Source organism: Eleutherodactylus coqui, chromosome 2 (genome assembly GCF_035609145.1).
Source record: "Eleutherodactylus coqui strain aEleCoq1 chromosome 2, aEleCoq1.hap1, whole genome shotgun sequence".
Taxonomy (NCBI): domain Eukaryota; kingdom Metazoa; phylum Chordata; class Amphibia; order Anura; family Eleutherodactylidae; genus Eleutherodactylus; species Eleutherodactylus coqui.
In genome coordinates this window covers 87,189,609-87,333,787 of record NC_089838.1, presented here as the reverse complement: position 1 = coordinate 87,333,787, position 144,179 = coordinate 87,189,609, and the positions used below count along the sequence as shown (strand labels likewise).

Below are 144,179 nucleotides of genomic sequence, written 5' to 3'. Positions count from 1 at the left end.
GTCACGGAGGACGGTCGTGCGATCGGCTACATATTTCCTCACCATCCTTTTACAGTGCTCCCGCCAACACAGCCTTGACTGGGGAGCGGTGACACAGTCTTGCTGGGAGCCAGAAAGCTGTCAAAGGCCTTAGAGAGTGTTCCCCTGCCTGTGCTGTACATGCTGCCTGATCTCCGCGCCTCCCCTGCTACCTGGCCCTCGCAACTGTGCCTTCGGCCACTAGCGCTGTCGTATGGGAATTTTACCATCAGTTAGTCCCCCAGGGTCCTGTGGTATAGCAACACTCTCGAACCCCTTTCCTCTTCGGGTATCAGAGTGGAAAGGTTCTCCTTATACCGTGGGTCGAGCAGTGTGTGCACCCAGTAATCTGTAGTGGCCAGAATGCATGTAACGCGAGGGTCACGAGAAAGGCATCCTAACATGAAGTCCGCCATGTGTGCCAGGGTACCTGTACGCAACACATGGCTGTCTTCACTAGGAAGATCACTTTCAGGATCCTCCTCAGGCCATACACGCTGAAAGGATGACAGGCAAGCAGCATGGGTACCCTCAGCAGTGGGCCAAGCTGTCTCTTCCCCCTCCTCCTCATCCTCCTAATGCTCCTCCTCCTCCTCCTCAACGTGCTGAGATATAGACAGGAGGGTGCTCTGACTATCCAGCGACATACTGTCTTCCCCCGGCTCTGTTTTCGAGCGCAAAGCGTCTGCCTTTATGCTTTTCAGGGAACTTCTCAATAGGCATAGCAGAGGAATGGTGACGCTAATGATTGCAGCATCGCCGCTCACCATCTGGGTAGACTCCTCAAAGTTTCCAAGGACCTGGCAGATGTCTGCCAACCAGGCCCACTCTTCTGTAAACAATTGAGGAGGCTGACTCCCACTGCGCCGCCCATGTTGGAGTTGGTATTCCACTATAGCTCTACGCTGCTCATAGAGCCTGGCCAACATGTGGAGCGTAGAGTTCCACCATGTGGGCACATCGCACAGCAGTCGGTGTACTGGCAGATTAAACCGATGTTGCAGGGTGCGCAGGGTGGCAGCGTCCGTGTGGGACTTGCGGAAATGTGCGCACAGCCGGCGCACCTTTCCGAGCAGGTCTGACAAGCGTGGGTAGCTTTTCAGAAAGCGCTGAACCACCAAATTAAAGACGTGGGCCAGGCATGGCACATGCGTGAGGCTGCCGAGCTGCAGAGCCGCCACCAGGTTACGGCCGTTGTCACACACGACCATGCCCGGTTGGAGGCTCAGCGGCGCAAGCCAGCGGTCGGTCTGCTCTGTCAGACCCTGCAGCAGTTCGTGGGCCGTGTGCCTCTTATCTGCTAAGCTGAGTAGTTTCAGCACGGCCTGCTGACGCTTGCCCACCGCTTTGCTGCCACGCCGCGTGACACCGACTGCTGCCGACGTGCTGCTGTTAACACATCTTGGTTGCGAGACAGAAGTTGCGGAGGAAGGTGGTTTAGTGGAGGAAGCATACACCGCCGCAGATACCACCACCGAGCTGGGGCCCGCAATTCTGGGGGTGGGTAGGACTTGAGCCGTCCCAGGCTCTGACTCTGTCCCAGCCTCCACTAAATTCACCCAATGTGCCGTCAGGGAGATATAGTGGCCCTGCCCGCCTGTGCTTGTCCACGTGTCCGTTGTTAAGTGGACCTTGGCAATAACCGCATTGGTGAGGGCGCGTACAATGTTGCGGGAGACGTGGTCGTGCAGGGCTGGGACGGCACATCGGGAAAAGTAGTGGCGACTGGGAACTGAGTAGCGCTGGTCCGCCGCCATCATACCTTTGAAAGCCTCCGTTTCTACAACCCTATACGGCAGCATCTCCAGGATGATAAATTTGTCTATGTGCACGTTTAACGCTTGCGCGTGCGGGTGCATGGCGGCGTACTTGCGCTTGCGCTCCAACACTTGCGCTAGCGACGGCTGGACGGTGCGGTGCGAGACATTGGTGGATGGGGCCGAAGACAGCGGAGGTGAGGGTGTGGGTGCAGGCCAGGAGACGGTAGTGCCTGTGTCCTGAGAGGGGGGTTGGATATCAGTGGCAGGTTGGGGCACAGGGGGAGAGGCAGCGGTGCAAACCGGAGGCGGTGAACGGCCTTCGTCCCACCTTGTGGGGTGCTTGGCCATCATATGTCTGCGCATGCTGGTGGTGGTGAGGCTGGTGGTGGTGGCTCCCCGGCTGATCTTGGCGCAACACAGGTTGCACACCACAGTTCGTCGGTCATCTGCACTCTCAGTAAAAAACTGCCAGACCTTTGAGCACCTCGGCCTCTGCAGGGTGGCATGGCGCGAGGGGGCGCTTTGGGAAACAGTTGGTGGATTATTCGGTCTGGCCCTGCCTCTACCCCTGGCCACCGCACTGCCTCTTCCAACCTGCCCTGCTGCTGCCCTTGCCTCCTCCTCTGAAGACCTGTCCTCAGTAGGCGTAGCAAACCAGGTGGGGTCAGTCACCTCATCGTCCTGCTGCTCTTCCTCCGAATCCTCTGTGCGCTCCCCCCTCGGACTTACTGCCCTTACTACTATCTCACTGATAGACAACTGTGTCTCATCGTCATCGTCCTCCTCACCCACTGAAAGCTCTTGAGACAGTTGTCGGAAGTCCCCAGCCTTACCGCCCGGACCCCGGGAACTTTCCAATGGTTGGGCATCGGTCACGACAAACTCCTCCAGTGGGAGAGGATTCGGAACCATTGCTGCCCATTCTGGGCAGGGGCCCGAGAACAGTTCCTGGGAGTCTGCCTGCTCCTCAGAATGTGTCATTGTAATGGAGTGAGGAGGCTGGGAGGAAGGAGGAGCAGCAGCCAGAGGATTCAGAGTTGCAGCAGTGGACGGCGCAGAACTCTGGGTGGTCGATAGATTGCTGGATGCACTTTCTGCCATCCACGACAGGACCTGCTCACACTGCTCATTTTCTAATAAAGGTCTACCACGTGGACCCATTAATTGTGAGATGAATGTGGGGACGCCAGAAACGTGCCTCTCTCCTAATCCCGCAGCAGTCGGCTGCGATACACCTGGATCAGGAGCTCGGCCTGTGCCCACACCCTGACTTGGGCCTCCGCGTCCTCGGCCGCGTCCACGTCCTCTAGGACTACCCCTACCCCTCAGCATGCTGTATTACCAGTAGTGCAGAAACAGAACGCTGTAATTAAATGTGCCGCTTATTGGCCTGTGGTTGGAGGCTGACTTCACTTACGGAACGCACAGCAGAGCCAGGAAAGAATTTTGCGCAAGCCTGCTGTAACACTTAGCTGGCTGTGTATGAATTAGGACAACTACCCCCAGCAGAGACGCAGTACACTGAGGACGGTCACAGGCAGCCCAAATAGATTTTTTTTCCCAAATTTTTTTGGAAAAGCCCACTGCCTATATAGACTGTATATATCTTCTGTCCCTGCCTCACCACTACTGGCCCTGGACTATGTAAAATTACTGCAGACTGTTTCACTGTGGACAGGAATACAGCGGTGATGTAACAGGCAACACAGAGCCAGGAAAGAATTTTGCACAAGCCTGCTGTAACACTTAGCTTGCTGCGTATGAATTAGGACAACTACCCCCAGCAGGGACCCAGTACACTGAGGACGGTCACAGGCAGCCCAAATAGATTTTTTTTCCCAAATGTTTTTGGAAAAGCCTACTGCCTATGTAGACTGTGTATGTCTTCTGTCCCTGCCTCACCACTACTGGCCCTGGACTATGTAAAATTACTGCAGGACGCAATGCTCTGGACGCAATGCTCTGCACGGCCGATATACAAAAAAATAAAAAAAGTGCAACATTGCAAAAAGCAGCCTCAACAGTACTGCACACGGTCAGATGTGGCCCTAAGAAGGACCGTTGGGGTTCTTGAAGCCTACAATAACTCCTAACACTCTCCCTATAGCAGCTCCAGCATCAGCAGCACTTTCCCTGAGTTATGTCAGAATGCATCTGTGGCGAGCCGCGGGAGGGGCCGATTTATATGCTCGGGTGACACCTGATCTCGTCAGCCACTCACTGCAGGGGGGTGGTATATGGCTTGAACGTCGCAGGGGGAAGTTGTAATGCCTTCCCTGTCTTTCTATTGGCCAGAAAAGCGCGCTAACGTCTCAGAGATGAAAGTGAAAGTAACTCGAACATCGCGTGGTGCTCCTTTCGAATAACGAGCATCTCGAACACGCTAATACTCGAACGAGCATCAAGCTCGGACGAGTACATTCGCTCATCTCTAGTATCTATCGTTCTGACACCTATAAGCCTTTGTAATCAAACAAAATGTTCCTCAAAATGTTGATAATCAATGTTAAATTTGTATGTCTCCTAAATGGTTAAAAAAAACTAAAGTTTTTTAAATGTGCATCCAGAATAAAGTAAACAGATGTACATATATATCTTGTCAACATTTTGTTTGCATATATTTGAGATATTGCAATTGAAAATGTGAAAAAATAATATTTCTTTGAAAATTTTTCCAATTTTGGTGCTTTTAATAAATATGCATAAATTATATCAGTCTTTTTTTGCCAGAATCACTTGGATATGCAAAACATTTGCAGGGTTATTTTATGTCAACGTGACACGTGTCAGATTTCCAAAATTTGGCTCTGCCACTAAGGTGCAAACAGAGTTCCTCACTGAAGGGTTAAGATGAAAGATGAGCAGAAATGTATGGAGGATGAAATATACAGCAGATCTGCATTGTATCCCTCATAGTCTTATAGAGAATACAGGAACGTTATGTCATAAATATGTTGCCAATTGAATTTGCAGATTCATCTCTAATGAGAAATAATTTACAGGGGGCACTGATGAGCCTTCCTAGGGATGGACTAGTAATGATCGATCAGGGCCTGACCTTTAGAACCACCAATATTCAGCACAATGAGGTGCAACGGCCGGGACTATAGCTTGTCCCATACAAGAGAATGGATGAGCTTCTGTGCCTATGTAAACAGGAAATGTGATGTCACTTCTATGATCACCCTGGTCACAATGTGAAGCCTGATGTAAGTGTGGATCTCCACGAGGCATCATTTTAATGTCTAAATAACTAAAAGAAGACGTTTTATGTTTTTATGGTTCAATATGTTTTTATTCATTTTTTTATAATATGCCATTAACATTTATCAAAATAAATCAGATTTATTGCAATTAGATTATTGTTGTGTTCTAGTCCTTGGCACTTGTTTTCCGTCGTTGTCTTAGTTTCTTCGATGGGTTCCGCTAAGATGGGCATAGTAACTAAGAACATTGTATATGAAGTGCATATGCCCATCCAGTTGAGAGCGATCGCAACACTTATGCAAATCTGAACTATAACTATGTGCCTTAGGGCGAGCACCCACTGGCGTTTTTTTACCTGCGTTTTGCGTTTTTCCTGCACAGGCATAGAGATAACATGTGTTCCTGTCCACTGGCGTTTTTTTTGCGTTGCGTTTGCGTTTTTAACATAGGAACTGTCAGTTGCATATGTGTCCTTATTTTTCTCCATGGAAATTAATGGAAATGCCGCGAAAACGCCGCGAAAATGCCGCGAAAAACGCTGCAAAAACGCTGCATTTTTTCCCCGCGGGAAACGCAAACGCCAGTGGGTGCTCGCCCTCATAGTATCATTCTAACCCAGTCTTCTGCTTGTCACAAACACACAAAAACAAAAAGAATTTTTTAAAGGGAGTTTGGGGTGTGCGGGGGGGGGGGGGGGGGAGGATACCTGACCCCCTGACCCATGCAGCTTCTATCCATCAGGGTATAATTCCTCAGGCCTTAGGGGTTGTGGCCCTAGTGTATTAGCATAACCGGGGGGGGCGTGGTACCATCTGCTACCCATATGGACACCTCTTGCGTCTCTCTACGTTGGGTCCATGTTAGCCATGTTGCCAGATATTTGTTGTATCTCTGCTCGTCTCTGGCGCACAGCTCCTCTAGGTACCTTATATTATCTAGTGCCTCCAGCCACATTATCCGGGAGGGTGGGGAGGTTGATTTCCACCTTCTGGGGATCACTTGCCGTGTGGCTAGTATAAAGAATCTTAGCAAAGATTTTTTGGCCTGCGCTAGAGAACCAGGGAGCATGGATAACAGGGCGAGTTCTGGGGTTAAGTGAATCGGGTTGCCGCTAACCCATGTGTATAGGGTGCCGACCTCCTTCCAGAGAGGGCGAATCCTCCCGCATGACCACCAAATGTGGATGAACGTACCTTTTTCCGATAGGCATCTCCAGCAGGCATCCGAGTGTTGAGGATAAATTCTGGACAGTCGCTCGGGCGTCCTATACCACCTTGTCAGGAGTTTATAATTTAGTTCTTGCAGTTTGCTTGAGATGGTAATTTTGAATGTCAGTGTGTAGGCTTTCTTCCATGCCTCCTCTGTGGGTGTCTCGCTCAATTCTCTTTCCCACTCCCTCTCTACACCCCTCCCTATGTCTCGGGTCTCCTTGTCCACCAGAAATCTATATAGATCCGAAATTTCACTGGTTTTTGTCTGGTTCCAGATGAATTGCTTCTCAAAAGGTGTCAGGGGAGCGTGCAATTTGTCTGGTTCTCCCAGGGATCTTACATAGTGGCATAATTGCAGATATTGGAACCATGCTCCAGCTGGGGGCCTCCTGTCCCCCAGTACCTCCCCCAGCGTCTTGGGTCCCGCTATGCCCAGTAGATCTTTAACCCTCGGTATCTCTGCTGTGCATGTGGTTGTCATTATGTCCGTAAGAGGCGAACCTTTGTAGGCAAAAGGAATATCCATGTTGCCCACCAGGGGCGTTAGTGGGCCCGGCCTTGCTATCAAGTTTGCTTTAGTGGCTGGTCCCACCCATGTCGATAAGATGTTTTCAACGAAGGGAGAAAGTCCCAATTTTCTATAACTCGCCCGCGCTGAGAGCCACAGTATACCTTGTCCCTTGTATGGGATTGCATCCTGCTCCATCCTCACCCATCTTTTTTGGGAGTTCCTATTAGTTAGATCTAATATGCGTCGTGACAATGTGGCCTTGTAATAGTGCTATATTTAGTACTCCCATCCCTCCTCTGTCTCGTGGGCCTGTGAGTGCTCTCCAGTTACGTCTGGGTCGTCGTCCACCCCATATGAACCTCATCATTACTCTCCTAATCCAGTCTAGAAAAGCTCCTGGGAGGCATATCGGTACTGTTTGAAGGGTATATAATAGTCTAGGTAGGACATTCATTTTGATAGAACTAATTCTACCGAACCAGGAAAGGGGCGCAGTGCGCCATTTGTCCAAGTCTTCCTCTATTTTGGTTAAGAGGGGTTTATAGTTTTTTTGGAAGAGATCGGTGATAGACGGTGTTATTATGGTTCTCAAATATTTTATGCCATCTTTTGCCCAGGAGAAAGGAAAGGCGGATTTCAGGGCCTCTGTTTCACCTTCCGGGATGTTGACGTTGAGTATTTCTGATTTACTCAGAAATTTGAGTAAATTTGAAAGTTGGCCAAATCGTCGGAATTCTGATAATATGTTAGGGAGGGCTATTCTGGGGTTAGTCATATAGATTAACAAATCATCGGCGTATAGGGCTATTTTTTGCTCCTCGTTTTTCGTCCACATCCCCTTGATGTTGGCGTTTGCCCGGAGAGCATTTGCCAGCGTTTCCATGACTATGATATACAGAAAGGGGGATAGGGGGCAGCCTTGCCGGGTGCCATTTTTGATTTGGATTTGTTGGGAAAGTCTGCCGTTAACTCTGATTCGTGCAGTCGGGTTAGAGTAAAGTGCCATAACCTATCCCAGGAATCTCGGGCCTAGCCCTATTTGCTCGAGGGCCGCCCCCAGGAAACCCCATCCCACCCTGTTGAATGCTTTCTCAGCATCTACAGTTAGGAGACATAGTTGTTCCCCCGAGCTCTGCGCCCTCGACAGCAGCAACAATGTTCTTATTGTATTATCTCCTGCTTCCCTACCAGGCACAAATCCCACCTGATCTTCATGGATCAGGGCAGGAATGTGTAGCTGGAGGCGGCCCGCGAGCATCTTCGAGAATAGTTTTGTGTCTACGTTCAATAGTGATATAGGCCTGTAGTTTCCACATTGAGTAGGGTCTTTTCCCGGTTTGGGCAAGACCGTAATCACCGCTTGCAGGGCCTGTTTCGGAAAGGGGCAGTCCCCTGAGATTGCATTAAACGCTTCGAGAAGCATGGGTGCTAATTGGTCTATGAAGGTCTTGTAGAAGCGGGTTGTAAAGCCATCCGGGCCTGGACTTTTGCCCGGCTTTGATGACCTTATTGCTTCTTTCAGTTCTTGTAATGTGAAGTCCCCTTCCATGGCCTGTTTGTCTGGTTCTGGTATGGCATTAGGGGTGTGCATTGCGATGTATGTGTTTCTGTCATTAGATCTTTTTCCGGGGTCCCTTGTCCTTTTTCTAGGTTGTATAGGCTCTGGTAGTAGGCCTGAAAGCTTTCCAGAATTCCGTTGTTATTGTGTATCAACCCCTCCCCCGATTTATTGATCCCGAATATGTATGTCTGCTGTGATCTGGGGTTTAGAGCCCTTGCCAGTCCCCTGCCACACTTGTCACCATATTCATAGTACCACCCTCTTAGTTTATCTCTCTGACAGAGTGAGGCCTGATCAAGTATACGGAGTATTTCCGTACGTGTTGAGGAAATTTCCGCGGTGATGTTGTCTGTCTGTGACCTTTTGTTAATTGTCTCCAGGTTATCTAGTTGCTTCAGAAGTTTTTCTAGCTTGGCTGATCTAAGTTTTTTGAGCCTGGCCCCGTGTGAGATAAATATGCCTCGTAAGACGCATTTGAGTGCTTCCCATTTGACGGGAGGAGATGTAGGGTCTGTCATGTGATTTGATCTAAAGTCGTCTATAGTCTGCTGTATCTCCTGCTTGCAAACTGCATCATCCAACAGGTTGTCATTCAACCGCCAACTGAAGGATGCGTTGTCTCTGCCGCCTATTTTTAGAGACCCCCAAACTGGAGCATGGTCTGACCATATAAACGTTCCTATTGAGGAGGAAGGTGATCTATCCAGTAACCCATGTGAGATGTATAGGTAGTCAAGTCTGTGGTAGTTGTTATGTGCGGATGAGTAATAACTGTAATCTTTCTCCCCCGGGTATAGTGTCCTCCAGAGGTCCACCAGTCTGAGGTTAGCTAATTCTAATCTTAGTTTGTTTATGGTGGAAGGGGAAATTCCTGCCTTACCCCCCGATGAGTCTCGTGTCGGGTCCATGCTTAGATTAAAGTCTCCTCCGAGGATGATGTCCGTTCCATCTGCGAAACTCGCCAGGGTCCTCAACACCCGGATGCCAAAATGTTTCTGACCTTGATTTGGGAAATAAACATTTGCCACTGTTAACGTTTCGTTATTTATACAAAGCTTTATAAATACATATCTCCCATTTTTATCTGCTTCAGATGCTATGATTTTATGTGGTAGGCTCTTATGGATAATAATGGAGGTTCCGCCTGCTTTTTTGATTGGGTGGGGGCTATGGAACCAGGTAGTGAAGTGTCGGTGCTTACACTTGGGTATTTTCGACTCTTGGAAGTGGGTCTCTTGCAGCAGTGCTATTTTAATTCTTTTTTATGTAGATGGTCGAGGATCTGCCCCCTCTTATTTGGTTTATTTAACCCTCTTACATTGAAGGAGCAGAAGTTTAAATCATCCCTTTGGTTTTGTATTTGGGAGGCATGTCCCTGGGTCGGTCGGGAGATCCCAGTGGCCAGGTGTGTGGTGGTGGGCGAGCTGAGGTGAAATGCTTGGGTAGTAGGGGCAGTTGTGGGTAGGGAGGAGAGGGGGGAGGGTGGTGGGCCCGGGATTTGGGCCTTGTGCAACATACGACTGCCGCACTTGTCAGTCAGGTGAGATACTGGCCTGTAAATTGCCAGTATTTGCACAGAGTGCGTTTAGTCACCTGAGATGGGAGGAGAGGAGGAACGACCCGGATAGGTTTTATTCCCCCGCTTCCCCCCCCCCCCCTCCCAGGGCTAAGGAGTTCTCTGATTATGCAATAGGCCTCAACTTTAGGCCTTGGGTGCTAACTCCTGAGGCACCAACATTTTCGTTAACTTCAACGTTAGCTATGGCTGTAACTTATGCAAAGGGGAGGGGTAGTAAACATGGAGATGGAGGACAGCTTTTGTTTCTGTTTCTGTAGATCTGTAACTTCGATCCGTCGGCAGTAACGGACAGTTTGGGGCCAGTTGCTCCCCAGGTTCCCCGTTATGTGGATATTTTCACAGGGGATATGCTGCTCTGAGTCTCTGAGGTCAGGTATCTTCCTCTACTGGCATCCTTTTATCCCTTCTATTTCTTGGTTGTATGGTTTGCCATTGCTCCTGGGTGGTGGGAGGGACCACGACTGCTGGTGTCTCTGGCCAGTCAGGTAAAGATATCATGGGTAGTTTTAATACACCGAAGAAGTTTGGCAAATCTCCCAGTGAACGGAATATGGCGGTCTTCCCATCTCTCCTGGCGGTGAGGGAAAAGGGGAAGCCCCACCTATATGCAATTGCCTGATTTTTCAGGGCGGTCAGTAGTGGTCTCAGGGCTCCTCTTAGCCGTAGTGTGTGCCGAGCTAAATCTTGCAGGAGCATGATCAGTTTACCATTATATTTCAAGTCCCCTTTTTCTCTAGCCTTGCGTAGGATGGTATCTTTTATTTTAAAGTAATGTATCCTGCATATAATATCCCGCGGTCTATTCGGGTCTGTTGATTTGGGGCCCAGGGCCCTGTGAATGCGGTCGATCTCAATGGTGCTTTCCGGGGGATGGTCAATTAGCTGTCTGAAAAAGGATTGCGCCCACTCCTCCAGCTGATGTCCCTCTATTTCTTCTGGCAGGCCGCGGATACGTAGATTGTTCCTACGGTTCCTGTTTTCCAGGTCATCAATATGCATTATGATACTTGTAATTTGGTCAGCTTGGGCCTGTATGACCTGTCTGTGTGTTTCCAATATGGCCGACGTGTTTTCCTGCGCCTCCTCTACTTGAACAATTCTGTGCCCTATATGCTGCATATCTGTGTGGATCTGTTCTAGGACTTGTTTATTAGAGGCTTCCAGTCTTTGAAGAAGGCTGCCTAGCTCAACTTTTGTGGGAATGGCCATTATGCGCTCTTTCCACGCTTCTTCCTTTGCCTCTGCTGCTGGTGTCTGTGGCCTCTTCTTGGGTGTACTGTTCATGCTGTGGGGTCCCTTAATCTGTGTCCACAAGTGTTGGCCGTTGTTTTCAGCCTCTGCATGATCTGAGGTTGAGGGGGATGGTGTATATCGTGGGGTGCAGGGGCTGCTGCCCGCGTTACTCACTGTTCCCCGCACTGGGGTGTCTGCCAGTGTCTCCCCTTCCATGTCTGTCTCGCTCTGTGGGTCCTCTCCTCTCCCTTCCTCTGCGTCTGCCGGTCGCTGGGCTTTCTTCCCCGACAGGGGAGCTTTGTGCTGCTGCCCTTCTCTCTCTGGGGCCGGCGCTGCAGCGCGGGCTTTCTGCTCCCGAGATCTCACGAGAGCGGCGGCCATTTTGGATTTCGCCGTGATTTCTGCCGGAGTGCCCAGAAACCGGTCCAGTGCGCCTTTTCCTCCGCTTGATGGTGGTTTTCGGGGCTGCGACTGCCTCCTCCTCATGCCGCTGTGTCTCTGGGTGAGTTTCTGTCTTCTTCTGGTGCCTCGGAGCTGCGGGCTGGGTGAGCGACGCGGGAGCGCTCTTCAGGTGCTGCCTATCCCGCCATCAGTCAGACCGGAACTCCGTTTTATGTTTTTAATACAGTTTTGAAATCACTGGGGCAGAGGAATCCAATATATATTCCAAATTTTTCAGTGGTTGGATTCCTAAAACCTAACTTTTATTAACAACTAGCTTACCTGTCGCACGTTGCTGCAAAGACAGGCAGACATACATTCATTCGTTTTTATATATCTAGATAACAACCAATCACAGCGCAGCTTTCATGCTACCTCAGTGGTATAATATATAACAACCAATCGCAGCGCAGCTTACATGTTACCTCAGCAGTGTAAAATATAACAACCAATCACAGCGCAGGTTTCATGTTACCTCAGCAGTAAGAGAAATAACAACCAATCACAGCACAACTTTCATTTTACCTCAGCTTTCTTAATATTCAGCAATTGTCTTGCAAAACGTTCAGCGGATGCATCATTTTGTAGTTGAACATGCTTGCTCGTAATGCCTTTTGATTTTGTGCTTGAAATGGAAATCAAATGATCTTTGTCTGGGGGACATAACTGTCGAGTGTACTCAACAACTTCCCAAAGTTTCATGGGGATTGGATGAATGGTGTAGTAATGAATAAAGGACAAACAGACAGACAGACATGCATTTGTGTATATATATATATATATATATATATATATATATATATATATATATATATATATATATATATATATATATAGATGACATCAGGAAGTGAGAGAATTAGATTCTGTACATAAAATTTGGACGCTAATTCTTTTGCGCTTAGAATTGAATAATCGAGTTGGGACCCATTAACTTTTCCTATTAATGACATAATCAATGTTTGTGCCAAATTTCAAGTTTTAATGACATCGGGAAGTGAGAGAATTAGATTCCGTACATAAAATTTGGACGCTAATTCTTTTGCGCTTAGAATTGAATAATCGAGTTGGGACCCATTAACTTTTCCTATTAATGACATAATCAATGTTTGTGCCAAATTTCAAGTTTCTATGACATTGGGAAGTGAGAGAATTAGATTCCGTACGTAAAATTTGGACGCTAATTCTTTTGCGCTTAGAATTGAATAATCGAGTTGTGACCTATTAACTTTTCCTATTTATGACATAATCAATGCTCGTGACAAATTACATCAGGAAGTGACAAAATTAGATTCCGTACATAAAATTTGGACGCTAATTCTTTTGCGCTTAGAATTGAATAATCGAGTTGTGACCTATTAACTTTTCCTATTTATGATATAATCAACGCTCGTGCCAAATTACATCGGGAAGTGAGAGAATTAGATTCCGTACGTAGAACTTGGACGCTAATTCTTTTGCGCTTAGAATTGAATAATCGAGTTGGGACCCATTAACTTTTCCTTAATTATGACATAATCAATGCTCGTGCCAAATTTCAGGTTTCTATGACATTGGAATGTGAGAGAATTAGATTCCGTACGTAAAATTTGGACGCTAATTCTTTTGTGCGTAGAATTGAATAATCGAGTTGGGACCCATTAACTTTTCCTATTTATGACATAATCTATGTTCGTACCAAATTTCATGTTTCTACGACATTGGGAAGTGAGAGAATTAGTAGCAATGATGGAAATCGAACGATCTACGTGGGGGGGGGGGCGTAACTGTCGACGACGCCCGCACACACGCCATTTATCATAGGATAGATGTACTATGCCAGTAATCTTCCCAGGAGTGTACTCAACAACTTTCCAAAGTTTCATGGCGATCGGATGAATGGTGTAGTAGCGCATAAAGGACAAACAGACACACACACAGACAGACACACGCATACATTCAATTTTATATATATAGAAGATTAGCTAACATACATACGGGCTCAAGGGGTGAAAATTGGTTTTGGTAGGCAGTACATGTGTTTTTAGTATATTTCTGTCTAACTAACCCTACAGAAAAGATTATCGTTTTTATTGGCTAAAGAATCTGGATTCGGGTGGTATATTTACAATAGATTTATTTACTTTTCATGTATGTTTGTCTTGAGCCCGTATAGATACAATACGGCTTAGGGTTCATTTCCTTTCCAACTTAGGTGACCATTTGCAAACCGGCAAGTTTATTTCCATGTGCGCCAATCTATATGAACGCATTTATACGCAACCATAATAATTTTTTGTTGGAAGAATTGGACAGAGAAAATAATTGCATTTTGATACATAAAGAATTATGTTAGAACAATTCTAAGCATTGATGTATACTATTACTTATTCATTCTTTTCTATATTATTACAACTGGTGTCTCAAGCTGAAAAAAATTTTTCTTTGTAATTACAAATGTTACAAACATATTAACTTTGTTAGATAATTTCTTTTGTTTGCAACTGGCTAGAAATTTAACGAAACATAAACAACAGATAATCGGCATCACATAGAACTCTATATGTGTCATGTTTTAATGTTTAGATTTCCATATACCCCAGACCTCCTCATATTTTCTCATAGCGTTATTTCGTTTTGCATACCAACTGTCAAACATGCATTGTTCTGCCATCCGGTCCAAAAACTCCTCTTTTGTTGGGGGGAATTGTTCTCTCCAGTGTTTAGCGATTATAGTTTTGGCTGTCATAAGTGAGTGACCCAGTAAGAATCTTATGTTAGGAGGGTATTTATCGAGGCCTATCAATAGCAAGATTAGTTTGACTTCTCTGGGAATTAGGCATTTAAGAGTGTTTGACAATTCGCTTAGGACCTCACTCAGGAAACTGTTTAACTTGGGGCAGGACCAGAAAATGTGAGACAAAGTTCCTTTTTGTCCGCATTCCCTCCAGCATAGACGCCTATTTTGAGTCTGTTTTCCAAAAGCGAGGGAGAGAGATACCATCTTAGGTGAAGTTTCGTTTGAGTTTCTAGAATCCCTAACCCTTTAGTGGCTTTTGAGGAAGTTCTTTAAGCCTTTTCCCACGATTCCATGGAAATTGTTTCTCCTAATTCTTTTTCCCAATTTAGGATATGTGATTTCATTTTTGGGGAGATGTTGTCAGGCAGTATGTCGTAGAACCATCTTATATCTGATTTGTCATTTATTTTTTCAGAGGTGATTCTGTTAATAATTGTAATGGGGATTTGTAGTTTATGTAAAGAGGTTTCTTGTAGAAAGGAATTTATTCTGCAATAGGTGGATAATGCTTTCTTTGGTAGGTGAAACTTGGAACTGATTTCTGAGAATGGTTTTAGGCCTTCTTCAGATGTTAAATCATCTAACTTCTTTATACCTTTCATCGATCATTCCCTTATCGCAAGGTCTGGCAAGAAAAGGCACAAGGTCTCTAACGATAGTTTTATTTTTTATTTTTACTGTCCTTTGAGGCCATTGTTTGTGTAAGGTAGAAAAAAAGAGGAAGCGCCAAAGAATACAATGGAACCCTAGATGATCCAAAAGAAAAAATATAAAAGTATAGAAAGTTCCTGGTATGTCAAACCAGATATCTCACCTCTGGATCAATTTTCCATAGGATTGTGTATGTAGGTCTGTATAACAATAATCCACCTTTTCCAAGAGGAGAGTCACTGGAAAGGGATCAAGGGTCCCTCAAAGGAACCCCCATATGAAATGTAAAGAAATAGTTGTTTAGTAAAAATTCTTTCCTGCGCTCACAGAGCCTACTTAAAAGACGTGATAAAAATATTCCTCCAAATAAAGGAGACTTACTTTGGAGGAGGGGGTTATGGTATCCAATGTTCCCCCTCCTAATTCCAACACCTCTATTCAGTCACCAAAGAATTTTCCTTTCAGCCCAAAAGGTTTCTTCTTTTGTATTTATTCAAGCCAGCAGTATGATAACGCGTTTCGGTACACAATGTACCCTTATCAAGTCATATAAAACAGTTAAAACAGTGGATATATATAGCGTCTTTACCTGGTAAATCCCGGTGTTCCTCCTTCTCAATCCCCTTAGGGGGAGGAGGGAGCGGTGGGTTATCGGCACATTCTCCTCGTCATAGAATGCGACTCCAGTTAGTGTTACGTGCAACGTCATCCCGTCTGGATGCCATTTAACGGTACAAAGTGCAGCATGCTGGGATGTTTCTCCAGCATTTCTGACAGAAAGCATTGCAGAAAGACATAATGGAGATGTGATTGGAGCGCGACGGACATTCACTCAAACTTGTATTTGAAAGTATAAAGATGAGAAGAACAGAAGAGTCTCTACACTAAAGACCTGAAGCCAGGTGCAGTTCTACTTGTCTACTTTATTCATTCTAGTGATTACGGAAAGTAAATCATTGACAACTCTTTGGAGGATTTCATAAAAGGAGAAGAAAAAAAATCATCCGGAAATTAGAGGACAGACTTATTCTTTACTTCACTTCCATTTCTTGGTCAGGAACGTTACTGGAGAGCCTGGAATATGGAAATAGTTTCAGTTTGTTGCCTTAACCATTAGAAACATATTGTATGTGAAATCAGCACATGTGTAGCCGTGTCCCCCTAGTGGTGACTATAGGCAGAAAGCATGTAGTCATGCAATTCAATGGTGTGGATGGTGGAAGGACCAGTTATTTAGATTAGTCTGTGAAAACAATACCAGCTGTACTGTCTGGATAGCAGGCGGAGGCCGAACCTGAAGCTGCTGGGTCCTAATGTACAATCTGTAGCAGATCCCTCAAGTATAATGCTTGATTTCTAGTATAGTACTCATCTCTTGATATGGGGAAAAGAGACCTTCTGGCCCCTAAGGCTCCTGGTACAAGGTTTAGAGTTATACTATGACTGCCTCTTGGACGGAGGGAGTTGACTGGTTTTTGGCTGTTTCCATAGGGTACTAAATGGCACTAACTGTGCTATATATGTAATATTTCAGTGATATATGTGCTATATGGACAATATCTGTCACTTTCTGGACAATGCATTGCTCTTTGGGTAATCAATAACATAGTGCATGCACTTAGACCTCTAATGTGCAGTATGTCTCCGACCATCGGGAAGTCTGGGGCATACAGTATGAGACTACAGTATAGTATGTGGGGGGTTTGTATACATGGTTTGGTTTGAAACATCAATTATTTAGGTTTATAAGAAGTAGAATGAGGAAATGAAACAGGAGGAGAAAAATATTCTTTAAAAACCTATAAAACACTGGGGGCGTGGCTAGCTAATGTCGAGATATGACGCATGTGAGACGCGCTCCCGCTGTACTCACCTTCCCCGGGCAGCAACCTCCGACAGAGCGGCAAATTCCGCCCATTCAGGACAGGATGGGCAAGAAGATCACCCCCGGAACGAAAACGCCGGCTCCGAGCGGCAGAAAAGGGGCACTGGAGCGATTTATCGGCGCCCAGAGCGGCGGGAACCCGGCCAAGATGGCGCCGGCGCCGGCTCCCACAGGGTCACGTGGGTCCCGACAGTCCCCTCCGCCGAGCGCCGCACAATACAACCCGGCTCAGCAACCGCTGCGGTCCCCGTCCCTCGGCACCTCACAGAGGGAGAAGCAAACAGGCACAACGCAGCAGGAACCTCCAGCGCGAGAGGACCCCGCACCTGAGGCACCAGGAGAAGCAGGAGAGAGCAGCAGAACCGTGAGTTACACCAACATGGACTCCCCCTCAGCACATACAGGCACACCAGCAGCAGCTTCACCTGCTGCACACTGTACCTCCCCTAGCACCAACAGGGGCAATGATTCACTGGGGTGGTCAGTATCCCCTGAGAGCAGTGCACCCAGCAGCCCAACAGATAATGCACATAAAGGGGAACTCTCCAATAAAGACACTGAGCAGTGGAAAACCCACATAATGTCGATCCCCACAAAAAGCGAGCTGCACGCGCTGTTCGAAAAATTTGAAACATCAAACAAACAAGCCCTTGATCGTATCCACTCTGACATACACCAGATGGGACACAGGTTGCTGCAGGTAGAGGAGGTGCAAGAAGACACGGCGGCCATCTTAGAATCACATAGGCAAGCCATACAATATCAAACAGACCAAATCGCCAACCTGACTATGTATATAGACGACCTGGAGAACAGGAATCGGCGAAACAATCTTCGCATCCGGGGTTTACCCGAAGAAGTAGATGGCCCCCAACTGGAGACGTGGGCGCAAACATTTTTCCTGCAATTACTAGATCGCGCACCGGACAACCCAGTCATAATCGACAGGATACACAGGGCGCTGGGACCCAAGGCGACCGACCCAAATAGACCAAGGGACATAATATGCAGGATCCATTTCTTTAGAGAAAAAGAATCCATTATGCGCGCCGCCAGAGAAAAGGGGGACCTTATGCACAATGGCAAACCTCTCATCATACTCCAAGACCTCGCACGCCACACGCTCCGCCTCAGGGGCGCACTGAGGCCGCTGCTAACATTGCTCAGAGAAAGGGACATACCATATCGCTGGGGATACCCATTCTCCCTGACCGCCAGAAAAGAAGGCAAGTCAGCTACATTCCGCATGTTAGGAGACCTCCCTAAATTTCTGGGGATCCTCCAACTCCCCATGATCGCACTCCCTGACTGGCCAAGCACCCCAACCTTGCTATCCCCAACTGTCCAAGAGCACTGGCAGACGGTCCCACCCAAACAGCGCCGTGAAAGCCGCAGAGGACCTGAAACGGACACCTGATGCCATCTATCCCACAGTGAAGCCCCCATGAGAAGGACTGGCCAGAAACTACACTGAAGAGAGACAAAGGAAGCCGGAAGATGGATCTCATTTGCCGTTCATAACTTTCTTAAGTTCCCGTTAAATACCGGATCACTTGATCCGAACTGTTGCCGTGTTGCCGTTTGGAGGTTATTTACAGGGACCCTCTTGGGTACCCCAAATGTTATAGCAACTATCCCGGGGGGTGGGGGCGGGGGCCGGTCCTGTCCTGCCGAGCACTCTACCACTCCCTACCTAAGGTGAGCTGTCGCACAGCGCTGCGACCACAACACTTCTCACCATGATGGCGTATGCGGCCGCTGAATGCCGCAAAAGGTTTTTTCTTGTAAACCTTTCTTTCTCCTATCCTCTTTTCTACTCTTTTTCTGTCACCCGACCCAACTACACCCTGGTTACTAAACAACTCCCCCACCTGAATATAGATCATGGCTAGTATCACATTCGGCACATACAACGTGAGAGGGCTAAATAAACCCGCCAAGAGGGGGCAAATATTGGATCACTTGCACAGGCAAAAAATTATGATTGCACTCTTGCAGGAAACTCACTTCCAAGCAAACAAAATCCCTAAATGTAAAAACCGAAATTATACAACATGGCACCATAGCCCGCATCCCAGCAAAAAAGCGGGAGGAACCTCGATAGCCATACATAGGCAACTTCCTCACAAACTTATTTCGTCATTAATGGACGAAGACGGAAGATACGTCTTCCTGAAAATCCAAATCTATAACGAAATTTTAACTATCGCTAATATATATTTCCCAAATCAAGCACAGGTGCGCTTTGGAATCCGGGTACTGGGGGCCCTGAGGACCTTCGCGGACGGCTCCAATATACTGCTAGGTGGAGACTTCAACCTCTGCATGGAACCTCTACTCGACTCCTCTGGGGGTAAGTCTGTAATCCCACACACGTCACTACGTAGGCTACGCAAGGAACTGGCTAGTCTTAGGCTCATTGATTTATGGAGGATTCTGCACCCTAAAGAGAGAGACTATAGCTTTTTCTCCCCGTCACATAACTCATACCAACGCCTAGACTACTTATACATCTCACATAGACTACTAGACCGCGACCCCTCAAGTACCATTGGCCCCTTTATATGGTCAGACCACGCTCCGGTTTGGGGATCGATCCGACGCGCCACACATGACACTACCAACATCAATTGGCGCTTAAACGACAACCTGCTGTCGGACTCAGCTTGCACACAAGCAATACAACAGGCCATTGAAAATTTCAACACAGATCACTCAACAGACAACACATCAGACCCTATAAAATGGGAAGCCCTCAAATGCGTACTCAGGGGAATCTTTATTTCCCATGGGGCGCGACTGAAGAAGGAAAGGAACACCACTTTGAGGGATTTGTTGTCCCAGATGACCCACCTTGAAAACATAAATAAGAGAGACCCGCTGAACGCGAGGGCGTCTGAAATCTCAGAAATACGTGGCCGAATCCTACAGCTGCTGGATCAGGCCTCTTTGTGCCGACGGGATAGAGCTAGAGGGTACTTCTATGAACACGGGAATAAAAGCGGTAAAGGGCTAGCAAAAGCACTAAACCCAAAACCTCCACAGACATATATCTTTGCAATTAATACGCCAGACGAGGGCCAAGTTAACACAAACGCTAAAATAGTAAATGGCTTCCATAAATACTACCATGACCTATATAACCTGACGGACAGGCTAGGGAACCAAGATGAAGCCCTACTACAGGATAGAGATAATTATCTACTTAATTTTGCTCCCAAACGCATTCCAGAAATGGAGGAAAGCGAGCTCGAGGGAGACCTCACCCTTGAAGAAGTAAAAGAGGCCATCCAATCCCTGATAATCGGAAAAAGCCCGGGACCAGATGGCTTTACGCCACGCTTCTACAAACTTTTTGCAGAAGACTTGGCCCCCCTAATGCTCAAAACATTCAACTCCATATCTGATTCCTGCCCCTTCCCCGCCCAGGCCCTACAAGCTGTGATCACGGTTATCCCCAAGACAGGAAAGGACCCCGCATCCTGTAGCGGTTATAGACCAATATCCCTCTTAAACGTGGATACTAAGATCTTCTCGAAAATCTTAGCTACCCGCCTACAGTCACACATCCCCTCACTAATTCATAAGGACCAGGTGGGCTTTGTCCCGGGGAGGGAGGCAGGGGACAACACAATTAGAGCGCTTGCCCTCGTGTCGCGGGCGCGCGCCTCCGGGGATCCCCTGTGCCTACTCTCGGTGGATGCAGAAAAGGCGTTTGACAGGGTGGGTTGGGGGTTTCTGGAGGCGGTGCTGGGGCGGGCGGGCATGGGTCCGAGACTCAGGAGCTGGATAATGGCGCTATATAAGTGCCCCTCCGCTCGAGTTAGGGTCAATGGTCAACTCTCGTCACCCATACAAATACGTAATGGCACGAGACAAGGTTGTCCCCTGTCTCCCTTCCTGTACATCCTGGTAATGGAGACCCTGGCGAACGCTCTCCGAGCAAACACCAACATTAGCGGCGTCAGAATAGGTAACAAAGAAAATAAAATAGCCCTATATGCGGATGACCTATTGATATACATAACAAACCCCAGAATCGCTCTCCCTAACATTCTTGCAGAATTTAAAAGGTTTGGGAAACTCTCCAACTTTAAAGGGAATCTCAACAAATCAACAATCCTTAATGTCACACTAGCAGACTCGGAGGTGGAAGCTTTGAAACCTACTCTCCCGTTTAAATGGAAGCAGGACGATCTTAAATACCTAGGTGTCACGATCACAAAAAATCTAGACATGCTCTTCGAAAAAAATTTTAAACCCCTTCTCGCCACACTAGAAACAGACTTTAAGAGATGGCAACAGGTCCCCATGTCATGGTTTGGCAGAATAAATACAATAAAAATGAATGTGTTACCGCGGTTTCTTTACCTGTTCCAAACGGTGCCCATCCACATACCTGGGTCCTTTCTATCACAGATTAGGAAAGCCATCATGACTCACATTTGGGGAAACAGCAGACCCAGGCGCAATTGGAGAGCCCTCACTGGTCCCAAGGACCGGGGAGGCATGGGCATCCCAAACGTCGCCTTATACCATAAAGCGGCACTGTCCAAACGGATCCTAGACTTATTTCATAGCAGAGCCCAGAAAATATGGGTAGAGACCGAACAAGACTCTGTTCCCTTTAATGGCAAGGGACTCTTATGGGTCCCAGGCAATGGGAAACACAAAGGCTTGGGCTGGTCCCCATTTATAGAGGATCTGGTCTCAACCTGGCTAAAATCAGCGACTAAAGCGAGCATGATCCACAGGCCGGGCCCACTCACTCCCTTGGTTGGTAACATAGATATTCCTAATTTCCTAAAGGGTACCACTCTAACTAGCGTTATCACTGATACAATCCTCAGGGTTAGAGACATAACTCAAGGGGACGGATTTAAAACACTACACGAATTGCTGGAAGGACAAAGACCCCCACCCGGAGCGTGGTTCCAATATCTACAGCTGCGACACTACGCGGGGGCCTTAGGCGATATACACCAAATAAGACACCCTCTGACCACCTTCGAGAAGATGTGCCTATCGGCCTCTTCAACTCAACAAAAAATATCATCTTTGTACAAGATGTTAATAGAGGAAGACACATGTAACAGTAACAAAGACCTGGAGAGGGAGTGGGAGAGGGACCTCGGAATTGCACCCCCAGAGGAGTCATGGAGGAAGTCATACATTCTAACCCACAAATTAAATATGTCCAGTAAATTGCAAGAATTGAACTATAAAATTCTGACAAGATGGTACCGCACCCCGACGGGACTAGCCAGGATATTCCCCCAGTACCCGGATACCTGCTGGAGATGCCAAAGAGAACCTGGAACACTAGTTCACATATGGTGGTCTTGCCCCCAGATCCGCCCCCTCTGGAGGGAGGTCAATACTCTGTACTCTGGTATATGCAGATGTGAAATCACCTTCACGCCAGAAATGGCCTTACTCTCCATGTTCCCAGGTTCAATAGCCAGCTCTAAAGGTTCCCTACTTAGATTTTTCGTCCTGGCCCTGCGACAAACAATCCCCAGAAACTGGAAATCTACGACAGCCCCCTCAAGGTTGAAGTGGCTGGAAGCCCTAGACCACATAAGACACATGGAGGAACTCTGCGCAAAAGACGAGATGAGACACAACAAATATATCGCTACGTGGTTGGTCTGGAACCAATTTCGTCTCTCTCCCGACCTAAACACGTGGCTTGACAGCGGAGCTCTACCAACAACCACAACCCCCTCCATAGTCAGCTCTACTATTCCATAAACCACACCTCTATTGCTACCTATCCCAAACCAGGGTCACCTGTTCCCCATCCCCTCATACCTCCTACCTGCCCCCGTTCTGCCACCCCCACGTCCCGCTCTTTTTTCCTTTCCTTTTTCTCTCCCTTTTCCTTTTTCTTTTTTTTTCCCTTTTTTTCTTTTTTTTTTTCCTTGTTGTTTATAATTTTATGTGAAACACATAATTATTAGCCCGCCAGGGCCTGTTGTTGTTAAAAAGGTTTGTCTATACCGAAAAATGAAGAAACTGCCTCACAGACTGAGAACGTGGATGGAAAATGAAGACAGATTGAGTATTTGTTAATTATAAATGTTTATTCATGACACCATTCCATAATACTGTAACTAACGTTTATTAATGGCAGACTAAATAAAAAATGTTTGAACCATAAAAACCTATAAAACATGTTCATTTGTAGAAGTTTTTATTTTCTAAGTCACATTTGAAGCATTAAATTAAAGAAGAAAATGACTACCTGGAATCAGCGATAATGATGGATCAGCCAAGGAGACCGCCAATGAGACCATCCCCACCGCCACTAAGGAGACCACCCTCACTGCCACCAAGGAGACCACCCTCACTGCCACCAAGGAGACCACCCCCACTGCCACCAAGGAGACCACCCTCCCTGCCACCAAGGAGACCAATAACGCCAGTAAGAAGGCCACCAAAAGCATCAGTGACTTCAAATACTATTGAACCCAAAATAATAACAGGTGTAAAAATTAGATCCAAGAGTCCGCCAAGTAAGCCTGCGAGTGACTCCAGCAAAAGTGAGTCCAGCACGGAGGACTGTAGAATACAAAGACATTTTATTACAGATATATTTATACTTTATCAGAAGCTAATAATATGTCTTTTAACCATTTACGTTCCCTTCCAGTAAGATATCTTGACATTAGCTCTACAGGTCTACAGCCTCTACAAACAGCAGACAATGACCCGGAGTATTACTAAGAAGGCAATCTCTATATTGTGTTAAAGGAAGTCTGTCACCTGCTTTTTGTGCTATAAGCTGAATGTACCGTACAATGTGCGATGGTCAGTAGAATCCATAGATACCTTTATTCCTGTTCTGTGTGACTCCACCGCCCAAATATTAGCATTTATGTATTGATTTTTTAATAATCGCACTTATAAGTGCGTGAAAAAAATTGCTTAAGGGCGGACCGATATTGCACGTTACAAAGAATGGGTTCTATTTTCTTGTGAGTTCTGTGTGTCTCGCAACACACAAGCTTACGTAATAAAAATCGCCCATGTAAATATACCCTAGGACCTTATTCACACAACCGTATTTACGCAACTATTTAGCCACATTAAAAAATCGGCGCTCCAAAACAACCATCCGAACCATTGGATTTCAATTCATTTATTCAGACGACCAATTTTTTTTTGCTGCAGAAAATAATCACGCCTGGAAAAATAGCACATACATGACCGTTTCCGGTCACTGATTTTATACGCCGCGTCAAAAGGTAGGTCTTGCCCTATCGTTTGCCGGGATATGCAGCAAGCTCCCATAGATTTTTATGAAAGCGGTTAAAAAAAAAAGGGAAGGGGAGGGAGTTTAGCTGCGGCCAATGCTGGGAAAAAAAGACAGCTGGCTCCATTTAAACTTTATTAGTAGAGATGAGCGAGCACCAAAATGCTCGGGTGCTCGTTACTCGGGACGAAATTTTCGCAATGCTCGAGGGTTCGTTTCGAGTAACGAACCCCATTGAAGTCAATGGGCGACCCGAGCATTTTTGTATTTCGCCGATGCTCGCTAAGGTTTCCATGTGTGAAAATCTGGGCAATTCAAGAAAGTGATGGGAACGACACAGCAACGGATAGGGCAGGCAAGGGGCTACATGTTGGGCTGCATCTCAAGTTCACAGGTCCCACTATTAAGCCACAATACCGGCAAGAGTGGGCCCCCCCCTCCCAACAACTTTTACTTCTGAAAAGCCCTCATTAGCAATGCATACCTTAGCTAAGCACCACACTACCTCCAACAAAGCACAATCACTGCCTGCATGACACTCCGCTGCCACTTCTCCTGGGTTACATGCTGCCCAACCCCCCTCCCCCCTGCACGACGCAGTGTCCACAGCGCACACCAAACTGTCCCTGCGCAGCCTTCAGCTGCCCTCATGCCACACCACCCTCATGTCTATTTATAAGTGCGTCTGCCATGAGGAGGAACTGCAGGCACACACTGCAGAGGGTTGGCACGGCTAGGCAGCAACCCTCTTTAAAAGTGGTGGGGCGATAGCCCACAATGCTGTACAGAAGCAATGAGAAATATAATCCTGTGCCACCGCCATCAGGAGCTGCACACGTGGGCATAGCAATGGGGAACCTATGTGCCACACAATATTCATTCTGTCAAGGTGTCTGCATGCCCCAGTCAGACTGGTAATATGTACCTTAACAGTAACCGCGTTGGTGGTAATGTGGTGGTGACTGCGGACCTAGTAGCGCGGTTGTATTTTGTTGGTTTTCGGAATGTGGCCAGGATTAAGTTGGCCGTGGCGGGGGATGTTTTTGAGGCACTACGTGTCCTCTCCACGTGTCCGTGGTTATATGCACCTTAACAGTAACCGTGTTGGTGGTAATGTGGTGGTTACTGCGGACCTAGTAGCGCGGTTTTATTTTGTTGGTTTTCGGAATGTGGCCAGGATTAAGTTGGCCGTGGCGGGGGATGTTTTTGAGGCACTACGTGTCCTCTCCACGTGTCCGTGGTTATATGCACCTTAACAGTAACCGCGTTGGTGGTAATGTGGTGGTGACTGCGGACCTAGTAGCGTGGTTTTATTTTGTTGGTTTTCGGAATGTGGCCAGGATTAAGTGGGCCGTGGCGGGGGGATGGTGGGGGGGGGGGGGGCTCTCTTGTTGTGTCGGTAAAGGTGAAATTCTTGGACTGCCACCAGACGAACCAATGCAAAGGCATTTGCCAAGAATGTTTTCATTGTTGGAGGAGGAGGGGGATGTTTTTGAGGCACTACGTGTCCTTTCCACGTGTCCGTGGTTATATGCACCTTAACAGTAACCGCGTTGGTGGGAAATGGCCTCGCCGCCAACATGTCTTTGTGAAGCCTCTGTTTCCACACCCCAGAGACATACCATTAGCAGCGGTATAGGCAGAGCCCATAATTCGTAACATTTCAGCCGTAGCATTAGGACAGGCCCCACTAACATATCACTAGCAGCATTATAGGGGGAGCACAGTATTAGTTCCATTTCACTAAAAGTAGCACTCAAGACAGGCCCCAGTAACAATTCCGAAGCAGCAGTATAGTGGGAGCGCGGTCTTTGTTCCATTTCAGTAATAGTAGCACTCAAGACAGGCCCCAGTAACAATTCCGAAGCAGCAGTATAGGAGGAGCATAGTCTAAGTTCCATTTAAGTAATAGTAGCAGCCTACACAGGCCCCAGGAACAATTCCGAAGCAGCAGTATAGTGGGAGCGCAGTCTTAGTTCCATTTCAGTAGCTGCAGTATAGCCAAGGCCCAAGTTACATTTATGTAGCTAAAGTGTAGGCCAACCCCACACACCTTTCTGTACCATGAGTGCAGGCGAAGAACATAGAAATTGCTATGATTACACTGTAGGTGAGGGCCCAAAAAAATTGGTGTACCAACAGTACTAATGTACCTCAGTAAAAATTGGCCATGCCCAACCAAGATGGCAGGTGAAACCCATTAATTGCTTTGGTTAATGTGGCTTAAGTGGTAACTAGGCCTGGAGGCAGCCCAGTTTAACGAAAAATTGTTTCAAGTTAAAGTTCCAACGCTTTTAAGAGCATTGAAACGTATAAAAAATTTTTAGAAAAATTATATGAGTGAGCCTTGTGGCCCTAAGAAAAATTGCCCGTTCAGCGTGATTACGTGAGGTTTCAGGAGGAGGAGCAGGAGGAGGAGGAGGAGGAATATTATACACAGATTGATGAAGCAGAAATGTCCCCGTTTTGGATGGTGAGAGAGAACGATGCTTCCATCCGCGGGTGCAGCCTACGTATTGCTTAGGTATCGCTGCTGTCCGCTGGTGGAGAAGAGAAGTCTGGGGAAATCCAGGCTTTGTTCATCTTGATGAGTGTTAGCCTGTCGGCACTGTCGGTTGACAGGCGGGTACGCTTATCTGTGATGATTCCCCCAGCCGCACTAAACACCCTCTCCGACAAGACGCTAGCCGCAGGACAAGCAAGCACCTCCAGGGCATACAGCGCTAGTTCAGACCACGTGTCCAGCTTCGACACCCAGTAGTTGTAGGGGGCAGAGGCGTCACGGAGGATGGTCGTGCGATCGGCTACGTACTCCCTCACCATCCTTTTACAGTGCTCCCGCCGACTCAGCCTTGACTGGGGAGCGGTGGCACAGTCTTGCTGGGGAGCCATAAAGCTGGCCAGGCCCTTAAAGACTGTTGCACTGCCTGGGCTGTACATGCTGCTCGATCTCCGCAACTCCCCGGCTACCTAGCCCTCGGAACTGCGCCTTCTGCCACTAGCGCTGTCGTATGGGAATTTTACCATCAGCTTGTCCGCCAGGGTCCTGTGGTATAGCAACACTCTCGAACCCCTTTCCTCTTCGGGAATGAGAGTGGGAAGGTTCTCCATATAGCGTGGGTCGAGCAGTGTGTACACCCAGTAATCCGTAGTGGCCAGAATGCGTGTAACGCGAGGGTCACGAGAAAGGCATCCTAACATGAAGTCAGCCATGTGTGCCAGGGTACCTGTACGCAACACATGGCTGTCCGCACTAGGAAGATTACTTTCAGGATCCTCCTCCTCCTCCTCCTCCTCCTCCTCCTCAGGCCATACACGCTGAAAGGATGACAGGCAAGCAGCATGGGTACCGTCAGCAGTGGGCCAAGCTGTCTCTTCCCCCTCCTCCTCATCCTCCTCATGCTCCTCCTCCTCCTCCTGAACGCGCTGAGATATAGACAGGAGGGTGCTCTGACTATCCAGCGACATACTGTCTTCCCCCGGCTCTGTTTCCGAGCGCAAAGCGGCTGCCTTTATGGTTTGCAGGGAACTTCTCAAGATGCATAGCAGAGGAATGGTGATGCTAATGATTGCAGCATCGCCGCTCACCACCTGGGTAGACTGCTCAAAGTTTCGAAGGACCTGGCAGATGTCTGCCAACCAGGCCCACTCTTCTGAAAAGTATTGAGGAGGCTGACTCCCACTGCGCCGCCCATGTTGGAGTTGGTATTCCACTATAGCTCTACGCTGCTCATAGAGCCTGGCCAACATGTGGAGCGTAGAGTTCCACCATGTGGGCACGTCGCACAGCAGTCGGTGCACTGGCAGATTAAACCGATGTTGTAGTGTCCGCAGGGTGGCAGCGTCCGTGTGGGACTTGCGGAAATGTGAGCAGAGCCGGCGCACCTTTACGAGCAGGTCTGACAAGCGTGGGTAGCTTTTCAGAAAGCGCTGAACCACCAAATTAAAGATGTGGGCCAGGCATGGCACGTGCGTGAGGCTGCCGAGCTGCCGAGCCGCCACCAGGTTACGGCCGTTGTCACACACGACCATGCCCGGTTGGAGGCTCAGCGGCGCAAGCCAGCGGTCGGTCTGCTCTGTCAGACCCTGCAGCAGTTCGTGGGCCGTGTGCCTCTTATCTCCTAAGCTGAGTAGTCTCAGCACGGCCTGCTGACGCTTGCCCACCGCTGTGCTGCCACGCCGCGCGACACCGACTGCTGGCGACGTGCTGCTGCTGCGGACACATCTTGATTGCGAGACAGAGGTTGCGGAGGAGGAGGAGGAGGAGGGTGCTTTAGTGGAGGAAGCATACACCGCCGCAGATACCAGCACCGAGCTGGGGCCCGCAATTCTGGGGGTGGGTAGGACGTGAGCGGTCCCAGGCTCTGACTCTGTCCCAGCCTCCACTAAATTCACCCAATGTGCCGTCAGGGAGATGTAGTGGCCCTGGCCGCCTGTGCTTGTCCACGTGTCCGTTGTTAAGTGGACCTTGGCAGTAACCGCGTTGGTGAGGGCGTGTACAATGTTGCGGGAGATGTGGTCGTGCAGGGCTGGGACGGCACATCGGGAAAAGTAGTGGCGACTGGGAACTGAGTAGCGCGGGGCCGCCGCCTCCATCATACTTTTGAAGGACTCCGTTTCCACAACCCTATACGGCAGCATCTCAAGGCTGATAAATTTGGCTATGTGGACGGTTAACGCTTGAGCGTGCGGGTGCGTGGCGGCGTACTTGCGCTTGCGCTCAAACACTTGCGCTAGCGACGGCTGGACGGTGCGGTGCGAGACATTGGTGGATGGGGCCGAGGACAGCAGAGGTGAGGGTGTGGGTGCAGGCCAGGAGACGGTAGTGCCTGTGTCCTCAAAGCGGGGTTGGATCTCAGTGGCAGGTTGGGGCACAGGGGGAGAGGCAGCGGTGCAAACCGAAGGCGGTGAACGGCCTTCGTCCCACCTTGTGGGGTGCTTGGCCATCATATGTCTGCGCATGCTGGTGGTGGTGAGGCTGTTGGTGGTGGCTCCCCAGCTGATCTTGGCGCGACAAAGGTTGCACACCACTGTTCGTCGGTCCTCAGGCGTCTCTGTGAAAAACTGCCAGACCTTAGAGCACCTCGGCCTTTGCAGGGTGGCATGGCGCGAGGGTGTGCTTTGGGAAACAGTTGGTGGATTATTTGGTCTGGCCCTGCCTCTACCCCTGGACACCGCACTGCCTCTTGCAACCTGCCCTGCTGCTGCCCGTGCCTCCCCCTCTGAAGACCTGTCCTGTGTAGGCGTTGCACACCAGGTGGGGTCAGTCACCTCATCGTCCTGCTGCTCTTCCTCTGAATCCTCTGTGCGCTCCTCCCTCGGACTTACTGCCCTTACTACTACCTCACTGCAAGACAACTGTGTCTCATCGTCATCGTCCTCCTCACCCACTGAAAGGTCTTGAGACAGTTGCCGGAAGTCCCCAGCCTCATCCCCCGGACCCCGGGAACTTTCCAATGGTTGGGCATCAGTGACGATAAACTCCTCTGGTGGGAGAGGAACTACTGCTGCACAATCTGAGCAGGGGCCCGAGAACAGTTCCTGGGAGTCTGCCCGCTCCTGAGCATGTGTCATTGTAGTGGAGTGAGGAGGCTGGGAGGAAGGAGGAGTAGCAGCCAGAGGATTTGGATTTGCAGCACTGGACGGCGCAGAACTGTGGGTGGATAATAGCTTGCTCTAAGCACTTTCTGCCATCCACGACAGGACCTGCTCACACTGCTCATTTTCTAATAAAGGTCTCCCGCGTGGACCCATTAATTGGGCGATGAATGTGGGGACGCCAGGAACGTGCCTCTCTCCTAATCGCGCAGCAGTCGGCTGCGATACACCTTGATCAGGAGCTCGCCCTGTGCCCACACCCTCACTTGGGCCTACGCGTCCTCGGCCACGTCCACGTCCTCTAGGCTTACCCCTACCCCTCAGCATGCTGTATTACCAGTGATTTCCCAGGCAGGAAATAAATTGGCGCAAGCCTGCAGGACAAATAGAATGTTTCCCTTTTTGGGAAACGGAGGGCCCACTGACTATATTCAATCAGATAAGATATGTGTTGCACAGAAATGCAGTTATATGAAGTGCAGCACAGCGGTTACTTTTCCCAGGCAGGAAATAAATTGGCGCAAGCCTGCAGGACAAATAGAATGTTTCCCTTGTTGGGAAACGGAGGGCCCACTGACTATATTCAATCAGATAAGATATGTGTTGCACAGAAATGCAGTTATATGAAGTGCAGCACAGCAGAGACTTTTCCCAGGCAGGAAATAAATTGGCGTAAGCCTGCAGGACAAATAGAATGTTTCCCTTTTTGGGAAACGGAGGGCCCACTGACTATATTCAATCAGATAAGATATGTGTTGCACAGAAATGCAGTTATATGAAGTGCAGCACAGCGGTTACTTTTCCCAGGCAGGAAATAAATTGGCGCAAGCCTGCAGGACAAATAGAATGTTTCCCTTTTTGGGAAACGGAGGGCCCACTGACTATATTCAATCAGATAAGATATGTGTTGCACAGAAATGCAGTTATATGAAGTGCAGCACAGCAAAGACGTTTCCCGGGCAGGAAATAAATTAGCGCAAGCCTGCAGGACAAATAGAATGTTTCCCTTTTTGGGAAACGGAGGGCCCACTGACTATATTCAATCAGATAAGATATGTGTTGCACAGCAATGCAGTTATATGAAGTGCAGCACAGCGGTTACTTTTCCCAGTCAGCAAATAAATTGGTGCAAGCCTGCAGGACAAATAGAATGTTTCCCTTTTTGGGAAACGGAGGGCCCACTGACTATATTCAATCAGATAAGATATGTGTTGCACAGAAATGCAGTTATATGAAGTGCAGCACAGCGGAGACTTTTCCCAGGCAGGAAATAAATTGGCGCAAGCCTGCAGGACAAATAGAATGTTTCCCTTTTTGGGAAACGGAGGGCCCACTGACTATATTCAATCAGATAAGATATGTGTTGCACAGAAATGCAGTTATATGAAGTGCAGCACAGCGGTTACTTTTCCCAGGCAGGAAATAAATTGGCGCAAGCCTGCAGGACAAATAGAATGTTTCCCTTTTTGGGAAACGGAGGGCCCACTGACTATATTCAATCAGATAAGATATGTGTTGCACAGAAATGCAGTTATATGAAGTGCAGCACAGCGGTTACTTTTCCCAGGCAGGAAATAAATTGGCGCAAGCCTGCAGGACAAATAGAATGTTTCCCTTTTTGGGAAACGGAGGGCCCACTGACTATATTCAATCAGATAAGATATGTGTTGCACAGAAATGCAGTTATATGAAGTGCAGCACAGCCGAGACTTTTCCCAGGCAGGAAATAAATTGGCGCAAGCCTGCAGGACAAATAGAATGTTTCCCTTTTTGGGAAACGGAAGGCCCACTGACTATATTCAATCAGATAAGATATGTGTTGCACAGAAATGCAGTTATATGAAGTGCAGCACAGCCGAGACTTTTCCCAGGCAGGAAATAAATTGGCGCAAGCCTGCAGGACAAATAGAATGTTTCCCTTTTTGGGAAACGGAAGGCCCACTGACTATATTCAATCAGATAAGATATGTGTTGCACAGAAATGCAGTTATATGAAGTGCAGCACAGCGGAGACTTTTCCCAGGCAGGAAATAAATTGGCGCAAGCCTGCAGGACAAATAGAATGTTTCCCTTTTTGGGAAACGGAGGGCCCACTGACTATATTCAATCAGATAAGATATGTGTTGCACAGAAATGCAGTTATATGAAGTGCAGCAGAGCGGTTACTTTTCCCAGGCAGCAAATAAATTGGCGCAAGACTGCAGGACAAATACAATTTTTCCCTTTTTTGGAAACGGAGGGCCCACTGACTATATTCAATCAATAATATATGTCTTCTGGCCCTGCCTACACAATTCTCTCCCTGTAGTATTACTGCAAGGTGCAATGCTCTGCAGACAGCCGATTTTGAAAAGAAAAAAATATGCAACACTGCTAACAGCAGCCTGCACAGTACTGCACACGGATAGATGTGGCCCTAAGAAGGACCGTTGGGGTTCTTGAAGCCTACACTAACTCCTAACACTCTCCCTGCCTAACCACCACTTCTATCCCTGGACTATTACTGCAAGGCGCAATGCTCTGCAGACTGCCGATTTTGAAAAAAAATAAATTTGTGCAACACTGCTAACAGCACCCTCCACAGTACTGCACACGGATAGATGTGGCCCTGAGAAGGACCGTTGGGGTTCTTGAAGCCTACACTAACTCCTAACACTCTCCCTATAGCAGCTCCGGCACCAACAGTACTTTCCCTCAGCTAACTCACAAGACATCTGAGGCGAGCCGCGGGAGGGGCCGACTTTTATACTCGGGTGACATCTGATCGCCCCAGCCACTCACAGCAGGGGGGTGGTATAGGGCTTGAACGTCACAGGGGGAAGTTGTAATGCCTTCCCTGTCTTTCAATTGGCCAGAAAAGCGCGCTAACGTCTCAGAGAGGAAACTGAAAGTAACCGGAACACCGCGTGGTGCTCGTTAAGAGTAACGAGCATCCCGAACACCCTAATATTCGCACGAATATCAAGCTCGGACGAGTACGTTCGCTCATCTCTATTTATTAGTCATTCAGAGAATTTCACAGCGATCTATCGTTTTCCTTTCTTCTGCGTATTTTTTGCCACTACGCAGCAGCTCCCTGAGTGAATGGCATGAAATACGCTGACTGAGATCGAGACTCAATTGCTGCAAATCTTTATTCATGCGATTATATGGCACGTACGGCGAACGTATAAACACACATGGTCATGGGAATGAGGGCTAAGGGTGATATGTCATCTTGAAAATTCATTTCTGATGCTACTGCATATACTGAATATCACATCTAGTTCCACTTCTAATAATCCCAGTCTGATTCATAAATTAATCAAACATTCATCCTCAGAAAAACGACCTTATGCATACCGGTATCTAATAATAAGAATGAATATTCAGTATGAAATTGTAATTACTAGAGATGAGCAAGCATACTCGCTAAGGCTAGCTACTCGAGCGAGTAGTGCCTTAGTCGAGTATCTGCCCGCTCATGTCTAAAGATTCGGCTGCCCACGCGGGTGACAGGTGGGTTGCGGCGGTGAGCAGGGGGAAGCGGGGGGGAGAGAGGGAGAGAGCCCGCCTGCCGCCGGCACCCGAATCTTTAGACCCGAGCGGGCAGATACTCGACTAAGGCACTGCTCGCTCGAGTAGTTAGCCTTAGCGAGTATACTCGCTCATCTCTAGTAATTACCAATAAGGAAAGTACTGTATTTACAATGTTGCCAAAAATAACTTTTCCCACATATGTTTCCTGGAAAACAAAAAATGAAAAGTACATTAAATGTGATGATTATTTCTTATCTTACTAATCCTTCTTATTCGCTGTCCTCACATGAGAGAGTACTTTGCCCTCTAAAGCTGAATATCACACCAATATACACTAATGTATATAATCCAAGTGATGTGTGATACATTTGTCACCTTACACTTGTAACATGCAGGATACCAACACTTCTAGGTCAGGAGAGTCATATAAGGGTTATTGCTCCCCAGATGATGAAAGCCCTTGTTCCATGTTAATGGCAGCCCGCAGTTATGGCTCTTAGTGGTATTCGAATAGTTAATAGTGAAATAGTTTAAGGTAAAGATAAATAGTGTGAAACAGCCACACTCTAACAACCATCATGTTTGTAATGTATTTCAGTGTTAGTATTGATCTGTTTCTAACTTCACAAGTCCCATACATCTCACTATACGGAGATTACTCTTCACTTACACGAGTGGTCCAATACAAGATCTGTAGCGGCGTCCCCCTCCTACCACACACCATTTACAATACTGGGACCTTAACAGCCTTTGACGCATTTCTGCGCAGATCCACATAAAGAAGTGACATGTAAAGATTTGGGCCGGTTTGTCTCGTTTTTTATTTCATTCAGGGACGCCATTGGGCTTTATGTCAGAATTCCTGAAGGCAGGATTGATTTCATGTTCAGGGATTCTGTCTCAGTCCTATTTTCAGGATATCAGGCATAAAACCTGACGAAACCCCTCAACAGAATATAAAGTGAGATGGGATTAGGCCCTTATCTATCTACTTGTGTTCTATATGTCACAAGTAGACATTTTTTAGAGATTTTACCCATGTGGTAGTTTTACTGTCCTATTTTCTTTCCTTTGGCTACCAAAATAGTTTTTGCTGGGTTCTTTTTCCATTTATTGGAGTAAAAAGCTTAATTTTTTTTGTATTTATAGTTGTGGTCAATGGGGCCAGCAGCAGCAGCAGCAGCAGAGGGCTAATTGAAAATATACAAAGAAGATCGCGATCCTCTGTCACGGCTGTGACAACTGTGGCAGAGGATTTCTTCACCTCCGCGGGGATTTCGCTCATCACTGAACACTGTATAACATACCATATCCCCCAAACCAAACCCCTCTGAGCTCTGCCTAATAACATGCTCCCTGTCCTACCGACTGCAGCTCCTGCTAGCCGCCTGACCATTATCTGTGTGTATTGCATCCCTCACTCTCCACCTCACCAAACTGTGCACATCTCCAGCTCCCTTACCTTCTGTATCATCCCACTATTTGTAGTATGTAAGCTCGTTGGAGCTGGACCCTCACCCCTACTGTTTCCATCAATCGATTAGTTCATGTAACCGTGGTCTTGTTTTATTTCCCCTGTATTGTAAGCGCTGCGGGATATGTTGGTGCTATATAAATAAAGACTATTATTATGACATAATTGTGTTTAGGTAGTGGGTTCCGTACATCATTTTATTCTATAAATAAAAGTTGTATTTTAAATATATTTTTGGTAGGTTCTCCATAGTGATTTAGTTCTAGATCTGAGAACCGATCTGTCTCCGTTAACAAAGAAATATTGTTTACAATATCCATAATTTATGTTATCTATTACCAGGCTGCATTATCCTTTTTAGCCAATAGATGGCAGTCTATCTCTATTCATTTCTTCAATCAACAATGTAACCCTTCTGTATGAAATGTATCTCTTATAAACTCCGGTCCCTGAACGGCGCTCTCTTTCTATTAATTTCCTTTACATCAAATATATCCATTATGAACTCATTTCAAGGATTCATGTCCTGTACAATACAATAATATCTACATAAGCATATTTTTATTGCATAAGGATGTATTAATTAATGAATTTAATAATTAAATAAATCAAGATCTACTTTTTAAATAGCTACTGAAAATATATATGAAAATGCATAGAAAAAAATATATTTTTATTGTGGAAGAATATACAAATTCATTAATTTGATATTAGAAGGTTGAATGAATAAAATCTACTTTATAGATAGTAATATAATGAAAATGCACGTATTTCACACAAGGCTGTATTAAATAATGATTTTGAGATTCAAAAATTAAAGGTGTTTTGTCATTAAAAAAATCAATATTTACTAGAGATGAGCGAACACCAAAATGTTCGGGTGCTCGTTATTCGGAACGAACTTCCCGCGATGCTCGAGGGTTCGTTTCGAACAACGAACCCCATTGAAGTCAATGGGCGACCAGAGCATTTTTGTATTTCGCCGATGCTCGCTAAGGCTTTCATGTGTGAAAATCTGGGCAATTCAAGAAAGTGATGGGAATGACACAGAAACGGATAGGGCAGGCGAGGGACTACATGTTGGGCTGCATCTCAAGTTCACAGGTCCCACTATTAAGCCACAATACCGGCAAGAGTGCCCCCCCCCCCCTCCCAACAACTTTTACTTCTGAAAAGCCCTCATTAGCATGGCATACCTTTGCTAAGCACCACACTAGCTACAACAAAGCACAATCACTGCCTGGATGACACTCCGCTGCCACTTCTCCTGGGTTACATGCTGACCAACCGCCCCCCCTCCCCCCCACAGCGCACACCAAAGTGTCCCTGCGCAGCCTTCAGCTGCCCTCATGCCACACCACCCTCATGTCTATTTAGAAGTGCGTCTGCCTTGAGGAGGAACCGCAGGCACACACTGCAGAGGGTTGGCACGGCTAGGCAGCGACCCTCTTTAAAAGTGGCGGGTCGATAGCCCAGAATGCTGTACAGAAGCAATGAGAAATAGAATCCTGTGCCACCGCCATCAGGAGCTGCACACGTAGGCATAGCAATGGGGAACCTATGTGCCACACACTATTCATTCTGTCAAGGTGTCTGCATGCCCCAGTTAGACCGGGCTTTTTAATTCATAGACACAGGCAGGTACAACTCCCTATTGTGAAGTCCCTGTGGACCGACAGCATGGGTGGGTGCCAGGAAGCCACCGGCGGTACATAGAAATATCCCATTGCATTGCCCAACACAGCTGAGGTAGTAATGTCGTGCATAATGCAGGTGGGCTTCGGCCAACACTGCATGCCCCAGTCAGACTGGGGTTCTTTACAAGTGTACAGATGTATTAAAAACTCCGTGTGCACCTACAGCATGGGTGGCTCCCTGGAACCCACCGGCGGTACACAAAAATATCCCATTGCATTGCCCAACACAGCTGAGGTAGTAATGTCGTGCATAATGCAGATGGGCTTCGGGCCACACTGCATGCCCCAGTCTGACTGGGGTTCTTTAGAAGTGGACACATGTAGGTTAAACTCCCTGTGGACCCACTGCCTGGGTGGGTGCCAGGAAGCCACCGGCGGTACATAGAAATACCCCATTGCATTGCCCAACACAGCTGAGGTAGTAATGTTGTGTGTAATACAGGTGGGCTTCGGCCCACACTGCATGCCCCAGTCAGACTGGGGTTCTTTACAAGTGGACACATGTAGGTTAAACTCCCTGTGGACCCACTGCCTGGGTGGGTGCCAGGAAGCCACCGGCGGTACATAGAAATATCCCATTGCATTGCCCAACACAGCTGAGGTAGTAATGTCGTGCGTAATACAGGTGGGCTTCGGCCCACACTGCATGCCCCAGTCAGACTGGGGTTCTTTACAAGTGTACAGATGTGTTAAAAACTCCGTGTGCACCTACAGCATGGGTGGCTCCCTGGAACCCACCGGCGGTACACAAAAATATCCCATTGCATTGTCCAACACAGCTGAGGTAGTAATGTCGTGCATAATGCAGGTGGGCTTCGGCCCACACTGCATGCCCCAGTCAGACTGGGGTTCTTTACAAGTGTACAGATGTGTTAAAAACTCCGTGTGCACCTACAGCATGGGTGGCTCCCTGGAACCCACCGGCGGTACACAAAAATATCCCATTGCATTGCCCAACACAGCTGAGGTAATGTCAGCTGGAATGCAGGTGGGCTAAAAATTAATTTGATTACACTGTAGGCGAGGGCCCACAAAAATTGCTGTATCAACAGTACTAATGTACATCCCAAAAATTGGCCATGGCCAGCCAAGAGGGCAGGTGAAACCCATTAATCGCTTTGGTTAATGTGGCTTAAAGGGGTTGTCCCGCGCCGAAACGGGTTTTTTTTTTTTAAACCCCCCCCCCCCCCCGTTCGGCGCGAGACAACCCCGATGCAGGGGTTAAAAAAACCACCCGCACAGCGCTTACCTGAATCCCGGCGGTCCGGCGTCTTCATACTCACCTGCTGAAGATGGCCGCCGGGATCCTCTGTCTTCATGGACCGCAGGGCTTCTGTGCGGTCCATTGCCGATTCCAGCCTCCTGATTGGCTGGAATCGGCACGTGACGGGGCGGAGCTACACGGAGCCCCATAGAGAACAGGAGAAGACCCGGACTGCGCAAGCGCGGCTAATTTGGCCATCGGAGGGCGAAAATTAGTCGGCACCATGGAGACGAGGACGCCAGCAACGGAGCAGGTAAGTATAAAACTTTTTATAACTTCTGTATGGCTCATAATTAATGCACAATGTACATTACAAAGTGCATTATTATGGCCATGCAGAAGTGTATAGACCCACTTGCTGCCTCGGGACAACCCCTTTAAGTGGTAACTAGGCCTGGAGGCAGCCCAGTGTAACGAAAAATTGGTTCAAGTTACAGTTCCAACGCTTTTAAGCGCATTGAAACTTATAAAAATTGTTCAGAAAAATTATTTGAGTGAGCCTTGTGGCCCTAAGAAAAATTGCCCGTTCAGCGTGATTACGTGAGGTTTCAGGAGGAGGAGCAGGAGGAGGAGGAGGAATATTAGACACAGATTGATGAAGCAGAAATGTCCCCGTTTTGGATGGTGAGAGAGAACGTAGCTTCCATCCGCGGGTGCAGCCTACGTATTGCTTACGTATCGCTGCTGTCCGCTGGTGGAGAACAGAAGTCTGGGGAAATCCAGCCTTTGTTCATCTTGATGAGTGTTAGCCTGTCGGCACGGTCGGTTGACAAGCGGCTACGCTTATCTGTGATGATTCCCCCAGCCGCACTAAACACCCTCTCCGACAAGACGCTAGCCGCAGGACAAGCAAGCACCTCCAGGGCATACAGCGCTAGTTCAGGCCACGTGTCCAGCTTCGACACCCAGTAGTTGTAGGGGGCAGAGGCGTCACCAAGGATGGTCGTGTGATCCGCTACGTACTCCCTCACCATCCTTTTACAGTGCTCCCGCCGACTCAGCCGTGACTGGGAAGCGGTGACACAGTCTTGGTGGGGAGCCATAAAGCTGGCCAGGCCCTTAAAGACTGTTGCACTGCCTGGGATGTACATGCTGCTCGATCTACGCACATCCCCTGCTACCTTGCCCTCGGTACTGCGCCTTCTGCCACTAGCGCTGTCGGCTGGGAATTTTACCATCAGCTTGTCCGCAAGGGTCCTGTGGTATAGCAACACTCTCGAACCCCTTTCCTCTTCGGGAATCAGAGTGGGCAGGTTCTCCTTATACCGTGGATCGAGCAGTGTGTACACCCAGTAATCCGTCGTGGCCAGAATGCGTGCAACGCGAGGGTCACGAGAAAGGCATCCTAACATGAAGTCAGCCATGTGTGCCAGGGTACCTGTACGCAACACATGGCTGTCTTCACTAGGAAGATCACTTTCAGGATCCTCCTCCTCCTCCTCCTCCTCAGGCCATACACGCTGAAAGGATGACAGGCAATCAGCCGGTGTACCGTCAGCAGCGGCCCAAGCTGTCTCTTCCCCCTCCTCCTCATCCTCCTCATCCTCCTCATGCTCCTCCTCCTCCTCTACGCGCTGAGAAATAGACAGGAGGGTGCCCTGACTATCCAGCGGCATACTGTCTTCCCCCGCCCCCGTTTCCGAGCGCAAAGCAGCTGCCTTTATGGTTTGCAGGGAATTTCTCAAGATGCATAGCAGAGGAATGGTGACGCTAATGATTGTAGCATCGCCGCTCACCACCTGGGTAGACTCCTCAAAATTACCAAGGACATGGCAGATGTCTGCCAACCAGGCCCACTCTTCTGAAAGGAATTGAGGAGGCTGACTCCCACTGCGCCGCCCATGTTGGAGTTGGTATTCGACTATAGCTCTACGTTGTTCATAGAGCCTGGCCAACATGTGGAGCGTAGAGTTCCACCGTGTGGGCACGTCGCACAGCAGTCGGTGCACTGGCAGCTTAAAGTGATGTTGCAGGGTGCGCAGGGTGGCAGCGTCCGTGTGGGACTTGCGGAAATGTGCGCAGAGCCGGCGCGCCTTTACGAGCAGGTCTGACAAGCGTGGGTAGCTTTTCAGAAAGCGCTGAACCACCAAATTAAAGACGTGGGCCAGGCATGGCACGTGCGTGAGGCTGCCGAGCTGCAGAGCCGCCACCAGGTTACGGCCGTTGTCACACACGACCATGCCCGGTTGGAGGCTCAGCGGCGCAAGCCAGCGGTCGGTCTGCTGTGTCAGACCCTGCAGCAGTTCGTGGGCCGTGTGCCTCTTATCGCCTAAGCTGAGTAGTTTCAGCACGGCCTGCTGACGCTTGCCCACCGCTGTGCTGCCACACCGCGCGACACCGACTGCTGGCGACATGCTGCTGCTAACACATCTTGATTGCGAGACAGAGGAGGAGGAGGAGGAGGAGGGTGCTTTAGTGGAGGAAGCATACACCTCCGCAGATACCACCACCGAGCTGGGGCCCGCAATTCTGGGGGTGGGTAGGACATGAGCGGTCCCAGGCTCTGACTCTGTCCCAGCCTCCACTAAATTCACCCAATGTGCCGTCAGGGAGATGTAGTGGCCCTGCCCGCCTGTGCTTGTCTACGTGTCCGTAGTTAAGTGGACCGTGGCAGTAACCGCGTTGGTGAGGGCGCGTACAATGTTGCGGGAGACGTGGTCGTGCAGGGCTGGGGCGGCACATCGGGAAAAGTAGTGGCGACTGGGAACTGAGTAGCGCGGGGCCGCCGCCTCCATGATACTTTTGAAGGACTCCGTTTCCACAACCCATTACGGCAGCATCTCAAGGCTGATGAATTTTGCTATGCGGACGGTTAACGTTTGAGCGTGCGGGTGCGTGGCGGCGTACTTGCGCTTGCGCTCCAACAGTTGCGCAAGCGACGGCTGGACGGTGCGCTGAACTACACTGCTGGATGGGGCCGAGGACAGCGGAGGTGAGGGTGTGGGTGCAGGCCAGGAGACGGTAGTGCCTGTGTCCTGAGAGGGGGGTTGCATCTCAGTGGCAGGTTGGGGCAAAGGGGGAGAGGCAGGGGTGCAAACCGGAGGCGCTGAACGGCCTTCGTCCCACCTTGTGGGGTGCTTGGCCATCATATGTCTGCGCATGGTGGTGGTGGTGAGGCTGTTGGTGTTGGCTCCCCGGCTGAGCTTTGCGCAACAAAGGTTGCACACCACTGTTCGTCGGTCGTCAGGCGTCTCTGTGAAAAACTGCCAGACCTTAGAGCACCTCGGCCTCTGCAGGGTGGCATGGCGCGAGGGGGCGCTTTGGGAAACACTTGATGGATTATTCGGTCTGGCCCTGCCTCTACCCCTGGCCACCGCACTGCCTCTTGCAACCTGCCCTGCTGATACCCTTGACTCCCCCTCTGAAGACCTGTCTTCCTGAGTAAGCGTTGCACACCAGGTGGGGTCAGTCACCTCATCGTCCTGCTGCTCTTCCTCCGAATCCTCTGTGCGCTGCTCCCTCGGACTTACTGCCCTTACTACTACCTCACTGCAAGACAACTGTGTCTGATCGTCATCGTCCTCCTCACCCACAGAAAGTTGTTGAGACAGTTGGCGGAAGTCCCCAGCCTCTTCCCCCGGACCCCGGGAACTTTCGAATGGTTGGGCATCAGTGACGATAAACTCCTCTGGTGGGAGAGGAACCGCTGCTGCCCAATCTAAGCAGGGGCCCGAGAACAGTTCCTGGGAGTGTTCCCGCTCCTGAGCAGGTGTTATTGTAGTGGAGTGAGGAGGCTGGGAGGAAGGAGGAGTAGCAGACAGAGGATTCGGATTGGCAGCAGTGGACGGCGCAGAACTGCGGGTAGACGATAGGTTGCTCGAAGCACTTTCTGCCATCCAGGACAGGACCTGCTCACACTGCTCATTTTCTAATAACCGTCTCCCGCGTGGACCCATTAATTGGGCGATGAATGTGGGGACACCAGAAACGTGCCTCTCTCCTAATCGCGCAGCAGTCGGCTGCGACACACCTGGATCAGGAGCTTGGCCTGTGCCCACACCCTGACTTGGCCCTCCGCGTCCTCGGCCGCGTCCACGTCCTCTAGGCCTACCCCTACCCCTCAGCATGCTGTATTATCAGTGATTTGATTTCACAGGCAGCTAATAAATTGGCGCAAGACTGCAGGCCAAATATAATTTTTTCCCTTTTTTGAAAACGAAAGGCCCCACTGCCTCTAGTGAATGAATAATCTAAGTTTAATAACTGTGCTGTTTTCCTGCTAATGTGTCACAGAACGTGAGGGTAGCAGAGTTATTAACTGTGGCAGAGCAGGTATTTTTTTTCCCAATTAAGGAAAGCAAATGGCGAAGCCAGGAGTAAAACGTAGCTGGGTGCGTATGATTTTTACAGGTTGCAGACGCAGCCGACACGTGTCCACCGGCGTTAGGACGGACAGAGGCAGGACAAATAGAATTAATTTCCGTTTTTTTGCACCAAAAGGCAGCACTGCGTATATTCTATGAACATGAGAAGTTTAATAACTGTGCTGTTTTCCTGCTAATGTGTCACAGAACGTGAGGGTAGCAGAGTTATTAACTGTGGCAGAGCAGGTATTTTTTTTCCCAATTAAGGAAAGCAAATGGCGAAGCCAGGAGTAAAACGTAGCTGGGTGCGTCTGATTTTTACAGGTTGCAGACGCAGCCGACACGTGTCCACCGGCGTTAGGACGGACAGAGGCAGGACAAATAGAATTATTTTCCGTTTTTTTGCACCAAAAGGCAGCACTGCGTATATTCTATGAACATGAGAAGTTTAATAACTGTGCTGTTTTCCTGCTAATGTGTCACAGAACGTGAGGGTAGCAGAGTTATTAACTGTGGCAGAGCAGGTATTTTTTTTCCCAATTAAGGAAAGCAAATGGCGAAGCCAGGAGTAAAACGTAGCTGGGTGCGTATGATTTTTACAGGTTGCACACGCAGCCGACACGTGTCCACCGGCGTTAGGACGGACAGAGGCAGGACAAATAGAATTATTTTCCGTTTTTTTGCACCAAAAGGCAGCACTGCGTATATTCTATGAACATGAGAAGTTTAATAACTGTGCTGTTTTCCTGCTAATGTGTCACAGAACGTGAGGGTAGCAGAGTTATTAACTGTGGCAGAGCAGGTATTTTTTTTCCCAATTAAGGAAAGCAAATGGCAAAGCCAGGAGTAAAACGTAGCTGGGTGCGTATGATTTTTACAGGTTGCACACGCAGCCGACACGTGTCCACCGCCCTTAGGAAGGACAGAGGCAGGACAAATAGAATTATTTTCACTTGTTTTACAAGCAAAAGGCAGCACTGCGTATATTCAATGAATAATAACTGTGTTGTGGCCCTGCCTATACAATTCTTTCCCTGCAGTATCAATGGAGGGTGGAATGCTCTGCAGAGGCGATTTTGAGAAGCAAAAAAAAATGCAGCACAGCTAACAGCAGCCTGGACAGTACTGCACACGGATAAAAAAGGCCCTAGAAAGGACCGTTGAGGTTCTTGAAGGCTACACTCACTCCTAACACTCTCCCTGCCTATGCAGCACTTCTGTCCCTAATGCCGGGTGCAACGCTCTGCAGAGCCGATTTTGAGAAGAAAAAAAATGGCACTGCTAACAGCAGCCAACACACAGCTATCAGTGGCCCTAATAAGGACCTTTGGGGGGTCTTGAAGCCTACACTAACTACCAATTCTTTCCCTACAGCAGCTCCGGTACAAACAGCACTGTCCCTCATCTAACTCACCAGGCATCTGAGCCGAACCGCGGGAGGGGCCGACTTTTATGTTCGGGTGACACCTGATCTTCCCAGCCACTCACAGCAGGGGGGTGGTATAGGGCTTGAACGTCACAGGGGGAAGTTGTAATGCCTTCCCTGTCTTTCAATTGGCCAAAAAAAGCGCGCTAACGTCTCAGGGAAGGAAGTGAAAGTAACCAGAACACCGCATGGTGTTCGTTACGAATAACGAACATCCCGAACACCCTAATATTCGCACGAATATCAAGCTCGGAAGAACACGTTCGCTCATATCTAATATTTACCTATTCACCCCCGGGCAGCCTTTTTACCACATCTTCTCCTCACCCATCTCCTCCTGGCTTTTCCAGTCCCCCGGGTCACATCACCTCCAGCCAGCCGGATCCCCTTCTCTCTGTTATGAAGCGCTCATTCGCGGCTTTTTCCTCCCTGCAGGTCAATGTTCGCTACATCGCTAGTGACGTAACATTCGGTAAATACCGATTCCTATGTCGGCTATTACCAGGACTGCACATGTGTGCTGCCTTGCGGCTTTAGTATATAAACACTCACGGCGGCACAGCGCACATGTGCATTCTCGGTAATATCCCGGCATGGGATTTGGCATTCCCTGCTAGGCAGCGAATGTTATGTCACTAGTGATGTAGCGTACATTGACCTGCAGGAAGGAGAAAGATGCGAATGTACGCTTCATAACAGGAAGAAGAGGACCCGGCTGGCTGAGGTGGTGTGACCTGGAGGACTGCAGGAGCCAGGAGAAAATCAGCAAGGAGAAGATGCTGTAAGAAGACTGACGGGGAGGAATAGGTATTTTTTTTTCTAATGACAGAACCCTGTCAAAATCATTATTCAATACATCCTTATGTGAAATACCTGCATTCTCAATACATTATTATTAGAGATGAGCGAACGTGTTCGTCCGAGCTTGATATTCGTGCGAATATTAGGGTGTTCGGGATGTTCGTTATTCGTAACGAACACCATGCGGTGTTCGGGTTACTTTCACTTCCTTCCCTGAGACGTTAGCGCGCTTTTCTGGCCAATTGAAAGACAGGGAAGGCATTACAACGTCCCCCTGTGTTGTTCCAGCCCTATACCACCCCCCTGCTGTGAGTGGCTGGGGTGATCAGGTGTCCGCCGAATATAAAAGTCGGCCCCTCCCGCGGCTCGCCTCAGATGCCGTGTGAGTTAGATGAGGGACAGTGCTGTTTGTACCGGAGCTGCTGTAGGGAAAGAATTGGTAGTTAGTGTAGGCTTCAAGACCCCCCAAAGGTCCTTATTAGGGCCACTGATAGCTGTGTGTTGGCTGCTGTTAGCAGTGGCAATTTTTTTTTCTCAAAATCGCCTCTGCAGAGCGTTGCACCCGGCATTAGGGACAGAAGTGCTGCATAGACAGGGAGAGTGTTAGGAGTGAGTGTAGCCTTCAAGAACCTCAACGGTCCTTTCTAGGGCCATATTTAACCGTGTGCAGCACTGTGCTGGCTGCTGTTAGCTGTGCTGCATTTTTTTTTTCTTCTCAAAATCGCCTCTGCAGAGCATTGCACCCTCCATTGATACTACAGGGAAAGAATTGTGTAGGCAGGGCCACAACACAGTTATTATTCATTGAATATACGCAGTGCTGCCTTTTGGTGGAAAAAAACTGAAAATAATTCTATTTGTCCTGCCTCTGTCCGTCCTAAGGGCGGTGGACACGTGTCGGCTGCGTGTGCAACGTTTAAAAATCAGACGCACCCAGCTACGTTTTACTCCTGGCTTCGCCATTTGCTTTCCTTAATTGGGAAAAAAAATACCTGCTCTGCCAGAGTTAATAACTCTGCTACCCTCACGTTCTGTGCCACATTAGCAGGGCCACAGCACAGTTATTAAACTTCTCATGTTCATTGAATATACGCAGTGCTGCCTTTTGGTGGAAAAAAACTGAAAATAATTCTATTTGTCCTGCCTCTGTCCGTCCTAAGGGCGGTGGACACGTGTCGGCTGCGTGTGCAACGTTTAAAAATCAGACGCACCCAGCTATGTTTTACTCCTGGCTTCGCCATTTGCTTTCCTTAATTGGGAAAAAAAATACCTGCTCTGCCACAGTTAATAACTCTGCTACCCTCACGTTCTGTGACACATTAGCAGGGCCACAGCACAGTTATTAAACTTAGATTATTCATTCACTAGAGGCAGTGGGGCCTTTCGTTTTCAAAAAACGGAAAAAATTATATTTGGCTGCAGTCTTGCGCCAATTTATTTCCTGCCTGTGAAATCAAATCACTGGTAATACAGCATGCTGAGGGGTAGGGGTAGGCCTAGAGGAAGTGGACGCGGCCGAGGACGCGGAGGGCAAGTCAGGGTGTGGGCACAGGCCGAGCTCCTGATCCAGGTGTGTCGCAGCCGACTGCTGCGCGATTAGGAGAGAGGCACGTTTCTCGTGTCCCCACATTCATCGCCCAATTAATGGGTCCACGCAGGGGACGGTTATTAGAAAATGAGCAGTGTGAGCAGGTCCTGTCCTGGATGGCAGAAAGTGCTTCGAGCAACCTACCGTCAACACGCAGTTCTGCGCCGTCCACTGCTGCAAATCCGAATCCTCTGTCTGCTGCTCCTCCTTCCTCCCAGCCTCCTCACTCCACTACAATGACACCTGCTCAGGAGCGGGAACACTCCCAGGAACTGTTCTCGGGCCCCTGCTCAGATTGGGCAGCAGTGGTTCCTCTCCCACCAGAGGAGTTTATCGTCACTGATGCCCAACCATTCGAAAGTTCCCGGGGTCCGAGGGAAGAGGCTGGGGACTTCCGCCAACTGTCTCAAGAACTTTCTGTGGGTGAGGAGGACGATGACGATCAGACACAGTTGTCTTGCAGTGAGGTAGTAGTAAGGGCAGTAAGTCCGAGGGAGCAGCGCACAGAGGATTCGGAGGAAGAGCAGCAGGACGATGAGGTGACTGACTCCACCTGGTGTGCAACGCTTACTCAGGAGGACAGGTCTTCAGAGGGGGAGTCAAGGGCATCAGCAGGGCAGGTTGCAAGAGGCAGTGCGGTGGCCAGGGGTAGAGGCAGGGCCAGACCGAATAATCCACCAACTGTTTCCCAAAGCGCCCCCTCGCGCCATGCCACCCTGCAGAGGCCGAGGTGCTCTAAGGTGTGGCAGTTTTTCACAGAGACGCCTGACGACCGACGAACAGTGGTGTGCAACCTTTGTCGCGCAAAGCTCAGCCGGGGAGCCAACACCAACAGCCTCACCACCACCACCATGCGCAGACATATGATGGCCAAGCACCCCACAAGGTGGGACGAAGGCCGTTCAGCGCCTCCGGTTTGCACCCCTGCCTCTCCCCCTGTGCCCCAACCTGCCACTGAGATGCAACCCCCCTCTCAGGACACAGGCACTACCGCCTCATGGCCTGCACCCACACCCTCATCTCCGCTGTCCTCGGCCCCATCCAGCAGTGTAGTTCAACGCACCGTCCAGCCGTCGCTTGCGCAACTGTTGGAGCGCAAGCGCAAGTACGCCGCCACGCACCCGCACGCTCAAACGTTAACCGTCCGCATAGCAAAATTCATCAGCCTTGAGATGCTGCCGTATAGGGTTGTGGAAACGGAGTCCTTCAAAAGTATCATGGAGGCGGCGGCCCCGCGCTACTCAGTTCCCAGTCGCCACTACTTTTCCCGATGTGCTGTCCCAGCCCTGCACGACCACGTCTCCCGCAACATTGTACGCGCCCTCACCAACGCGGTTACTGCCACGGTCCACTTAACAACGGACACGTGGACAAGCACAGGCGGGCAGGGCCACTACATCTCCCTGACGGCACATTGGGTGAATTTAGTGGAGGCTGGGACAGAGTCAGAGCCTGGGACCGCTCACGTCCTACCCACCCCCAGAATTGCGGGCCCCAGCTCGGTGGTGGTATCTGCGGAGGTGTATGCTTCCTCCACTAAAGCACCCTCCTCCTCCTCCTCCTCCTCTGTCTCGCAATCAAGATGTGTTAGCAGCAGCATGTCGCCAGCAGTCGGTGTCGCGCGGTGTGGCAGCACAGCGGTGGGCAAGCGTCAGCAGGCCATGCTGAAACTACTCAGCTTAGGAGATAAGAGGCACACGGCCCACGAACTGCTGCAGGGTCTGACACAGCAGACCGACCGCTGGCTTGCGCCGCTGAGCCTCCAACCGGGCATGGTCGTGTGTGACAACGGCCGTAACCTGGTGGCGGCTCTGCAGTTCGGCAGCCTCACGCACGTGCCATGCCTGGCCCACGTCTTTAATTTGGTGGTTCAGCGCTTTCTGAAAAGCTACCCACGCTTGTCAGACCTGCTCGTAAAGGCGCGCCGGCTCTGCGCACATTTCCGCAAGTCCCACACGGACGCTGCCACCCTGCGCACCCTGCAACATCACTTTAAGCTGCCAGTGCACCGACTGCTGTGCGACGTGCCCACACGGTGGAACTCTACGCTCCACATGTTGGCCAGGCTCTATGAACAACGTAGAGCTATAGTCGAATACCAACTCCAACATGGGCGGCGCAGTGGGAGTCAGCCTCCTCAATTCCTTTCAGAAGAGTGGGCCTGGTTGGCAGACATCTGCCATGTCCTTGGTAGTTTTGAGGAGTCTACCCAGGTGGTGAGTGGCGATGCTACAATCATTAGCGTCACCATTCCTCTGCTATGCATCTTGAGAAATTCCCTGCAAACCATAAAGGCAGCTGCTTTGCGCTCGGAAACGGGGGCGGGGGAAGACAGTATGCCGCTGGATAGTCAGGGCACCCTCCTGTCTATTTCTCAGCGCGTACAGGAGGAGGAGGAGGAGCATGAGGAGGATGAGGAGGAGGGGGAAGAGACAGCTTGGCCCGCTGCTGACGGTACACCGGCTGATTGCCTGTCATCCTTTCAGCGTGTATGGCCTGAGGAGGAGGAGGAGGAGGATCCTGAAAGTGATCTTCCTAGTGAAGACAGCCATGTGTTGCGTACTGGTACCCTGGCACACATGGCTGACTTCATGTTAGGATGCCTTTCTCGTGACCCTCGCGTTGCACGCATTCTGGCCACAACGGATTACTGGGTGTACACACTGCTCGACCCACGCTATAAGGAGAACCTGCCCACTCTCATTCCCGAAGAGGAAAGGGGTTCGAGAGTGTTGCTATACCACAGGACCCTTGCGGACAAGCTGATGGTAAAATTCCCAGCCGACAGCGCTAGTGGCAGAAGGCGCAGTACCGAGGGCAAGGTAGCAGGGGAGGTGCGGAGATCGAGCAGCATGTACATCCCTGGCAGTGCAACAGTCTTTAGGGGCCTGGCCAGCTTTATGGCTCCCCACCAAGACTGTGTCACCGCTCCCCAGTCAAGGCTGAGTCGGCGGGAGCACTGTAAAAGGATGGTGAGGGAGTACGTAGCCGATCGCACGACCATCCTCGGTGACGCCTCTGCCCCCTACAACTACTGGGTGTCGAAGCTGGACACGTGGCCTGAACTAGCGCTGTATGCCCTGGAGGTGCTTGCTTGTCCTGCGGCTAGCGTCTTGTCGGAGAGGGTGTTTAGTGCGGCTGGGGGAATCATCACAGATAAGCGTAGCCGCTTGTCAACCGACCGTGCCAACAGGCTAACACTCATCAAGATGAACAAAGGCTGGATTTCCCCAGACTTCTGTTCTCCACCAGCGGACAGCAGCGATACGTAAGCAATACGTAGGCTGCACCCGCGGATGGAAGCTACGTTCTCTCTCACCATCCAAAACGGGGACATTTCTGCTTCATCAATCTGTGTCTAATATTCCTCCTCCTCCTCCTGCTCCTCCTCCTGAAACCTCATGTAATCACGCTGAACGGGCAATTTTTCTTAGGGCCACAAGGCTCACTCAAATAATTTTTCTGAACAATTTTTATAAGTTTCAATGCGCTTAAAAGCGTTGGAACTGTAACTTGAACCAATTTTTCGTTACACTGGGCTGCCTCCAGGCCTAGTTACCACTTAAGCCACATTAACCAAACCGATTAATGGGTTTCACCTGCCCTCTTGGCTGGCCATGGCCAATTTTTGGGATGTACATTAGTACTGTTGATACAGAAATTTTTGTGGGCCCTCGCCTACAGTGTAATCAAATTAATTTTTAGCCCACCTGCATTCCAGCTGACGTTACCTAAGCTGTGTTGGGCAATGCAATGGGATATTTCTATGTACCGCCGGTGGCTTCCTGGCACCCACCCATGCTGTGGGTCCACAGGGAATTATAAATGCATCTGTTTCCACTTCTAAAGAACCCCAGTCTGACTGGGGCATGCAGTGTGGGCCGAAGCCCACCTGTATTACGCACGACATTACTACCTCAGCTGTGTTGGGCAATGCAATGGGATATTTCTATGTACCGCCGGTGGCTTCCTGGCACCCACCCATGCTGTGGGTCCACAGGGAATTATAAATGCATCTGTTTCCACTTGTAAAGAACCCCAGTCTGACTGGGGCATGCAGAGTGGGCCGAAGCCCACCTGTATTACGCACGACATTACTACCTCAGCTGTGTTGGGCAATGCAATGGGATATTTTTGTGTACCGCCGGTGGGTTCCAGGGAGCCACCCATGCTGTAGGTGCACACGGAGTGTAACCTACATGTGTCCACTTGTAAAGAACCCCAGTCTGACTGGGGCATGCAGTGTGGGCCGAAGCCCACCTGTATTACGCACGACATTACTACCTCAGCTGTGTTGGGCAATGCAATGGGATATTTCTATGTACCGCCGGTGGCTTCCTGGCACCCACCCATGCTGTGGGTCCACAGGGAGTTTAACCTACATGTGTCCACTTCTAAAGAACCCCAGTCAGACTGGGGCATGCAGTGTGGGCCGAAGCCCACCTGTATTACGCACGACATTACTACCTCAGCTGTGTTGGGCAATGCAATGGGATATTTCTATGTACCGCCGGTGGCTTCCTGGCACCCACCCAGGCAGTGGGTCCACAGGGAGTTTAACCTACATGTGTCCACTTCTAAAGAACCCCAGTCAGACTGGGGCATGCAGTGTGGGCCGAAGCCCACCTGTATTACGCACGACATTACTACCTCAGCTGTGTTGGGCAATGCAATGGGATATTTTTGTGTACCGCCGGTGGGTTCCAGGGAGCCACCCATGCTGTTGGTGCACACGGAGTGTAACCTACATGTGTCCACTTGTAAAGAACCCCAGTCTGACTGGGGCATGCAGTGTGGACCGAAGCCCACCTGTATTACGCACGACATTACTACCTCAGCTGTGTTGGGCAATGCAATGGGATATTTTTGTGTACCGCCGGTGGGTTCCAGGGAGCCACCCATGCTGTCGGTCGACAGGGACTTCACAATAGGGAGTTGTACCTGCCTGTGTCTATGAATTAAAAAGCCCGGTCTAACTGGGGCATGCAGACACCTTGACAGAATGAATAGTGTGTGGCACATAGGTTCCCCATTGCTATGCCCACGTGTGCAGCTCCTGATGGCGGTGGCACAGGATTCTATTTCTCATTGCTTCTGTACAGCATTGTGGGCTATCGCCCCGCCCCTTTTAAAGAGGGTCGCTGCCTAGCCGTGCCAACCCTGTGCAGTGTGTGCCTGCGGTCCCTCCTCATGGCAGACGCACTTCTAAATAGACATGAGGGTGGTGTGGCATGAGGGCAGCTGAAGGCTGCGCAGGGACACTTTGGTGTGCGCTGTGGGGGGGAGGGGGGGCGGTTGGGCAGCATGTAACCCAGTAGAAGTGGCAGTGGAGTGTCATGCAGGCGGTGATTGTGCTTTGTTGGAGGTAGTGTGGTGCTTAGCAAAGGTATGCCATGCTAATGATGGCTTTTCAGAAGTAAAAGTTGTTGCGGGGGGGGGGGCCCACTCTTGCCGCTATTGTGGCTTAATAGTGGGACCTGTGAACTTGAGATGCAGCCCACCATGTAGCCCCTCGCCTGCCCTATCCGTTTCTGTGTCGTTCCCATCACTTTCTTGAATTGCCCAGATTTTCACACATGAAAACCTTAGCGAGCATCGGCGAAATACAAAAATGTTCTGGTCGCCCATTGACTTCAATGGGGTTCGTTATTCGAAACGAACCCTCGAACATCGCGGGAAGTTCGTTTCGAATAACGAACACCCGAACATTTTGGTGTTCGCTCATCTCTAATTATTATCTACAAAGTAAATTTTGTTAATTCAAACTTTTAATATCAAATTAATTAATATAAGCAAGAAAATACATTTTTCTATACATTTTTCATATATTTGCAATCACTATTTATGAAATAAAAATATGCTTATGTAGATACTAGAGATGAGCGAGCGTACTCGTCCGAGCTTGATGCTCGTTCGATTATTAGGGTACTCGAGATGCTCGTTACTCAAGGCGAGCACCACACGATGTTCGAGTCAATTCCATTTCCTCCCCTGAAAGTTTTGCGCCATTTTCTGGCCAATAGAAATGCTGGGAAGGCATTACAACTTCCTCTTGTGACGTTCCAGCCCTATCCGACCCCCCTGCAGTGAGTGGCTGGCAAGATCAAGTGACCCCCGAGTATTTAATGTGGGGCAGCCTGCGGCTTGCCACAGTCACACACTGGGAGAGATCAGGGACAGTGCTGGTGCTGCTATAGAGAAAGTGTTAGTGTAGGATCCTGTGTACAAGAACCCCAACGGTCCTTCTTAGGGCCACATCTGACCATGTGCATTACTGTTCTGGCTGCTGGTAGCAGTTTTGCAAATTTTTTTTGTTTGGTATATCGGGTGTGCAGCCCCATTACATCTATAGCGTCTCAGGCTGCAGTCTGTACTACATAGTATAGGGTATATCCCTTAAAATATAACTTTATTAACAAATAAATATAAAATGATTGGGCCTCACAAAAAACAAACAAAATAGAACAAACACAGAGCGCGAATTTAAACCCTGGAGAGAAACCAGAGAAAATATATATAATTGACACCTCTTATTAAAATGCAGGGGTAACCTGCAGAGTGAGACACTATTATGCACTCTTATTCAGTCACCATTGGGGATGGATACCACCCAACACAGATTAAAGGACCATATTAGGATGGGTCCTTTGCGGAAAGATACAAGGAGGGTGATCGTTCCGTCAAGGTAAGTGGTTTACAGAACATCTCCAATGGCGACGTGCATTCGGGTTTCTATTGTGTCTCATCAAAAAGGACCAGAATTCATTAGAGGTGAAAATGACAAAAGGCCATCAGGCCTATGTCTGCTTAGTACGTAAAACCTCTTAGATACGAGAAGAGGTCTGGTTCTGACCAGGTAACTGCCCTATCTGGGTAATAGCACCGGGCTAAAAATGTTGAAACAGAAGGACACCAGCAGAAGTTTATAATAGATTTTTGTCCATGATGGAGACAGGAACTGTATATAGCTTAGTTGTGAGTGGATAGACCACAAACAAAGCCTCTGCTGATGCCTCCCGAGGATGAGTACACCAGTGGCTGATGGATAATCGACCACAGGTTACTGATCAAAGAAGAGTCAAATTCTGCTAGAAATAACCAGAGAACCACCATTAAAATACTGATGCGTTCTCATGCAGAATATGGCTTCAGTAACCATTCAGGACAAGTTTCAGAAAAACCTTCTGAAAGAATTATTATTACAAAAAATGGTTCATACTGGTTCGTTCATACTGGTTCGACGCGTTTCTGTCATACACAGACTCATCAGGAACCATAATACATAATGGTGTCATAAGACACGAAAAAGAATTGTCCTTAGTAGTATTGACGTTTCTCTATTGTACGATTTGACTGACCTATAACGGTGCCCTAGACTAAAAGTAATGCTGTTAGTAGGCAATAAATATTGAACCCTGAGCTTCCCTAAATAAATAAGTCCTCCTAGATAGAAAGGGAGGAATTTGCTCCTCTAGATAAACCTAACCGGAAAGAAAGGGACACCAATAGAGGATAAAGTGTCCCAAACACCCAAAAATTGATTAAACCCCCAAAAAGGGGGTTTAGGGATAAAAATGAAAGACTGGAAACAATGTCCACAGGAGATCAGCAACCCCACGATGTGTGGAGAAAGCTGCTCACACAAAAAAATGAACCCTAATCCGGTTAGAGACAGAGCAACAAGTAGGAAGAGAAGAGTGAGAACAGCAACTCCTGTCTTGATGGTAGACAGGAGGGAGATGATGACCACACAGGAGTAGTGTGTCTTAAATGAGGCAAGGAGGCTCACGCCCCACTAGGGGGCCCGTCCCTGTAAGCCAATGAGTAGCCATCCATAGTAAAACCATCCCCTTTACAACCTTGAGGACAGGGGGGGAGAGGAGGGCCGAGCGCAATCAGCTCCCGGCCACTGGTCATAATACACCATAAAGGGGGGGACATATAGAACACACCCCCATCGCATATTAACAGACCGCCTGCATATTGAAAGGCACGACCGCTGACCACGCGATCGTAGCTACTTATGAATAACGGCGCCGGCAACAAGACCCTACAGGGACCGGAAGCGTCCCTGAGTTGCCAGGGGAACGCGCTGACGTCCGGCGGTGCGACCGGGGCGCAACGTGATGACGTCAATGAGAAGGCGGGGCTACGGCCGGTGATGCCGAGCCACACTGACACTCCTACCAGGCATGTGACTGCGTGTCAGCCTGCTGACGTGAGAGGGAGGGATAGTGCCGCAGGATGGCCAATGTGCTTGTAGCTAATAGGTAAGCAGACGGCGGTCCGTAGTCATGGAAACCAGAGAATTATGCTCGTTCGCTGTTAGGTGTTTATGACTGAACAATAGAAGATGCGAAACAGTAATAGGTAATGTAAGTATACACATGGATGATTATGTGATGTTTAAATCAATAAGTGTGACTTAGCAAAAAAATGGCATTTAAATTAGTAATATACATGAGAACAGTAGCCACTAGAGATGAGCGAACGTACTCGTTACGAGTACTTACGCACCCGAGTACCGCCATTTTCGAGTACTGCAGTACTCGGGCGTAAAGATTCGGGGGGCGCCGTGGCGGCACGGGGGGTAGCAGTGGGGAGTGGGGGGGAGAGGGAGAGAGAGAGGGCTCCCCCCTGTTCCCCGCTGCTCCCCCCCCGCACCGCCGCACCTCTCCCCGCCCCCCGGCGCCCCCCGAATCTTTACGCCCGAGTACTGAAGTACTCGAAAATAGCGGTACTCGGGTGCGTAAGTACTCGTTACGAGTACGTTCGCTCATCTCTAGTAGCCACTAATAATATGAAGGTAGAATTAGGATAATAGATTAAATAGAAAGGTGGACTACTGTAATCAAGAACGATAGGAAAAGAGTAATATGCACCGCATAGAAATATGAATGGAGCTTGCACGTTTTAGAGTCGCTAAAATAAAAAAAAATTATTATTTATGCGCACCATTGAATATTTTAAAGATAGGAAAAAACCGCATAAATGATATCAAAAACTGCAAAACCCCATAAATGACAAATGACGAAGATAAGTATACATATATACTCGGGAAAAAATGCCTAGTGCATATTTGAAATATATGAAAACAGGGACGATGGATAAGACCAAAGACAAATAACCGGGAAACGGAAAGTAGAATGTATAAACCGGAGAGGAGTTAGAGAAAACATCCAAAGGGTAGCACCTCATTTAAACCCCTGGGTGCCACGGAATCTATCCGATAAATCTAAGAGGTTTTACATACTAAGCAGACATAGGCCTGATGGCCTTTTGTCATTTTCACCTCTAATGAATTCTGGTCCTTTTTGATGAGACACAATAGAAACCCGAATGCACGTCGCCATTGAAGGTGTTCTGTAAACCACTTACCTTGACGGAACGATCACCCTCCTTGTATCTTTCCGCAAAGGACGCATCCTAATATGGTCCTTTAATCTGTGTTGGGTGGTATCCATCCCCAATGGTGACTGAATAAGAGTGCATAATAGTGTCTCACTCTGCAGGTTACCCCTGCATTTTAATAAGAGGTGTTAATTATATATATTTTCTCTGGTTTCTCTCCAGGGTTTAAATTCTTGCTCTGTGTGTTAGTTCTAGTTTGTTTGTTTTTTGTGAGGCCCAATCATTTTATATTTATTTGTTAATAAAAGTTATATTTTAAGGGATATACCCAGTGAATATTTTGAAAAAGCCTTTCTTCTATATCCCTCTGCCTCTGTGAATTATATTTCAAACGTTACCTATGGCAGGTTTCCTTTCAACTAATATTGATACTAATCTTTGGCTATCAGAGGCTAACTCTGTTTTTTCGGATAAGACCTTTCACCCACAGTCACAATTCACTACCATAAGATCGACCTTTAAACACCTGACAACAGCGTACAGGGAATACACCAGGAGCTGGTGGGAGATCCAAGGCCTCCAAAAATATCTAGAACATAATATTGTTCCCAGAGGCCTTTGATCCCCACTACTCCCACCTCCTAGATGCCACACACCTGAGTTCCTTGCCAAATGGGAAAAGGAGGTGACCGATAGTTCGTTGAGACTGATCGGCCTTCTTCTTAAAGAGGAAAAAAGCACATACGAAAAGAGCTCTAGAGTCTTGACAGAGGCTATAGAGAAAGCTAAGTCTTTCGCCACTGATCCCGAATTTCCAAATAAAGAAAAGGCATTACAGGAAAATATAGAGAGATATACTTTGCTCATTAAAGAGAGGAAACACTCTCAATTCTCTAGAGATTTACAAGATTTCAGGGAGAGAAGAGCGTATAAAATCTCTTATACTAGATCTGACACTGAGATCAGCTCATCGGAAGGTGACTTCTCAGAAGGGGAAACCTCCAAAAGAGCTCAGCAGGCACCTTTTTTAGGAAGGGGCAAGGGGAGGTATCCCCCTAGAACTCGGGCAGAGGTCGCCCCCAAGTAAATCGGGGCACGGGCTTTCTAGGACAGCCCATCGGGCACTATTTCATGAGGGAACGACGAGATCCCCAATGAGTCCTAATCATTCCAGCCCAATAATGACAACCTAATCTCTCGCGTCCCCTCCTAGGGAGGCAACCTCTTCGTCCGCTTCTATTACCTCAGATAGACTACAGGTGATTAATCTGTCTCCTCATACTTTGTCGGCAAGTGAACTTGCTCTCCTGGAGAGGGGCCTGTCCTTCGTCCCGACTTGCCAATTCAATAGGTTTGTCTGGACGAAGGACATGGCCCTCTTCCTGAGGAAATTGAGATGGAGGAAACATTTTGCCATGGCAGACCGCAAGTTGGCAGCCAGTTTGGGGCTTGAGTCCAGTGATATGACAACAATAAGGGATCTGGAGGCTCTCGAACATGATCAATTTAGAGAGAAGGGGACAGGACCCTTTACTGATCTCAAATTGAATAGTACTAAGTTTCCACCACAGGGACAGTCACCACACATCGATATTTTTGAAAAGATCATTCAGAACGAAATAAAAAACAGTTCGTTATCCCCATTGAAAAAGAACAATCTGTCCCCCAATGAATTGAGAGCTCTAAAAAATCTTGAGACAAATCATGAATTAATAATCAAGTCATCGGACAAAGGGGGGAATATAGTCGTCCTATCGCGGGATGACTATATCGTGATGTGTAACAGAATACTGAATGATAGGGATACGTACAGAACTTTATCTCATGATCCCTCCGATCCGTTCAAAAATTCTTTGAGATTACTCCTGGACCAAGCTCTAAATGATCATTGTATTGATCAAACTGAATATAATCTCCTCCTTCCCTCGAGTCCACAGATAGCCACCTTTTATTCTTTACCAAAGGTGCATAAGGGCCTACACCCCCTCAAGGGAAGGCCCATAGTCTCGGGGGGGGGGACAATTTGTCACAGAATTGTGGCATCTATTTGGATAAAGTACTGCGCCCGTTTGTCCAAGCGTTACCCTCTTTCGTTCAGGACACTCCCGATGTTCTTCGTCATATCGAAGGCATTCAAATTGAAGAAGGGGTCTATCTCGCTTCTCTGGACATAGAGTCGCTATATAGTTCCATCTTGCATGAATTTGGTCTAAAGGCGGTCTTTCATTTCCTCCAGCAAAGGGGGTGTGACTTCATCAGACATAATCAATTTATTTTAGATCTCCTCAACTATGTTCTTACCCATAATTTCTTTTTGTTTAACGGCAAGATCTTCCACCAGCTCAGGGGCACCGCGATGGGGAGTCCAGCTGCCCCATCCTACGCAAACCTGTTCCTGGGCTGGTGGGAGGAGCATCTTGTCTTTTCGGAGGAGAATTGCAACTGGACTAAAGACATTCTAGTCTGGTATAGATACATCGATGATGTGTTTCTGTTATGGTCTGGGACTAAAACCAGTTTTTCTGTCTTTGTTGATCGATTAAATGACAATAACATCAATTTAAAAGTCACTTCGGAACTGCAGGAACAATCCCTGTCTTTCCTCGATATTAACATCTCTAAATCTCCACAGGGGTATCTTTCCACGACGCTATTTAGGAAGAAAACGGCTACCAATAGCCTGTTGTCGTGGCACAGCTACTATCCTTTTCCCCTACGTCGGGGCATTCCCAAAGGGCAGTTCTTAAGATTGAAAAGAAACTGCTCATCTGAATCTGACTTTCGGAGGGAATGTGTTAACTTAACAGACAGATTTCTCCAGAGAGGCTATCCTAAAAATATAATCGATCAGGCTTATGATTTTGCTGCGAAACAAGACAGGACGATTCTCCTCAAACAACAGACTAGATCATCAGACAATAAAGTACGGGTCATTGGAACATATGATGATGGAGTACCATTCATGCAAGGGTTACTGCAAAAATACTGGTATATCCTCAAAGAGGATCCGGATATTCGAGACATCTTCCCAGAGAGGCCCCTCTTCACTTTTAGGAGGGGAAGGAATCTCAAAGACCATTTGGTCAAAAGTCATCTGGACCCTTCTGTTCATACACGCACCTGGTTGGGCCAAGCTCGACCTAGTGGTACCTTTACATGCGGAAGGTGTGAAGCCTGCACATACATCAGTAAGGGCGATAGATTTCACAGTGTGTCAACAGGTACCCCGTATGTGATCAAGGATTTCATTAATTGTAAATCCTCACACTTAGTCTATGTTGCCACATGCCCATGCCCCAAGAATTACGTCGACAAGACAATTCAGCAATTCCGCAGACGTATCTTGGGGCATGTGGGCAATATCAGCAGGGGGAGAGCACCCCGGTGGCAAACCACATGCGTCAGGTGCATGCGGGGGACGAACTCAACATCAAATTCCAGGGTGTAGAACTTATACGCTCCTATGGAAGAAGAGGTGACGTCAACCGCAAAGTTCTACAGAAGGAATCACAGTAGATTTATCGGATAGATTCCATGGCACCCAGGGGTTTAAATGAGGTGCTACCCTTTGGATGTTTTCTCTAACTCCTCTCCGGTTTATTCATTCTACTTTCCGTTTCCCGGTGATTTGTCTTTGGTCTTATCCATCGTCCCTGTTTTCATATATTTCAAATATGCACTAGGCATTTTTTCCCGAGTATATATGTATACTTATCTTCGTCATTTCTCATTTATGGGGTTTTGCAGTTTTTGATATCATTTATGTGGTTTTTTCCTATCTTTAAAATATTCAATGGTGCGCATAAATAATATTTTTTTTTTATTTTAGCGACTCTAAAACGTGCAAGCTCCATTCATATTTCTATGCAGTGCATATTACTCTTTTCCTATCGTTCTTGATTACAGTAGTCCACCTTTCTATTTCATCAATTATCCTAATTCTACCTTCATATTATTAGTGGCTACTAGAGATGAGCGAACGTACTCGTAACGAGTACTTACGCACCCGAGTACCGCCATTTTCGCGTACTTCAGTACTCGGGCGTAAAGATTCGGGGGGCGCCGGGGGGCGGGGAGAGGCGCGGCGGTGCGGGGGGGAGCAGCGGGGAACAGGGGGGAGCCCTCTCTCTCTCCCTCTCCCCCCCACTCCCCACTGCTACCCCCCGTGCCGCCACGGCGCCCCCCGAATCTTTACGCCCGAGTACTGCAGTAATCGAAAATGGCGGTACTCGGGTGCGTAAGTACTCGTAACGAGTACGTTCGCTCATCTCTAGTGGCTACTGTTCTCATGTATATTACTAATTTAAATGCCATTTTTTTGCTAAGTCACACTTATTGATTTAAACATCACATAATCATCCATGTGTATACTTACATTACCTATTACTGTTTCGCATCTTCTATTGTTCAGTCATAAACACCTAACAGCGAACGAGCATAATTCTCTGGTTTCCATGACTACGGACCGCCGTCTGCTTACCTATTAGCTACAAGCACATTGGCCATCCTGCGGCACTATCCCTCCCTCTCACGTCAGCAGGCTGACATGCAGTCACATGCCTGGTAGGCGTGTCAGTGTGGCTCGGCATCACCGGCCGTAGCCCCGCCTTCTCATTGACGTCATCACGTTGCGCCCCGGTCGCACCGCCGGACGTCAGCGCGTTCCCCTGGCAACTCAGGGACGCTTCCGGTCCCTGTAGGGTCTTGTTGCCGGCGCCGTTATTCGTAAGTAGCTACGATCGCGTGGTCAGCGGTCGTGCCTTTCAATATGCAGGCGGTCTGTTAATATGCGATGGGGGTGTGTTCTATATGTCCCCCCCTTTATGGTGTATTATGACCAGTGGCCGGGAGCTGATTGCGCTCGGCCCTCCTCTCCCCCCCTGTCCTCAAGGTTGTAAAGGGGATGGTTTTACTATGGATGGCTACTCATTGGCTTACAGGGACGGGCCCCCTAGTGGGGCGTGAGCCTCCTTGCCTCATTTAAGACACACTACTCCTGTGTGGTCATCATCTCCCTCCTGTCTACCATCAAGACAGGAGTTGCTGTTCTCACTCTTCTCTTCCTACTTGTTGCTCTGTCTCTAACCGGATTAGGGTTCATTTTTTTGTGTGAGCAGCTTTCTCCACACATCGTGGGGTTGCTGATCTCCTGTGGACATTGTTTCCAGTCTTTCATTTTTATCCCTAAACCCCCTTTTTGGGGGTTTAATCAATTTTTGGGTGTTTGGGACACTTTATCCTCTATTGGTGTCCCTTTCTTTCCGGTTAGGTTTATCTAGAGGAGCAAATTCCTCCCTTTCTATCTAGGAGGACTTATTTATTTAGGGAAGCTCAGGGTTCAATATTTATTGCCTACTAACAGCATTACTTTTAGTCTAGGGCACCGTTATAGGTCAGTCAAATCGTACAATAGAGAAACGTCAATACTACTAAGGACAATTCTTTTTCGTGTCTTATGACACCATTATGTATTATGGTTCCTGATGAGTCTGTGTATGACAGAAACGCGTCGAACCAGTATGAACGAACCAGTATGAACCATTTTTTGTAATAATAATTCTTTCAGAAGGTTTTTCTGAAACTTGTCCTGAATGGTTACTGAAGCCATATTCTGCATGAGAACGCATCAGTATTTTAATGGTGGTTCTCTGGTTATTTCTAGCAGAATTTGACTCTTCTTTGATCAGTAACCTGTGGTCGATTATCCATCAGCCACTGGTGTACTCATCCTCGGGAGGCATCAGCAGAGGCTTTGTTTGTGGTCTATCCACTCACAACTAAGCTATATACAGTTCCTGTCTCCATCATGGACAAAAATCTATTATAAACTTCTGCTGGTGTCCTTCTGTTTCAACATTTTTAGCCCGGTGCTATTACCCAGACAGGGCGGTTACCTGGTCAGAACCAGACCTCTTCTGGTATCTAAGAGGTTTTACGTACTAAGCAGACATAGGCCTGATGGCCTTTTGTCATTTTCACCTCTAATGAATTCTGGTCCTTTTTGATGAGACACATTAGAAACCCGAATGCACGTCGCCATTGGAGGTGTTCTGTAAACCACTTACCTTGACGGAACGATCACCCTCCTTGTATCTTTCCGCAAAGGACGCATCCTAATATGGTCCTTTAATCTGTGTTGGGTGGCATCCATCCCCAATGGTGACTGAATAAGAGTGCATAATAGTGTCTCACTCTGCAGGTTACCCCTGCACTTTAATAAGAGGTGTCAATTATATATATTTTCTCTGGTTTCTCTCCAGGGTTCAAATTCTTGCTCTGTGTGTTAGTTCTAGTTTGTTTGTTTTTTGTGAGGCCCAATCATTTTATATTTATTTGTTAATAAAAGTTATATTTTAAGGGATATACCCAGTGAATATTTTGAAAAAGCCTTTCTTCTATATCCCTCTGCCTCAGTGAATTACATAGTATAGGGACAGCGTTGCTGATATAGGTAGTGTAGAATCCTGTGTACAAAAACCCCAACGGCCCTTCTTAGGGCTATTTGTGACCGTGTGCATTTTACAGGTTGTCTGATGGGAGTTGTAGTCCATCACTATTGCACAGCTAGGCCTGTTTGCAGCCTTCCGTATCATTTTTTTCTGGCTGCAGTTAGCGTTACATAACCGATGTCAGCCTCCAACTGTACGCCAATAATTCCAAAAATTTTTACACCGCTCTGTGTCTGCCGTCAACTTCACGCACAGAGTACGGCAACAGCCCCTGAGGGAAAGTCATATACAGGCTATATAGCCGGTATTTTTCAATTTTTTTTTAAAATAAAAGCTCCTTCTTACGGCTACGTGTTATCGTGTGCATTTTACAGGTTGTCTGATGGGAGTTGTAGTCCATCACTATTGCACTTAGGCCTGTTTGCGGCCTTTTTTTTTTCTGCCTGGAGTCTGCCTTACTATACCGCTCTCAACGACAAAGTCTACGCACATAATTCCAAGATTATTTACACCGGCCTGTGTCTGCAGTGAATTAGAGAGGCACAGCATACGGCCACAGCGACTGATAGAGGGAAAGTGATATGCACACTATATAGCCTTTGACCAAAAAAAACAAAAAGCTCCTTCTTAGGGCTACCGCTGACCGTTTAAATTTTACTGGGTGTCTGGTGGGAGTTTTAGTCCATCACTATTGCACTTAGGCCTGTTTGTGGCCTTCCTGACTATTTTTTTCTGCCTGGAGTTTGCCTTACTATAGCCCTCTCAGCGACAAAGTTTACGCACATAATTCCAAGATTATTTACACCGGCCTGTGTCTGCAGTGAATTAGAGAGGCACAGCATATGGCCACAGGGACTGATAGAGGGAAAGTGATATACACACTATATAGCCTGCATTCTTTGACCAAAAAAACCAAAAAGCTCCTCAGTTGGGCTACCTTTGACTGCTTAAATTTCACTGGGTGCCTGAAGGGAGTTGTAGTCCATCACTATTGCACTTAGGCCTGTTTGCGGCCTTCCTTCCATTTTTTTCTGCCTGGAGTTTGCCTTACTATACCGCTCTTAGCGACAAAGTCTACACACATAACTTCAAGATTATTTACACCGGCCTGTGTCTGCAGTGAATTGGAGACGCACAGCATATGGCCACAGTGACTGATAGAGGGAAAGTGATAAAAACACTGTATAGCCTGTATTCTTTAACCAAAAAAAAACTAAAAGCTCCTTCTTAGGGCTACCGCTGACCGTTTAAATTTTACTGGGTGTCTGGTGGGAGTTTTAGTCCATCACTATTGCACTTAGGCCTGTTTGCAGCCTTTCTGACTATTTTTTTCTGCCTGGAGTTTGCCTTACTATACTGCTCTCAGCGACAAAGTCTACGCACATAATTCCAAGATCATTTACACCGGCCTGTGTCTGCAGTGAATTAGAGACGCACAGCGTATGGCCAATGCAGCGACTTATAGAGGGAATGTGATATACAAACTATACAGCCTGTATTCTTTTTTTTTTTTTTAAAGTAAAAGCTCCTTGGTTGGGCTACCTTTGACCGTTTAAATTTTACTGGGTGTCTGGTGGGAGTTTAAGTCAATCACTATTGCACAGTTAGGCCTGTTTGCGGCCTTCCTGACTATTTTTTTCTGCGTGGAGTTTGCTTACTATAACGCTCTCAGCGACAAAGTTTACGCACATAATTCCAAGATTATTTACACCGGCCTGTGTTTGCAGTGAATTTGACGCTCCGTGTACAGCCAACACAGGTACTTATAGAGGGAAAGTGATATACACAGTATATAGTCTGTCTTCTTTTTTAAAATAACCATAAAAAGCTCCTTCGCTGGGCTACCTGACCGTCTGCATTTTACTGGGTGCCTGGTATGAGTTTTGATGCATCACTATTGCATTGCTAGGACTGCTTGCGGCCTTCCTTCCATTTTTTTCTGCCTGGAGTTAGCGTTACGATTCCGCTCTCTGCGTGAAAGTGTACGCATATAATTCCATAATTATTTACAGCGGTCTGTGTCTGCTCTATTCGTAATCCACCATGCTGATGGGGTAGGGGTAGGGGTCGAGGATGTGGACGCGGGCGAGGATGCGGAGTTCCAAGTGAGGGTGTGGGCACAGGCCGAGTTCCTGGTCCAGGTGTATCTCAGCCTGCTGCTGCGGGATTAGGAGAGAGGCAAGTTTCTGGGGTCCCCAGCTTCATATCACAATTTATGGGTCCACGTGGTAGACCTTTATTACAAACAGAGCAGTGTGAGCAGGTCCTGTCGTGGATGGCAGAAAATGCATCCAGCAATGTATCGGGCACCCAGTCTTCTACGCAGTCCACTGCTGAAACTCTGAATCCTCTGGCTGCTGCTCCTCCTTCCTCACAGCCTATACTGCTGCTACAAAAATGGTACTGGCGTCTGCATATGCTTCTGCTACATAAATGTTACAGGGGTCTGCTGATACTGCTGCTAGAGAAATGTTACTGGGGTCTGCCTATACTTCCACTACAGAAATGGTACTGGGGTCTGCCTATACTGCTGCTACAGAAATGTTCCTGGGGTCTCTCGTATGGTTGGGCACTCCGATTTCTTCCTGTGTAATACCATCTTTGTGCACTTACAGCATAGGCTAGGCCAAGGAACTCAAAGACTGCCCCTTCCAGTGTTGAGCTATCTATGTTGCCACACATGGATTTCCCGTTGCTATGTAACTCAGGACACCTTGGGTCACAAAGGTGGAGGCTTGGAACCGAGCCTGACCCTGGGCCCGCTACTGTGCTTCCCACACAGTAATAGCGGGTCCTGGTCATGGTGTCTTGGGCTTGTAATGCCACCTCCTCCTCCTGCTTGGGGTCAGGGGGTCAGCACTGGGCATCATGTATTTTCTCCCGTGTTACCACAGTTATCTGAGACACTGGTTTGGGCCAAAGAAGAGGAGCGTTACTGCATTGATGAGACCTTCACAGCTGTACTAGCATCGGAGTCTGCTCTATGCCCGCGATTGCTAAGGGTGTGGGCAGAGGCCTATGGCCTCGGCGCACTTTATGTCTGCCATGTTTGGGCAGTCTGATTCCTTCATATTTAATGCTGTCTTTGGGTTCCTTTGACTCGCCTATGCTGTGGGTGCACACAGACTTCCCATAGCGGTGATTTCCCTGTCCTGTCCACAAAGTGACTGACTGACTTGGGTAGGGTGCATAGTGCAGATGTCTTTCCCCTTGCGGTGTCGCTAGAGCTATCCGACACCTAGACAGAATGAATACTGTGTGGGCACATGGACTGCCCATTGCTATGTCAGTCGCAGCACCCTGGGTCTCACAAGATATTTGCTGGGACTGAGCCTGGCCAAAGGCCAGCTCACATCCTTTCAGCACAGGCTACAGCGGGTCCTGGTCATGGTTTCTTGGCCTTGTGAGGCCACCTCCTCCTCCTGCTCAGGGTCAGGGGGTCAGCATTGTGCATCATGTATTTTCTCTCGTGTTACCACAGTTATCTGAAAAACTCGTTTGAGCCACAGGAGAGGAGCATAACTGCATTAATGAGACCTTCACAGGTGTACTAGCATCGAGGTCCGCTTCCTGCCTACGATTGCTGAAGCTGTTAGCCAAAGCCTATGTCCCGGGGGAACTGGAACGGCGCCAGGTTGGGCCTGTGGAACTTCTTCCTGGCTAATCCAGTCTTTGGAGCGGTGAAAGAAAACGTAACGGATTTACTGAGACCTTCACGGGTGTACTAGCATCGAAACCCGCTTCCTGCCTACGATTACTGAAGCTGTTGGCTGAGGCCTATGTCCTGGGGGAACTGCAGTGGTGCCAGGTTGGGCCTGTGGAACTTTTTCCTGGCTAATCCAGTCTTTGGAGCGGTGAAAGAAAAAGTAAATGATTTAATGAGACCTTCACAGGTGTACTAGCATTGAAGTCCGCTTCATGCCTATGATTGCTGAAGCTATGGCCCGAGGCCTATGTCGTCGGCGCAGTGTAAATCTGCCATGTTTGGCCACTCTGATTTCTTTATTGTTCATGTCTTGGGTTGCGTTGGACCCACCTATGCTGTTGGTGCACACAGACTTCTCATCGCGGTGTTTGACCTGTCTAGCACAAAGACACTGACTTACTTGGGTAGGGAGCAGAGTGCAGATGGCTTTCCCCTTGCGGTGTCGATTGAGCTATCTGACACCTAGACAGAATGAATACTGTGTGGGCACATGGATTCCCCATAGCTATGTAACTCATGCCCACGTTTGCAGCTCCTGACGGAGGTTGGCACTTTATTGGAATGAAGATCGAACGTCAATTTCTCATTGATTCTCAACTGCATTGTGCGCTATCACCCCGCCCCTTTTAAAGAGGGTCGCTACCTGGCCCTGCCAACCCTTGGGCAGCATGTAACCCAGGAGAAGAGGCAGCGCTGTGTCCCGCAGGCAGTGATTGTGCTTGGTTGGAGGTAGTGGAGGTAGTGTGGTGCTTAGCTAAGGTATGCCTTGCTAATGAGGGTTTGTCCAAAGTAAAAATTGTTAAGGGGGGGGGGGCACTCTTGCTGCTATTGTGGCTTAATAGTGGGGCCTGGGAACCTGGGAACCTGAGATGCAGCCCAGCATGTTGCCCCTCGCCTGCCCTATCCGTTTCTGTGTCGTTTCCATCACTTTCTTGGGTTTTCCAGATTTTCACAAATGAAAACCTTAGCAGAGCATGGGTCATATACAAAAATGCTCCAGTCGCCCATTGAAACGAACTCTCGAGCATCGCGGAAAGTTCGACTCGAGCTACGAGCACCCAAGCATTTTGGTGCTCGCTCATCTCTAGTAGATACTATTTTATTGTCTAGTACATGAATCATAATGGATATATTCATGAGTAGACTGCAGCATAGAGTTAAATCAATAAAATCCAAAGCTTTATTGTTCCATATTAAAAATGAATCGGCGAATCATTATGGATATATTTGATACAAAGGTGCTACAAGGTTAAAATGTAATTAATTGAAGGAGACCGCCATTTAGTGACAGGAGTTTATAAGGGATACAATTTATACAAAGGTGTTACAGTGTCTGCAGAAGAAATAAATAGAGATAAAGTGCCATCTATTGGCTGAAAAGTATATTGCGGCCCGGTAATACATAACATAACAAATTATGGATATTGTAAACGATATTTCTTTGCAAATTACAGTGATTCCAACATACAATGTTTTCCCACCTAAGTAGTCGATTTGTCTTTGTCCTGAATTTTTGTCAATAAGTTTAATGTAATTTGTTTCCCACCTAAAATGTTTTCGCTTCAGATGCTTTCCCGCTTAAGTGGCATTTTGTAGGTTTTGGGCGAAAAATTTTCCTATATAAAATGTTTTAGACCAATTTTTTTTTACCGATGCAATCCATAATCACAGCAACACATGCATTTCTTATGGTGTTGCTATATCTTATATTAACAGTCTCCATTGACTGATTCGGGAGCTTTTATCTTCTAGGTCAGGTGAACCAATGGGTATTCCAAGAAAGAAATAGTGGAGGCAGCAGTTGATGCAAAAAGTAGAGAGATTTGTATTCCTCCCACACAGAGAAAATGACGTTTCGACCCTTGTATAAGTGGGTCTTTGTCAAGTATACAACAACATGGAACATATATATAGTGAAGGACATACAGACTTAGCCAATAACAGAGTGTTAATTAAAATCGTTTGCATCTAATCCACCTGTGTCTATTCACCTGCAATCTGTGTCCCATAGTGGTCTGCAGACTATCGCGTCTTGTATTTGCTATTTGTGCATGTCCGGAGGTCATAGTAATCCTGGGTATCATGTGACTGTCATGTGCCCAGCATGACATGTTTGCTCCGCCTCACAGTATTGACTCTGCCCCATCCGTGGGGTCTGGATCACAGCAGAGTCCTCCAATGCACATGCTGGGGCGGACGTCGTGACGCGATGACATCATCACGTCACGGTGAGCTGCGGTCACGTGACCATTCACATGACTGGCTCTCCACAGCATCATCATTATATTATTAACTCCGCCCCTACTGCCTTCTGTGGGCTGGAATACGTCAGGAGGATGGAACATAAAGTCAATGCCTTGTCTTATATGTTACTACAGCATTTCTGTTCCCACATCGAATATCAAGGCAAGGATTACTATACCATGCCCCAGTGGTGAAAAACATCTATATACAGTCTATGTAATACATTATGTTAAAGGCAAAGACCAAGACATGAATTATAATGCAGGTATAATATACTGAATATCTGAGATTCTAGGAGAGTATCCACTCCAATTTTGCCCCATAACATGTGAGCCCCTTTTTTTTTCTTTAAAAAAACAACAAATGCATCACTATCGGGATACAGGGATATAGATATCAATTCACCTTTCTCAATCAATGCGTTTACAATATGCATAATCCCCAAAATACATATATAAGGGGTCAAGGGATGAGTATGATACTCTCCATAAATGAATCCCAGTCCAGACGACAATCCACGTGACCTGTGAATGAGCAAACAAAAAAAGTATAAGTGACACATAATCAAACACTATAAAAACATATCCAGTTATGGAATCAGAAGCATAGAGGCACGATTTGTCAGCAAAACAGGGTAGTATTATACTCATGATTCAAACCTCTTGGAGTCATGGTATTGAGTGTGTGTATATCCATCGTAACTCTTTTTAAGAAGCAATTTCACTCTGTTTCCCCCTCTATTTAATTCAGGTACGGAATCTATCATACGAAATCTTAATTGGCTCACTGCGTGGCCCAAGTAAAAAAAATGGCGCGCTACAGGGAGATTGAATTTTTTTGTACGAATGGAACTTTTATGACTAGATACCCTACTCCTGATCTCCTGTATCGTGTGACCTATGTACTGAAGGCCACATGGGCAAGATAATAAATATACCACATGTGCTGACTGGCACATATAATGTTCCTTAATTCGGTAACATTCACCCGTTTGAGAATGGTAAAATTTATCACCTTTGATGATATTGGCACAACTGGAACAATTTATACATGGGAAATTGCCCATCTTTGCCGGCAAAAAATTTTTTTGTTGTATAGTTTTATTTTCTTTTTTGAACTCAGAATGTACCAATTTATCCCGCAAATTGGAACACCGTCTATATGACATGATTGGTAGGTATCGGAATGTATCTACATTCTGTGTCATTTGCACAATTGGCCAGTGTTTCAGTAAGATCCCTGCTATTTGCTTACTGCAGGGGTTATACGTTGAAATAAACGGAATGCGATTCTGATTCTCAACACCTCTATTCGTTGTCAATAATGTTTCCCTTGAAGTCAATTTGACCTCATGCATCTTACTGACAACTAAATCTAAACAGAAACTGTCCTCTCTTCTACTCCCGCAGCAGCCGGCTGCGATTCACCTGGACCAGGAACTCGTCCTATGCCCACACCCTCACTTGGGACTCCGTGTCCTCGACCGCGTCCATGTCCTCTGCCCCTACCCCTACTCCTCAGCATGCTGGATTAAGAATCGAGCAGAGACAGAGCGGTGTAAAAATGTTTGTGAATTATTGCCGAGCAGTTGGTCGCTGCCAGCAGTAATATAACGCTAAATGAAGCCAGAGATAAATTATAAGGAAGGCTGCACTTAGGCCTTGCTGGGAACTATGCAGTTTGGATGGACGTGAAGTCCTACAGGCACCGCAGGCAAATGCACTGGGTCACCGATAGCCGTAAAAAGGATTTTTTTTTTTAAATCTCCTTATTTTTCTATGCAATGCAAGCTGGGGCTATGCAGTGTGTATTTCACTTTCAATCTATGGGCGTCGGGCACACCGTGCACTTGTGAGACACCACACGTATAACACAGAGCGTTGTAGAAAATGTGTGGTTTCTTGGTGTACACTTAGAGGCAGACTGAACTAACGCAACGCAAAGTGCGGACAGAAAAATATTTAAATGAAGGCTGCACGCAGGCTCTGCTGTGCAATACAGAGGTACTACAACTCCCAGCAACCACGGAGTTAAATGCACACGGTCACAGGTTTCCCTAAGAAGAACCATTGGGGTTCTTGTATACAGGATTCTATACTACCACTGTCCCTGCCTGACCAATACTGCCCCTATACTGAAGTACAGACTGCAGCCTGAGAACGCTATAGCCTGCATGCCCGATATACATAAAAAGAAAAAAGTGCAAAACTGCTCACAGCAGCCACAACAGTAATGCACTAGGTGAGCTGTGGCCCTAAGGAGGACCGTTGTGGTTCTTGAAGACGCTAACACTGTCCCTATAATAGCAACAGCAGCAGCAGCACTTTCCCTGATCTCTTTTAGCGTGTGTCTGTGGCGAGCCACGGGCAGGGCTGATTTAAATACTTGGGGGTCACTTGATCTCGCCAGCCACTCACTGCAGGGGGGTGGGATAGGGCTGGAACGTCACAGGAGGAAGTTGTAATGCCTTCCCTGTGTTTCTATTGGCCAGAAAAGGGCACAAATTTCTCAGGGAAAGAAATGTAATGGAGTCGAGTGCCATGTGGTGCTCGTCTCGAGTAACGAGCATCTCTAACACCCTAATGCTCGAACGAACACCAAGCTCGGACGAGTGCGCTCGCTCATCTCTACTCATGTCTTCTGAAATCTGCTATAATCACTTAATATTACTCAAAATGTATAATTTAATAATGGACCTATGTGAAATATTAAGTCTCCTGGTATATGGAAGCCTGGATTGAATGCTGTCAGTATTTAAGCAGATGTTACAAAAGCAGATATTACTAAAACACTAGTACATAAAATTCTCAGTAATTCCACCTGTAGTAATAAAACTTGACCACAAGATGGCGATGAATTAAAAACTAAATCGGAGTTGGTTCTTTGTGAATATATGGGAGTGTAATTGAAATGACTTATGGGTCACGGCTGTCATGATTGCATTGCTAAAAGAAGCTTGATTAAAAAAAAAGAATACAGAAGTGATGACGGAGCAGAAAAAGAAAAGTTGCACATTTTAGGCTGCCTGCTGCATTTTCTGATGTAAACCTGCTTTATGATTTCCCCCACCCCACTGTATGCTAAAGACTCTGTTTTTATATTAGACTGATGTTTACGTGATCTGCTTCTTAGCAGTTGAATGCTATGCCCCACATACTGAAGACAATATTTACATTATAACACGTACTTGAGATATTTTGACAGGAATATTTGATGGCATGTAATATAAAACGTTTTCCCATTTTTGTTAGACTGAAACTTTATTGTACTGCTTAGAATGGTCCTACAACGTAAGCATCTAAGTCTAGATGCTGTATAGCAAACAGGAAGCAGCAGAGCATACTTTTTGAGAGCTAGTAGGTGATCAAGAAGGAATAATATTATGCTCAGAGGCATATTGCTTTTACAATTCACTGCAATAATCTATCCAGGTCTGTCTAAAGGGCCTCCAACAGAGATGTTTTTATAAAGGTTATCGATGTCCACTGTAATCACAGTCCCCAGGTATCCGATCTCATCCATCTTCCAGACAAAGGGGAATGCTAATTGTAGAGACTCCCCTTCTGTTTTATGTAATGCCCCTTTAAGTATCTCGGATTTGTTTAGATTAACTTTTAAAGTTAGAAAATCTGCCAAATATCCCAAATTCTTTTAAGCTGCATGGAAGCGCTATTCTAGGATTAGTGAAATAAATCAAGAGGTCGTCTGCATATAACGCCACCTTATGTTCCGTTCGGCCTATCTCGAACCCCCAGATACTGTGGTTGGCTCACAGCGCGTTCGCCAATGTCTCCATTACCAGTATATAAATAAAGGGCAACAGGGGACATCCTTGCCTTGTGCCATTGCTGATCTGTATCGGATATGACAATTATCCGTTTATGCACACTCTGGCAGTTGGGCCGCCAAAAAGGGCCATGATCCTGCTCAGGAATATAGGACCTATGCCAACCTTTTTCAAAGTCTCCTCATAGAACAGCCAATCCACCCTGTTAAATGCCTTCTCAGCATCCACTGACAGCAGGCGCAGTGGGTCCCCTGAGCGATATGCCCTTGAACAAGGTTCTGATCGTGTTGTCCCCTGCCTCCCTCCAGGGAACAAATCCCCCTTGATCTCTATCTATCAGCGAGAGAACGAGAGGCTGCGAACGGGAAGCCAGTATCCCTGAATAAATCTTGGTGTTGTTTCAGTAATGAGATCGGCCTATAGCTGCCGCATGTGGTCGGGTCCTTCCCTGGCTTAGGTATAACTGGAGCATGGTCTGACCATAGGAAACATCCAATGGAGCACCTGGGGTTGCGGTCTAGTAATCTATGAGAGATAAACAGATAGTCCAGGCGGTGGTAACTATTAGGAGTAGAGATGAGCGAACCTACTCGTTTCGAGTAATTACTCGATCGAGCACCGCAATTTTCGAGTACTTCCGTACTCAGGTGAAACGATTTGGGGGGCGCGGGGGGAGGCGTGGCGGGGGTTAGCAGCGGGGAACAGGGGGGAGCCCTCTCTCTCTCCCTCCCCCCCCCCCCACTCCCCGCTGCAACCCCCCACTCACCCACGGCGCCCCGCGAATCTTTTCGCCCAGGTACGGAAGTACTTGACAATCGCGGTGCTCGGGCGAAAAAGGGGCGTGGCTGAGTAGGTTCGTTCATCTCTAATTAGGAGCTGACAAATGAAAACTGGAGTCCCTGTACTTGGAATGTAAAATCTGCCACATGTCCACTAGGCGTATATTGGTCATCTCCCTCAAAACCCTATGAGTCGCTGTGCAGGAGATCCCTGACTTACCCACCGATCCGTCAAGGTCAGCCTCCCAGGACTATGCTAGAGCCATCCGCGAAGGTCGCCAGAACACCAACATCCGGATCCCGAATTTGGAACTGCGCCTAAAATGGAAAATACGCATTTGCAATGGTAAATATTTCTGTTCCCAACTGTATCTTCAGAAATATGCAACACCCCTCTGGGTCTACTTCGGACAAGAGGAACTTATGCAGAAGTTGTCTATGAATGGCTATGGAGGTGCCTCCTGCTTTTTTCTGTAGGTGGGAACTATGATGCCAGTTGGTATAGTGCACCCAGGTATGATCCCTGATGGAAAATGCACTTCCTGCAATAGGGCAACTATTATTTTGTTTTTGTGTAAATGTTAAAGAATCTGCCCCCTCTTGGCCAGTTTGTTTTGGCCCCTTACATTAAAGGTGCCAAATGAAAGATTCACCATCATGTGATTGCTGCGGGATGCCCTCTAGCAGTTAGACAGACAAAGGGACAAGGGACAATGGGGTAGGGAAAAAGAAGAGGAAAGATATCAAGAAATGTTTCCAGCGGCATATAGCAGGCATTGCTGCTCTTGTGGCGAGCTCTAGTGCTAGCGACTAGCCAGAAGTCACACTCAGTCATGCAACAAGTCACCCAATGGAGAGAGTGGGAATGCGTCACAAGGAAGAAAGCAGCCCCCACACATATCCACCCCAAACATATATAAACATGTTGACCTCTAAAAGGTTCCTAATTAATAAACCCTGGGCACTGGCAGCCCAATAAACTTTTGATAAACTTGCAAAAAAAAAACCCTTCTCCAATAATCACATGAGTAAAAGGTACCTTCTAAGCAGAGCCCCATATGTGTAAATCCAGACCCGCGCTTCCCACAGAGGTCGGCTCCTGCCCCTTTCCCCCCTTCTGCAATGGCAGAAGAGAGGGAGGTGGATGAAAACAAATCCTGCCAAATATCCCACACATTATTTTGCAAACAATCTGTCCCTATATCCCCTACAGGAAGCAAATTTTATAACCTCTCAGGGCCCGAGAGTTCTCATTTAGTGGCATGTTCTCCTCTGCGGCCCTCTTGTTGTCTCCTGGGCCGAGCTGTGTGCCTATAGGCTTGCAAGGTCTGTGTGAGCAAGTTTGGGGATGTGGGCCACTCATGAGTGTGACCATAGGCAATTCTCATACTCCTAGGAATGTGGAAAGGTCATCCAGTGTGCGAAAGACAACTGATCTACCGTCCTTTTTAGCCAATAGGGAAAATGGAAAAACTCAGGGGTACTGAATTCCCCGTTCCTTAAGTGCTGACAGGAGGGGTCTCAAGGCTTTTCTCAGCTGGAGTGTATGACGTGCCAAGTCCTGCAATATGATGATTAATTTGCCCTCATTCATAAGAACGTCTGGCTGATCTCTCTTTTTGCGGATTATGGCGTCTTTGTCCCTTAAAAAATGTATCCTGCATGTAACGTCTCTTGGGCAGTTTATATCAGATGTTTTGGGGCTCAAAGCCCTGTGGATCCTGTCATTTTCAATAGGGCGCTCAGGTGGCAAGCCCAGTAGGCGCTGAAAGAGGGCATGGGCCCATGACTCCAGCTGGTTCCCCTCTATTCCTCCGTGAGGCCTCTAATGCGCACATTATTTATTCTATGTCTATTTTTCAGGTTGTCTAAGTGCATAGTGATGCCTGTAATCTGGACTGCCTGCGACTGTATAACTTGCCTATGAAAAACAATGAAGTTCCCAGCAGCTCTGCAGCAATCCTTCAAGTAAAGCCAGGCAAGTAAAAAGTGCAAACGCCAATATCAGAGCCCAAACCAGATAAGCTCAAAAAATGCAGTCCACGTAATTAGAATGACTGGCAGCAATCCAAGGTATGGAAAAATACAAATGCGTTTATTTACCCCATAACAAACAAGCAACGTTTCGGTCAATCTGGACTGCCTGCGACTGTATAACTTGTCTATGTGACTCCAAGATGGCCGCCATCTCCTCCTGAGCATCCTCCACCTGGTGCAGCCTGTGACCAATCTGGTGTACCTCACTGCAAATTGATTCAAGAGCTTGCTTATTGGATGCCTCAAATTTTGTAAATAAGGTGGAAGCAACCCATGTAAATACGTAAGCAGGAGGCAACCCATGATGCAGGGCAGCGTCATTCAGCAGCTAGCGGTAATGCTGATGAAGTGCACCTGTCGAGTGTCCGCGAGAGCACAGGAAGTCTTGCGCATGCACTTCAGCCTCCTGGACTACTAGCGCACACAAGAGCAGATAGACAGCCCGCGTGTGTGTGGCAGGAGTCGGGACTCCGCGTGTGTGTGGCAGGAGTCGGGACTCCGCGTGCGGCGCCAGCGTGGGACTCGGAAGTGGGAGGACTGACTTGGGACTTGGATGTCGGTGGCTGTACAGCCAGGGGTGAGTCTGGTCTGCAGAACAGAAGACCAGTCAATATGGCGAGAGAAGGGGCTGCTCGCTGCCTGGGGAGTCTGGGAGTGTGGAACACACAAAAGAGCCTGAATGCGGCGCCTAGCTGCAGACAATCAAAATAGGGGCACTGAGTCGGGCTGTAGGAGCACTGGTTGGGGCTATATAAGCACTGGATGGAGCTATAGGAGCACTGAATGGAGCTATAGCAGCACTGGATGGGGCTACAGGAGTATTGGATGGGGCTGTAGGAGCACTGGGTGAGGCTGTAGGAGCACTGAATGGGGCTACAGGAGCACTAAATGAAGCTACAGGAGCACTAAGTGAAGCTACAGTAGTATAGGGCTGTAGGATCACTGGATGGACTGTAAGGAGCACTGGATGTGGCTATAGGAGCACTGGATGGAGCTATAGGAGCACTGGATGGGGCTACAGGAGCACTGGATGGAACTATAAGAGAACTGGATAGGGCTGTAGGAGCACTGGATGGTTCTGTAGGAGCTTTTGATGGGGCTATAAGAGCACTGGATGGAGGTGCAGGAGCACTGGATAAGCTATAGGAACACTGGATGGAGCTATAGGAGCACTGAATGGTACTGTAGGAGCTCTGGATGGGGCTATAGGAACCGTATTTGACTATATATATGTGTGGCTTGAAGGTTCAGGGGTGGGAAAGGGCACCAAGGGGGGCACTGGAGCTATTGAGGGGGCACTATCAGCAACCGCTGCTGGAATAATTAAGGAGAAAAAAAATGCTGTAATAAACCACGCCCCAAGCCACACTTAAGCCACACCCCCTTTTAAACCCATGATCGGTATTTTTCCATGACAAAGGTGGCAACCCTACTCAGGCACCAAGCATTTCTTCTCATGAGGGAGGGGAGACATACCAACCTAGAGAAATCCTTACTATTACAAGATAAGCAACTTCTTCTCTGGTCCAAAGATTCCTCCTCAAATAAAACTCAAGCACTCATCCCAAATACTAAAGGCACGAGTAAACTCTTAGAATCCCTACTAAACTCCCCTGCCAAATCATGGTTACTCAGGGAATGGGAAAGAGACCTGGGTGCCACATTCAGCAAAGTTAAAACTAAAAAAAATACTAAATAATTCACATGCATTCTCTAGATGCGTTCGCTTTCCGGAGAACTCTTACAAAATACTCACTAGGTGCTATAAAATGCCTGCCACATTATTTAGAGTTAATCTTGCCAAGTCTGATGTCTGCTGGAGGTATGAAGCACAGAAGGGAACAATCCTACAAATATGCTGGCAATATCCAAGCTTTAAAACCTACTGACAAACAATTACCGAGCATATTAATAAAATATGTGGGACATCCCACTCTTTTTCCCAAGGAAGCTCTGCTTTGGAAACCCTCTACTCACTTTAGACCCGCAAAAAAAATATTATTGCCAACTACCATAATAACCTCATACCACTCAACTGGACAGAGAAGGAGGTTCCCACATTATCCCATTGGAGAGATGAGGTGTCACAGGTCTTGCCCTTCGAGGAAGTTGCTGTTTGGGAGTCTGGTACAAAAGACAACTTTTTGAAATTATGCAGAAGACATATAGGAAGAGTAGCCAGCTTCACATGAAAAATGCTTTGCCTTTCTTATCAAACAGTGCCAAGCTGCATCAGACCAAAATAGAACAGGTTTCAACCTGAAGAGTTGAATTTTGATGTTGTGACCCCTTTACTTTTCCTATTTAGGGCATAAGGAATGGTCGTGCCAAATTCATGTTTGTGTGGTGCAGATGTGTGTTATTAGTTACATTACATAAGGTGTCACGTACTTTGGCCCTTAGAATTGAATAATCAAATTGTGACCCATTTACTTTTCCTATTTATGACCTAAAGAATGCTCATGCCAATTTTCAATTTGTGCAGATGTGTTTTATTAGTTTCATTACATAGGGGGTCACTTACCATATTTTTTGCCTCAGAAGATACATTTTTTCACCCCCAAGTGCATCCTATAAAGTGATTATGCCAAAATTCTGACCCGGACAGCAGCTGAAAAGGATCTCAAGTCCATCGCAGGCATAGCAGCGCATCTGAGCCGCCTGTAGGAACAATAAATAAGTGGACTGTTTGCATATACATTTGAGGCAATGGGACTGAGGACCACATTAGAAAACAGAGAGTATATGGGTAAATTGTCTGTTGTTCAATCCCCACTCATAAAAGAGCCCTCAAACCACCTAAAGCAGCCACCCATTGAGCATTCCATGCTGATTTATAATTTAGCAAGGTTTTGGACACAGAGACTTCTTATCCAGTTATGATAATTGCACTCTTAATCCAGGAGCATTGATTTGCACATATAAACTTCAAAATGATCTTCTGAAAACTGTCTAGGATGACGTAGGAATAGGGATTCATAAAGTGTGACACAGATTTCTGTGTCTCCATATTTATGGCATTAATTCCACTTGCCCAAGAAATCAGTGGGTTCTCTTCAATGATGCCATCCGTCTTCTATTCAAGTTTATCTGTCCACTGACCAAGATCTTTTATATGCTTAGTAAAGTCTTTTACTGCCGCAGTTAGTTCCTCTTTGTATATAGATTTCATTTACAGAAGTAGATTGGAATGTTGAACTGAGAGGACAATGCCGCCTCCGTCTGGGCCTTGTTAAAGATTAAGTGAACCTGTCTTAAATTGGCAGGGCTTGGTGAGCCAGATGGTGGGATCAGATCAACTGAGTTCTGCAAAGCAAACAGGCCGAATGCACATGCGCATATTTGCATTGCGGAATCCGGAGCGGGCGTCTATCTCTGGATTCCACAGCAAATACTGCCCAAAACATGGTATTTAACCCCTTAATGACATGGCCTATTTTGGCGTTGAGGACCAAGCAATTTTTTGGTATTTTTCCATCTCCATTTTTCAAAAGCCATAACTTTTTTATTTTTCCGTGGACGCGGCCGTATAAGGGCTTGTTTTTTGCGCGGCGAGCTGTAGTTTTTATCTGTGCCACTTTTGGATACATAGACTATATTGTAAAACTTTTATTATTTTTTTTATGATAACAGGGAGAGAAAACGCATCAATTCTGCCATAGATTTATTTTTCTTTTTTTACAGCGTTAATCATGCAGCATAAATGACACCCTAAATTTTTTCTGCGGGTCGGTATGGTTACAACAATACCAAAATTGTTATATTTTTTTTAGGTTTTTAAACTTTTTTGCAATAAAACCCCCTTTTTTTGGACAAATAAATTATAAGGAGGCGCCTTGATGCTTTTTACTAGATCATGTTATATTATCTTAACATGAAAAGGAAAACAGGGTAGAGTGTTAAACTCACCTGGTGTCTAGCGAGAATACCTTGCAAAAGGTATCTCGCTGACACCGCAATCCAAGTCCGCTTGTAAGATAGGTCTTTAATCCATCCAACCTCCGTCGGAGAGCAGCCGGACACTCCAGGTAAGCTACACCGGGTAACCGGGGCTTAATTCAGGCAACCCACAGGAAAGAAAAAACGGCTGTCCGCGCTCCTAGGGATATCAGACTCTGATCCAGGATAATAAATTCCTTTTTTTTATTGGGAACACATACAGGGATCTTCGAGCAACACGTTTCAGTAGGTACAACTACCTTTCTCAAGCTCTACAAGAACTTTTGGATACATAGACTATATTGTAAAACTTTTATTATTTTTTTTATGATAACAGGGAGAGAAAACGCATCAATTCTGCCATAGATTTATTTTTCTTTTTTTACAGCGTTAATCATGCAGCATAAATGACACACTAAATTTTTTCTGCGGGTCGGTATGGTTACAACAATACAAGAGCTTGAGAAAGGTAGTTGTACCTACTGAAACGCGTTGCTCGAAGATCCCTGTATGTGTTCCCAATAAAAAAAAGGAGTTTATTATCCTGGATCAGATTCTGATATCCCTAGGAGCGCGGACAGCCGTTTTTTCTTTCCTGTGGTTCCCCTTTTTTTGGAAATCTTTTTTTTTTCTCTATAGCTGCATTCAAAGTCCTGTAACTTTTTTATTTTTCTATGTACGGAGCTCTATGAGGGCTTATTTTTTGCAAGATGAGCTGTAGTTTTTATTGGTTCCATTTTGGGGAATGCACGGCTTTTTTGATCACTTTTATTGCATTTTTTGTGAGGCAAAATGCTAAAAATTAGCATTTTGCCTCTGTTTTTTAGCGTTTTTTTTAACGCTTTTTGTCATACAAAATAAAAAGCATTTTCACTTTTTTGTACACATCGTTTCGGACGTGTCAATACCCAATATGTGGGGGTTTAATTTTTTTTTACCTTTTTTATGCTAATATTAGAAAAAGCATAAAAAAAGGGAGTTTTTAACATTTTTTTTTACATTTTTCTTTTTTTTACGTTTTTCTTTTCTTTTTTTTACACTATATGAGTCCCTCTGAGGGTCTTGCATCACTGTGCCTATGATTGCTGTTATAAGGCATGGCAGAGCTACTGCTCTGTCATGCCTTATCGCTTATACAGCGATTATAGGCACAGGCAATACAGGACGCCAGTGTCTGGCGTCCTGTTGCCATGGTGACAGGCCGGGCTCTCGCGATGACATCGCGCGAGCCGGCCGGAGACACAGAGGGATCGGGATCCCTCTGTGAACTCTTTCCCTGCCGCGATCTAAGTAGATTGCGTTTGCCACAGCACGCCAGCCGGCACATTCCCAATACAGATTAGGAAGAATCCAGAAAGATATGCAGGGGTCACTGACCGGGTATCTCACATGCGGAATCCAACCCGGCCGTTTGCATTCGGCGTTAGTAACATAGAATATAAGGCCAAAAAAGACAATGTCCATCCAGGTTACCCCCAATGTTCAGGCAGCATAACGCATAGAGAGATTTACGGGTCCCTTATGCCTAATCATCTTCCAGAGTACCAAAGAAGGGTAACAGCAGTGTTAAGATGAATCTTGCAGTGCTGGTGTCTGGATAATGCAAGGTCTAGGACAGCATTACGTCATCCTAAAACACCTACGTACTTTAAACAAATGTACTTAAAATATAGAACCCGTGTCTAAAGGATGACGTGGAGGGGCTCTATAACAGTCTGCGTGTAAATACAATGACCGAGAAATAAGGCACATCACTGGCTCTACCAACTCCTCCCCTGAGGGACGTGTGCAACATTGGACAAGACTCCGCCAGGCCTCTTCCAGGCAATGCTGAGGCAGCGTTTACCTGAATAAATGGTGTGGTGGACCTCAAGGATTATGTCACAGGTGACGCCACCATTCCTTACTCCACAGGATGTCCAACAGGAAAAAAAATAATGGAGTCCACACATGAGTACTTGACAACCTCAGTCACTGGGAACAGTCAATGACTGAAACTTTACTGGAAGGATAAGCAAATTCTCACACTAATGCAGGAAATACAAATTACGGAAATCAGGGAGGAAAACACAGGATGACACCGATCCTACAGTCCATGTTTGTATGATTCCACTCCTGGACACACACTCTCCAGGACACAGGATGATAGTGCGCCTACAGCCCAAGTTATCTGTATGACTCCTCTCCTGGGCGCACACACACCGGAGAGGCACAAAAACACTCCACTGACACTCATGTTAAGGCGGGCTATTGAACGCTGCACAGCGGTCTCTTTCTCTCTCTCTTAGGATGGGGATCCCGGAACTAGGTCATCAGGGTACCCCTCTTCCTCTTCCATTGTTCACCACATGAGGGTTGAAGGTACTTCCATGTGGCGGTCACTCCCCCTCCACACTCAACCATTAAAGCAAAGGAACTCTCTCTTAACTCCCTCTCACATATATAGCTCGCATACTCATGTGACAAGACAAAACTGTTACATTTCCCAGACATTCATAGGCATTAACCTCTTACATGCTGCAGCTGTGCAATACACTTAACTGAATGACTAGACAATTTGCACAGTGCATCTGCAGTGAAGACATGGCATGTGAGACAAATACAAGACAGTTATGGAGGGGCCCGATACATAGACTTCAGGCCACTACATAAGGAGAAAGTATGGAGAACAGAAGACATGCCAAGGAGCAAAAAATGCAGACAAAACTCAAGAGTGCTGTCCTGCTAGTAAGGAATATGGATAGTTATTCCGATCTCAGCCACTAGATGGCAGTGACTGCTGATTATATTTAATGCAGCCACAGAGTTTGTTTCCTTCAGAACTCCCTATTTCTTTAGCTTGAAATGTAAATCAGGCTCCTTTTCAGTATTAGTAGGGGTTATATTGCAGGGACCAGGGAAAGTAGCTGCATCATGTTTATATGCCTATATACAGTGGGGTCTGTTGTTAGGGACAAATATTCTACAGAGGATATATTCAAGCTGGGTGTGAAAATCCTTGTGAAATGTATGACATTGCTTTTAAGTCAAGCACCTCACCTTCTATCTTCCTTGTTGTAATTTTGTTTTCAATGACACCCCTGTACTACGATTGACCCCCTCCCCCCTCACACCATTGTACACTATTTTGACAAACATATAGAAAGTGACTTTAACTCCCATTGACTTTAATGGTAGTCGGAATCGGCAGTCCTGATTCACTATGATTTTGGTGAAAATGACCCGATCCCAACATGAACCGATCATTCCACTAATTACTCTTCATTAGTAGTTGGGAAGTTCAGATGGAGAAATGTTTTCAGGTATGCCTCTGAGCATAATATTATTCCTTCTTGATCATTTACTAGCTCTCAAAATGTATGCTCTGCTGCTTCCTATTTGCTATACAGCATCTAGACTTAGATGCTTACGTTGTAGGACCATTCTAAGCAGTACAATAACGTTTCAGTCTAACAAAAATGGGAAAACGTTTTATATTACATACCATGAAATATTCCTGTTAAAATATCTCATGTACGTGTTATAATTAGAGATGAGCGAACGTACTCGTCCGAGCTTGATACTCGTTCGAGTATTAGCGTGTTCGAGATGCTCGTTACTCGTAACGAGTACCACGCGATGTTCGAGTTACTTTCAGTTTCCTCTCTGAGACGTTAGCGCGCTTTTCTGGCCAATCGAAAGACAGGGAAGGCATTACAACTTCCCCCTGCGACATTCAAGCCCTATACCACCCCCCTGCAGTGAGTGGCTGGCGAGATCAGGTGTCACCCGAGTATAAAAATCGGCCCCTCCCGCGGCTCGCCTCAGATGCACTGTGACTTAGCTGAGGGAAAGTGCTATCGTGCTGGAGCTGCTGTAGGGAGAGTGTTAGGAGTTAGTGTTGGCTTCATGAACCCCAACGGTCCTTCTTAGGGCCACATCTAACCGTGTGCAGTACTGTGGAGGCTGCTGTTAGCAGTGTTGCACTTTTTTTTTTTTTGCTATATCGACCGTGCAGAGCATTGCGCCCTGCAGTAATACTACAGGGGCAGAAGTGGTGGTTAGGCAGGGAGAGTGTTAGGAGTTAGTGTAGGCTTCAAGAACTCCAACGGTCCTTCTTAGGGCCACATCTAACCGTGTGCAGTACTGTGGAGGCTGCTGTTAGCAGTGTTGCACTTTTTTTTTTTTTGGTATATCAGCCGTGCAGAGCATTGCGCCCTGCAGTAATACTCCAGGGACATAATTGTGTAGGCAGGGCCAGAAGACATCTTATAGATTGAATATACGCAGTGGTCCTTCCTTTTGCAAAAAAAAGATTTGAAAAAAATCTATTTGGCCTGCCTGTCACTCTGCTCAGTGTTGTGGGTCCGTGTCTGCTGGGGGTAAAATTTCTCCAAATAAATACGCAGCCAGCTAAGTGTTACAGCAGGCTTGCGCCAAATTATTTCCTGGCGTTCCGTAAGCGAACTCAGCCTCAAACCACAGGCCAATAAGCGGCACATTTAATTACAGTGTTGTGTTTCTGCATTCCTGGTAATACAGCATGCTGAGGGGTACGGGTAGGCCTAGAGGACGTGGGCGCGGCCGAGGACGCGGAGGCCCTAGTCCGGGTGTGGGCACAGGCCGAGCTTCTGATGCAGGTGTATCGCAGCCGACTGCTGCGGGATTAGGAGAGAGGCACGTTTCTGGCGTACCCACATTCATAGCACATTTAATGGGTCCACGCGGTAGACCTTTATTAGAAAATGAGCAGTGTGAGCAGGTTCTGTCGTGGATGGCAGAAAGTGCTTCCAGCAACCTATCGTCCACCCAGTCTTCTACGCCGTCCACTGCTGCAACTCTGAATCCTCTGGCTGCTGCTCCTCCTTCCTCCCAGCCTCCTCACTCCATGAAAATGAGACATTCTGAGGAGCGGGCAGACTCCCAGGAACTGTTCTCGGGCCCCCGCTCAGATTGGGCAGTAGTGGTTCCTCTCCCACCAGAGGAGTTTATCGTCACTGATGCCCAACCATTGGAAAGTTCCCGGGGTCCGGGGGATGAGGCTAGGGACTTCCGGCAACTGTCTCAAGACCTTTCAGTGGGTGAGGAGGCCGATGACGATGAGACACAGTTGTCTATCAGTGAGGTAGTAGTAAGGGCATTAAGTCCGAGGGAGGAGCGCACCGAGGATTCTGAGGAAGAGCAGCAGGAGGACGATGAGGTGACTGACCCCACCTGGTTTGCTACGCCTACTGAGGACAGGTCTTCAGAGGGGGAGGCAAGGGCAGCAGCAGGGCAGGTTGCAAGAGGCAGTGCGGTGGCCAGGGGAAGAGGCAGGGCCAGACCGAATACTCCACCAACTGTTTCCCAAAGCGCCCCCTCGCGCCATGCCACCCTGCAGAGGCCAAGGTGCTCAAAGGTCTGGCAGTTTTTCACTGAGAGTGCAGACGACCGACGAACAGTGGTGTGCAACCTTTGTCGCGCCAAGATCAGGCGGGGAGCCACAACCACCAGCCTCACGACCACCAGTATGCGCAGGCATATGATGGCCAAGCACCCCACAAGGTGGGAAGAAGGCCATTCACCGCCTCCGGTTTGCACCGCTGCCTCTCCCCCTGTGCCCCAACCTGCCACTGAGATCCAACCCCGCTCTGAGGACACAGGCACTACCGTCTCCTGGGCTGCACCCACACCCTCACCTCCGCTGTCCTCGGCCCCATCCAGCAATGTCTGTCAGCGCAGCGTCCAGCCATCGCTAGCGCAAGTGTTTAAGCGCAAGCGCAAGTACGCCTCCACGCACCCGCACTCTCAAGCGTTAAACGTGCACATAGCCAAATTTATCAGCCTGGAGATGCTGCCGTATAGGGTTGTGGAAACGGAGTCCTTCAAAAGTATGATAGCGGTGGCGACCCCGCGCTACTCAGTTCCCAGTCGCCACTACTTTTCCCGATGTGCCGTCCCAGCCCTGCACGACCACGTCTCCCGCAACATTGTACGCGCCCTCACCAACGCGGTTACTGCCAAGGTCCACTTAACAACGGACACGTGGACAAGTACAGGCGGGCAGGGCCACTATATCTCCCTGACGGCACATTGGGTGAATTTAGTGGAGGCTGGGACAGAGTCAGAGCCAGGGACCGCTCACGAACTACTTACCCCTAGAATTGCGGGCCACAGCTCGGTGGTGGTATCTGCGGGGGTGTATGCTTCCTCCACTAAAGCACCTTCCTCCTCCTCCTCCTCCAACGCAACCTCTGTCTCGCAATCAAGATGTGTCAGCAGCGGCACGTCGGCAGCAGTCGGTGTCGCGCGTCGTGGCAGCAAAGCGGTGGGCAAGCGTCAGCAGGCCGTGCTGAAACTACTCAGCTTAGCAGATAGGAGGCACATGGCCCACGAACTGCTGCAGGGTCTGACAGAGCAGACCGACCGCTGGCTTGCGCCGCTGAGCCTCCAACCGGGCATGGTCGTGTGTGACAACGGCCGTAACCTGGTGGTGGCTCTGCAGCTCGGCAGCCTCACGCACGTGCCATGCCTGGCCCACGTCTTTAATTTGGTGGTTCAGCGCTTTCTGAAAAGCTACCCACGCTTGTCAGACCTGCTCGGAAAGGTGCGCCGGCTCTGCGCACATTTCCGCAAGTCCCACACGGACGCTGCCACCCTGCGCACCCTGCAACATCGGTTTAATCTGCCAGTGCACCGACTGCTGTGCGACGTGCCCACATGGTGGAACTCTACGCTCCACATGTTGGCCAGGCTCTATGAGCAGCGTAGAGCTATAGTGGAATACCAACTCCAACATGGGCGGCGCAGTGGGAGTCAGCCTCCTCAATTATTTACAGAAGAGTGAGCCTGGTTGGCAGACATCTGCCAGGTCCTTCGAAACTTTGAGGAGTCTACCCAGGTGGTGAGCGGCGATGCTGCAATCATTAGTGTCACCATTCCTCTGCTATGCCTCTTGAGAAGTTCCCTGCAATGCATAAAGGCAGACGCTTTGCGCTCGGAAACAGAGCCGGGGGAAGACAGTATGTCGCTGGATAGTCAGAGCACCCTCCTGTCTATATCTCAGCGCGGTGAGGAGGAGGAGGAAGATGAGGAGGAGGGGGAAGACACAGCTTGGCCCACTGGTGAGGGTACACATGCTGCTGGCCTGTCATCCTTTCAGCGTGTATGGCCTGAGGAGGAGGAGGAGGAGGATCCTGAAAGTGATCTTCCTAGTGAGGACAGCCATGTGTTGCGTACAGGTACCCTGGCACACATAGCTGACTTCATGTTAGGATGCCTTTCTCGTGACCCTCACGTTACACGCATTCTGGCCTCTACGGATTACTGGGTGTACACACTGCTCGACCCACGGTATAAGGAGAACCTTTCGACTCTCATACCCGAAGAGGAAAGGGGTTCGAGAGTGTTGCTATACCACAGGACCCTTGCGGACAAACTGATGGTAAAATTCCCATACGACAGCGCTAGTGGCCGAAGGGCAGTTCCGAGGGCCAGGTAGCAGGAGAGGCTCTGAGATCAGGCAGCATGTACAGCACAGGCAGGCCAACACTCTTTAAGGCCCTTGACAGCTTTATGGCTCCCCAGCAAGACTGTGTCACCGCTCCCCAGTCACGGCTGAGTCAGCGGGAGCACTGTAAAAGGATGGTGAGGGAGTACGTAGCCGATCGCACGACCATCCTCCGTGACGCCTCTGCCCCCTACAACTACTGGGTGTCGAAGCTAGACACGTGGCCTGAACTCGCGCTGTATGCCCTGGAGGTGCTTGCTTGTCCTGCGGCTAGCGTCTTGTCAGAGAGGGTGTTTAGTGCGGCTGGGGGAATCATCACAGATAAGCGTACCCGCCTGTCAACCGACAGTGCCGACAGGCTAACACTCATCAAGATGAACAAAGCCTGGATTTCCCCAGACTTCTCTTCTCCACCAGCGGACAGCAGCGATATCTAAGCAATAGGTAGGCTGCACCCGCGGATTGAAGCATCGTTCTGTATCCCCATCAAAAACGGGGACCTTTTTGCTTCATCAATCTGTGTATAATATTCCTCCTCCTCCTCCTCCTCCTCCTCCTGAAACCTCACATAATCACGCCGAACGGGCAATTTTTCTTAGGCCCACAAGGCTCAGTCATATAATTTTTCTAAACAATTTTTATACGTTTCAATGCTCATTAAAGCGTTGAAACTTTCGCCTCCACCAAGTTTTATTTTAACTGGGCTGCCTCCTGGCCTAGTTAACAATTAAGCCACATTAACCAAAGCGATTAATGGGTTTCACCTGCCCTCTTGGTTGGCCATAGCCAATTTTTCTGATATACATTAGTACTGTTGATACAGCAATTTTTGTGGGCCCTCGCCTACAGTGTAATCAAATGAATTTTTAGCCCACCTGCATTACAGCTGACGTTACATCCGCTGTGTTGGGCAATGCAATGGGATATTTTTATGTACCGCCGGTGGGTTCCAGGGAGCCACCCATGCTGTGGGTCCACAGGGAGTTGTAAATGCAACTGTTTCCACTTCAAAAGAACCCCAGTCTGACTGGGGCATGCAGTGTGGGCTGAAGCCCAACTGCATTAAACATGACATTACTACCTCAGCTGTGTTGGGCAATGCAATGGGATATTTTTATGTACCGCCGGTGGCTTCCTGGCACCCACCCATGCTGTGGGTCCACAGGGAGTTGTAACTACATGTGTCCACTTCTAAAGAACCCCAGTCTGACTGGGGCATGCAGTGTGGGCCGAAGCCCACCAGCATTAAACATGACATTACTACCTCAGCTGTGTTGGGCAATGCAATGGGATATGTTTATGTACCGCCGGTGGGTTCCAGGGAGCCACCCATGCTGTGGGTCCACAGGGAGTTGTAAATGCATCTGTTTCCACTTCTAAAGATCCCCGGTCTGACTGGGGCATGCAGTGTGGGCCAAAGCCCACCTGCATTAAACATGACATTACTACATCAGCTGTGTTGGGCAATGCAATGGGATATTGTTATGTACCGCCGGTGGCTTCCTGGCACCCACCCATGCTGTGGGTCCACAGGGAGTTGTAACTACATGTGTCCACTTCTAAAGAACCCCAGTCTGACTGGGGCATGCAGTGTGGGCCGAAGCCCACCTGCATTAAACTTGACATTACTACCTCAGCTGTGTTGGGCAATGCAATGGGATATATTTATGTACCGCCGGTGGGTTCCAGGGAGCCACCCATGCTGTGGGTCCACAGGGAGTTGTAAATGCATCTGTTTCCACTTCTAAAGAACCCCGGTCTGACTGGGGCATGCAGTGTGGGCCGAAGCTCACCTGCATCAAACATGACATTACTACATCAGCTGTGTTGGGCAATGCAATGGGATATTGTTATGTACCGCCGGTGGCTTCCTGGCACCCACCCATGCTGTGGGTCCACAGGGAGTTGTAACTACATGTGTCCACTTCTAAAGAACCCCAGGCTGACTGGGGCATGCAGTGTGGGCCGAAGCCCACCTGCATTAAGCACGACATTACTACCTCAGCTGTGATGGGCAATGCAATGGGATATTTTTGTGTACCGCCGGTGGCTTCCTGGCACCCACCCATGCTGTGGGTCCACAGGGAGTTGTAAATGCAACTGTTTCCACTTCAAAAGAACCCCAGTCTGACTGGGGCATGCAGTGTGGGCTGAAGCCCAACTGCATTAAACATGACATTACTACCTCAGCTGTGTTGGGCAATGCAATGGGATATTTTTATGTACCGCCGGTGGCTTCCTGGCACCCACCCATGCTGTGGGTCCACAGGGAGTTGTAACTACATGTGTCCACTTCTAAAGAACCCCAGTCTGACTGGGGCATGCAGTGTGGGCCGAAGCCCACCTGCATTAAACATGACATTACTACCTCAGCTGTGTTGGGCAATGCAATGGGATATATTTATGTACCGCCGGTGGGTTCCAGGGAGCCACCTATGCTGTGGGTCCACAGGGAGTTGTAAATGCATCTGTTTCCACTTCTAAAGAACCCCGGTCTGACTGGGGCATGCAGTGTGGGCCGAAGCCCACCTGCATCAAACATGACATTACTACATCAGCTGTGTTGGGCAATGCAATGGTATATTTTTATGTACCGCCGGTGGCTTCCTGGCACCCACCCATGCTGTGGGTCCACAGGGAGTTGTAACTACATGTGTCCACTTCTAAAGAACCCCAGTCTGACTGGGGCATGCAGTGTGGGCCGAAGCCCACCTGCATTAAGCACGACATTACTACCTCAGCTGTGATGGGCAATGCAATGGGATATTTTTGTGTACCGCCGGTGGCTTCCTGGCACCCACCCATGCTGTGGGTCCACAGGGAGTTGTAAATGCAACTGTTTCCACTTCAAAAGAACCCCAGTCTGACTGGGGCATGCAGTGTGGGCCGAAGCCCACCTGCATTAAGCACGACATTACTACCTCAGCTGTGTTGGGCACTGCAATGGGATATATTTATGTACCGCCGGTGGGTTCCAGGGAGCCACCCATGCTGTGGGTGCACACGGAATTGCCATTGCGGAGTTGTACCTGCCTGTGACTATATATAAAAAACCGCGGTCTGACTGGGGCATGCAGACACCTTGACAGAATGAATAGTGTGTGGCACATAGGTTCCCCATTGCTATGCCCACGTGTGCAGCTCCAGATGGAGGTGGCACAGGATTGCATTTCTCATTGCTTCTGTACAGCATTGTGGACTATCGCCCCGCCCCTTTTAAAGAGGGTTACTGCCTAGCCGTGCCAACCCTCTGCAGTGTGTGCCTGCTTTTCCTGTGGCAGACGCACTTATAAATAGACATGAGGGTGGTGTGGCATGAGGGCAGCTGAAGGCTGGGCAGGGACAGTTTGGTGTGCGCTGTGGACACTGGGTCGTGGGGGGGGGGGGGATTTGGCAGCATGTAACCCAGGAGAAGTGGCAGCGGAGTGTCATGCAGGCAGTGATTGTGCTTTGTTGGAGGTAGTGTGGTGCTTAGCTAAGGTATGCATTGCTAATGAGGGCTTTTCAGATGTTAAAGTTGTTGGGGGGGGGGGGGGCCCACTCTTGCTGCTATTGTGGCTTAATAGTGGGACCTGGGAACTTGAGATGCAGCCCACCATGTAGCCCCTCGCCTGCCCTATCTGTTGCTGTGTTGTTCCCATCACTTTCTTGAATTGCCCCGATTTTCACAAATGAAAACCTTAGCGAGCATCGGCGATATACAAAAATGCTCGAGTCGCGCATTGACTTCAATGGGGTTCTTTACTCGAAATGAACCCTCGAGCATCGCGAAAAATTTGTCTCGAGTAACGAGCACCCGAGCATTTTGGTGCTCGCTCATCTCTAGTTATAATGTAAATATTGTCTTCAGTATGTGGGGCATAGCATTCAACAGCTAAGAAGCAGATCACGTAAACATCAGTCTAATATAAAAACAGAGTCTTTAGCATACAGTGGGGTGGGGGAAATCATAAAGCAGGTTTACATCAGAAAATGCAGCAGGCAGCCTAAAATGTGCAACTTTTCTTTTTCTGCTCCGTCATCACTTCTGTATTCTTTTTTTTAAATCAAGCTTCTTTTAGCAATGCAATCATGACAGCCGTGACCCATAAGTCATTTCAATTACACTCCCATATATTCACAAAGAACCAACTCGGATTTAGTTTTTCATTCATCGCCATCTTGTGGTCAAGTTTTATTACTACAGGTGGAATTACTGAGAATGTTATGTACTACTGTTTTAGTAATATCTGCTTTTGTAACATCTGCTTAAATACTGACAGCATTCAATCCAGGCTTCCATATACCAGGAGACTTAATATTTCACATGTGTCCATTATTAAATTATACATTTTGAGTAATATTAAGTGATTATAGCAGATTTCAGAAGACATGAGTAGAGATGAGCGAGCGCACTCGTCCGAGCTTGGTGTTCGTTCGAGCATTAGGGTGTTAGAGATGCTCGTTACTCGAGACGAGCACCACATGGCACTCGACTCAATTACATTTCCTTCCCTGAGAAATTTGCGCCCTTTTCTGGCCAATAGAAACACAGGGAAGGCATTACAACTTCCTCCTGTGACGTTCCAGCCCTATCCCACCCCCCCTGCAGTGAGTGGCTGGCGAGATCAAGTGACCCCCAAGTATTTAAATCAGCCCTGCCCGTGGCTCGCCACAGACACACGCTAAAAGAGATCAGGGAAAGTGCTGCTGCTGCTGTTGCTATTATAGGGACAGTGTTAGCGTCTTCAAAAACCACAACGGTCCTCCTTAGGGCTACAGCTCACCTAGTGTATTACTGTTGTGGCTGCTGTGAGCAGTTTTGCACTTTTTTCTTTTTATGTATATCGGGCGTGCAGGCTATAGCGTTCTCAGGCTGCAGTCTGTTCTTGAGTATAGGGGCAGTATTGGTCAGGCAGGGACAGTGGTAGTATAGAATCCTGTATACAAGAACCCCAACGGTTCTTCTTAGGGAAACCTGTGACCGTGTGTATTTAACTGGTTGCTGGGAGTTGTAGTACCTCTGTGTTGCACAGCAGAGCCTGCGTGCAGCCTTCATTTAAATATTTTTCTGTCCGCACTTTGCGTTGCGTTAGTTCAGTCTGCCTCTAAGTGTACGCCAAGAAACCACACATTTTCTACAATGCTCTGTGTTATATGTGTGCTGTCTCACAAGTGCACAGTCTGCCCGACGCCCATTGATTGAAAGTGCAATACACACTGCATAGCTTCAGCCTGCATTGCATAGAAAAATAAGGAGATTTAAAAAAAAAAAATCCTTTTTACGGCTACTGGTGACCCAGTGCATTTGCCTGCGTGGCCTGTAGGACTTCACGTCCATCCAAACTGCATAGTTCCCAGCAAAGCCTAAGTGCAGCCTTCCTTATAATTTATCTCTGGCTTCATTTTGCGTTATATTACCGTTGGCAGCCACCAACTGCTCGGCAATAATTCACAAACATTATTACACCGCTCTGTCTCTGCTCGATTTTTAAATCAGCATGCTGAGGGGTAGGGGCAGAGGACATGGACGCGGTCGAGGACGCGGAGTCCCAAGTGAGGATGTGGGCATAGGACGAGTTCCTGGTCCAGGTGAATCGCAGCCGGCTGCTGCGGGAGTAGGAGAGAGGACAGTTTCTGGGGTCCACAGCTACATATTGCAATTTTTGGGTCCACGTCGTAGACCTTTATTAAAAAATGAGCAGTGTGAGCAGGTCCTGTCGTGGATGGCAGAAAGTGCATCCAGCAATCTATCGACCACCCAGTCTTCTACGCCGTCCACTGCTGCAACTCTGAATCCTCTGGCTGCTGCTCCTCCTTCCTCCATGAAAATGACACATTCTGAGGAGCAGGCAGACTCCCAGGAACTGTTCTCAGGCCCCTGCCCAGATTGGGCAGCAATGGTTCCTCTCCCACCGGAGGAGTTTATCGTGACTGATGCCCAACCTTTAGAAAGTTCCCGGGGTCCGGGAGATGAGGCTTGGGACTTCCAGCAACTGTCTCAAGAGCTTTCAGTGGGTGAGGAGGACGATGACGATGAGACACAGTTGTCTATCAGTGAGGTAGTTGTAAGGGCAGTAAGTCCGAGGGAGGAGCGCACAGAGGATTCGGAGGAAGAGCCGCTGGACGATGAGGTGACTGACCCCACCTGGTGTGATAAGCCAACTGAGGACAGGTCTTCAGAGGGGGAGGCAATTGCAGCCTCAGGACAGGTTGGAAGAGACAGTGGGGTGGCCGGGGGAGAGGCAGGGCCAGACCGAATAATCCACCAGCTGTTTCCAAAAGCACCCCCTTGCGCCAAGCCATCGTGCAGAAGCCAAGGTGCTCTAAGGTGTGGTAGTTTTTTACTGAGACGGCGGACGACCGACGAACAGTGGTGTGCAACCTTTGTCGCGCCAAGATCAGCCAGGGAGCCACCACCAGCAACCTCACCACCACCAGTATGCGCAGGCATATGATGGCCAAGCAACCCACAAGGTGGGACAAAGGCCGTTCACCGCCTCCAGCTTGCGCCACTGCCTCTCCCCCTGGGCCCCAACCTGCCACTGAGATCCAACCCACCTTTCAAGACACAGGCACAACCGTCTCCTGGCATGGACCCACACCGTCACCTCCGCTGTCCTCGGCCCCATCCAGCAATGTCTCTCAGCGCAGCGTCCAGCTGTCGCTAAGAGAATCGTTGGAGCGAAAGCGCAAATATGCCGCCATGCACGCGCACGCTCAAGCTCTAAATGTCCACATTGCCAAATTTATCAGCCTGGAGATGCTCCCCTACAGGCTGGTGGAAACTGAGGCGTTCAAAAACATGATGGCGGTGGCAGCCCCGCGCTACTCTATCCCCAGTCGCCACTATTTTTCACGGTGTGCCATCCCAGCCCTGCACGACCACGTCTCACGCAACATCGTACGTGCCCTCACCAACTCGGTTACTGGCAAGGTTCACTTAACAACGGACACGTAGACAATCACAGGCGGGCAGGGCCACTATATCTTCCTGACGGCACATTGGGTGAATTTAGTGGAGGCTGGGACCGAGTCAGAGCCTGGGACCGCTCATGTACTACCCACCCCCAGAATTGCGGGCCCCAGATCGGTGCTGGTATCTGCGGCGGTGTATGCCACCTCCACTAAACCTTCCTCCTCCTCCTCCAACGCAACCTCTACCTCGCAATTAAGAATTGTCAGCAGCAGAACATCGCCAGCAGTCGGTGTCGCGTGGCGCGGCAGCACAGAGGTGGGCAAGCGTCAGCAGGCCGTGCTGAAACTACTCAGCTTAGGAGAGTAGAGGAACATGGCCCACGAACTGTTCCACGGTCTGACAGAGCAGACCGACTACTGACATTCGCCACTGAGCCTCCAACCGGGCATGGTCGTGTGTGCGGCTTTGCAGCTCGGCAGCCTCACGCACGTGCCATGCCTGGCCCACGTATTTAATTTGGTGATTCAGCGGTTTCTGGAAGGCTACCCACACTTGTCAGACCTCCTCGGCAAGGTGCGCCAGGTCAGTGCACATTTCCGCAAGTCCAACACGGGCGCTGCCAACCTGCGCACCCTGTAACATCGGTTTAATCTGCCAGTGCACCGACTGCTTTGCGACGTGCCCACACGGTGGAACTCTACACTTCACATGTCCCGGCTGTATGAGCAGCATAGAGCTATAGTGGAATACCAACTCCAACATGGGCGGCGAAGTGGGAGTCAGCCTCCTCAATTCTTTACAGAGGAGTAGGCCTGGATGGCAGATATCTGCCAGGTCCTTGGAAACTTTGAGGAGTCCACCCTAATGGTGAGCGGCGATGCTGCAATCATTAGCGTCACCATTCCCCTGCTATGCCTGTTGAGAAGTTTCCTGCAAAGCATAAAGGCTGATGCTTTGCGAGCGAAAACGGAGGTGGTGGAAGACAGTATGTTGCTGGATAGTCAGAGCACCCTCATGTCTATATCTCAGCGCGTGGGGGAAGAGGAGGAAGAGGAGGGGGATGGGGAGGAGGGGTAGGAGCCTGAGGAGGAAGAGACAGCTGGGCCCACTGCAGAGGGTACCCATGCTGCTTGCCTCTCATCCATTCAGCGTGTATGGCCTGAGGAGGAGGAAGAGGATACTCAAAGTGATATTCCTAGTGAGGACAGCCATATGTTGCGTACAGGTACCCTGCCACACATGGCTGACTTTATGTTAGCATGCCTTTTCGTGACCCTTGCGTTAGACGCATTCTGGCCACTACAGATTACTGGGTGTACACACTGCTTGACCCACGGTATAAGGATAACCTTTCCACTCTCATTCCCGAAGAGGAAAGGGGTTTGAGAGTGATGCAATACCACAGGGACCTGGTGGACAAACTGATGGTAAACTTCCCATCTGACAGCGCTAGTGGCAGAAGGCGCAGTTCCGAGGGCCAAGTAGAAGGGGAGGCGCGGAGATCAGGCAGCATGTTCAGCGCAGCAGGGGAACACTCTCCAAGACCTTTGCCAGCTTTATGGCTCCCCAGCAAGACTGTCTCACACCTCCCAGTCCAGGCTGAGTCGGAGGGAGCACTGTAAGAAGATGGTGAGGGAGTACGCAGCCGATCGTACCACCGTCCTCTGTGACGCCTCTGCTCCGTACAATTACTGGGTGTCAAAGCTGGACACGTGGCTCGAACTCGCGCTGTATGCCCTGGAGGTGTTGGCTTGCCCTGCGGCTAGCGTCTTGTCAGAGAGGGTGTTTAGTGCAGCTGGGGGAATCATCACGGACAAGCGTACCCGCCTGTCAACTGACAGCGCCGACAGGCTTACACTCATAAAGATGAACAAAGCCTGGATTTCCCCAGACTTCTCTTCTCCACCAGCGGACAGCAGCGCTACCTAAAGACCTTTGTCAATCTGTGTATGATATTCGTCCTCCTCCTCTGGCTCCTCCTCCTGAAACCTCTCGTAATCACTGCGAATGGGCAATTTTTCTGTGGGCCAAAAGGCTCATATAACTTTTCTAAATAATATTTATCTGTTTCAATTCTCATTAAAGCATTGAAACTTCCACCTGAACCAATTATTTTTTAGACTGGGCTGCCTCCAGGCCTAGTTAAAAATTAAGCCACAGTACGCTAAGCGATTAATGGGTTTCACCTGCCCTCTGGCTTGGGCATGGCCAATTTTTCTGGGGTACATTTGTACTGTCGGTACACCAATTTTCCGGGCCCTCGCCTACAATGTAATCAAAGTAATTTTTATGGGCTTCGCCTGCACTCATGGTACATCACTGTGTCTGGGGTTGGCCTACACTTTTGCTACAGAAATGTAACTCTGTTCTGCCTACCTATACTTCTACCACAGTAATGCTACAGGGGTCTGACTATACTTCAGCAACAGAAATGTTACTTCGGTCTGCCGATACTTCTGCTCCTGAAATGTTACCTTGGTTGGTGTATACTGTTACTACTGTAATTTTACTAATACTGGGCTCTGCCCATAATGCTTCAACGAAAATGTTACTGGGGCAGGTCTATACTGCTATAACAGAATTGTAACTAATAGTGGGCTCTGCCCATACTGCTTCTACGTTAATGTTACTGGGGTCTGACTATACTGCTACTACTGAAATGTTACAAATACTTTGCTCTCCATAAACTGCTGCCAGGGAAATGTTTATCTGCTGCTTTGCCCATACTGCTTCTACGTTACTGTTACTGGGGTCTGACTATACTGCTACTACTGAAATGTTACAAATACTCTGCTCTCCCTACACTGCTACCAGGGAAATGTTTATCTGCTGCTTTGCCCATACTGCTTCAACGTTACTGTTACTGGGGTCTGTCTGCACTGCACTGCTACCGTATGCTGTCAGTCCACCACCAGGGCTGACATGCCGCCGTTTTGTTTATTTGTTTGATTTCAGTTTTTGCTTATTAAGGCTCTGACTTAGTGACCACCTTATTGAGGGACTAATATAGGTCTTTGAATCCTCTTTCCACTCTATTGAGGGACTATTATAGGTCTTAGGAATTTTCCTTGTAGGTCTAGAGCGAAAATTTATCAGATGGCTATCCAAAAGGCGGCTATTCTGGGCTGCTGTGAATATGCCATCTGATTATCCAGGGACCCGATTGCTAAAATTTCGCCCTCGGGATACTCTTTGACTTAACGGCTAAAATTATTCTATCTTTCTGTACTCGGGACTATTATCCCTGAGAAATTATAACTTTCTCTCACATAAAGGGTAGAAATTTTTCTTACCTATACCCTACTCTTATTTCTACCATTGTAATAGTAGGGTTTTCGTAGTCCTGTCAGTTCATTTATCTTATATGGCGACAATAATCTATCTAGTAATATAATTGTCACCAGTAGAAATGACAGTTCTACTCTGATTGATCCCTCTATATCCAGTGTGTCATTTATTTGACAATACTGGACATTTTGAGGCTTCATCAATTTTTTATTTTTGTACCACTATCCGATTTCTGACTGGGAGTCATTAAACTAGTAAAGTACAATTTTTTGCGTATTGAAACCCCTGATGAACCCACGTTGTGGGAGAAACGCGTTGGGTTACGCTTACAATTTTTAGTGGTCCGGCATAGCTTATTTTCTCGATGTGAACGACGTATACATCACCGAACCTGTTCTCTGGATTTTGGGTCACGTTCTGTAACATCCAACTGTCGGACTTATGTCACTTTTTCATCTCCTGATTAGGTTGACGTGTATACAATAGATTCTGATAATCCTGTCAGATTCTGCAAAGAGACCGAATACACTAAATGGCTGAGTCATAACGATACTCAGACTGACCGGTCTATTACTGTTTATGGACAGTGGTATCAATACATTTTTATCGGTTCCATGGGTTTTCCTGGATCTAGATTTATGTGTGTATGTTCTTCCTTTTAGTAATTTCTTTAATAAAAGTTATATTTTATTATAAAAATTATTTTTGGTCAAGGGTCCACATAGTCAGTTCTTTCCAAACTAGTTGGACTTCACTGCCTCTGTTAAACTGTCTGCACTGCTGGAACTGAAATGTGACTGGGGCATGTCGCAACTGATACTACAGAAATGTTACTGGGGTCTGTCAATACTGCTGGAACTGAAATGTTACTGGGGTCTGTCTAGACTTGTACTGTGAAAGATATAGTTTGGTTCACTGACATTGGTTCACTCTGCAGATCCCTTTAAGGCCTTCAGAGAAGAACACACTGCCCTGGTCATGAACTGTGTGCTGACTTAGCATGTCATGCACACTAGTAATTAGTACAAGGATGTTTGTGCTGGAAACTATCTTTATCATGGCATCAGGATGCATTGAGATTGATGGAGTGCATAGGGGTTATCCTTTCATTGTGTGATTTCTCAACATCTGCGAATTCCAATGTTTCTATGTCAAATGTGATATTTTGAGCTTGGGAAAGTCATTCACCTGCCAATAATGTATACTCCCATATGTCTTACCTATATCTTATTTGAATATGCCTTCCCTCATCTATATGTTGATTACGCCTTTCCTGTGTACTCAATAAAAGTTGGGTGCCTGGCTCGCCGAGCACTCACTGCCATTAACTACATTCGGATGTCGTGTCTGAATTCTGGTTAAGGGTTAAGTCACTAGTGACTCTTATATTCAATTTTACCTGATCTAGGTGTACTTCTTTAAAAATTCTTTAACAGTTTTGGAGGCCCTCAGCGACATGCTATACCTTTACACTCTTTTTACTGAACGGGGAGCAGCGGCCTTCTTCTCTTGGATGAAGCAGTTCCCCGGGGCAAGAGATTTCTCTTGACTTCTCCACAGAGAGGGGGTCGTCTGCGGTGTCAGTGTCAGGTGTACAGCTTCAGCATTTCTGAACTTGCTCCCTATCAGGTAAAATTATCTTTCTGTTTGTTTGTCTTTTTTGTCTTTCTATAAGCAGCGCAGTAATAGCTCTGCTATATATCATTTCCTGCCTTGTATTCATGCTTTAACTCTTCCTATCCCTACTGCTTCCTCGCCTTCCTGTGTCGTTATTCAGCTCTGCTACATCGTGTATTGTTTTATATTACTGTTGTGCAGTATTACAGTATGATTATTGATATACAACATCCCTGTGAGACAGCTCTTATTCCCCAGAAGACTGCTTTATTCTTTTCTGCACAATTGCAGAAGATGAGCTTGAATGTAAAAATAATTTTGACGCTTCAGAGAGAGATTCTGGTATTGACGCATAGATTTTCACTTGTGGTTGTGTTTTTATGCTCTGTACGCTTCCCTTACTCATGGTTTCAATACGACTCTACAGTTTTTGGCTACCGATAGAGTGTAGGTATATGTAACTGGGCTCTGGGATAGCCGCTTACTGACAGTTGCGGGACACAAGGTTTTGCACATAGCTAGATATCTGAAGACGGGACTGGCTCTCCCTGTTGGATTGCTATGGCTGTTATGGGCGGAAGGCCAAATTGCCAAAAGCTGGCAGTCCTGACCTTAATGCCAGGCGCTAATTTTCAGCGATTGCAGAATAATTTCATCCAGTTTCCTAAAAGTGGGACCTATGAATATGTCCTAGTGTGTGTCAGTATGGAATACCAGAGGTGATTGAGAGTGACAGAGGTATACACTTTACTTCTGGAGTATGTCAAGAGGTGAAAAAGGCCTTGGGAATAGAGCAGGCATTCCATACTCCATGCCACTCACAGAGTAGTGATAAGGTGGAGCGGTTAAATGGATGTATGTAGTGATGTTTACGAGGGGGGAGAGAATGCTATGTGACATGCCTCTAAGAGTTTTGTTGTTAACACTAGTAGACTATTACTATGTTACACTACGGAAAGTTAAAGTAAAACTAGATGTTTTAATAATGTACAATGAAGTATGCTATGCAATAAGAGAATGTAAGTCTGTCTGATGGATCTGTTACCTTTAGGTATAGGAGTATGAAATATGATGGAATATGACTTGATTTAGTTTTCTGCTGTGAATGGTTTGTTATTTGTGTGTCTGTACTGCGATTGTAGGTACATAGCTGATAGTCTGTTGGCTGTGTGCCAAGTACGTAGCAAATATTTCATCATGCAATCTCCTCTTTAACTGTCTTTATTATGTTTGGTAATGTTTTAATTTGATAATATACGGTGGTTATTCACTGTATAAGTTTTTGTGTTCATAACTGTATGTTTGTATTCTCCTACTACTCTAAAAGGAATTTTACTAGTGTGCTGGTTGATGTTTGGATGTTTCTTTCGCCTGTATAAGTGTGAGTACAGTGTTGCAATGTGAGCTTTGGGTGAATGCTTTGTGGTTCGTGTCCATATAAATCAGTAATGTAGGGTTTTTCACTGGTCATGTAATTTTAAACTTTTCATGAGAGCGGTCTGTTATGGACTACAGTGTTTATACTGTAACTTTAACTGAGTAGAAAACTGAAGCTCCTTTAATTGCTGGTATACATGCAAGCATTATATCATGACAATGGTCTTGTGTTTTCAGTGGGTGTACAGTATTGCTAGAAATACTACACAATCACTTACGTGAGTATATGTTTAAGGGTTACAAGTGCAAGTTCCTCTCCAAAATCTGCTGGTCTGTATTTGGTTGCCTGGATTAAACTGGCTACTGTAATGTGTGGAACACTAGCCAGGGGTAATGACAGAGTGCCAAAGGATCGCAACCCGCGGCCAGGTGTCATTTTGGTAAACAGATTTTACATAGCAAATACTGAAGACAAAGTTCGCTACTTTTGACAGTTGCTATGGGACCCATGACCGATCAGAGAATATCCACGATGTGATGGGATCAGGGAAAAACTGATTAGGGAAAGTTCATGATGGGATCTGGTATGGGTGGTATATGAGGCAAAAATACATGAGAGCAGGTATGGAGATTAAGGGAATTTGCACCTGGACAGGAATGTTAAGTAGAAATTCATGACTATATGATGTGTACTTAAGTGAGTAAGTATGCAGTAGTTTAACATTTTGGAATACTCAGAAAATTAACCTCTGCTCCTCCATAGTATGCAAATGCAGACATTGTGGAAGGGGTGAAGGGGGGCATTCTATTTAACGGAAAAACTAGTAATATAAAAGATACATATATAATGTATATATGCAATTTAAGATACGTGAAAATCCTACTGAGCTGAATCACAAGGGCTGCGATACATTCACATCCCGTCCACAGCCAAAGAAGGGCGTTACGGCTGTGGAGCGATGGGTTGCATGAAGGGCAATTGCCCATCATGTAGAACCCAGACATAGGAGCAGATGTTTGGCTATAGTACTCCCTCCCCATCCGGCTGATCGATAATATGTAAACAGGACATAAGTTCTAGTTTAATTGAATCTAATAAGAAATGGGAGTTAATAGATTTTACTTGCTATAACATACAAAACCTTTAAAAAAAAATCATTTAGTGGAGGTTCTGCTGATGATACTTATATCCAGCTGTTGGCTTCTAAGAACTGTCCTGTAAATCTAATGAGTACGAATGTGTGAAGTCCTATTAATGCAAGTATAATGGGGTATTGAGGTATGCTCTGATCATCCATATTTTTGCATTTGAGGTTTAACGGTCTAAACAACTGGCTGGACTCAAAGGGGTGGAGCTGGATGATGTGGAGAGAGGGAGTGTGCAGTGGGTCCTTCCCCCGAAAAGGAGGGTGTGAGGGAAGAACTCTGAAAAGGCTAGACTGACAAAGTATGAAAGTTGCTAATTATAAATGTATGGATGATAATGATAAATCTTAAGATTGTGTTTTAAACTTGATTATCTTAATTTGTGATGTTTGAATAATTTTAAGGAATTATTACTGTTTGTTCAAAAGACTGATTCATGAGTTGTATGTATAAAGTATATAGAAGTTGTTCAGGCTGTCATAGAAATAGATATTTATTAAAAATATTTGTTTGCTGCAGTAGAAAGCTAATAGGGTCACTCTGGGCAGAGATTGATAAAGCTGACATATAGAAACTGGTTTCATCCATTTTTATGGACGGATGAAGAAGAGTACCACAAGACCCAGGACTGCGATTTTGTTGTTTTTTTTTAAATTTAATATGGACTGAACTATTTGCGATCAAGGTTATTTTGGACTGAATGAATTCATGAACTGAGTTATATCTGGCAGGAGATTGGAACTTTGCAAGTGTGATTTTAATTTTTATCTTCTCTAAGTGCCAGCTGTATGACTCCATAGCTGTGACTATTCAACTGAGCCTGAAGAACTGACAAGTGTTTAAAACAGTGCCTAACTGCCAGTTGGCGACTAGTCAAAGCAGGGCTAAGCATTATAGCTCCTCCCTGGAGATCTGAGATGACCAATGGTGTGCAAAGGGCATGTGGAAGAGTGGAATCTACAAGGAACAAGGGGCTCTATAGTCACCTGTGAATACCTTACATCCATGGGTATGATGAATGGAGGAGATTGACTGACACCAGACTAACCAGGGAAAGTAGTAAGGACACAATAATTGCTCTGCTTCCCTGCATTAGAGACCCTGTATATTTGGGATGTAATGAAAAACAACGGAAGGAAGACCTCAAGATAAAGAGACATTTGTATTCCATATATGACTGTTTTGTTTTTTTATTTTTATAGATTTATTTTTCATTTTTGCTTTTGTTTTTGTTTTTTCTCTCGAGCCCAGATTTGACAAGATTGGTTTTGTGTTGCTAGCAAATGAAATTCTAGGGTGTAATAAATTTGATATTAGATTATCTGATTGTTTATGCAATGTATCATTGTTATGAAAAACATGCAGCATTTGAGAGAAACATTTAGAAGTTACCAATCATTTAATAACAGAGTTATAAAATGTCAAAAAGGTATGTTCAAACTTTTAGTTGGAAGGTGATTTTATGTATTATAATCACATTCTTGATCCCATTATGTAATCCTGTTTTAGTTATAAAAGGGTTGGGTTCAGACACCCTGTTACCTGTGCCATCTCACAAGGACCTACACATCAGTTCAAAGAGGCAATGGTGAGTCTGGTAAACAGCGCTGGGTAACATCAGGATGTCAGCACGCTATTGCTAGGTTTGTGCAAGGATTGTGCCATTTGCACCTGCCAGAACGTTGGAAAAACTGTTAAGGTTGCACTTAAATTTTTCTCTAAAATATTTCTCTTATACCTGTTTCAGTGACCAATAGATGCTGTTTTGACATTTTATGTAGAAAATATTGCGGCAGATTCATAAACATGTTTTCAGTTCTATTCCAGATCTATTATCATTACAAAATACTCATAACCTGCAACCAGGAGATGGAAGGCCTTTACCAACTTTAATTACTTCTGTAAAGGAACAAAAGAAAATATTCTACTTCCCTTCCTGTATTATTGGCAAGATTTCAATTGTGTCTAATGAGCATGCATTAGATAAAGAATGCGCTAACAAAATCATTATGTATCATGAGCTCATATCTCGAGTGAGAAATCTGTTAGACGGTTGGGTATGCTCTCATGCCCCTTTGGTAGCTAAAGCTTTCTATTAGGAATTTATTAATGTTGAAGCTTATTCTTGGTGTTTATTTCCTAATACTGTGTTATTAGTTTATATTGCAGATGCGGTCATACATGGAATACTGATTAAGCTTCCAGGTGTTTATGCAGTATGTGGTAGTAAAGCTTACAGGTGGATCCCACTTGGAGCTGGAGGTACATGTACCCTAGCAAAATTGGAGCAGGCCACCTGGGTTTGGACTAGTGATGAATTTCCCTATCAGCATGTTCCATCACATATGTTACGTTCCAGAACACAAGGTACACTTTGCACATACACATTGGGCCTGGAAGGCTGGAGCAGTTCTGGGAGGACCAATAGGTATGATATTTAACTCATTAAGGAACACTCACATGATAGAGGCTTTGGGAGATGCTTTTGATAACATCACTGATACACTATTTGACATACTCGGTGTTCAAAATGAATATACTAAACAATTAATCCTAGTCACCAATCAACATACAGTGGTTCTAGACTATCTCACCGCCTCACAAGGAGGGTTATGCCAGGTAGTGGGCCCGTCTTGTTGTCACTACATAAATCCAGCAGGAACATTGCAGATCACTCATGATTTGGAACAAGCAAGAAAAATAAAAGAGCTGTACCGAAAGGCTATTTCTGATGATGAGACTAAATGGCCAGAATGGTTATCTTACTTGAATCCTGTAAACTGGTTTAGAGGTTTGGGTGGTATAATGTCTGGGGTAGTGGGTCTGTTCCTACAGGGAGTTTTGTGCATTGTGGTATTAGCCATTATTATTAAGATTGTCATGGTAATCATTAAGAAAATTCTGGGTACTAATTGCAAATGTTTTTCAGGAAAATCTGCTGAGAAATTACCTGGTGTGTTAAAAACTGAAACTCATCTTATGACCATGTTGACAACTGACAAGGCACCTTGCACCTAATGTAGAAAACCTACTTTGCAAAAGTTTGACAACTGCATGTACTGTGGATATGAGAGTGTGATCTGAAGGATCTCAGCCTTAAAGGACTATACTCTTTTTGAGAGACTTATACACCTAATGGACTGTCAATCATACCATGGACATTTCATTATATGGACTTTCATTGGACTCATTTATTCTCATCTATTTGCATATAACCAACACCCTTGGATGCTGTACACTGGAATGTGATAACCCCTTTTCCTTGTGCTGTGTTTTGTAAGACAGACATAGGGACAGTAGAGACCTGAACCAGTTGGGGGACGGGTAGAGGAGTGGGAGGAAGATCTCCTGACTTTCCTCGGGGCAGGTCTCTCTAGGCAGGGCTAGTGAGTGTAGCAAAGATAGTAGGTCTGCTTTGTCATAAATCCTCTAGCCTAGGGCTGCATCCTCAAAGGCCATTATAAAGATATTTTAGGAGGGAAATTGTGAAAGATATAGTTTGGTTCATTGACATTGGTTCACTCTGAAGATCCCTTTAAGGCCTTCAGAGAAGAACACACTGGCCTGGTCATGAACTGTGTGCTGATTTAGCCGGTCACGTACACATAGTGATTAATACAAGGATGTTTGTGCTGGAAACTATCTTTATTATGGAACTAGGATGCATTGAGCTTGTGGGGTGCGTAGGGGTTATCCTTTCATTGTGTGATTTCTCAACATCTGCAAATTCCAATGTTTCTATGTCAAATGTGATATTTCGAGCTTGGGAAAGTCATTAATTTGCCAATAACGTATACGCCCATATGTCTTACCTATATCTTATTTGAATATGCCTTCCCTAATCTATATGTTGATTACGCCTTTCCTGTGTACTCAATAAAAGGTGGGTGCCTGGCTCGCCGAGCACTCACTGCCATTAACTACATTCGGATGTCGTGTCTGAATTCTGGTTAAGGGTTAAGTCACTAGTGACTCTTATATTCAATTTTACCTGATCTAGGTGTACTTCTTTAGAATTTCTTTAACAAAGGTGTGGCTTCAATCGTGTCATCCTAGTGGGCGGAGCCACACGGGCCCATCCTCTCCTCACTGGCTCTAGCTTGTGGGATTCTCCCTTGCCACGCACACTGCCTGCCTTCACTGATGCTCTAGCAGAGGCTGACAGGCTAGGAGAAGCTGACTGTGTACTGTGGTCCTCTGCTGAGGTGAGATGTACTGAACTTTGTGCCTGTACTTTGTTAGCTGGGATGAGGGGGGGTGGTTTTGATGATGTTGCTTTAGTGGGCGTGGCTACCCTAGCCTGCCGTCCGTGCACCAGCACCATCTTGCTTGCAGTTCCCATGCTGTGTACTCCAGCTCCTACTGTGCCAACCAATAAACAGTCCTCTCTCCCTGCCAGTGTGGTCTCTGGCTGAGACCACACCAACCCCCCGTCCTCCTCCTATCTAATAGCAGCAGCTGCTGCACTCACCCATGTGGCTGGCTCCATCCTGGAGATCTTGGTGCCTGCACTCCCTGCACACACAGACTCCTCTGCTCCCACAGCTTCCATCAATAGGGCAGCCTCTTCATCTGTCTGTTTGTCCTCCTGTGACTCTGATAAGGAGCACACAGAGCCTCTGTCCTCTTCCTCCTCTGTAATAGCAGCAGTCACTTCACTCGGCCGCATGGCAGGTGCCATCTTGGATGTATCCTCCAGTGCTGGGAAAAACTCCTCCAGCTTGCGTGGGGGAGGCTTGGGCTGCTTCTTTTTTGGTGACATTATGATCCTCACTCCTTCCACTCACTTACCTGAGAGATTTAGATGTCCAAATGCTGCTGTGCAGTAGCTATTGAGCGTAGTTCATGGAGGAGCTCTCTCTCAAACCTCAATCTTGGTCCCTGGTTAGGCCACGCCCCACCTTCCAGACCCTCTCTAGGTTGATGTCTCTTGGGGGATCTCCTGCTCTTGGTTTGGGCCTAAGAGCTCTATGTATTCTTTCGATAATAATCAGTTTGGCACGTTCTTCGCCCAGGAGGTCAGGGAATAGGGATGTGGCCATGTTTCTGAGGGATTCAGGTGTGACAGACTCAGGGAGGCCTTTGATTCTGATGTTGCGTCTACGGCTCCTATTCTCCTGGTCCTCGATCAGGGTTAGAGCTCTGTCAATCTGGTCTCTCTGCGTCTCCATGTGGTCAGATAGGTCATTTGTTTGCGTGATGAGATCCGTACATGTATTCTCCAAATCCTCCACTCTGTTGCCAATTTGTAGTATTTCTGTTTTTATATCTGATAATTCTTTTCAGACGGGGGGTATGGCTTGTGCTAGCGCCTTTTTGAGAAAGTTCTTAGATATACTTGATCTGTGCGCACTGTTCAGTTCTGTTTCGTTGTCGCTTTTCATGTCTGATGCTGAGAGATTTTCGTCTTCTGTTGTTGGTGGAGGATTCTTTTTGGATGAACCCGCTGGTGAATGAGCGTTTCTTTTTTTTAGGTATCGTTGTAAATCTGCTTGGCTTTTAGTTGTTGACAGCTGTCCAGCTGCGTATAGAGCTTTTTCTTTTGCTGTCTTTACCATTGTGCTGGTTATTATGGGATGTTACTTTTACGTAGGGCACCAATGTGGATAGGTGTTCAGAACATAATTGTTGAGCAGCTTTTGTTGCTTATGATGGTTTGAATTAGTCTTGCAAGTACTTATGCTGATGCACTTTGGGGGGGGGGGGCGGGGGTTAGCTGCAGAGCGGGTGCTTACAGTGGGTGGGGGATGTGGAAAAACACCACTAGATAAGAGAGTCTGTGCAGGTCAGTTCAAGCAATTCTGTTCTCAATGGGAGCTAAGTAGTGAGCTCTCTAGGGTTGTTTGCAGGTTGAATGCTTGTTCTGTCCTGAGAGGACAAGCTGTTGTTTATGAGGATGTAACCAGTCACTTCCAGGGGAAGTCACAGGACTCCTATGTGGGGAAGGAGAGAGTCTTGTGTCGGTTATTTAGAAGGTTGGAGCTTCTACTGCTCCTAAGCGCTTACACCTGCGGGCTCAGGTTAGTGTCTAGGGTTTTTATGTTGGCGGGTTTTGTGCCTGTCTTCCATACCTGCCATTGTTTCGGAGGGGCTTTTCACTCCTCTCCTTGTTCTGCTGGTAGTCCTTTATTGTAGGAGATGGTGTAAGGGAGCTCTCTCATCAGGCTAAGTGATCCGGGTGTTTCCGGTAGATTGAGGTCGGCCGCGGCCATCAGTAGCCGAAAATTTAGTCCCCAGCTCTGAGAAGTCCGCTGGGCCTCTCTCGCGGTGGCGCTTCTAAGTTTCCCGTCTGATACTGCAGGGTCTCCGACAGCTCTCTCTGCCTCCAGGAGGTATTATGGTGGAGCAGAAAGCTTTGGGTTAGTGGAGGTTGTGTTAAAAAAACACAGTTTTGTGGAAATCTCCGGTGAGCTCTCTTTCAGCGCCTCCTTCCGCTATGGTGGTTAGGCCCCGCCCTGCCACAGTCAATTCTGACAGCGGCATTTAAATCCCCCGTACGGCACCCCACTTGTGAGATCGCAGGAAGCGGTACAGGTGTCATGCCAACCGGGGTCCTTCTGAAAGGCCCAGGAGCTGCCTTATCAAACCCCCTATCAAGCTGTCCCAGTGGGGTGGCTTGATAGACTGCCTGTCAAAAAGCAGTATGACATAATGCTATACCATTACATCATACTACAGGGGTGATTAAAGCATCAGTAGTTATGGTCCCACAGTGGGGCCAAAAAAAAAAGTAAAAATAGGATAAATAAAGTTTTATTAATTGTAAAAAAAGTAATAAAACTTTAAATCCCCCCCTTTGCCATATCTATAATAAAAAAAAATCTAAAGCATAAAAGAAGAATACATATTTTGTATTATCGCGTCCATAAAAGTCTGATCTATCAAAGTAGTGCATTATTTACCCCGTATGCTGAACGTCATCTGAAAAAATATTAAAGAACACCAGAAATGCACTTTTTCAGTCACCCTGTCTCCCAGAAAAAATGCAATCAAAAGTGATCAAAAAGTCGCATGTATTCTGAAATAATACCAACATGAACTACAGGACATCTTACAAAAAATGAGCCCTTGCACTACGACGTTGACGGGGAAAAAAAAGTTATTGTGCGCAGAAGAAAATAATTGTAAAAAATTTTATGCCTTTGACAAAAATAAAAGTAGTGCAACAAACAAAGCTATACTAGTTTGATATCAAATAATCGTGCTGACCCATAGAATAAAGTTGTCATGTCGTTTTTGTTGTAGTTTGTGCGCCGTAGAAACAAGATGCACTGACAAATGGCGGACTGTCATTTTTACTTCATTGTACTCCACTTAGAATTTTTTAAAGGTTTTTCAGTACATTATATGGTCCATTATATAGTACCATTGAAAAATACAAATCGTCCTGCAAAAAGAAGCCCTCATACAGCTACTTCAATGAATAAATAAAGGAGTTAAGATTTTTTAAAAGGCGCAAGGAAAAAAAAAATGGGAAAAAAAGGGCTGCATCATTAAGGGGTTAATATCATTCCCTCCAGTGAGCAGTCTGGCTTTATTTCCTTGAGTATGAAGTCTGGCTTTATTTCCTTGAGTATGAACTGGTTTGATCTTCTTGCGGCCCAAGGCACTCAAGATTTTCCTCCAACACCACAGTTCAAAAGCGTCTATTTTCCTTTGCTCAGCCTTCCTTATGGTCCGTCTCCCATATCCATAGCTGACTATGGGGAATACCATTGCTTTAACTATGTGGATCTTCATTGTCAGTGTGATGTCTCTACTCAACTATTTTATTGAGAATGGTCATTGCTCTCCTCCCAAGAAGTAAATGTCTTCTCGTTTCCTGGCTGCATATTTATATATTAGAGATGAGCGAGCGCACTCGTCCGAGCTTGATACTTGTTCGAGTATTAGGGTGTTCGCGACGCTCGTTACTCAAGACGAGCATCACGCGGCACTCGACTCAATTACATTTCCTTCCCTGAGAAATTTGGGCCCTTTTCTGGCCAATAGAAACACAGGGAAGGCATTACAATTTCCTCCTGTGACGTTCCAGCCCTATCCCACCCCCCTGCAGTGAGTGGCTGGCGAGATTTAAATCAGCCCCGCCCGCAACTCGCCACAGACACATGCTAAGAGAGATCAGGGAAAGTGCTGCTGCTGCTATAGGGACAGTGTTAGCGTCTTCAAGAACCACAACGGTCCTTCTTAGGGCCACGGCTCACCTAGTGCATTACTGTTGTGGCTGCTGTGAGCAGTTTTGCACTTTTTTTTTTTTTATGTATATCGGGCGTGCAGGCTATAGCGTTCTCAGGCTGCAGTCTGTACTTGAGTATAGGGGCAGTATTGGTCAGGCAGGGACAGTGGTAGTGTAGAATTCTGTCTACAAGAACCTCAAATGTTCTTCTTAGGGCAACCTGTGACCGTGTGCATTTAACTCCGTGGTTGCTGGGAGTTGTAGTACCTCAGTATTGCACAGCAGAGCCTGCGTGCAGCCTTCATTTAAATATTTTTCTGTCCGCACTTTGCGTTGCGTCAGCTCAGTCTGCCTCTAAGTGTATGCCAAGAAACCACACATTTTTTACACCGCTCTGTGTTACACGCGTGCTGTCTCACAATTGCACGGTGTGTCAGACGCCCATACATTGAAAGTGCAATACACACTGCATAGCCTCAGCCTGCATTGCATAGAAAAAAAAGGAGATTTAAAAAATAAATCCTTTTTACGCCTACCGGTAACCTAGTGCATTTGCCTGCGTGGCCTGTGGGACTTCACGTCCATCCAAACTGCATAGTGCACAGCTAGGCCTAAGTGCAGCCTTCCTTATAATTTATCTCTGGCTTCATTTTGCATGATGGTAGACTGGAGAGGCTACCACGCTCTCTATCTTTTCTATCACTCTATGCACTACTTATTATTTATATAGGGATACGATTGCTAGTTGCATGATTGGTCAACCATTATGATTGATGATTAGGGTTAGAAGACCAGGATCATTGTTTCTATAGCCCAGGTCATCGTACCTTAGGGTTTTTTCTATCCTGATCGTTGGGAGTATTTAACTCCTTGTGGGGTTATAGTGTTTGGTGTGACCATCATCGACATTGGTTCACCGCTCCTATACTCCTACTTACCTTGCAGCGTGGCCTAAGCTACATGGGTCTTTGGTACCTTTGTGTCCTGACCCCTATGTAGTAGCGTCAAGGGCGGTGACAAAAACATACCAATTATATACCGCGTATTCACCGCTAATGGTTGTAATTGCTCTATCATCAACTAACTAGAGCATTATATACTTGATTCACAATCCTTCGTACATCCAATACATTACGTTCCTGATGAGTCGCTTACACGACGGAAACGCGTCGAAAGCGCTATAAGAAATATATTAAACCTCTCATTTTTTCACTTGAATCAAGTTTGCATATGGAATATATTTTATTCCGTACCTGATAGTTTGGATCTAACATTAAGAATTCATTCTATTGTGAATCCGGTTGCTCTTAATTTTATGCAACTTTTTTTATATATATATCTCTTCACTAATGCTCCACATAGAACATGAACATGGCATCATGGTATTTACTTTGATGCGATCATCCGTGTCCTATAAACACTGAACCTTGTGGTAAAGGCCTTTTATAGACATAGTAAAAATTACTTTACTGGGTGCCAGCCCTGTGGTCACCTTTTTCAGGCCTTTGATCATTCATCTACAAAGATTTTGTTAGGGCCCACTTCATGCATTTGCATCTATTACCACATAGCCATCTACTCTGGCCCCAGGTTCCAGTGGAGTTAGACCATTAGTGTTTGATTTTGTTTTGTGTTGTGTGTGTTTTTTCTGTTAGGGTAGTCTAGTATATTTTAAAAAAATATTTAATAAAAGTTACATTTTAAGGGGATCATCTCAGTGATTACTGTTTCATACGAAGCACTATGTTTTCCATTTGATAATACATGGGATAATTCAGCCTACATTTGAGCCAAAATTAATTCAGAAGCCCCCCTAAAATCATTGCAGTCACCAGATTTGGGGAAAGTTCACATTTCTATTCAAAATTTCTGTTCTTCTCTTCCATCATAGAACAGAAAAAAATAGCATGCTACCAAATGACAAAATGCATTGGCTTCTGTCTTCCTGCCATTTTCTGGAACACAGTGCCGCATGCTGTGATATTTTTCCAGCATTTCTGACAGAAATCATTACAGAAAGACATAATGGAGATGTGATTGGAGCGCGACGGACATTCACTCAAACTTGTATATGAAAGTATATAAATGAGAAGAACAGAAGAGTCTCTACAATAAAGACCTGAAGCCGGGGGCAGTTCTACTTGTCTACTTTATTCATTCTAGTGATTACGGAAAGTAAATCATTGACAACTCTTTGGAGGATTTCATAAAAGGAGAAGAAAAAATAATCTGGAAATTAGAGGACAGACTTATTCTTTAATTCACTTCCATTTCTTGGTCAGGAACGTTACTGGAGAGCCTGGAATATGGAAATAGTTTCAGTTTGTTGCCTTAACCACTAGAAACATATTGTATGTGAAATCAGCACATGTGTAGCCGTGTCCCCCTAGTGGTCACTATAGGCAGAAAGCATGTAGTCATGTAATTCAGTGGTGTGGATGGTGGAAGGACCAGTTATTTAGATTAGTCTGTGAAAACAATACCAGCTATCATGTCTGGATAGCAGGCGGAGGCCGAACCTGAAGCTGCTGGGCCCTAATGTACAATCTGTAGCAGATCCCCAAGTATAATGCTGGATTTCTAGTATAGTACTCATCTCTTGATATGGGGACAAAAGACCTTCTGGCCCCCTAAGGCTCCTGGTACAAGGTTTACAGTTCTACTATGACTGCCTCTTGGACGGAGGGAGTTCAGTGTTTTTTGACTATTTCCATAGGGTACTACATGGCACTAACTGTGCTATATATGTAATATTTCAGTGGTATATGTGCTATATGGACAATATCTGTCACTTTCTTGGCAATGCATTGCTGTTTGGGTAATCAATAACATAGTGCATGCACTTAGACCTCTAATGTGCAGTATGTCTCCGACCATCGGGAGGTCTGGGGCATACAGTATGAGACTACAGTATAGTATGTGGGGGGGTTGTAGACATGGTTTGGTTTGAAACATCAATTATTTAGGTTTAAGAAGTAGAATGAGGAAATGAAACAGGAGGAGAAAAATATTCTTTAAAAACCTATAAAACATGTTGCTTATTTGTAGAAGTCTTTATTCTGTAAGTCACATTTGAAGCAGTAAATTTAAAATCATTAAAGAAGAAAAGGACTTTACCTGAAATCAGCGATAATGATGGATCAGCCAAGGAGACTGCCAATGAGACTATCCCCACCGCCACCAAGGAGACCACCCCCACCGCCACCAAGGAGACCACCCCCATCGCTACCAAGGAGACCACCCCCATCGCTACCAAGGAGACCAGTAACGCTACCAAGAATTTCACCAACAGCATTAGTGACTTGAAAAACTACTGAACCCAAAGTATTAATAGGTGTAAAAATTAGATCCAAGAGTCCGCCAAGTAAGCCTGCGAGTGACTCCAGCAAAAGTGAATCCAGCACGGAGGACTGTAGAATACAAAGACATTTTATTACAGATATAGTTATACTTTATCAGAAGCTAATAATATGTCTTTTAACCATTTACGTTCCCTTCCAGTAAGATATCTTGACATTAGCTCTACAGGTCTACAGCCTCTACAAACAGCAGACAATGACCCGGAGTATTACTAAGAAGGCAATCTCTATATTGTGTTAAAGGAAGTCTGTCACCTGCTTTTTGTGCTATAAGCTGAATGTACCGTACAATGTGCGATGGTCAGTAGAATCCATAGATTCCTTTATTCCTGTTCTGTGTGACTCCACCGCCCAGATATTAGCCTTTATGTATTGATTTTTTATTAATCACACTTATAAATGCATGAAAACAATCGCTAGTTTGACTGAGCCCTTAAGGGCGGACCGATGTCGCGCGTGTAAAATTGCAATTTTTGATGTGATTGCAATGTGATCTGCAAGAAACCTGCATCACATCGCTGAACACGCAATTTTCACACACTTGATAGTCACATTTATTTGCAATTACAATTAAAAATTGCATCGCACTCACATGAAGCCTTCATCTGCATGCCAGTGTGATGGGACTGTGATGGGGTTTTCTTCACACCCATTGGAAATAATGGGTGAGATTTCTGCGGACTCACAGGAAAATAGAACATGCTGTGATTCTTACATATTGCAGCACCACTGCGAGCGAAAAATCCTGTAAATACACACATTACAAAGAATTGTTTCTATTTTCGTGTGAGTTCTGTGTGTCTTGCAGCACACAAGATTATGTAATAAAAATCGCCCATGTAAATATACCCTAGGGACTTAGTCACAACCATAGTTACGCAACTATTTAGCCACATAAAAAAATCGGCGCTCCAAAACAACCATCCGAACCATTGGATTTCAATTCATTTATTTAGACGACCAATTTTTTTTTGCTGCAGAAAATAATTGCGCCTGAAAAAAATAGCACATACATGACCGTTTCCGGTCACTGATTCTATACGCCGCGTCAAAAGGTAGGTCTTGCCCTATCTTTTGCGGGGATATGCAGCAAGCTCCCATAGATTTTTAGGAAAGTGGGAAAAAAAGGGAAGGGGAGGGAGTTTAGCTGCGGCCAACGCTGGGAAAAAAGACAGCTGACTCCATTTAAACTTTATTAGTCATTCCGGGAATTTCACAGCGATCTATGGTTTTCCTTTCTTCTGCGTATTTTTTGCCACTACGCAGCAGCTCCCTGAGTGAATGGCATGAAATACGCTGATTGAGATCGAGACTCAATTGCTGCAAATCTTCATTCATGCGATTATATGGCACGTACGGCGAACGTATAAACACACATGGTCATGTGAATGAGGGCTAAGGGTGATATGTCATCTTGAAAATTCATTTCTGATGCTACTGCATATACTGAATATCACATCTAGTTCCACTTCTAATAATCCCGGTCTGATTCATGAATTAATCAAACATTCATCCTCAGAAAAAAACCCTTATGCATACCGGTATCTAGTAATAAGAATGAATATTCAGTATGAAATTGTAATTACCAATAAAGAAAGTACTGTATTTACAAGGTTGCCAAAAATAACTTTTCCCACATATGCTTCCTGGAAAACAAAAAAATGAAAAGTACATTAAATGTGATGATTATTTCTTATCTTACTAATCCTTCTTATTCGCTGTCCTCACATGAGAGAGTACTTTGCCCTCTAAAGCTGAATATCACACCAATATACACTAATGTATATAATCCAAGTGATGTGTGATACATTTGTCACCTTACACTTGTAACATGCAGGATACCAACACTTCTAGGTCAGGAGAGTCATATAAGGGTTATTGCTCCCCAGATGATGAAAGCCCTTGTTCCGTGTTAATGGCAGCCCGCAGTTATGGCTCTTAGTGGTATTCGAATAGTTAATAGTGAAATAGTTTAAGGTAAAGATAAATAGTGTGAAACAGCCACAATCTAATAGCAATCATGTTTGTAATGTATTTCAGTGTTAGTATTGATCTGTTTCTAACTTCACAAGTCCCATACATCTCACTATACGGAGATTACTCTTCACTTACATGAGTGGTCCAATACAAGATCTGTAGCGGCGTCCCCCTCCTACCACACACCATTTACAATACTGGGACCTTAACAGCCTTTGACACCTTTTTTGTACAGATCCACATAAAGAAGTGACATGTAAACATTTGGGCCGGTTTGCCTCGTTTTTTATTTCATTCAGGGACGCCATTGGGCTTTATGTCAGAATTCCTGAAGGCAGGATTGATTTCATGTTCAGGGATTCCGTCTGAGTCCTATTTTCAGGGATTCTGGCATAAAACCTGACGAAACCCCTCAACGGAATATAAAGTGAGATGTGATTAGGCCCTTATCTATCTACTTATGTTCCATATGTCACTAGTAGACATTTTTTAGAGAATTTACCCATGTGGCGGTTTTACTACCCTACTTTCTTTAGTTTGGCTACCAAAATTGTTTTTGCTGCATTCTCTTCATATTTATTGGGGTAAAAAGCTAAATTTTTTTTTGTATTTATAGTTGTCTCATCCAGGGATTTCTTCATCTCCGTGGGGAGTCCGCTCATTATTAAACACTGTAGAAGTATTGAAGTATAGTAGAAATCAGCGGAACTCACCACAACCAATATGGGGGAAGGGGGGGTGCACTACAAATCTCAGCTGCACTACACTACTGATCACACACTATAGATCACACACTACACTACAAATCCCAGCTACACTACACTACTGATCACACACTATAGATCACTCACTGCACTACAAATCCCAGCTACACTACACTACTGATCACACACTATAGATCACTCACTGCACTACAAATCCCAGCTACACTACACTACTGATCACACACTATAGATCACACACTACACTACAAATCCCAGCTACACTACACTACTGATCACACACTATAGATCACACACTGCACTACAAATCCCAGCTACACTACACTACTGATCACACACTATAGATCACACACTACACTACAAATCCCAGCTACACTACACTACTGATCACACACTATAGATCACACACTGCACTACAAATCCCAGCTGCACTACACTACTGATCACACACTATAGATCACACACTGCACTACAAATCCCAGCTGCACTACACTACTGATCACACACTATAGATCACACACTACACTATAAATCCCAGCTACACTACACTACTGATCACACACTATAGATCACACACTACACTACTGATCACACACTATAGATCACACACTACACTACAAATCCCAGCTACACTACACTACTGATCACACACTATAGATCACACACTACACTACAAATCCCAGCTACACTACACTACTGATCACACACTATAGATCACTCACTGCACTACAAATCCCAGCTGCACTACACTACTGATCACACACTATAGATCACACACTACACTACAAATCCCAGCTACACTACACTACTGATCACACACTATAGATCACACACTACACTACAAATCCCAGCTACACTACACTACTGATGACACACTATAGATCACTCACTGCACTACAAATCCCAGCTACACTACACTACTGATGACACACTATAGATCACACACTACACTACAAATCCCAGCTACACTACACTACTGATCACACACTATAGATCACTCACTGCACTACAAATCCCAGCTACACTACACTACTGATCACACACTATAGATCACATACTACACTATAAATCCCAGCTACACTACACTACTGATCACACACTATAGATCACACACTGCACTACAAATCCCAGCTACACTACACTACTGATCACACACTATAGATCACATACTACACTACAAATCCCAGCTACACTACACTACTGATCACACACTATAGATCACTCACTACACTACAAATCCCAGCTACACTACACTACTGATCACACACTATAGATCACACACTGCACTACAAATCCCAGCTGCACTACACTACTGATCACACACTATAGATCACATACTACACTACAAATCCCAGCTACACTACACTACTGATCACACACTATAGATCACACACTACACTACTGATCACACACTATAGATCACACACTACACTACAAATCCCAGCTACACTACACTACTGATCACACACTATAGATCACACACTGCACTACAAATCCCAGCTGCACTACACTACTGATCACACACTATAGATCACATACTACACTACAAATCCCAGCTACACTACACTACTGATCACACACTACTGATCACACACTACACTACAAATCCCAGCTACACTACACTACTGATCACACACTATAGATCACTCACTGCACTACAAATCCCAGCTACACTACACTACTGATCACACACTACACTACAAATCCCAGCTACACTACACTACTGATCACACACTATAGATCACACACTGCACTACAAATCCCAGCTATACTACACTACTGATCACACACTATAGATCACATACTACACTACAAATCCCAGCTACACTACACTACTGATCACACACTACAGATCACACACTACACTACAAATCCCAGCTACACTACACTACTGATCACACACTATAGATCACACACTACACTACAAATCCCAGCTACACTACACTACTGATCACACACTATAGATCACACACTACACTACAAATCCCAGCTACACTACACTACTGATCAAACACTATAGATCACACACTACACTACAAATCCCAGCTACACTACACTACTGATCACACACTATAGATCACATACTACACTACAAATCCCAGCTACACTACACTACTGATCACACACTATAGATCACTCACTGCACTACAAATCCCAGCTGCACTACACTACTGATCACACACTATAGATCACATACTACACTACAAATCCCAGCTACACTACACTACTGATCACACACTATAGATCACTCACTGCACTACAAATCCCAGCTACACTACACTACTGATCACGGACTACAGATCACTCACTACACTACAAATCCCAGCTGCACTACACTACTGATCACACACTATAGATCACTCACTGCACTACAAATCCCAGCTACACTACACTACTGATCACACACTATAGATCACTCACTACACTACAAATCCCAGCTACACTACACTACTGATCACACACTATAGATCACACACTACACTACAAATCCCAGCTACACTACACTACTGATCACACACTATAGATCACTCACTACACTACAAATCCCAGCTACACTACACTACTGATCAAACACTATAGATCACACACTACACTACAAATCCCAGCTACACTACACTACTGATCACACACTATAGATCACTCACTACACTACAAATCCCAGCTACACTACACTACTGATCACACACTATAGATCACACACTACACTACAAATCCCAGCTACACTACACTACTGATCACACACTATAGATCACTCACTGCACTACAAATCCCAGCTGCACTACACTACTGATCACACACTATAGATCACACACTACACTACAAATCCCAGCTACACTACACTACTGATCACACACTATAGATCACACACTACACTACAAATCCCAGCTACACTACACTACTGATCACACACTATAGATCACGCACTACACTACAAATCCCAGCTACACTACACTACTGATCACACACTATAGATCACTCACTGCACTACAAATCCCAGCTGCACTACACTACTGATCACACACTATAGATCACACACTACACTACAAATCCCAGCTACACTACACTACTGATCACACACTATAGATCACTCACTGCACTACAAATCCCAGCTGCACTACACTACTGATCACACACTATAGATCACACACTACACTACAAATCCCAGCTACACTACACTACTGATCACACATTAAAGATCACTCACTGCACTACAAATCCCAGCTGCACTACACTACTGATCACACACTATAGATCACACACTACACTAAAAATCCCAGCTACACTACACTACTGATGACACACTATAGATCACTAACTGCACTACAAATCCCAGCTACACTACACTACTGATCACACACTATAGATCACACACTGCACTACAAATCCCAGCTACACTACACTACTGATCACACACTATAGATCACACACTACACTACAAATCCCAGCTACACTACACTACTGATCACACACTATAGATCACACACTACACTACAAATCCCAGCTACACTACACTACTGATCACACACTATAGATCACACACTACACTACAAATCCCAGCTACACTACACTACTGATCACACACTATAGATCACACACTGCACTACAAATCCCAGCTACACTACACTACTGATCACACACTACAGATCACACACTACACTACAAATCCCAGCTACACTACACTACTGATCACACACTATAGATCACTCACTGCACTACAAATCCCAGCTACACTACACTACTGATCACACACTATAGATCACTCACTACACTACAAATCCCAGCTACACTACACTACTGATCACACACTATAGATCACTCACTGCACTACAAATCCCAGCTACACTACACTACTGATCACACACTATAGATCACTCACTACACTACAAATCCCAGCTACACTACACTACTGATCACACACTATAGATCACTCACTGCACTACAAATCCCAGCTACACTACACTACTGATCATACACTATAGATCACATACTACACTACACTACTGATCACACACTATAGATCACACACTACACTACAAATCCCAGCTGCACTACACTACTGATCACACACTATAGATCACACACTACACTACAAATCCCAGCTACACTACACTACTGATCACACACTATAGATCACACACTACACTACAAATCCCAGCTACACTACACTACTGATCACACACTATAGATCACTCACTGCACTACAAATCCCAGCTACACTACACTACTGATCACACACTATAGATCACTCACTGCACTACAAATCCCAGCTATACTACACTACTGATCACACACTATAGATCACTCACTGCACTACAAATCCCAGCTACACTACACTACTGATCACACACTATAGATCACACACTACACTACAAATCCCAGCTACACTACACTACTGATCACACACTATAGATCACACACTACACTACTGATCACACACTATAGATCACACACTACACTACAAATCCCAGCTACACTACACTACTGATCACACACTATAGATCACACACTACACTACAAATCCCAGCTACACTACACTACTGATCACACACTATAGATCACTCACTACACTACAAATCCCAGCTACACTACACTACTGATCACACACTATAGATCACACACTGCACTACAAATCCCAGCTACACTACACTACTGATCACACACTATAGATCACACACTACACTACAAATCCCAGCTACACTACACTACTGATCACACACTATAGATCACTCACTGCACTACAAATCCCAGCTACACTACACTACTGATCACACACTATAGATCACACACTACACTACAAATCCCAGCTACACTACACTACTGATCACACACTATAGATCACATACTACACTACAAATCCCAGCTACACTACACTACTGATCACACACTATAGATCACTCACTGCACTACAAATCCCAGCTACACTACACTACTGATCACACACTATAGATCACTCACTACACTACAAATCCCAGCTACACTACGCTACTGATCACACACTATAGATCACTCACTGCACTACAAATCCCAGCTACACTACACTACTGATCACACACTATAGATCACTCACTGCACTACAAATCCCAGCTACACTACACTACTGATCACGGACTATAGATCACTCACTGCACTACAAATCCCAGCTACACTACACTACTGATCACACACTATAGATCACTCACTGCACTACAAATCCCAGCTACACTACACTACTGATCACACACTATAGATCACACACTACACTACAAATCCCAGCTACACTACACTACTGATCACACACTATAGATCACATACTACACTACAAATCCCAGCTACACTACACTACTGATCACACACTATAGATCACATACTACACTACAAATCCCAGCTACACTACACTACTGATCACACACTATAGATCACTCACTGCACTACAAATCCCAGCTACACTACACTACTGATCACACACTATAGATCACTCACTGCACTACAAATCCCAGCTACACTACACTACTGATCACACACTATAGATCACACACTACACTACAAATCCCAGCTACACTACACTACTGATCACACACTATAGATCACACACTACACTACAAATCCCAGCTACACTACACTACTGATCACACACTATAGATCACACACTACACTACAAATCCCAGCTGCACTACACTACTGATCACACACTATAGATCACTCACTGCACTACAAAACCCAGCTACACTACACTACTGATCACACACTATAGATCACACACTACACTACAAATCCCAGCTACACTACACTACTGATCACACACTATAGATCACACACTACACTACAAATCCCAGCTACACTACACTACTGATCACACACTATAGATCACTCACTGCACTACAAATCCCAGCTACACTACACTACTGATCACACACTATAGATCACATACTACACTACAAATCCCAGCTGCACTACACTACTGATGACACACTATAGATCACTCACTGCACTACAAATCCCAGCTACACTACACTACTGATCACACACTATAGATCACACACTACACTACAAATCCCAGCTACACTACACTACTGATCACACACTATAGATCACACACTACACTACAAATCCCAGCTACACTACACTACTGATCACACACTATAGATCACACACTACACTACAAATCCCAGCTACACTACACTACTGATCACACACTATAGATCACACACTACACTACAAATCCCAGCTACACTACACTACTGATCACACACTACACTACAAATCCCAGCTGCACTACACTACTGATCACACACTATAGATCACATACTACACTACAAATCCCAGCTACACTACACTACTGATCACACACTATAGATCACTCACTACACTACAAATCCCAGCTACACTACACTACTGATCAAACACTATAGATCACACACTACACTACAAATCCCAGCTACACTACACTACTGATCACACACTATAGATCACACACTACACTACAAATCCCAGCTACACTACACTACTGATCACACACTATAGATCACTCACTGCACTACAAATCCCAGCTGCACTACACTACTGATCACACACTATAGATCACACACTACACTACAAATCCCAGCTACACTACACTACTGATCACACACTACACTACAAATCCCAGCTACACTACACTACTGATCACACACTATAGATCACGCACTACACTACAAATCCCAGCTACACTACACTACTGATCACACACTATAGATCACTCACTGCACTACAAATCCCAGCTGCACTACACTACTGATCACACACTATAGATCACACACTACACTACAAATCCCAGCTACACTACACTACTGATCACACACTATAGATCACTCACTGCACTACAAATCCCAGCTGCACTACACTACTGATCACACACTATAGATCACACACTACACTACAAATCCCAGCTACACTACACTACTGATCACACATTATAGATCACTCACTGCACTACAAATCCCAGCTGCACTACACTACTGATCACACACTATAGATCACACACTACACTACAAATCCCAGCTACACTACACTACTGATGACACACTATAGATCACTCACTGCACTACAAATCCCAGCTACACTACACTACTGATCACACACTATAGATCACACACTGCACTACAAATCCCAGCTACACTACACTACTGATCACACACTATAGATCACACACTACACTACAAATCCCAGCTACACTATACTACTGATCACACACTATAGATCACTCACTGCACTACAAATCCCAGCTACACTACACTACTGATCACACACTATAGATCACACACTACACTACAAATCCCAGCTACACTACACTACTGATCACACACTATAGATCACACACTACACTACAAATCCCAGCTACACTACACTACTGATCACACACTATAGATCACACACTACACTACTGATCACACACTATAGATCACTCACTGCACTACAAATCCCAGCTACACTACACTACTGATCACACACTATAGATCACTCACTGCACTACAAATCCCAGCTACACTACACTACTGATCACACACTGTAGATCACATACTACACTATCAATCCCAGCTACACTACACTACTGATCACACACTATAGATCACTCACTGCACTACAAATCCCAGCTACACTACACTACTGATCACACACTATAGATCACACACTGCACTACAAATCCCAGCTATACTACACTACTGATCACACACTATAGATCACATACTACACTACAAATCCCAGCTACACTACACTACTGATCACACACTACAGATCACACACTACACTACAAATCCCAGCTACACTACACTACTGATCACACACTATAGATCACACACTACACTACAAATCCCAGCTACACTACACTACTGATCACGCACTACAGATCACTCACTACACTACAAATCCCAGCTGCACTACACTACTGATCACACACTATAGATCACTCACTACACTACAAATCCCAGCTACACTACACTACTGATCACACACTATAGATCACACACTACACTACAAATCCCAGCTACACTACACTACTGATCACACACTATAGATCACATACTACACTACAAATCCCAGCTACACTACACTACTGATCACACACTATAGATCACTCACTGCACTACAAATCCCAGCTGCACTACACTACTGATCACACACTATAGATCACACACTACACTACAAATCCCAGCTACACTACACTACTGATCACACACTATAGATCACATACTACACTACAAATCCCAGCTACACTACACTACTGATCACACACTATAGATCACACACTACACTACAAATCCCAGCTACACTACACTACTGATCACACACTATAGATCACACACTACACTACAAACCCCAGCTACACTACACTACTGATCACACACTATAGATCACTCACTGCACTACAAATCCCAGCTGCACTACACTACTGATCACACACTATAGATCACACACTGCACTACAAATCCCAGCTGCACTACACTACTGATCACACACTATAGATCACATACTACACTACAAATCCCAGCTACACTACACTACTGATCACACACTATAGATCACACACTACACTACTGATCACACACTATAGATCACACACTACACTACAAATCCCAGCTACACTACACTACTGATCACACACTATAGATCACACACTACACTACAAATCCCAGCTGCACTACACTACTGATCACACACTATAGATCACTCACTGCACTACAAATCCCAGCTACACTACACTACTGATCACACACTATAGATCACTCACTACACTACAAATCCCAGCTACACTACACTACTGATCACACACTATAGATCACTCACTGCACTACAAATCCCAGCTACACTACACTACTGATCACACACTATAGATCACTCACTACACTACAAATCCCAGCTACACTACACTACTGATCACACACTATAGATCACTCACTGCACTACAAATCCCAGCTACACTACACTACTGATCACACACTATAGATCACACACTACACTACAAATCCCAGCTACACTACACTACTGATCACACACTATAGATCACACACTACACTACAAATCCCAGCTACACTACACTACTGATCACACACTATAGATCACTCACTGCACTACAAATCCCAGCTACACTACACTACTGATCACACACTATAGATCACACACTACACTACAAATCCCAGCTACACTACACTACTGATCACACACTATAGATCACACACTACACTACAAATCCCAGCTACACTACACTACTGATCACACACTATAGATCACACACTACACTACTGATCACACACTATAGATCACTCACTGCACTACAAATCCCAACTACACTACACTACTGATCACACACTATAGATCACTCACTGCACTACAAATCCCAGCTACACTACACTACTGATCACACACTATAGATCACACACTACACTACAAATCCCAGCTACACTACACTACTGATCACACACTATAGATCACACACTACACTACAAATCCCAGCTACACTACACTACTGATCACACACTATAGATCACACACTACACTACAAATCCCAGCTGCACTACACTACTGATCACACACTATAGATCACTCACTGCACTACAAATCCCAGCTACACTACACTACTGATCACACACTATAGATCACACACTGCACTACAAATCCCAGCTACACTACACTACTGATCACACACTATAGATCACACACTACACTACAAATCCCAGCTGCACTACACTACTGATCACACACTATAGATCACACACTGCACTACAAATCCCAGCTACACTACACTACTGATCACACACTATAGATCACTCACTGCACTACAAATCCCAGCTACACTACACTACTGATCACACACTATAGATCACTCACTACACTACAAACCCCAGCTACACTACACTACTGATCACACACTATAGATCACACACTACACTACAAATCCCAGCTACACTACACTACTGATCACACACTATAGATCACTCACTGCACTACAAATCCCAGCTACACTACACTACTGATCACACACTATAGATCACACACTACACTACAAATCCCAGCTACACTACACTACTGATCACACACTATAGATCACACACTACACTATAAATCCCAGCTACACTACACTACTGATCACACACTATAGATCACACACTACACTACTGATCACACACTATAGATCACTCACTGCACTACAAATCCCAGCTACACTACACTACTGATCACACACTATAGATCACTCACTGCACTACAAATCCCAGCTACACTACACTACTGATCACACACTATAGATCACACACTACACTACAAATCCCAGCTACACTACACTACTGATCACACACTATAGATCACACACTACACTACAAATCCCAGCTACACTACACTACTGATCACACACTATAGATCACATACTACACTACAAATCCCAGCTGCACTACACTACTGATCACACACTATAGATCACTCACTGCACTACAAATCCCAGCTACACTACACTACTGATCACACACTATAGATCACTCACTGCACTACAAATCCCAGCTACACTACACTACTGATCACACACTATAGATCACACACTATTGATCACACCTCAGTACACTACACTACACACTACAGAGCACACTCACTACACTACTGATCACACTCTCACTACACTACAGATCGCTATGATATTTTATTTTTTACAGAGCCCTATCTCTCTCTACAACCGCCGGAAGCACTGTGAGGCGATTGCAGAGAGAGACTACACTATAAACAGCGGGCTTTCTGCTGCCGAGCTGTGATTGGTCAGTGAGTTCTTCACTGACCAATCACAGTGATCGCTGGGGCGGAACCACTGTGATTGGTCCCTGGCCTGCACGTAGTGATTGTCTGCTAACGATGTTAGCAGACGTCACTACTGTGTCGCCGCGATAGTCACCGCGGCTACACTGTAAGCGCAGGACGTAAGTTTACGTCCAGTTGCGGGAAGTATCCCGCTGCCAGAACGTAAACTTCCGCCCTGCAGTGGGAAGGGGTTAAAGCAGGAATTTAATAATGCGCTGTCTGATATAGAGAAGCTAGAAGAAGGCATTGTAGTGTGTAACGCTTCAATACACTTCAGTATACACTTCAAATTAGGTGCGACGGCCGGGACTATAGCTTGTCCCATACAAGAGAATGGATGAGCTTCTGTGCCTATGTAAACAGGAAATGTGATGTCACTTCTCTGATCACCCTGGTCACAATGTGAAGCCTGATGTAAGTGTGGATCTCCACGAGGCATCATTTTAATGTCTACATAACTAAAAGAAGACGTTTTATGTTCTCAATACAGTTTTGAAATCGCTGGGGCAGAGGAGTCCAATATATATTCCACATTTTTCACTGGTTGGATTCCTAAAACCTAACTTTTATTAACAATTAGCTAAAATACATACAGGCTTTTGGAAGGCAGTACATGTGTTTTTAGTACATTTCTGTCTAACTCACCCTACAGACAAGATTATCGTTTTTTACAGCAATTTATTGGCTGTAGAATCTGGATTCGGGTGGTATATGTACAATACATTTATTTATTTTTCATATATGTTTGTCTTGAGCCCGTATAGATACAATACGGCTTAGGGTTCATTTCCTTTTTTTAACTTAAATGGCCATTTGCAATCCGGCAAGTTTATTTCTGCGTGCGCCAATCTATATGAACGCTGTTTCATACGAAGCACTATGTGTTCCATTTGATGATACATGAGATAATTTAGACAAATTATCTACATTTGAGCCAAAATTAGTTCAGATCCCAGAAGCCCCTCTAAAATCATTGCAGCCGCCAGATTTGGGCAAAGTTCACATTTCCATTCAAAATTTCTGTTCTTCTCTTCCATCATAGAACAGAAAAAAATAGCATGCTACCAAATGACAAAATGCATCGGCTTCTGATTTCCTGCCATTTACCGGAACAAAGTGCAGCATGCTGGGATGTTTCTCCAGCATTTCTGACAGAAAGCATTACAGAAAGACATAATGGAGATGTGATTGGAGCGCAACGGACCTTCACTCAAATTTGTATTCGAAAGTATATAAATGAGAAGAACAGAAGAGTCTCTACAATAAAGACCTGAAGCCGGGGGCAGTTCTACTTGTCTACTTTATTCATTCTAGTGATTACGGAAAGTAAATCATTGACAACTCTTTGGAGGATTTCATAAAAGGAGAAGAAAAAATCATCCGGAAATTAGAGGACAGACTTATTCTTTACTTCACTTCCATTTCTTGGTCAGGAACGTTGCTAGAGAGCCTGGAATATGGAAATAGTTTCAGTTTGTTGCCTTAACCATTAGAAACATATTGTATGTGAAATCAGCACATGTGTAGCCGTGTCCCCCTAGTGGTGACCATAGGCAGAAAGCATGTAGTCACGTAATTCAATGGTGTGGATGGTGGATGGACCAGTTATTTAGATTAGCCTGTGAAAACAATACCAGCTGTACTGTCTGGATAGCAGGCGGAGGCCGAACCTGAAGCTGCTGGGTCCTAATGTACAATCTGTAGCAGATCCCCCAAGTATAATGCTGGATTTCTAGTATAGTACTCATCTCTTGATATGGGACAAGAGACCTTCTGGCCCCTAAGGCTCCTGGTACAAGGTTTAGAGTTCTACTATGACTGCCTCTTGGACGGAGGGAGTTGAGTGGTTTTTGGCTGTTTCCATAGGGTACTACATGGCACTAACTGTGCTATATATGTAATATTTCAGTGGTATATGTGCTATATGGACAATATCTGTCACTTTCTGGACAATGCATTGCCTTTTGGGTAATCAATAAAATAGTGCTTGCACTTAGACCTCTAATATGTCTCCGACCATCAGGAAGTCTGGGACATACAGTATGAGACTACAGTATAGTATGTGGGGGGTTGTAGACATGGTTTGGTTTGAAACATCAATTATTTAGGTTTATAAGAAGTAGAATGAGGAAATGAAACAGGAGGAAAAAATTATTCTTTAAAAACCTATAAAACATGTTCATTTGTAGAAGTCTTTATTCTGTAAGTCACATTTGAAGCAGTAAATTTAAAATCATTAAAGAAGAAAAGGACTTTACCTGGAATCAGCGATAATGATGGATCAGCCAAGAATACCGCCAAGGAGACTATCCCCACCGCCACCAAGGAGACCTTTCCCACCGCCACCAAGGAGACCTTTCCCACCGCCATCAAGGAGACCACCCCCATTGCTACCAAGGAGACCACCCCCATCGCTACCAAGGAGACCAGTAACGCTACCAAGAATTTCACCAACAGCATTAGTGACTTGAAAAACTACTGAACCCAAAGCATTAATAGGTGTAAAAATTAGATCCAAGAGTCCGCCAAGTAAGCCTGCGAGTGACTCCAGCAAAAGTGAATCCAGCACGGAGGACTGTAGAATACAAAGACATTTTATTACAGATATAGTTATACTTTATCAGAAGCTAATAATATGTCTTTTAACCATTTACGTTCCCTTCCAGTAAGATATCTTGACATTAGCTCTACAGGTCTACAGCCTCTACAAACAGCAGACAATGACCCGGAGTATTACTAAGAAGGCAATCTCTATATTGTGTTAAAGGAAGTCTGTCACCTGTTTTTGTGCTATAAGCTGAATGTACCGTACAATGTGCGATGGTCAGTAGAATCCATAGATTCCTTTATTCCTGTTCTGTGTGACTCCACCGCCCAGATATTAGCTTTTATGTATTGATTTTCTTTTAATCACACTTATAAATGCGTGAAAACAATCGCTAGTTTGACTGAGCCCTTAAGGGCGGACTGATATCGCATGTGTTAAATTGCGATTTTTGATGTGATTGCAATGTGATCTGCAAGAAACCTGCATCACATCGCTGAACACGCAATTTTCACACACTTGAAAGTCACATTTATTTTCAATTACAATTAAAGATTGCATCACACTCACATGAAGCCTTCATCTGCATGCCAGTGTGATGGGACTGTGATGGGGTTTTCTTCACACCCATTGGAAATAATGGGTGAGATTTCTGCGGACTCACAGGAAAATAGAACATGCTGTGATTGTTACGTATTGCAGCACCACTGCGAGCGAAAAATCCTGTAAATCCACACATTACAAAGAAAGGGTTCTATTTTCGTGTGAGTTCTGTGTGTCTTGCAGCACACAAGATTATGTAATAAAAATCGCCCATGTAAATATACCCTAGGGACTTAGTCACAACCATAGTTACGCAACTATTTAGCCACATAAAAAAATCGGCGCTCCAAAACAACCATCCGAACCATTGGATTTCAATTCATTTATTTAGACGACCAATTTTTTTTTGCTGCAGAAAATAATTGCGCCTGAAAAAAATAGCACATACATGACCGTTTTCGGTCACTGATTCTATACGCCGCGTCAAAAGGTAGGTCTTGCCCTATCGTTTGCCGGGATATGCAGCAAGCTCCCATAGATTTTTAGGAAAGTGGGAAAAAAAGGGAAGGGGAGGGAGTTTAGCTGCGGCCAACGCTGGGAAAAAAGACAGCTGACTCCATTTAAACTTTATTAGTCATTCCGGGAATTTCACAGCGATCTATGGTTTTCCTTTCTTCTGCGTATTTTTTGCCACTACGCAGCAGCTCCCTGAGTGAATGGCATGAAATACGCTGATTGAGATCGAGACTCAATTGCTGCAAATCTTCATTCATGCGATTATATGGCACGTACGGCGAACGTATAAACACACATGGTCATGTGAATGAGGGCTAAGGGTGATATGTCATCTTGAAAATTCATTTCTGATGCTACTGCATATACTGAATATCACATCTAGTTCCACTTCTAATAATCCCGGTCTGATTCATGAACTAATCAAACATTCATCCTCAGAAAAAAACCCTTATGCATACCGGTATCTAGTAATAAGAATTAATATTCAGTATGAAATTGTAATTACCAATAAAGAAAGTACTGTATTTACAAGGTTGCCAAAAAGAACTTTCCCCACATATGCTTCCTGGAAAACAAAAAAATGAAAAGTACATTAAATGTGATGATTATTTCTTATCTTACTAATCCTTCTTATTCGCTGTCCTCACATGAGAGAGTACTTTGCTCTCTAAAGCTGAATATCACACCAATATACGCTAATGTATATAATCCAAGTGATGTGTGATACATTTGTTATCTTACACTTGTAACATGCAGGATACCAACACTTCTAGGTCAGGAGAGTCATATAAGGGTTATTGCTCCCCAGATGATGAAAGCCCTTGTTCCGTGTTAATGGCAGCCCACAGTTATAGCTCTTAGCGGTATTCGAATAGTTAATAATGAAATAGTTTAAGGTAAAGATAAATAGTGTGAAAAAGCCACAATCTAACAACCATCATGTTTTGTAATGTATTTCAGTGTTAGTATTGTCTGTTTCTAACTTCACAAGTCCCATACATCTCACTATACGGAGATTACTCTTCAATTACATGAGTGGTCCAATACAAGATCTGTAGCGGCGTCCCCCTCCTACCACACACCATTTACAATACTGGGACCTTAACAGACTTTGACGCATTTCTGTACAGATCTACATAAAGAAGTGACATGTAAACATTTGGGCCGGTTTGCCTCGTTTTTTATTTCATTCAGGGACGCCATTGGGCTTTATGTCAGAATTCCTGAAGGCAGGATTGATTTCATGTTCAGGGATTCCGTCTGAGTCCTATTTTCAGGGATTCTGGCATAAAACCTGACGAAACCCCTCAACGGAATATAAAGTGAGATGTGATTAGGCCCTTATCTATCTACTTATGTTCCATATGTCACTAGTAGACATTTTTTAGAGAATTTACCCATGTGGCGGTTTTACTACCCTACTTTCTTTAGTTTGGCTACCAAAATTGTTTTTGCTGCATTCTCTTCATATTTATTGTGGTAAAAAGCTAATTTTTTTTTTGTATTTATAGTTGTCTCATCCAGGGATTTCTTCATCTCCGTGGGGAGTCCGCTCATTATTAAACACTGTAGAAGTATTGAAGTATAGTAGAAATCAGCGGAACTCACCACAACCAATATGGGGGGGGGGGGGGTGCTCTTCAGGAGGTGTACTGCAAGCCCAAGCAGGGATTGGATCCAAATCCCATGAATACACAGTCCACAAAATAGAATCAGGCAGCAGATTTTAGGTGCAAAGAAATTTTATGCATCCAAAGGAATGCCAATTGGACATCACATCATCACAAAGAATGGCGACGTTTCGACCATATAATCAGGTCTTTGTCAAGCTGACAAAGACCTGATTATATGGTCGGTGATGTGAAGTCCAACTGGCATTTCTATGGATGCATCATTGACACTGTGACAGCAATGTCACAGTGTCCAGTGATGAGGGGACTCTCCTCAGAGATGAAGAAATCCTCTGCGGCAGAGGATCGCAATCTTCTCTGTATGTTTTCAATTGGGCAGCCATCACTGCTGCCCCCAGCCCCATTGACCACAAGGTGAAACCCCTGGATGTGACAACTACAAAAAAAAATAAGCTTTTTATCCCAATAAATGGGAAGAGAATTGCTTTGATCACGCAATTTTAAAAAAATGCATTTTGATTTTTCATCTATATTTTTTTTTTACATTTTCATTTTTTTCTGTAATCTTTTTAAACTTTTTTTCACATTGTCTTTTATTTTTTTTTATGTCACACTCTTCTATTGTAGCTGGGGCATCCATAGGAACCCCAGTTACAGAGGGAAAAAAAACCCCTATAGTGACAATAGTCCCTAATAGAGATGATCTGAGTCTGCGAGGACCCCGCACCTCTGCCCTGGCAAGGAGAACCCGGCAGCCACATGATCACTGAGTCAAGTAGCCAAAGTGACACTTCCACATTCTCTCTTCAGTACATAGCACCTATTGATCACTACATAGCCTGGAAAGGAGAAGGCAGAAGGAGTTAAAAATTATGACTAATAGCCGAAGACCTGATTTGCTACTTTGCAGGAGCTATTAATCCCATGCTGTGTTTCTGTTATCTGTCGGGATAAAGTCCCTGGACACAGTGCTGTAAATTTGCTATGCTTGGTCTTTTAGGGGTTAAAAATGGCTTTGCCAAAGGTACCCTGTCCACGGCCGTTGTAGAATATCGCTAGCAATATTCTGCCTTGGGGGACGAGGGGGAAGAGCTGACAGGTCTCAGTGGTGAGCCTATAACAGATAGGCTCACCACAGAGAATCGCGGCATGCCGCAATTTAAATCCCACGTGTGGAGAATTGCTATAATTTTCCGCTCGTGGACGCCGTGGCTGCGCTTTCCATAGCAATGCTATGGAAAGCTTCACACAGCGTGATCCGCCGGCGAATTCTCGCCCATGGACATGCAGCCTTAGGTAATGCTCATCCACAGCAATATATTTTGAGCAATAATGATTCAAACCCCTTTTGTGTACCCTAGAACTATCAGAAGTCACCGGTGCCCCTGCACATGCGTGAGCGATGCTATTATATTCCCCTTAGTCTACCGCTATGGATACAGAGGACGGTTCAGACGCAGCATAAACTGTCCCATATTCTCACTCTCATAGCAACTGGGAAACTGTGAGCGACCAGCGCAGCACAACGCACAGCACCCCCAGATTGTGGGTTACAATGCAGATATATAGCCAGTCATGGGGAGATGAGGAATACAGAAGTCAGCTTATCCTATAAACAATTGTTCCACTAGGACCCCTGACAATAATTTGGGGGGGGGGTAGGGCACGGATTTTTGAACTCGTTATTCAGCTGCTATGTACTGGAATGGTTTAACTTTAGCATGTGCAAAACAGTCTGGGCTAAACTAAATACAATGAGGCATTGTAGATCCTATTTACTGAAGCCTAATCCATGGGCACGGGAGAGTAACTTCAAGGTAATTGGTCATAAGTAGAGATGAGCGAGCGTACTCGGATAAGCACTACTCGCTCGAGTAATTGGCTTTATCCGAGTATCGCTGTGCTCGGGTCTGAAGATTCGGGTGCCGCTGCGGCTGACAGGTGAGTCGCAGCGGGGAGCAGGGGAGAGCGGGCGGGAGAGAAGGAGAGAAAGATCTTACCTCCGTTCCTCCCCGCTCTCCCCTGCAGCTCCCCGCTCCGTGCCGGCACCCGAATCTTTAGCCCCGAGCACAGCGATACTCGGATAAAGCCAATTACTCGAGCGAGTAGTGCTTATCCGAGTACGCTCGCTCATCTCTAGTCATAAGGTTTACATTCAGTAATAACCATATGGAATTCAGCCGAATCACAGATGCAGATCCTGACTGCACCCTATAAAGCTAAGTATATCTCAGTATATACTTCACTTCTATTTAATACTTATAAACAAACATTTAGAGAAAAAAGAAGAAATTACCACGACGCAGCATATAGCTTTCATAATTTTGTCCAGCGATACATCAATAGTTATAACTAGCAAAGGGTCGCATTTCTGTAATAAATACAAATAGTTTATTAGTGAATCGCACGATAAACACATAATACATAAACATGTGATTTATATCTTTCTCTAGGATTTACAATCACATAACAACAACAGAAAACATCATTTCTACAATCAGTTCTGATGGTTCAGTTCCACATCATCAGCATGGGAACAGCACCATGCAGAATACTAGGGGGAAAGAACAGATCCCAAAATGCACTTTTCACAGTAACATATACGGAGGTAACATGATTCAGGAACATAAGGCAATTTTACTAAGTCCACTATTTTAGCTTTATTTTTTGTCCAGGTGTATTCTATGGCATTAAGTAGGTGTGGTGGGTAGTTGGAAGAGGGTAGGGCTGGGCAAGTCATGAACTGCTTTTAGCCCTATATACTGTGACATTGAAAGTAGCCTACAGGCAAGGAGAGATTTGTGTTGGGGATGTGTTCCTTACAAATGAATTCCCTAAACAGGTATAGAATAGCAGATGTTCAGCTGTGAGCAGCAGTATGTCTGTATAAAGAAAAGCTTGGTACTGTGTTAGCTAGTAGAGCAAAATGTAATTGTTCTCAGCAAGAGAAACCAAGTAATCTTGTAGATATAATACCTTGTAGTAGCTAACAAAAAGACGTGATGTTATAGCGAGCTTTCCAACCTACTTGAGATTCTTCTTCAGACGTAATAGAATAGATCCAAAGATATGTATGCATCTTCGGATCTATTTCACCATGCAGGTTTGAAAGCTCACTATAATATCATGTCTGTTTGTTAGGCATTGAAAGCTATCATATCTACAAGATTACTTGGTTTCTCTAGGTAAGAATGATCATAGTATGTTTGCATGACACAGGAAGATTAACTGTTCTGGCCCTTTAAAGGGCTGGCTTTAGGGGTATGTGCACAGAGCAGGTCATTTGTCATTATTGATGGCTTGCACACCTGATCCCATATTTTGTGACCAAAGCTATAGGAAAACAGTTGCATAGGATGCAGCAACATCCCTTTGCCAAGGCAGACAGTGTTATTGAGTCAACTGCCTCACAGTTAGGATTTGGATACTGCAGTAAATAGTTAACTATAAAGAAGGGGCATCAACAGAAAGCATTGCACTTCACCAATCAATTTGAGGCTGGCATTAGGACATTGCCAGAGGGTCTATGGTTAGAAGTAACTCACAGTCCATTGGTCAGTTACTACAATGCTAAAAGTACAAAAATACAAGCAATGTGTGACAGTTAAAGCGATTTTCCCATCTCCTAAAGTGATATCATATCACCAGTATATGCCAGTAATTTATGAGTTGGGGGGGGGGGGGGGGGCAGACTTCTGGGATCCATGAATCACGGAAATGAAGGGGATGAAGTGCTGGTATAGTTTTTATTCTGAATAGCCACATTTCTAGCCACCCAGTTGTACAATGAACTGCAGCCAGTCCTACTTACTAGAATGGGGCAGCATTGAGATTCCCTGCACAGCCAGGTAGACAGGGACCATTATACATGGGACAAATGGTGAATAAGCACAGTGATACACCGGCACTGAGTGCCTATATTGCCATGTTCATGAGGGTCCCAGAGATTGGACCTCCACCGATCATAACACGATTGCATAGCCTAGCAATATGCCATCACAATATAAGATGGGAAAACTCTTTAATTGCAAATTATTTACCCACACAAAGTGTATCATGGCTAGAGTGATTGATAGGAATCACATAACCTTTAATATCCAGGGGGTCTTAATCACTCTTTCTATCCCACTGTACTGTATATTGGTTTTTATACAAAAAAAGAACACCTTAAAAGTGGTGAGGAATTCAATACAAAGTATAGGACATTTAAAAGTCCCGTATTTCTTATTATACAGGGATTAATCTACACTTATAGAAGAGGTTTAATGCAAAATTTGTTGCCCCCACCTACCATTTACAATACAAATTTACAAACCTTTTACCCTCTCTGATGCATTTTCACACAGATCCGCGCGAAGAAGTAACTTGTCAGATTCCACCGTGTGAACATACCCTGAGAGGCTCTTAAATCAGCACCAAATGACTTACTATATATTGTCAGGCAGCAGACGTTATGGACAATTTATCTGCCAGTGTAAAAAAAGCTTTAGGGTAAAAATAAATTGAGCTAGATAATTCTTAGAGTAAAGGAGTTCAACACATTACCTCTAAAGATTCTTTGATTATAAGTTTGATGTCAGAAGGAACATCCAGACATTCCACCTATGAAGAATATAAAAAATACATCCAGTATTATAAAAATTTAAATATTTTAATGAGTTATCTAAAGTAAAAAATCTCAGCCTCAAGATGGTGTCTAATCAGTATCAGACAGGAGGCTGTACTGCATGGAAGTGGCTGGAATGCACAGAGGAGACCTCCAGAGTGTGACAGGCAATCAGGTGAGGGGCCAGGGATGGAAAAATGTAGAACTTGTACTTTATAATGTATTCATTTAGTTGAGCAGTCCAATGGGCGGTCCTATCAGTGATTGACAGCTATCTCTGTATGAACACTGATACAAGCTGTTAGTCACTGGTAAGACGGCCCAACGGACCGCTTAGCTCAGAATGAGCAGAGATATAAAGGAGTAAGAAACATGTTATATGAAATCTTTTCCCATAAGACTATATATCCATCTGCTGAGCTCCTCCTGCTCTATAATACACTGTAGGCAGTTTGTACTGCATGTCGGAGCAGACAGATTCCCTTCAATACCTTAGATTCTGGGGTGAGACCATCCTGAACCCCTCGCTACATACCTAGATATCAGATGATTTAATGTACATGTTGGTCTTCATCCGAAGATGAGACCAGGGTTGCCAACCTTAGTTTTTTTCATTTTCATGGACAACTTATCCAAAAGTCCCGGACAGACAACATTGTTTACAGACACATTGGAAAAACCAAACTGAATGATAAAGATTGTCCATACTTATATTATAAATGTGAAAGTAACTCTGTCTGCTGTTTGTTACCGTTTCACAGCTAAACAAGCGATTTTGATCATTTGGCAGGGAGATAGCTGGCATTTTGAGGAAGGACATAGGCTACGTTTCATCCTCAAAATGTATATTTTTTTTTCTAGGGAGCGTGACAAGACAGATTTATTTGGTGATGCACAGGCGCACCTGTACTCTGCCGCCAGTGCCACTCCGTGTGGCGAGGTGGAGAGGAAGGGGTGCATGTCATAAATAATGCCTACACAAATGGGCAGACACGTGAGGGCAGACGTATGCGATTATTAAGTGCGGCAGAGTGGAAGGCAATGCGCATCATAAGCTAGGCCTCCCAAAGGGCAGACACGTGATGGCAGACATCATAGACACACATATGTGATTATTAAACTAGCAGGGATACCCGACATTACTTGGGATTAAAACGTGAACGAAAGACACATTAAGATGGATTAAGATATTAAGGCCTTATGTCCACTAGAAAAATACAATCCGCGCGGATTACAGCGGCAAATTCCACGTGGATTTGCTTTAAATGGCATTTTTTGCCTGCAGATATCCGCACACATTGCTATCAATGTGATAGCAATGTGGCCGATCCGCATCAAAATGAAGCATGCTGCGTTTTTTCTCCCGCGCGTGAAAAACGCAATTCTTTTAAAATGCTATCCGCGGGTGCAAAAATCAATTTAATGGACCCGCAGATGGCCAATGATTCCCTATGGGCAAAATCCGCTGCGGAATCCGCAATTCCATTTACCCAGTGGACATTAGGCCTTAAGAAAATCTGTGTTGCCCATATCAAACAAACACAGCAGAGCTTTCATGTTACCTCAGCAGTATAAGAAATAGCAACCAATCACAGCACAGCTTTCATTTTACCTCAGCTGTGTAAGGAATGAAAGATGAGCTCTAGCAACCAATCACAGCACAGTTTGTTATACTTCTGAGTTAAAATAAAAGCTGCCCTGTGATTGGTTGCTATGGGCAAAAGAGTTTCTTTAAAATCTCATGTTAATGTGTCTTATGTTCAAGTTTTAATCCTCGTCAACTCCAGGTATCCCTGCTAGTAAGTAATATATGTGTGCAAGTCAGATACTGATATGAACTCATTATCAGCACTTACTGTGAGCCGTAAAATGACGATAATTACAATCATCATCACCTTATCAAGGACCACCAGCCTAAAAACATTTGCAGATACATCAATTATTTTTTATGGACTCATGAAAAAAAGCCCTTTATTTTTATGGAGTGTTTAGGAATTCCTGGACTGTTGGCAGCCCTACATAAGACCCTCACTGAACGTAATCTGCAGTTCTAGATTTTTCTTTTTTCAGTCATAGTATCTGTTCCTTAAAATATGAATTTAATAATGTGCTGTCTGACATAGAGAAGCTAGAAGAAGGCATTGTAGTGTGTAACGCTTCAATACACTTCAGTAATATACCTGCAGTATAATAATGTAAGAGAACAAATACTATACCACAATTTTAATAAGAATCGCCCGATCACATTTCAGGTAGGCAGACAGAAGTTTCTGCAAAAGGGGAAAATATTTTTAGTGAATAAAATAATATATAGCAAAAGAGACTGCAACCTATACCTAGCACTGTGCAGAGCATAAGGCCAGGTATGTTATTATAACAGTCATCATCAGATGCAGAATTTCCAGGTTTCTTAGTAGATGACATTTAGCTATTCTGGAATCTCCTCTGATCTATCTATGTTCTGCTTTGCTTCCTATATCTGCCAGTTATTCTCATTCTACACAAACTCTTTCCCTATTGTAGTTAAATCCAAGAAGCAATAAAGTTTTAGTAATCATTATTATCAGCTATGGAGCATTTTAACACATTAAGGACCAGATGCGGTAAATGTACGGTGCCTGGTCCTGGGCTTAAAACCCTGCCGATACAGTGGCGCTTTAAGCCTCCTGAAAACCTGGAGGAGAAGGTAGGAGGGGGTTTTAGCACTGTGTACTAAAAAGTGAAAGTGGAAGGATGTCTTCCACTCCGGGAGTCAGGGGGTCATGTGACTACCGGGGTTCCCTGCTACAGGAGAGCTGGAGGATCATACAAGACCCTGGCCAGCTCTGCCAGTGACTAATATCACTATACGGGTTGCTTTCCCCTGTAACTGGGGCTCTTATGGAGCTACAGTGGGAAAGTGTCAAATAAAAAAAAAGTGAATGTCCCATGTCTTACATGACGTCATGGGAGTCATAGATAGTAAAAAACATAATTTTATACACAAATAAAACTAAATTCCAGAATAAAACAACAATATATACATAAGAAAGAAAATAACCCAAAGCCGACGTCAACCAAAACCGTCGCTGTATGTGCCCTGTAATCCAAAACCATACATTTTATATATCAAAACGTCTGAAACAAATTGAGGAACCCATTCCCATAATTTATTTTAGCATAAATATACTAAATAAAAAAAATAACTATAAATGTTAAAATCATTTTTTTAGCATTTTATTCCCAAAACAAAAAAAACTGAAAAAAAAGTTAGTGAAAAACATATTTAAAAAATCGCCCTATATGTCATGGGAAAAAAACACAGCAAAAATAATTTTGGTAGCTAAAGGAAACAAAATAGGGCAGTAAAACCGCCACTTGGGTAAAATCCATAAAAAGTGTCTGGTCCTTAACCCCTTCCCGCTCCATGACGTACCGGTACGTCATGGGAGCCTGGTACTTCGCGCAAAATGACGTACCGGTACGTCATCGGGATAGCGCGAGATCATGGCTGACCTCGCGCTATCCCACAGCGGGAGCCGGCTGTCAGTCACAGCCGGCGTCCCACTGCAACAGCGGGGGGGCATCGGAAGATGCGCCCCCCCCGCTGTTAACCCCTTCCCTGCCGCGATCTAAGTAGATCGCGGCAGGGAAAGAGTTCACAGAGGGAGCGCGCTCCCTCTGTGTCTCCGGCCGGCTCTCGCGATGTTATCGCGAGAGCCCGGCCTGTCGCCATGGCAACAGGATGCCAGACACTGGCGTCCTGTATTGCCTATGCCTATGATCGCTGTATAAGCATAAGCATCGCTTGTATAAGCATGCCTTATGACAGCGATCATAGGCACAGTGCTGCAAGTCCCTCAGAGGGACTCGAATAGTGTAAAAAAAAAGACAATAAAAATGTAAAAAAAAGAAAAATGTAAAAAAACCTTTTTTATGCTTTTTCTAATATTAGCATAAAAAAAGGTTAAAAAAAATTAAAACCTCGCATATTGGGTATTGACGCGTCTGTAACGACGCGTACAAGAAGTTGAACACACTTTTTATTTTGTACAACAAAAAGCGTAAAAAAAACCGCTAAAAAACAGAGGCAAAATGCTAATTTTTAGCATTTTGCCTCACAAAAAATGCAATAAAAGTGATCAAAAAAGCTGTACATTCCCCAAAATGGTACCAATAAAAACTACAGCTGTCTCGCAAAAAACAAGCCCTTATAGAGCTCCGTACATAGAAAAATAAAAAAGTTACAGGACTTTGAATTCAGCTATAGAGAAAAAAAAAGATTTCCAAAAAAAAAAGGCTTTTTATTGTAGTGTAAAAACCTAAAAAAAATATAACAATTTTGGTATCGTTGTTACAGTACCGACCCGCAGAAAAAATTTAGTGTGTCATGTATGCTGCATGGCTAACGCTGTTAAAAAAAAATAAAAAAAATCTATGTCAGAATTGATGCGTTTTCTCTCCCTGTTATCATAAAAAAAATTATAAAAGTTTTACGATATTGTCTATGTACCCAAAAGTGGCACCAATAAAAACTACAGCTCGCCACACAAAAAACAAGCCCTTGTACGACCGCGTCGACGGAAAAATAAAAAAGTTATGGCTTTTGAAAAATGGAGATGGAAAAATACCAAAAATCCCTTGGTCCTCAACGCCAAAATAGGCCATGTCATTAAGGGGTTAAGGTACAAAACAGCTTGGTCCTTAAGGGGTAGTCAAACACATAAGACGACTGTCGTCTGGGGTGGAAGGGAAAAAGCCAACCTGGCAGCAGCTTATTAGCCATAGGGAAAAGGTACATGATGCCAGCCTGCAGCAGGGGCAAGGTGCAGCTTGGTAGTTGCACTCCCACCCAGTCATGCTACAAGCAAAGATGATGGTGGTTGTGGTCCCTGCTGCTGGAGGGTGGTGTAATATGCAACATAGTGCAGATGTTTTCTATTGGGAAGCAGCTCCAGGGGACAAGGGAAGACTGAAACAGTTAAACTCACTTTTATTAAAGTTCCAGGCAAACAAGGCAACATCCAATACAGTCCAATATCCAAGCATCAAAATCCAGAGTTCATTTACTGGCGATACCGCCGTCAGTATATTACATCGTATTTGGCACCTATCCTCAGACTTAGGGATGGAACTGTCTCTGGCTGTTCTTTATCCAGCTTTCTTGCTCTTCTTGCTACTCCTCTCCTTCACAACTGCACTTACTATTACTCACTAACTGACTAACACACTGCTGACTCTCATTAACTGCAGAGCACTGAACTTTCTAGAAATGGGTGGGGGTATTTAAGAACTCCAGCTCCTCCCATGAGGTATAGCCTACCCTCAGCTTTGGACTTGATGGTTCTCCAATCACCAACTCCATTCTAGTACTTTTATTAAAGGAACATAATCATATAATAAAACTATATACAGTATTTTTAAAGTGACAACTTTGGTTCCCTACAATTACACTGTGTTTAATGCAGTAACTGCTCTACTGCAGCCTGGAAGAGAAAACCTAGAAAGAACCACCATAGTTCTCAGTATAGTATTGTGTAAGACATCATCCTTAGTCAGTCTTTTTTATAACAAGACCTGGAACTCTGCTTTAAATATTGGTTATCTAATAAATACATAATTGACTCTACAGACATACGTGAAATAAATGAGGCTACAGCTATATGGAATAGAATGTAGATAGTTTAAATAAAGGTTACCACAATTGTGATGGCCAAATCCATAAGGCAGACCTTGTCATACACATTATTGGCTTTGCCCTAAAAGATAAAGGAACAATGAATGCAGACCTCTATGACTTCTAGACATTTAGAAGACTTTTCTGAATAAGCTGCTGTGCTTGCAGTACAGAAGGAATAATACTATTTCTGACTTGTATCCTGTATTTAGCAGCTTTCCCCTCTGCACACTCCATCTCTAGGGCCTCCCTCACACAGGCGTTTTTGTACGTCCTTTAGCCTTTTCAGTGCTGCGCTGAATGTCGTGCAACATTCCTATTCATTTCAATGGGGCTGCACACACAAGCATCAAAACGCTTTGAAAGCAATGCTTGTTTTATTTTTGGCCCTTTTCAGCAGTGTGTCACTCATTGAAATGAATGGGCAGTAGTTTTAGTGCTGCTGAAAATGTGTTGCAACCTGATACCATATTTTTGACAGCACTAAACGCAGGCCCTAGCTACACTGCCTAAAAAAAAGCAATACTCACCTGCCAGTGGAATTCACCCTTAGCCAACCCTTTCCTTAGACTATCATGAATGATGTCCCCTACATTGAATGATGTCCCCTATAAGCTGCTTGTCATCTCTGTGCAGAATAAGTCTGGGGCTTGTGCCCCCTACAGACCAAATATACAGTGTATATGCCAGTCCTCAGCAGATTTCCTCCCAATGTTCATAGATGATAAGCTACTATTTACATGGATGAATACAATTCCTTGAAAATAGATAGAATATCACTTATTGTATAGTACTTGATCATTTAGAGGTAACAAACGGAAATGATGAAAAAAGTGGGTGAAATGACTCTACCTTTGATTCTTCATATTTGCAAGCCATCATAACAACCAAGGTGGACAGAGTTTCAGCTTGACTGAGCTAAAAGAGTAAAAGATGGATATATTGATTAGTAACAGTTTGTCTATATAGGTGGTCAGTAGCTTATTTCCTAAAAATGGACACTCTGGCATTTGAGTCTGTGTATCTTTGTGTTTATGGATTATCTTTGCCCTGACTTTGACATAACCCAGTGTTTTATGAAAGTCTGTCTGACTTGGGTTTTGTTGTTTGCTTTCCTTATGTTTGTGATCCATATTTTGCATAATGTAAATGTGACCTTAATGGCACCTCAGTGTAAATACCTACTATAATCTTTCTCTGGTCATATACCACATGCATAATTGTTCCTTATTTGGAGGCTTAATATAAAAAAAGTAATCATCTGTTCCTCTTGCTCTTATTTTTTATTTGGTTTTGCATTTGTTGAAACTTTAAGAAAAACATCTAAATATTGATAAATTTTACTATTTGTTTCAAGCATTTCATATTTGACAGTAATAGATTACAAATAAATCAAAGGTTATTAAAGAACAAATGTAGTATTTTAAAAAAACATTATGTTTAACAAATGTATTCTTACTGTGACGGTTCCACTGCATGATCTAAGAGAATCTGAAAGGAAAGATCACTTTAGAATTTACACATTTTGTCAACAAAACAACTGAAAACAAAGCAAACTTCACAACTGGTAATATATATTATCATTAGTAGAGCCTTATCCATACACTAGCACTGATACATGTAGTTATATGCCCCATTATAAAACAGGAGGAATATCTTACCATTGCAACTACATAACCCCACGAGCAGAAAGAAGATGGCAATCTTCATAATTGCAGTAATTGGTTTCTAGGTTTGCTTCAAGGAACCAACCACAGATAAGCGACACTGAGGGAAGCCACTCAATTTATACGGAGTGGAGACCGCTTGGGGGTATTGACTTTAGCATTATTGTTTAATATTTAGCATAGAGCAAAATAATCATCATTTCATCTTAAGCCAGTAAAACTTTGACATCATCCGCACTTCTATAATCTTTATTTATTAGAATAGTTGGCAAAACTTGTGCTACTGTCTGTTTGTATTTCACACCTGCACTTTAAGCTTAACATTAAATCTTAAGATCCTATTTTATGGTTAGATTTATATAACTTCTAATCCTCAATTTAGTTACATTTTAGCTCCAAAACAACCAATTTTATTAAAGGAGCACTACAGCCCTACCGTCAAATACTAAAGATCAGCCATCATATATTTGTTACATGTCTTCTCTACCTACACAATGTAAAGGCAAATAGGGGAATTTATTAAGACTGACATTTCAAATGCTGGTTTTAATATGACCCCCTTATGTGCCCAATGCCCCTAATGTACGCACATATGCACGCTGAGCAGACTTGGGTTGTCTGTGTACCTGGAAATACAAACACTATTCCAGCTACAAGCTAAGGCCTTCAACAGATGAACGTATGTGCAAATACGCTGGTGGCAATGGTCACACCCTTCCCCTTGATTCTTTTTGACGCAGCTATGGCAGCTTTCTACATAAAAATAGGGCAGATCCTATCTTTTTGGGGGCATAGGATTTGCACACGCTAAACACCCTCATGAGAAGAAATCCATTGAAATCAATGGGTTTGTTGGGTCATGTTTTACGGATGTGAGTTTCAAGCACACAAAAATGTGCGCAAACACTTTCATTTGTTTAAGCCCTAAGGGTAGCTTAACATGAGCATGTTTTTGTGCGTGCATACACGCGCACAAAAACACTCTTCTATTACAACACATGCATTCCCTATGGTGTGTTATAGGTGCGTGCCGGTAAAGATAGGACATGCGTGCACAATAGGGAATGCACGCATTGTCTTCAATGAAGCTAACGCTGCTGCCGGCAGCTCCATTGAATACAATGGTCTGCCGGAACCCTGTAATTGTTTTTCAGAGAAGAACTTTAAATATAAGCTCTTGCTTGAAAAACAAACATTTTAGTATAAAAAAAACCTCACCTGTCCGCCACTGCTGTGTCCCCCGCAGGGATGAGTAACACATCTGCCGCATGCGACAGATGTTTTCTTCATCCCCGCAGGGAAAAAGAATTCCCTACCACAGCTGTCACAGATGACAGCTGTGGTAGGGGATCCAGCTGCCGACATCCTGTAATTGTTTTTCAGGGAAGGGCTTTAAATATAAGCCCTTCCCTGAAAAACAAGGAAAAATGGTGTAAAAAAAATGAACACCACATACTCACCTTCCTTCAGCTGTCGGGGCTCAGCTGGGTCCTTTTTTCTCTGCAGGGATGAAGAATTCCTTTGCTGCATCTGTCACAGATGTGGCAGGTGCAGCAGGGAATTCTTGTTCCTCGCGGGGATGAAGGAAACATCTGCCGCATGCCCCGCGGGGGACACGGCAGTGGCGGACAGGTAAGTATTTTTTTACACTAAAATTCTTGTTTTTCAGGGAAGAGCTTATATGTAAAGCCATTCCCTGAAAAACAATTCAGGGGTGTCGGCAGACCATTGCCTTTAATTGAACCGACGGCAGCAGCCGCGGCTCCATTGAAGGCAATGCACAGACCTTCATACACTCATGTTTTTACGCGTACGTAAGTGTGCACCTATGTACGCACAAAAACATGCTCGTGTGAAGTCACCCTAAGGTAGATTTCTGGTATAATTTATTCCAGTTTCTATTACAAAGTATACTTACATCCATTGGGGCGAGCAGCTACCTCCCTCTCGACAGACTGCACCTACTTTCTCAGAACTGGAGTGAGTTCGCATAAATGTAAAAAGCTGCAAATCTTATTCCAAAATTTTCATGACTATTTTATTCCACTTTTGGCATTAAATATTCCCCCATGTGCTTACTGTTAATTTGTTAATACCGCTAATACGGCTCATGCTAAGGGTCTTGTTACACTG

At 45.7% G+C, this 144,179-nt stretch overlaps 1 protein-coding gene and 1 long non-coding RNA gene across 2 annotated transcripts; both read right to left on the bottom strand.

Moving 5' to 3' along the window:
• Positions 1–23,106: 23,106 nt before the first annotated feature.
• LOC136610000 (uncharacterized) lies at positions 23,107–142,129 on the bottom strand. The gene is made up of 9 exons (XM_066589273.1): positions 142,041–142,129; positions 141,839–141,870; positions 141,232–141,297; positions 140,402–140,461; positions 136,940–136,993; positions 134,663–134,719; positions 132,414–132,488; positions 128,992–129,051; positions 23,107–23,400 (listed from the first exon to the last, which is right to left on the bottom strand). The coding sequence occupies exons 1-9, from the start codon at positions 142,087–142,089 to the stop codon at positions 23,107–23,109; spliced, it is 747 nt and encodes a 248-aa protein (XP_066445370.1). The 5' UTR covers positions 142,090–142,129.
• LOC136610586 (uncharacterized) lies at positions 67,073–72,593 on the bottom strand. The gene is made up of 2 exons (XR_010790114.1): positions 72,302–72,593; positions 67,073–68,039 (listed from the first exon to the last, which is right to left on the bottom strand). It is a non-coding gene; the product is annotated as an uncharacterized lncRNA (long non-coding RNA).
• Positions 142,130–144,179: the final 2,050 nt, after the last annotated feature.

What these genes read in the sequence shown, in the direction of transcription:
- LOC136610000 (XM_066589273.1), bottom strand. Translation starts at nt 142,089, where the DNA reads ATGAAGATTGCCATCTTCTTTCTGCTCGTGGGGTTATGTAGTTGCAAT. An exon ending in GGGGTTATGTAGTTGCAATG is followed by an intron (nt 141,871 to 142,040) that starts GTAAGATATTCC and finishes CTTTCCTTTCAG; the next exon opens with ATTCTCTTAGATCATGCAGT. An exon ending in GCAAATATGAAGAATCAAAG is followed by an intron (nt 140,462 to 141,231) that starts GTAGAGTCATTT and finishes TTTATCTTTTAG; the next exon opens with GGCAAAGCCAATAATGTGTA.